At 41.5% G+C, this 144179-nt stretch overlaps 1 protein-coding gene across 5 annotated transcripts; it reads right to left on the minus strand.

The window, feature by feature from the left end:
* Positions 1–24784: 24784 nt before the first annotated feature.
* On the minus strand, positions 24785–113634 carry ZNF462 (zinc finger protein 462). 5 transcript variants are annotated; one of them, XM_075279825.1, is made up of 14 exons: positions 113247–113633; positions 112351–112473; positions 66097–66347; positions 60598–65927; positions 51802–51966; positions 50999–51282; positions 48669–48787; positions 46477–46656; positions 42941–43208; positions 41432–41568; positions 37267–37490; positions 34766–34874; positions 30461–30572; positions 24785–27746 (listed from the first exon to the last, which is right to left on the minus strand). In XM_075279825.1, exons 3-14 carry the CDS (start codon positions 66314–66316, stop codon positions 27581–27583), a joined length of 7314 nt encoding a protein of 2437 aa, XP_075135926.1. In that variant the 5' UTR covers positions 66317–66347; positions 112351–112473; positions 113247–113633; the 3' UTR covers positions 24785–27580. The 5 variants fall into 5 exon arrangements, with proteins under 5 accessions (XP_075135926.1, XP_075135933.1, XP_075135920.1 ...); XM_075279832.1 differs by lacking the exon at positions 112351–112473 and having other exon boundaries at positions 24785–27737; XM_075279819.1 differs by lacking the exon at positions 112351–112473.
* Between the last annotated feature and the right edge of the window lie 30545 nt (positions 113635–144179).

Genomic DNA, 144179 nt, shown 5'->3' on the forward strand with positions numbered 1-144179 from the left:
TGGAGGGAGCCTCTAACCAGCAGAGTTGGTGGAAATCAGGGTGGAGGGAGCCTCTAACCAGCAGAGTTGTGGGAAATCAGGGTGGAGGGAGCCTAGTATTAGCAGAATTGTGCAACGCTTATGGTGGATGAGTATGAGGATGCGGAGGAATTGGAGAGGTTGAGTACAGACATGGAGTTTCATGTTGGGGTGCTTTACACAGGTGGGCACAAAAATGAAGGCTCTATCCAGTGGTGGTTCATTTTTATCAAAGTGAGCCGGTCGGCACTCTCAGCTGACAGACGGGTGCGCTTGTCAGTGATGATGCCACCGGCTGCACTGAACACCCTCTCAGATAGGACGCTGGCGGCAGGACAGGACAGCACCTCCAAGGCATATAGGGCAAGTTCAAGCCACAGGTCCAACTTCGACACCCAATACGTGTAGGGCGCAGAGGGGTCGGAGAGGACAGGGCTGTGGTCGGAAAGGTATTCCCGCAACATGCGCCTATACTTCTCACGCCTGGTGACACTAGGACCCTCCGTGGCGGCACTTTGGCGAGGGGGTGCCATCAAGGTGTCCCAGACCTTAGACAGTGTGCCCCTCGTTTGTGTGGACCGGTGAGAACTTGGTCGCCTACTGGAGGAACTGCCCTCCCTGCCGCCAACGTCACATGCTGGAAACATCTCCATCATATTCTGCACCAATTGCCTGTGGCAAGCATTGATGCGATTGGCCCTCCCCTCTACCGGAATAAAAGACGAGATGTTGTTTTTATACTGGGGGTCAAGGATAGCAAAGAGCCAGTACTGGTTGTCCTCCATGATTTTGACAATACGCTTGTCGGTTGTAAAGCACCCCAACATGAACTCAGCCATGTCTGCCACAGTGTTAGTTGGCATGACTCCTCTGGCCCCACCGGAAAGTTCAATCTCCATTTCCTCCTCATCCTCCATGTCTACCCATCCGCGCTGCAACAATGGGACGATTCGAAGTTGCCCGGAAGCCTCCTGTATCACCATCACATCATCGGACAACTCTTCTTCCTCCTCCCCCTCCTCCTCCTCCTCCTCCTCCATTAAACGCGATGAAGCGGACAGATGTGTGGACCTACTCTCCAGCTGTGACGGATCGGATGCTATCCCTGACTCCTCTGTGTGATCTGAGTTATCCCTGATGTCAATCAGGGATTCTCTCAGAACACACAAGAGCGGGATTGTAAGGCTCACCATCGCATCCTCAGAGCTCACCCTCCTTGTGGACTCCTCAAACACCCGTAGGATGTCACAAAGGTCTCTCATCCATGGCCACTCATGGATGTGAAACTGAGGCAGCTGACTTTGTGGCACCCTAGGGTTTTGTAGCTGGTATTCCATCAAAGGTCTCTGCTGCTCAACCACTCTATTCAACATCTGAAACGTTGATTTCCAGCGTGTGGGGACGTCGCACAAAAGCCGGTGTTGTGGCACATGCAGGCGTTGCTGGAGAGATTTTAAGCTAGTAGCGGCTACTGTCGACTTGCGAGAGTGGGCGCACATGCGCCGCACTTTCACCAGTAGCTCTGGAACATTGGGGTAGCTCTTTAGGAAACGTTGCACCACTAGGTTGAAGACGTGGGCCAGGCATGGAACATGTTGGAGTCCGGCAAGCTCCAGAGCTGCTACCAGGTTCCGGCCGTTATCACAAACGACCATGCCTGGGCCCAGGTGCAGCGGCTCAAACCATATTGCCGTCTCATCGAGGAGGGCATCCCTCACCTCGGAGGCAGTGTGCTGTCTGTCCCCCAAGCTGATCAGCTTCAGCACAGCCTGCTGACGTCTACCAACGCCAGTGCTGCAACGTTTCCAACTCGTAGCTGGGGTCAATCTAACAGCGGAGGAGGAGGCGGTGGCGGAGGAGGAGGCGGTGGAGGAGGAGGAGGAGGGGGGTGTTCTTCTCGTGTCCCTGCCAGGAATGTTAGGCGGGGAGACGAGGTCCCTGTCCGCATGCACTTGTCCACGCGTCGGTGGTCAAGTGGACCTTTGTGCAAAGCGCGGAACTAAGGGCCCGCCTGATGTTGAGTGACACGTGCTGGTGCAAGGCGGGGACGGCACACCGGGAGAAGTAGTGACGGCTAGGGACGGCATAGCGAGGTGCCGCAGTTGCCATCAGGTCCAGGAAGGCGGGAGTTTCAACAAGCCGGAACACCAACATCTCCTGGGCCAGCAGTTTAGCGATGTTGGCATTCAAGGCTTGCGCATGTGGGTGGTTAGCAGTGTATTTCTGCCACCGCTCCAATGTCTGAGAGATGGTGGGTTGTTGTAAAGAAGCGCCTGATGGTGCCTTTGATGGTGCAGGAGAAGGAGATAAGACAGGAACAGGGGAGGATGAGGGAGAAGTCAACAAAGTGGCGGAGGCAGATGAAGTGGTGTCCTGGCTCGTCCTCTGGAGTGCATCGCCAGCACAGTCAGCAGTGGCAGTGGCAGAGGCAGAGGCAGAGGCAGTGGCAGGGGCGTGAACGGCAGGCGGCCTTTGTCCTGCCATTGCTGCCTGCCACTGATTCCAGTGCTTGGATTCCAAATGACGGCGCATTGAAGTGGTGGACAGGTTGCTCTTCTCAGAGCCCCTAATCAATTTCGAGAGGCAAATTGTGCAGACAACACTATATCTGTCCTCGGCGCATTCCTTGAAAAAACTCCACACCTTCGAGAAACGTGCCCTCGAGGTGGGAGTTTTTCGGGGCTGGGTACGAACTGGAACATCTTGGGAGATTCCGGGTGTGGCCTGGCTTCGCCTAAGCTGCTGACCTCTGCCTCTGCCTCTAGCTACCCTTTTTGGTGCTGCACCTGCCTCAACATCCACACTACTTTCTCCGCTTGACATCCCCCCTGTCCAGGTCGGGTCAGTGTCCTCATCATCCACCACTTCCTCTTCCAACTCCTGTCTCATCTCCTCCTCCCACACAATGCGCCGGTCAACTGGATGCCCTGACGGCAACTGCGTCACATCATCGTCGATGAGGGTGGGTTGCTGGTCATCCACCACCAAATCGAACGGAAATGGAGGAGACTCTAGTGTTTGAGCATCTGGACACAGATGCTCCTCTGTTAGGTTCGTGGAATCGTGACGTGGAGGGGCAGGTTGAGGGACAATGAAAGGAGCGGAGAACAGCTCTGGGGAGCAGGGACAGTTGGGGTTATTGTTCTGTGAAGCTTGGGAATTTTGGGAGGAAGGAGGACAAGACTGTTGGGTAATAGGAGGAGAGGAGGCAGAGTCTGACTGGCTGCTGGACAATGTGCTGTAAGCGTTCTCTGACAGCCATTGCAAGACCTGTTCCTGGTTCTCGGGCCTACTAAGGTTTGTACCCTGCAGTTTAGTTAATGTGGCAAGCAACCCTGGCACTGTGGAGTGGCGCAATGCTTGCTGCCCCACAGGAGTAGGCACGGGACGCCCTGTGGCTTCACTGCTACCTTGCTCCCCAGAACCATTCCCCCGACCTCGCCCACGGCCTCGTCCACGTCCCTTTCCAGGAGCCTTGCGCATTTTGAATTCCCAGTTACAAATTGGCACTATATAGCAGTAGCAAAAATTGTGGGTGCACGTAACCCCAATATATTCTTTGAATTACCAGTCAGAAACTGGCAGTATATGGCAGTAGCAAGAAATGAGGGTATTTATAACCCCAATATATTCTTTGAATTACCAGTCAGACAATGGCACTATATACCAGTAGCAAAAATTGTGGGTGCACGTAACCCCAATATATTCTTTGAATTACCAGTCAGAAACTGGCACTATATGGCAGTAGCAAGAAATGAGGGTATTTGTAACCCCAATATATTCTTTGAATTCCCAGTCAGACAATGGCACTATATACCAGTAGCAAAAATTGTGGGTGCACGTTACCCCAATATATTCTTTGAATTACCAGTCAGAAACTGGCACTATATGGCAGTAGCAAGAAATGAGGGTATTTGTAACCCCAATATATTCTTTGAATTCCCAGTCAGACAATGGCACTATATACCAGTAGCAAAAATTGTGGGTGCACGTTACCCCAATATATTCTTTGAATTACCAGTCAGAAACTGGCACTATATGGCAGTAGCAAGAAATGAGGGTATTTGTAACCCCAATATATTCTTTGAATTCCCAGTCAGACAATGGCACTATATACCAGTAGCAAAAATTGTGGGTGCACGTTACCCCAATATATTCTTTGAATTACCAGTCAGAAACTGGCACTATATGGCAGTAGCAAGAAATGAGGGTATTTGTAACCCCAATATATTCTTTGAATTACCAGTCAGAAACTGGCACTATATACCAGTAGCAAGAAATGAGGGTATTTGTAACCCCAATATATTCTTTGAATTCCCAGTCAGACAATGGCACTATATACCAGTAGCAAAAATTGTGGGTGTATATAGCCCCAATTCTATTGCTAGGGGACTTGCAGGGTATTTCTGGGGTGAAGGTGGGGGGGCACACCGTTGGAACGGGGATTTGGGGTGTATATATGGGGTATACGGGAATACACTGTCAGTGTATTACATTCAGGATCCGGGGAAAGCTGGGTTGCGGCAATTGAGCCTGTCAGTGCCACGTTACACTGACAAGCTTCTCCCTGGAATTTAGCTCTTATAAGAGCTGTTGGTTGTCTTCTCCTTCCTATCCTAGCCTGTCCCTGCCTACCCAGAATCTAAGCCCTAGCTAGCTGGACAGAAACCTCCGTCCCCGGTGAATTGCAAGCTCAGAATGACGCGAAGCTGGGCGTCGCTGTTCTTTTAAATTAGAGGTCACATGTTTTCGGCAGCCAATGGGTTTTGCCTACTTTTTTCAACGTCACCGGTGTCGTAGTTCCTGTCCCACCTTCCCTGCGCTGTTATTGGAGCAAAAAAGGCGCCAGGGAAGGTGGGAGGGGAATCGAGTAATGGCGCACTTTACCACGCGGTGTTCGATTTGATTCGAACATGCCGAACAGCCTAATATCCGATCGAACATGAGTTCGATAGAACACTGTTCGCTCATCTCTATTAATAACCTGATTATGGCACAATATTTTTAATCTTCTTTTATCAGGTACAAAACGGTCCATTTCTACTTGTTCCAGATGAAATTTTTTGATAAACCGCTCAATATATATATACTCTTTAGGGCTTGTAAATGCATAGGGCTTCCCCATAAAGTCAATCTCCCATTTGAACCTTTTTACCACGGTGCCTGACAAATACCGCACCATTGAACTTGCTTTTGTTTCTTTTAGTAGACTTTGCACAAAAAATTTAACGGAATTTAAACCAATAAAAACTTCCAAATTTGGAAAATCTTGTCCCCCAGCTTTTTGCATTTGTACAGACATTCCCGCTTTGTTTTCTCAATTTGACTGCCCCCCAAAAATACAAACAATAAACGACAATTTTTTTTTTTACCACCTTATCACTAGAGGGAAAAATAATTCCCAAAAATAATACCATCAGCAAAATGACAGATTTGATGACCAGAACCTTTCCTGTGAAGGATAAGTTTCTCAACCTCCACAGCTCCAGCTTTTGAAGAATCTTAGAACATAAATCTTCCCAGCTCTTGGCGCCATCAAGCTCCAGGCTATTTTCTTTTTTACCCAAAGCCACCAGTCCAATATGGACCCAAACCGCCTTATGCTCTTTCTCCAACAGGCGTAACATGATGAAAATTTTTTCTTAATAATAGGATCCCACAGCAGTCTCGAATTCACTCTCCACACACCCCGCCCAAACACAACATCACCCACCTCAAACACCGCACTCAGACATTCATGGTCCGAAAACCCCACTCGCTCTTGTGCAAAACTTGTACAGGTAACAGTTTTTCTAGTAATAAAAAAATAGTCAATCCTGGACTCATATTTCCCACTATCTGAATGGTAAGTATATTCCCTTGAGCCCTGCTCCTTCCCCACATCTTTAAAGGGATTCTACCATTAAACTACCTTTTTTTCTTATGAACACGTCGGAATAGCCTTAAGAAAGGCTATTCGTCTCCTACCTTTAGACGTGGTCTCCGCCGTTCCGTTCTGTAGAAATACCGGTTTTAACCGGTATGCAAATTAGCTCTCTGCAGCAATGAGGGTGGGCCCCAGCACTGAAACACCAATGAGCGCGTCCCCATTGCTGCCCAGAGCTCTTTCCTGCGCCGTCTCCTTCTTCTGCAGCAACTCCGCCTCTTCTGGCTTCTCTTGCTCTTGTAGTTCTATACAGGAGCATAGAGAGGCCACCCCAAAATGGCCGCCGGCCAGCTCCTGTATTGAACTGCAAGAGCGGCTACCCAAAAATGGCCAGCAGCCGACGGCCATTTTTGGGTGGCCTCTCTATGCTCTTGTATAGAACTACAAGAGCAAGAGAAGCCAGAAGAGGCGGAGTTGCTGCAGAAGAAGGAGGCGGCGCAGGAAAGAGCTCTGGGCAGCAATGGGGACACGCTCATCGGTGTTTCAGCACTGGGGCCCGCCCTCATTGCTGCGGAGAGCTCATTTGCATACCGGTTAAAACCAGTATTTGTACGGAATGGCGCGGTGGAGACCACGTCTAAAGGTAGGAGACAAATAGCCTTTCTTAAGGCTATTCCAACGTGGTAATGAGAAAAAAAAGTAGTTTAATGGTAGAATCCCTTTAAGGGAGAATTCATCCAGCATTCTCCTCAGATAATTACCTGTTACATCAATCTTATTTTGTATAGAGCAACCCCTGCTCTTTTTATCTATAACGCAGTTTAAATCGCCACATATGATCAATGGCAACTTCCTCTGTAAAAATTTTTTTTTTACCCTTTCAAATAATTTTAGCCTTTCATTTTTACAGGCAAAGGCGTAAATATTAACCAACCTAAATCGCCACCCTTTATTGTCCAGGGTCATAACCATGCACCTACCTGGTGCCACAATAACAGAATTTTTAACAGAAATGTTTGAATTTCTTAACAATATACCAATAGCATTGTTCTTGTTTGTACTGATAAAGGTTCAAAATGCCTCACCCCTCCATTCCTTTTTATTCGGTGCTCTGGATAAGCCGCATTCCTGCATGCAGACTATGTCCGAATTTTGAGGCGCCAAATAATCCAGGATTACGGCTCTTCTATTGCAAGAAGGAAACACTCTGACATTTTGTGAAACTACTTTCAGAGCGAGCACCATTCAGACTGGAAAACAAAAAGGGGTTAATACATGCAAATTATGTGTCACATCCCATGATCCTTTGGTAACTGTGTAGTCCCAGGATCCCTGGAAAACTGTACCACATCTGCAAAAGTGGTCGCCTCCTCTTCTCCCAGAAAGCTGTCGCTCACTGGGGATACAGGCTCGTGTAATGGCTGTGGGCTCTTATCAAAGTACCCTATTTCATCCAGGGCCAGTATAACACTTTTGTAACTCTCCCCCTCCTCCTGCTTCTTTGACCTCTTAGCGGCTCTGCTTTTACCAGGGCTTCCAGTCTTTTCTTTTGAACTGTTTCCAGCAACTGCGCCACACTCTCCTTCATCCGCACTAAAGTCCTGGATGTCTTGAGAGGGACCCCCCATTTCAGCCACCTCCGGACTGGTGCATTCCTCTATCATCATTTCCATGACAGAGCTACTTGGAACTCCAAAATCAGCCCCACTTCCTGGGGTCTCTTCCACAACACTTGAGGTTTCTCCCACCATGGTTTCCATTATTTCACCCTCTGCCACTTCAGGTTCTGGGACTGATTCCTCCACTCTGGGTGCCACTGCTTCAGCATAACTATGCCAAGCTGCAGGGGCCTCTCTCGCCCTGGAACTTTCCCTCCTTACCTCTGGCTAATTCCTGCACATATGGTCAGTGGACCCGCAAATGTCACATTTTAATGAGTTTGGGCATTCACTAGCCTCATGCCCTGACTCTCCACAACCTCTGTATGTAGGAGGATTTTCACATTCTTGCCAAGTGTGGCCAAATTAACAACAATGGCAGCAGTACTTTGGCATCCCTGGGTAGAACGAGAAACCTTTGTTTACCCCCAGGGAAAAGTTCACAGGAGGATGCTTAACCACTCCAATTCCTTCAGGGTCAGGTCTCAGCTTTACCCAATACTTTATATACCCTGTAAAAACACCTCTGCAATTCCTAGACTACCTGCCCCCCTCACAGAGGAGCAGTATTGTGCCAAGAAAGCTCTTATCAGGTGATGGGTATTATAAGGATTGTACATGTGAATGGTTAATGTCTTCTCCATAGTGGAAAACAACGGTGAAAATGTGAAATCCTGCATGTAGTACAGTCATGGCCATCATGCTGGAAAAGGCATTGTTGATCGCCAAACTGCTCTTGGACGGTTGGGAGAAGTTGATCTTGGAGGACATTCTGGTACCATTCTTTATTCATGGCTGTGTTTTTAGGCAAGACTGTGAGAGAGCCGATTCCCTTGGCTGAGAAACAACCCCACACATGAATGGTTTCAGGATGCTTTACAGTTGGCATGAGACAAGACTGGTGGTAGCGCTCACCTCGTCTTCTCCGAATAAGCTATTTTCCAGATGTCCCAAACAATCGAAAAGGGGGATTCATCAGAGAAAATGACTTTACCCCGGTCCTCAGCAGTCCATTCCCTGTACCTTTTGCAGAATATCAGTCTGTCCCTGATGTCTTTTCTGGAGAGAAGTGGCTTCTTTGCTGCCCTCCTTGAGACCAGGCCTTGCTCCAAGAGTCTCCGCCTCACAGTGCGTGCAGATGCATTCACACCTGCCTACTGCCATTCCTGAGTAAGCTCTGCACCGCTGGTAGCCCAATCCCGCAGCTGAAACACTTTTAAGAGACGGTCCTGGCGCTTGCTGGTCTTTCTTGGGCACCCTGGAGCCTTTTTGCCAACAATGGAACCTCTCTCCTTGAAGTTCTTGATGACGCGATAGATTGTTGACTGAGGTGCAATCTTTCTAGCTGCGATACTCTTCCCTGTTAGGCCATTTTTGTGCAGTGCAATGATGACTGCACGTGTTTGTTTAGAGATAACCATGGTTAACAGAAGAAAAACAATGATGCCAAGCACCAGCCTCCTTTTAAAGTGTCCAGTGGTGTCATTCTTACTTAATCATGACAGATTGATCTCCAGCCCTGTCCTCATCAACACCCATACCTGTGTTAATGGAGCAATCACTGAAACAATGTTAGCTGGTCCTTTTAAGGCAGGGCTGCAATGATGTTGAAATGTGTTTTGGGGGATAAAGTTCATTTTCTAGGCAAATATTGACTTTGCAAGTAATTGTTGTTAAGCTGATCATTCTTTATAACATTCTGGAGTATATGCAATTTGCCATTAGAAAAACTGAAGCAGTAGACTTTGTAAAAATTAATATTTGTATCATTCTCAAAACTTTTGGCCATGACTGTATATATGGTTAGCATGCTTCTTCAGATTTTCATAAACATCCAAACACTTCCCACCAGTATAAAAAGAAACAACAAAAGTCCTTATATGACTGAATTGCTGTATACAAAATACCTCCTTTAAATCCACGCCCAGCATTTCCACCAGCACTTTATCCATAAGATGGACCCGGACTTCATCTCCATAACAAGTTTTCTGGGACTTGAACCGAATAGTATGCCGGCCTGTGTCTTCTCCTCTTGACTCCATGGTAAGTAGTAAATGCCCAAGGCACAAAAAACAGGTCCAGAAATCTGAACCGGTAAGAGACGAACCCCCGATCACCAGGCCTCCCATAACGATCAAGTATTTTCACAACTGATCATGCCAAAAGGCCGAGAAGTGATCAACACTATTACATCTCGTCAGGCCAGCGCATAGAGGACTGACCTGGCAGAGGTGAGAGGCTTCTAGACAGGGTTGGAGGGATATCATCACTCCATAGGGAGAGACCACCATTTAGGTGTGTGGAGTCTTGTTAAGCCATTAGCGCTCCACTGTGCAAGGGAACATGGGAAGAATATGCAAATCTGACTTCCATGATATAATTAGGAAGTCAGTGCCTCAGTCATGCACACCAATGGAGTGACGATATCCCCCCCAACCCTGTCTAGAAGCCTCTCACCTCTGCCAGGTCAGTCCTCTCTGCGCCAAGCTGACGAGATGCAATAACATTGAAACAGCTGTCCTTGGCTGAGAGACTACCTGGTAAAATCCCAACATCATTGCAAACAAAGGCCTCTGAGAAGGTCGGGCATGATGTTAAAGGGAGCGCCACCTATTGGGCTGCATGACTGAGGCTCTGTCTTCCTAATTACATCATGGAAGATAGACTTGCACATCCTCAGTGAGCGCCCTCTATTGGTGTGCATGACTGAGGCACTGACTTCCTAATTACATCATGGAAGTCAGATTTGCATATTCTTCCCATGTTCCCTTGCACAGTGGAGCGATAATGGCTTAATAAGACTCCACACACCTAAATGGTGGTCTCTCCCTATGGAGTGACAATATCCCCCCAACCCCTTCATTGAGTATATAATTTTAGACCAAAATGCTGTGTGCTTTCATTGCTCACTTCTTGTCAATTCAGTCGGTAACTCTGTTCGGGGGTCCCCAAGACGTGAACCAGGCCTTAGTTGTCTGAAAAGTTAGTGACAATTTAAACAATATATGCATGGCCAAAATAATCTTTATCATTACCATTATCTCAGCCTCCCCTTCCCAACCTTGTTACGTAGAATTACAACTTAGAATGATTGTCATCTTCAATCTGTGATACTTGCAAGCTTATATATAAATAGGTATCATCTGACAATCCATTTTCTATTGAAAATGGACATCACGTATTGAATATTAATAAATTACAAGAGAACCTTTTAACAGATACCTGCATTGAGAGGTGGGACAGTTGAATTATCTTTGTATGCCTGCTTTTCTCCTGTATTTTGGAGATTTTGTCTCTTGTTATTTATTTTCTTACCTTGCAAGTCATTCCATGAAGAGCTTCACATTTACTACATGCTGTCAGCATTTATATTTACTGAATGGATATGACAACTATCCTGCACTGAACCTTTTCATCAACATCTTTCCTGCAAATGGGACCAAATTGCATATAATTTCTAAAGTGAAGGCTTTCTAGAGCTTTCTATCAGTGCCAATGTATCTGTGCCAATTTACTCTCCATTTTTGCATATGTATCACAATATCTTGTTTGCCTTTTTCTCTGCTGCCAGACATTGTACAGATGGTTTGAGTGCGCTGTATGCACAGTCTCCGCCAAGTCCTATTCATTCATCTCTATTCTTCCTCTTAAGTTATGGTTACTCTAATTATGTTTCATTCCCCCTCTCATTATCTGCTCATTTTTACTTACTAATCCATGTGATTTACTATTCAGAGCAAATTCCAAACTAAATTCTTATATGACCTTGTATTCACTATATGTGCAGGATCTAAAATGTTACAATATTGTCCAGGTTATAAAAATGTCTTTAAATTCCTGCAAAGTGTATCTAATGGAAAATAAAAGAACACTCATCTGTCCATTCCTCTGGCGATCCAGTACAGCTTCTACCCTCAATCCAGGTCTTTACCAGCATGCGGCACATGGCTGCTGCCACCACTCGGTAACCACAATGCCAGTAAGGGGGCGTTCACACTTGCACCCGGCATCCACCCTGTGCCATTCCATCGGGTTTCCGTCCTCAGCCCCGAGAAACTGGAGAGTGGATGGCTTACCAGCCAGGGGTGAACCTACCCCTTTTGCCACCCGAGGCGAACTACAGAAAGCCCCCCCCCCCCCTGGGAGGAGGGGGCGGAGCGAAGGGGCGTGGTGGCGCAAAGGGGGCGTGACAAAGCAAAAGGGGGCATGGCGGAGCAAAGGGGGCGGGGCTTAGCGCTGTTCGCAGGCACGGAGATGACCTGCTCTCTGCCTGAGCGTGAGGGGAGGCTGCTGGAGCAGTGCTGCTCCAGTGGCCTCCCCAAACCACCGCTCGGTGCTAAGCTGTCCTGGACTGGCTTAGGTAATCAAAAATGCCGCCCTCCCTGGGGTCCTGACATAGCGCCGCCAGAAGCGCTCGCTTCAGGTCGCCTCATGGGAGGTGAGGGCGCTGTTACCAGCGGTCAGCTTTAAAACCCATTCATTTGAATGGGTTTTTAAAGGTGACCACTGGTGTCCGCCTGTGGCATCTCCGCGGGGAAACTGTTTTTTTTCGACCGGACACAAGGTCAGACATGCAGAATTTTGCATCCAGCCCCCCCAAAAAAAAGGTTTCCCTGCGGAGAGTCTGCAGACGGAAACCCGGCAGAATGGCTGAGGGCGGACACCAGGTGCAAGTGTGAACGCCCCCTAATAGGGCATGTGACCTCTGTGACAATTGCATGTCATATGCATGTAAACAGAGTCCAGGAGGATGACCTGGGGAGAGACCACACTGATTTGCCAGGAAAACTGACATGAACCATTACTAGGATAACCAGCTATATTGAGGAGGTACTGTATAAACAAGGGAAAATACAATTCTCAAACTAAAATGATCAAAAGTGCACTAGTAACATAATATATATTAAAACCATAAATCCATCCAGTAATCTAATTGGGAGACAACATAGTCAACATCCATAATATAGAAATGTAATATAAGATGCAATATAAGTATACATGTTATATATAGCACTGGTTCAATAGCTACTATGTGTAGAGAACTTTTTCTTTGGGGGGGGGGGGGGGGGGTTAGCAGAACTTGGAAATAGGTTTAATGTAACATTTCAAACACTAGAGGTCAGATGGGCTTGATAAGATAAACTGCGTAACTAGGAAATAGAGGCCTAAAGTCAGCAATTTTTCATCCTGGAATTTGGTATCTAACCTCAAAGTTAGGAAATACCAATCTAATAATGGAAAGACAGATTCAGTCTAGTGAATCAAACATCACTAAAACGTTTTACAAAATTGGAAACCCAGATTTAATATGTCTGGAAAAAGATTACTTGTTGTGATGTGTTTGTTGAGGAGCTGTGTGAAGTAGTACTTGTTGACTTAGGATTTCCGAAGTCTTTAAATGGATGAGCCTACTCCCCCAGCAAGAGTGTATGGGTCTTACCGCATTCTACCTGCAGAGCCCAGCCTTCAGGTTTGTCCATTAGAGCCTACTGAGCTGAGGCAGGCTTCAGTAAAGAAAACTACATTTTTTTTTCTTTTTTGTATATAAGGATCACAATGTCCATTTTTTTTTCCTATCAGTATGTCTTTGTAGAATGGGAGGAAATCCACACAAACACGGGGAGAACATGCAAACTCCTTGCAGATGTTGTTCCTGGCAGGATTCAAACCCAGGACTCAAGCGCTGCAAGGCTGTAGTGCTAACCACTGAGCCACCGTATTGCACCTAAACTAAATTTACTTAGGCAGATAAATACCTACAAATGAAAATGATAAGGACATTTATATACAAGCTGTATTTAGGAATACAATTCCAGGAAAGCTTTGAATTTCCTTGAGTTTGACCGCTGAGACCTCGTCAATTCTGAGAACAGAATTTTTCCCTGATGAACATTCAGCCTGACCACAGCCAGGGTGAATGTAGACATGACTGATGGTGAACAGAGCTCCCACTCACTTCAATGGAAGCACTAAAGATACCTGCATTACGGTACTCCGCTATCTCAGGTGCACCCATTGAAATGAAGTCCACCACTAGTCACACATAAATTCAGCCTGTCTGTGGTCAGGCTGAATGTTCAGCATGGAAAAAGGACCCCCACTGACCAGCTATTTATTGTCTTCATGGCATAACCCTTTTAACTCTTTATCCAGATTCTGTATCATGACCTGATGAGGGCTGTGCACAAATGGCAACTCTGAAATGCTGACGCCCTGAATACACATTTTCAGTAAACAATGTTCCAAATTTCTAGTCAACTTTGTGTAAGTCTTATTTGTAGCTACAGGAAATATTTGTTTCAATCTCTATAAAAGGTGGGTCTACCGATTCTTAAATTCAATGGTTCACTTATTTTTTCTCTCTGCACTGTGGATGCAACTGTTTGCTTTATTAGTTTAGTTATTTGTTATGACTTGCCTTAGGCCTGGTTCACATCTGTGCTTGGTACTCCGTTCGGTGAGTTAGCTTGACATCCCGAATGGAATACCAACTTCTTGAACTACTTTTCTCTCTGTATAACTCACCACTTTTTAATGCGTTCGGTATTCTGTTTTTTTTTGGGGGGGGTCCCCAAGCGGACTCCCCGAACAGAATACTGAGCGCAGATGTGAACCAGGCCTAAGGTATAATCAGACCATGTTTGGTTCATTTACTTTTTTTTTGCAACTGTATTTTAACATATAACTATCCATTACAATGTATTGATAATACCTTAATGATCACTGCCCCATAGGGTCCATTCACATGGAGGAAAATGGTGAGGAATTTGGTGTGGAATTGTGCACGCTGAAAAAAAAGCCTCCCATTGATTTCAATGGGTTCTGCTAGCTATTTTTTCCACTAGTGGAATTTTCCACTAGCGGAAAATTCCGCTAGTGGAAAAAAAAAAGCTAGCGGAACCCATTGAAATCAATGGGAGGCTTTTTTTTCAGCGTGCAAAATTCCACACCAAATTCCTCACCATTTTTCTCCATGTGAATGGACCCTTAAGCAAACTTTACATAAATAAGATATACAAACGAATATAAGAAACTTTCTAACATATCTTATCAGAGAGAAATGCAAATCTCTACACAGGTTTTTTTTTTTCCTCCTTGTATCCCCCATTCTCCTAAACTGCTCAGTCATGTTCAGAATGGTGCCATTCCTTATGTATATGCACAGGAACTTATCCTAAAAATTTGTCCAAAACTTTGGTGATTAAAACCAGGTTTTAGAGCGCTAAAGGGTAGGTTCACATGGTTTTTTTTTTTGGTTAGGATTCTGAGGCCGTATCCGCATCAAAATCCTGACCAAAAAGACAGCTCACCTTGAAATCAATGGGAGCTGCTCAGGTATTTTTTCCGGCTCCTGGAAAAAAGAAGCAAAATGCTCATTCTTCAGGCTGTTTCGCCTCGCGATTCGGCCTGAAGACACACCCTCCTCCGGACTAGGCCCATTCATTGGGCCTAATCTGGAGCGGAGTGCACGGCTTGATGCCGGTGCAGTGCTCCGGCTTTCAGTCACGGCTACCCGGCTTTTGGTCCGGAACCTAAGGCGGCCTCCATGAACTTACCATAATAGCAATCACCACTGGGCACCTACTTTGGAAACTAAAGCTCTATTCACACAAAGGATAAAAATTGTGGTCAGATTGTTAAATAAAACTCAAGGAAAACCAATGTGGTTATTCACATCTCCATTTTTTTTAAATTGTTTTTATAGATCAATTTGACATTTCCTATCTTTGGCTGGTTTCACTAAGACACAACCCCCGTGTAAGCCCATAGGTTCGTTGTTAGGGAATGTCAAAACAGAAAAAACATTCAGTCCCTCGAGGTGCAGTGAAGACTACAGCACAGTGCAGAAGAAGGCATTTTCTGTAATTCTTGCTGCATTTCTAGACACCATACCGGGAGGGGTTGATTGCCTTGGTCCATGATAGGTTAGCCATCTGGGATAGTGGCAGCAACCTCAACTATGACAGGTACATTTGCCATCAAGTAAAAGTCCACAAAATGTGGACCTTCAAATAAGATCGTAGAGCAATTCTTCCTCAGTATTTTTTCTTTTTTTTTCATTTAATTGTTCATTTCTTGCTTGTTTGCCTTCCAAGGAAAGGAAATTCCAATGGAAATTTGATAACTTAACTCCAGACACAAAGCTGCTTCATTGCACCTAGAATAAATGCAGGAGCTGTCTCACTATTTCACTACATTCCTGTTGAGTGTCCACAGTGCCTATTGTCCTGTGACTCCTTCACAAATGTAGATATGTGGTGTCGCATTGCAACGCAGGGGATATTATGGCCACAACTTCTAGTAACATAAAAATGGAACACTACTAGATTATTTGGCAACTAGAAATCTTGGTCATAAGTCATAATTCAACTACATACACTTATATTATTGAAAGAGTCACAGGGCGACACTGCGATCTTTGGACACGTGACAGGAGTCATACTCAAAGTTTCCGTGTAGCCATAATAAAGACATGGGTGACACATTGCTGTACCATCAGATAATAAACAAGAAATCATAGCGGTGCAGCATCAATTAATAGCAATGTTGTCTGGTCAATGATTTCACCATTTTAGTTTGTCATGTTTTTTTGACTCTGAATTCCAATGTCCAATCCAAAATCAATTTTTGTTTATGACTAGTAGAATACCCATGGCTTCGCTCGCGGAAAATATGTTAAATTGTTGGTTATGCTAAAGTAAAATTTTCAGTGTCACACTGTAATTGACATATTGAGAGCGCTACAGTAAATCTTTTTTTCCACTTTAAATTTTTTATTATTTTGGCATTTTACTAATTTGCCATAACATTGATGTGAACAACAACTTTTTTTCATTTCAACATTTTTATTGATTTTGCATATTCAATACATGTTATGTAGTATAAACTATTATAACAATTTTTTCAACTATTTTTATCAAAAATTAAAATGTATGCATCTTACACCAACATATAAAACATTTACAGGGGCGTAACTACTGGGGCAGCCGTGGTAGCAGCTGCCACAGGGTCCAGGACATTAGGGGGCCCGGCGACAGCTGCTATCGCTGCGTTGTTTGTATTTTTTAATAGGCCGTTACTGGCTGGAGACTCCAGAGGGTAACAGGCCCTATTTACTTACTGATCCTGGCAGAGGCGTCATTGACGCCACGGGGCTCACAAACAATATTATTATACTCAAGGGTCTGAAAAGACCCCGAGTATAATGATCGGAGGCCCAGAAGAAGGAAACCTGTCAGACCGGGTCCGGTCGTGAGCGCCGGTGAGAATTTTATGCTCTCTGCAGCTAAAACGTTTTTTTTTTTAAACTGGACACAAAGGCCTGCATATCCGACTTTGTGTCCAGTTAAAAAAAAAACGGTTTCACCGTGGAGAGCATAAAACGCTCACTGACGCTCACGGCCGGACACTTTTCAAACCCACCTTTGTCTATGGCCTGGTTCACATCTGTGTTCAGTAATTCGTTCGGGGAGTCCTTGGGGACCTCCTGACTGGAATACTGAATGAATTTAAAGCAATTAGCAGATAAACCGCATGGACCCCATAGACTGTAACTGTGTGTTTATTGCGCGGTGTCCCAGTGTCTTGACAGTATTCATCCATAGATTAGTACTGTAGGAAGGGGGGGAGTTTCCCCCTCACAGTATAGTGCTATACATGGTACTATCAGGAGGGGTGTTCCCAGCTAGACTGCCAGAAACGCCCTTCTGACAGTGAAGAGCTATTGGTAAATGCACTGATATCTTGTCCCCCAGAGTACACAATGGGAAAGCCGACAGTGCTCTGAATTCAGCACACTGTCGATTTTCTAGTGGTATATAAAACCGCATGTGTGAGGACATGAAAGGTCCTTTTTAAATTGTTACATGGACAACGGTGATTACATATATATTATCTATCATCTCAGGTATGATCCATTGTTACTTTGTTTGTTTATGTATACTTACATATGTTTATTTCTATTTTCATTTATTCTGTATAATTGCTAGTTTCTGAATGACACCATAGGTAACATGTACAGTACATAGTGAAGTCACTTGATCTAAATGTACATGTTAGTGCACTTAATTTTCTGAGCGGGATCTCTAAGGCTTCATTCCCACGGAGTAACGTGCCGCGCTTTCAGACACGTATAAATGTGTCAGAGTGTGGGCGCTTAAAACAGATCCCATTCACTTCAATGTGTGTAGGCTCACGAGCGCTACACATTGAAATTAATTGGTGAAAAAGCCTCCATTTTTCACCACTACGGCATTCACTGTATGGCAAAAATATATTTCTAATTTTGTAGACTAGATGTATTTGGACACAGGGATGACTGATGTGTATGTGTTTCATTTTTTTTTTTTATTTTGATATATTTTCTAGCGAAAGGGAAGAGATGTTGAATTCTTTTATTTTTTATGGTACTTATTAGACCCTGTTGGAGTCTTGCATTGCAAATTGACGTCATTTGTATTACAAGCTGCATAGCGCTGCCTGTAATACAAGTAAATGCCAGCGAAGCCTAAACCTAAAGTCAGCAGTATACAGTGTGAGGAGAAAATGGGCAAGAACTGTACCTTGTGGTGCTCCTGTACTACAGATCACAGACACACAGCCCCGGGCTCTCACATATTGAGGTCGGTTTGTGAGGTAGTCTAGGATCCAGTTGGACAGGTGATGGTCCACTCCAACAAGGTCCATCTTGTCCCTCAGTAGCCATGGCTGAATGGTGTTAAAAGCACTGGAGAAATCAAAAGAACATTATTCTCACAGTGTTCCTTGGCTTCTCCAGGTGAGAAAGACCTCTGTGAAGAAGGTGGATGATGGTATCATCGACCCCATAGCCTGTCCAGTAGGCAAACTGGAGAGGGTCCATAGCAGAGCTCACTAGAGGTCGGAGATGTGTCAGAACCAGTCTCTCCAGAACCTTCATCATGTGGAATGTCAATGCTACAGGTCTGTAGCCATTAAGGTCTGTTGGATGAGCTGTCTTTGGAACTGGTACCACTCAAGATGTTTTCCACAGTTGTGGTACTACTCCCAGCTTCAGACTCATATTGTACATATATGTAATATCACCACACATCTGGTCTCCACACACTTTAAGAATTCTTACGCTTATCCCATCGGGTCCTCCGGCTTTGTCTGCTTTAATCCTTCTGATTTCTCTACACACTTCAGACACTATGAAGAGCAGATTGTAGCCAGATGGTAGTTGAGTTCTAGATAAACTGGTTTGGTTTCAGCTAGCAGCAGGTGAGGGTGTGGCCACAGTGTGGGGGAGGGTTGAATGACATGTTGGGGTGGAAGTTGTTGGTGTGTGATCAAATCTGTTGAATAGATTTAGTTCATTAAGCCGTTATGTGTCTCCTTCGACCTGGGAGCAGGCTGTCCGTGTCTTGATATTGCCTTAAGACCATTCCATACTTTACTGACACAACCCTGAGCCTTCTTCTTCTTCATTCTTCTCATGTAGTTGGCTTTCTCTTCCCTAATCTGTCGCCTCAGCTCCTTTTGCAAATCCCCCAGGCATTCCTTATCTCTAGCCCTGAAGGCTCTCTTTTTATCTTTTATGTCAGAGTTAACTCATGACTTGTTAGTAGAGAAACACCTCACCAATTTTCTGGGTACCGTGTTGTCTACACCGAAATTTATGTAGTACGTAATGCAGTGTGTAGGCCCCTCAATGTCATTCAGATGTAAACCCAGAACTTCCCATGCAGTGGTGCCAAAATAATCTCTAAGAGCCCTCTCACACTTCTCTGACCTTATCCTCACTGTGCGAGTAACAGCTGGTTCTCTATGTACAAGTGGCTTGTACACAGATCGTAGGCACACCAGGTTCTGATCCGATCTACCCAGGGCCGGTAGGGCTGTTAAGTTATATGCCTCCTTTACATTGGCAAATAGGAAATCCAGTGTTTTGTTGTCTCTTGTATGGCAGGTTACATACTGCGTGAAATTAGGCAGTGTGGTTAATAGAGTGTAAAATATCAAGTATTTGGTGAAACTTGTGATCATGTGTAGAGATGCCTTAAGAGATAGGTCTCATAAGGTAACATGATAGGAAGAGGCAGCTTGTTATAAAAGTAATGTAGTGATTTATTAATGTCTCACAGGAACACAGGGAAAACTTCCAGAATAACAGAAATATCAATCAATGTCTCATTAGCTTACATCATCCGAAAAGCTCATAGATGGGTTCCTTCATCTGGATATCTTGTAGAGTTACAGCTTGATTCATGCATGATAATCTAGTTGATGGGGGCTGGGTTGGTCACAACATCTTGTTCAGGATGACCGAGTGAGACAGGAGGCAAACCTGCCATATTCCTCCATGATTGACCACCACGACCACCCACAATGAACTAGACATGTGTATCTGTCACTCATTTATGTTCAAGGAAAGTGTTTGTTCTCGTACCGTGTTAGCCAGTGGGTAGGAAATATAAAAAATAAAAACTTGATAGTCTTCAGTATTTGATACCTTTTTAATGGCTAACTAATAAACTCCGGTATATTCTGGTATCCTCCATTTAGTATAAGTAAAGTGTTTGTTCTCGTACCGTGTTAGCCAGTGGGTAGGAAATATAAAAAAACAAAAAAACTTAATAGTCTTCAGTAGTTGATACCTTTTTAATGGCTAACTTATTAGTTAGCCATTAAAAAGGTATCAACTACTGAAGACTATCAAGTTTATTTGTTTTTGTATATATCATTTATGTTCATGAGAGTAGGTGTTGCCTTCCATCTTCTTGCTATGTAAGGACATCTCTAAAATGATGTACACTAACCGCACCCATTTACCAAAATATAGAAGAGTGAAGTCAGCAGAGTATTAACCCTATGTATGCCATGAATATTGTAATATAATAATATTTAACATACAGAAACATGGTTGAGATCTCCAGACACAAGAAGGAGGGCATGGGGTGTAGCTAACTCACTGTTGCTTATAGTACCTCACAGGAAGCTTCAGTTTTTGCAGGGGAGGGGGCAGCTATCACGATAACGTGATAAGTCCCTTGGTAGGTAGTAAGGTCTCCTGCTCACAGCTAATAGTGCAATAGCCTTACAGTACGATTATTCCTTAATCACAATATGCCCAGAGTTACATCATCTTTCATTAACAAATATCACAAGCCCTCCTCCGTTCCTCTTACCGATCTCTTTTGTCCTATCCGCCCGAAGAAGTTTAAATCCATCCAAGGAGACAATAGTGTCCGGAGTGAATTCAGTATGTATGCATCTTTCTCTCTTTTTTTGTGGTCTGATTTGGCAAGTTTGGACATACTTGAAAGGAACCCCAGCTTCATATAGTACATAATGCCCACCTTCTTCAAGTTACTCTTTCAGGTTTTGATCCTTTCATTTCATTCAATTTTATTAGTTCATTATTAGCATGGCTATTAGCCTTAAACCTTTAGTTGGTAATTAAAACTGTAGAGACCTACATACTTGTACCTGAGCTACATTGCTTAACCATAAATTATACTTAAAAACAAAACAAGATTGATACTTCACTAAGACAATATTCCAAGGCTTTCCGGTTTCCTGCGGTCCTCAACTTTCTGGTCCCTCATGAGCATCCAATCACTGGCTGAGATGGGGATTAGAGATGAGCGAACAGTGTTCTATCGAACACATGTTCGATCGGATATCAGGGTGTTCGCCATGTTCGAATCGAATCGAACACCACGTGGTAAAGTGCGCCAAAATTCGATTCCCCTCCCACCTTCCCTGGCGCCTTTTTTGCACCAATAACAGCGCAGGGGAGGTGGGACAGGAACTACGACACCGGGGGCATTGAAAAAAATTGGAAAAAGTCATTGGCTGCCGAAATCAGGTGACCTCCATTTTAGACGAATAGTGGATTTCAAATCCGGGTCATATGAGAATGTGAACTTTGTGACTATGAGACAGGGATAGCTGTACAGGCAGGGATAGCTAGGGATAACCTTTATTTAGGGGGGAATGTTATTAAAAATAACTTTTTGGGGCTCTATCGGGTGTGTAATTGTGATTTTTGTGAGATAAACTTTTTCCCATAGGGATGCATTGGCCAGCGCTGATTGGCCGAATTCCGTACTCTGGCCAATCAGCGCTGGCCAATGCATTCTATTAGCTTGATGAAGCAGAGTGTGCACAAGGGTTCAAGCGCACCCTCGGCTCTGATGTAGCAGAGCCGAGGCTGCACAAGGGTTCAAGCGCACCCTCGGCTCTGATGTAGGAGAGCCGAGGGTGCACTTGAACCCTTGTGCACCCTCAGCTCTGCTACATCAGAGCCGAGGGTGCGCTTGAACCCTTGTGCACACTCTGCTTCATCAAGCTAATAGAATGCATTGGCCAGCGCTGATTGGCCAATGTATTCTATTAGCCTGATGAAGTAGAGCTGAATGTGTGTGCTAAGCACACACATTCAGCTCTACTTCATCGGGCTAATAGAATGCATTGGCCAGCGCTGATTGGCCAGAGTACGGAACTCGACCAATCAGCGCTGGCTCTGCTGGAGGAGGCGGAGTCTAAGATCGCTCCACACCAGTCTCCATTCAGGTCCGACCTTAGACTCCGCCTCCTTCGGCAGAGCCAGCGCTGATTGGCCGAAGGCTGGCCAATGCATTCCTATGCGAATGCAGAGACTTAGCAGTGCTGAGTCAGTTTTGCTCAACTACACATCTGATGCACACTCGGCACTGCTACATCAGATGTAGCAATCTGATGTAGCAGAGCCGAGGGTGCACTAGAACCCCTGTGCAAACTCAGTTCACGCTAATAGAATGCATTGGCCAGCGCTGATTGGCCAATGCATTCTATTAGCCCGATGAAGTAGAGCTGAATGTGTGTGCTAAGCACACACATTCAGCACTGCTTCATCAAGCCAATACAATGCATTAGCCAGTGCTGATTGGCCAGAGTACGGAATTCGGCCAATCAGCGCTGGCTCTGCTGGAGGAGGCGGAGTCTAAGATCGCTCCACACCAGTCTCCATTCAGGTCCGACCTTAGACTCCGCCTCCTCCAGCAGAGCCAGCGCTGATTGGCCGAATTCCGTACTCTGGCCAATCAGCACTGGCTAATGCATTGTATTGGCTTGATGAAGCGGTGCTGAATGTGTGTGCTTAGCACACACATTCAGCTCTACTTCATCGGGCTAATAGAATGCATTGGCCAATCAGCGCTGGCCAATGCATTCTATTAGCGTGAACTGAGTTTGCACAGGGGTTCTAGTGCACCCTCGGCTCTGCTACATCAGATTGCTACATCTGATGTAGCAGTGCCGAGTGTGCATCAGATGTGTAGTTGAGCAAAACTGACTCAGCACTGCTAAGTCTGCATTCGCATAGGAATGCATTGGCCAGCCTTCGGCCAATCAGCGCTGGCTCTGCCGGAGGAGGCGGAGTCTAAGGTCGGACCTGAATGGAGACTGGTGTGGAGCTATCTTAGACTCCGCCTCCTCCAGCAGAGCCAGCGCTGATTGGCCGAATTCCGTACTCTGGCCAATCAGCACTGGCTAATGCATTGTATTGGCTTGATGAAGCAGTGCTGAATGTGTGTGCTTAGCACACACATTCAGCTCTACTTCATCGGGCTAATAGAATGCATTGGCCAGCGCTGATTGGCCGAATTCCGTACTCTGGCCAATCAGCACTGGCTAATGCATTGTATTGGCTTGATGAAGCAGTGCTGAATGTGTGTGCTTAGCACACACATTCAGCTCTACTTCATCGGGCTAATAGAATGCATTGGCCAATCAGCGCTGGCCAATGCATTCTATTAGCGTGAACTGAGTTTGCACAGGGGTTCTAGTGCACCCTCGGCTCTGCTACATCAGATTGCTACATCTGATGTAGCAGTGCCGAGTGTGCATCAGATGTGTAGTTGAGCAAAACTGACTCAGCACTGCTAAGTCTGCATTCGCATAGGAATGCATTGGCCAGCCTTCGGCCAATCAGCGCTGGCTCTGCCGGAGGAGGCGGAGTCTAAGGTCGGACCTGAATGGAGACTGGTGTGGAGCGATCTTAGACTCCGCCTCCTCCAGCAGAGCCAGCGCTGATTGGCCGAATTCCGTACTCTGGCCAATCAGCACTGGCTAATGCATTGTATTGGCTTGATGAAGCAGTGCTGAATGTGTGTGCTTAGCACACACATTCAGCTCTACTTCATCGGGCTAATAGAATGCATTGGCCAATCAGCGCTGGCCAATGCATTCTATTAGCGTGAACTGAGTTTGCACAGGGGTTCTAGTGCACCCTCGGCTCTGCTACATCAGATTGCTACATCTGATGTAGCAGTGCCGAGTGTGCATCAGATGTGTAGTTGAGCAAAACTGACTCAGCACTGCTAAGTCTGCATTCGCATAGGAATGCATTGGCCAGCCTTCGGCCAATCAGCGCTGGCTCTGCCGGAGGAGGCGGAGTCTAAGGTCGGACCTGAATGGAGACTGGTGTGGAGCTATCTTAGACTCCGCCTCCTCCAGCAGAGCCAGCGCTGATTGGTCGAGTTCCGTACTCTGGCCAATCAGCACTGGCCAATGCATTTCTATGGGGAAAAGTTAGCTTGCGAAAATCGCAAACTGACAGGGATTTCCATGAAATAAAGTGACTTTTATGCCCCCAGACATGCTTCCCCTGCTGTCCCAGTGTCATTCCAGGGTGTTGGTATCATTTCCTGGGGTGTCATAGTGGACTTGGTGACCCTCCAGACACGAATTTGGGTTTCCCCCTTAACGAGTTTATGTTCCCCATAGACTATAATGGGGTTCGAAACCCATTCGAACACTCGAACAGTGAGCGGCTGTTCGAATCGAATTTCGAACCTCGAACATTTTAGTGTTCGCTCATCTCTAATGGGGATCACTGCTGAATGGTCATTTCCTGTGTGTGTTTAGAGAAACTATAAAGTAGATACCAGCAGGGAAGTGTCAGAACAGCACAGGCAGGAGATCTGTTATAATAATACAACAATGACAACTAAGTAATGCAGTCTGTCTTTTTCTGCTTTATATTTTTAGCGTTTTTTCTGTAAGCTCTATATCTGATTTTCACTTTTCCCTTAGCTGAGCTGCTATGAGGAGGAAAAAAGAGATATATATTACTAAACGTCTTGTATTCTCTCGCTTCTGATTTGTTTAAAGCATACCTCTAGTCACAAGTGCACAATCCAAAATACTTTTTTAGCAAATATCATCATTTAATAATGTGTCCATTTGATAACTTCAAGTGATTCATGCATAGTATAAGAAAGGAACTGACAATGTGTTGAAAAGGATAATGGTCCCATAGTTTAATTAGAAGGTTAGCAAAGCAAACTGCAATGAGTTACAATATTTACAAGTTACTTAAAAAATAAAGTAGTGATTAACACACATCAAAACTCATTTTTGGTAACTACTCCATTCGTACAACAGTTACAAGGAGCTTGAAAAAAGGCCAATTCCCATGTTGAAAGTTTCAGTGTTGAAACAAAATGTCTACTAGAATAAGAACTTGTTTGGAAATTACTGATTGAAATGAGACATGACTTTTTGTACTGTAAAATTTCTGGAAGTATAGGGGAGTGTATGAGAATCAGGACATAGTGAATGTGTACAGCAATTCTCCCATACAACTAGTACAAAATTAAGATACTATTTAAATGTCCATTTGCGAGATGACCTTTGTTGTCAAATATTTCCTGCTTTGATAAGACTCTGACTATCTAAATCTAAATGTTCTCTCCCAGTCATGGATCTTCCTTAAAGGGTACTTATCTTTGGAAATCGCTGCTATGACTAGAATAACTGCTTGCGAGTGCCAGGATGGGACTTATGGAAACAAGTGGGTGACGCTGTTCTTCACTGTTCCATGACTCCCACAAAGGTAACTGAAAGCCATGGAAACAGTGTAGTACATTTAGCTATGCTGTTTCCATAACTGTGGAGATGTAGCTCAGCTGTTCTATGCTGTTACAGTACCTCTCATGCAGAATTATGGAACCTAGTGGCAAGGATTTGCAAGCAGTTTTTCCTGTCTTGGCAACGATTTCCCAAGATAGGAATAATTCTTTGAAGCTAAGTCCCCATGTAGCGAGCTGCAGCCAAAAATAGGACCACAGCGGAAACGCATTACTCTTTTATTCTTCAGTGATTTTCACAGAAAGCCCGCAGAGTTTTCTTCTGCAGACTTTCTGCCCCAATTATACCTATATGGAAAATGCCAGCATTTCCCTATGTATAATTCACATGCTGCGACTTAGAAAAATGTGAGCGGTTTTGAAATCGCAGCATTTCCACTGCAGATTTTTTCTGCAATGTGTGGATAGGATTAGCCAGAATCCCATCCACATTGCAGGTACATGTTCGCAACGTGGGGACCTGGCCTAAGCCACAGTTAGATGCATATTTCTGAACGAAAGTGCAAAGAAAACCTCAAAGTCTTTGATCTTCAAAACTGTGCTAGAAAAACTTTAGAATTAGATTAGTTGCTTTGAGAAAACACCACTTGGTTTTTGTACATGTCATCAGATACAGCAACAAATGTGTTCATTTTCTTACCAAGTATTATGTAATTGTGCCTCTCAAGCATAAATTATTTGTTATGCAATTCAGGCAAAAATGGTGCATTATATATTTTATATATAATGATTTTATGCCAATTATCTAAAACATTAAATTAGTTTTACAATGTTTTCAGCAGGGTAAACCTTAAATGATTACCATTTACAAGAGAAGGAATGAGGTAGGGGATATCTTACAGTAACTCGAGAATGAGTTCCATGCTAACAGTTGGATGAAGGTTACTTATATTGAAAGTATAACAATACTAATATAAAAAAAAACTTCAAAAAATTTCTAAGAAAAAAGTGCAACCTATATTACAAGGGAAATGAATCTACATATTTCACAACATAGATCAATCAGGAGTTGTACAGAATGATGGGTTGTGTCAGTTAAATTCTGAAATTTCAATTAACATGTATGTACTGTTTATATGTAAGCTGAGAATACTTGTCGTACGGTAGCAATTTCATTTTTGGTATCTTATCAGTAAGAACACGAAATGTATTCTCCAACATTTCTAGCTTTATGACTAGATGGAGAACATTACCAGTCTGAACAGAAAGGTCTGAAATGGACTAGACCACTTGAGAGAAATGTGTAATAGCTTAAGTAAGTATCGGGTAAACCTAAAGAAATGGCTGAGAATTCATAGAAAATGGCATATTACAGCACAGAAATTCAAGAATTCTAATTGGTCAACTCAGAATTGTGCTGTTGTAGTTTATTGAAATACTAAACAGAAAAGACTCAGCAAGCCTGCTGAACAGTCAGCATGAAAACAGACGCAAATATCTTACTGTTTCCTAAAAAAAAAAGTGATCATTCACAAACAGATCCCTAATATTTTAACTTTTTTTTTTTTTACTTTTTTCAATTTATAATTTTATATATAAAAAAAAACAAAAAATAGTCACAGTATTTTAAGACAAAGCTTGTGAAAAGATTATCAAGAAAGACATCTTGATTATTTGCACGCATTCAGTTATTTTTGTTCTCCATTCCCATAAGCCTCCTCGACATTCATCCGCCTGGAAAAGCAGCGTGGGTAAATGCTGAGAATTCCCTTAAAACAATTTTTTTCTTGAGGTACTAGGAATTTTGGTGACCACTGCAGTAAACTAGGAAAACTGTAACACTTGTCTTTATTGTCTCTAGAACTGTTAAATAGTACGGGCAGCTGGTATTAAAAATATGTCCCAGAAACGGTGATTTTTTTTCTGTTTGCAAACACCGTAATAGTCATTTGTACGAGAATGTTCTACGCCACAACAGTTCTTCCATTAGTACTGTGTCACTACAGTTGATAAAAAAGTATGAACAAACAAGATGCGTAGTCAGTTCTTAGAGAAACTTAGTTCCTTGTTTTAAATAACTGAACGTTACATATATACATACACCTGCAAGAGTACCAGTGCTTGGAAAAAACAAGACATATGTTTGAAGTCCTAAAAGCAGCTTTTGTGTACTTTAGTTGTATTAGTCTTCGGGAAAGTCCTAGTCGCATCTCCAGAAGTAGTTATTCTTTTTTGGTCACCGTAAAGTTTTTAAAACATGAGGCTCTAGTTTGTTGTGAAGTATCTATTGTTCTTTCATCCACATGTTTCATTTTGCTATAGGAGTCCTCAAGATCTTCTTTTGGCATTCTGATTTCCATGCGCTCTTTCTGGTTTCCACTAAGAGTCCTGTAAATAAAAAAGCTGATCAGAATGCCATAGATGCCTAAAATAACAGATGACGTGCATGTTGTATAAGTTATACAAGAAATTAAGCTCTTTATGTCACCCATTCAAAAAAATAGACTACCCTGAACATTAGCACATACATGTCCAAGGTGATAGATGTACATAAAGTGACCTACACTATAAAACAACCGCTCAGATGTATTAGCAGGACTAGGGCAGGATTAGTGTTCAGACTCTAAATTTAAACAATAAGTCAACTCAAAAACAAAAAGCAAAACTTGCCAATGGTAAGATGTAGAAACAAAAATTGTATTAGAAAGTTGCATAGCTTTTCATTGTACAATGACAAAACTTGTTTAAAGGGTTTGTGCCATTATGGACACATATTGCCAATTCACAGGACATGGAATAACTGTCTGTTTGTGAAAGGGCGCAACCCTTTAAAGGAAATTGATTACATTTTTGTACATTTTTTGTAAATGTAGTATGATCTAATTACATGTTCTGTTTTGAAGAGTTTCTTTAGTCTTGTAGACCTTGTAACTTACTGTACATGAACTAAAGTGGATCCAATGAGGCAAGTAATATTTTATAGCAAAGGGTATGTTAAAGAAAACATGTCAGAAAGTTTTTCCTCTTCACCCAAAAAAAATCAAAAGAAAAAAAAAACTAAAGAAAAATAAAACACTTTCATCCTTCCATGAACATTTACCTTGTTTTTTCTGAGGCAGAGGACACTCAGGAGAAGAACTAAGCTGGGCATGCCTTTTATATACTGTAACCTTTTTTTATATTTGAGACTGCTGTGGACACAAAGAAAATTAACTTTTAGCAATTATGCAAATTAGGCATTTGGAGCATAGGGGTGTTACCTCAGGTCCCCACCACTGCTCTAGCTGGTGAAACCACACCCCTGTTCATGTTTGTGCCATCCCTGTGAAGTTGGTAGCTTATCCTCTCACTGCTCCACCGTTACAGAAGACGTCCCCTCATGAGATCTCGCGTATGCACAGTGCATAACTATAGTCCTTCCAGTGAAGCCTCTTCTTTTCCGGGTGCAGGGCAGGCTGAGCAGATGGTGCTTGCGCAGTATGCTCACACAAGCTGAGAGAGTAAGCGGGGTGTGGGTTCCTCAGCTAGAGCAGTGCTCCAAGTGCCTAATTTGCACTATTTTCCTCAGTATCCACTGCACTCTTAAAGATAAAAGATGTATGACTTTTATCATTAAATTTTATTATTATGTTATGTATGTATTATCTATATCACTATAGGGCAGTTTAAAGGGGTTGAGGAGGTAATGGATTCCCTTTGAAGTTGACCGTCATTTACATCCTAACTAGAGGTCTCGTGAGATGTGGCTGAGTATCACTACAAATACACCTAATCTATCCCCCCCCCAGTATCACATGCTCATTGTCAATGAACTGCCACCGCTAAGGATTATTTTCCAAGATATCCCACTTATGCAGGAAGCCTTCAGGTGCCCTCTTATCGCTACATAATCCCAAATTATGTATATAACTACCACTATGTTCCCTAAACTATTATCTCAACAGGTAGGGTTAAGTGCATCAAACAATATGAATTTGTTCAAGAACATAAGACAAAACTTATTTATTCATAGATTCTGAACCCTTGCGGGTAGGGCCCTCTGCCCCACTGTACCAGTCGGTCACTGTTAGTTTTATATCTGCATGTATATTTTGCGTACTGTATGTAACCCCCAAATGTAAAGCACCATGGAATTAATGGTGCTATATAAATAATAATAATAAATAAAGGGAATTTAATTTCACAAAAAGGTTCAGAATGCTTACACATACAAAAGAGGTAAAAGATGACATACAGTAATATGATGCAACGAGGTTACATAAAATAAAAATAAATAAACCGGAAACCTAACAATGACATAGATGGGCTCAGAATCTGACACTGGGGCAGGTGGGGAGAAACAAAGACAAAATTTCACGGTCAGTGAGCCTCCAAGAAATGGCCACCATCCCTGGTTTTCCATAGATTAAATGATAATAATCTTATCTTGAGTGTCCATCCCCCTTCTCTTTATTTCATGGGGAGGGGAAATGTCTGTGTCTGGTTTCTTGCATTTATCCTAATCCCCAAAAGGTGATCTGATTGTTTAAGCCACCAGCCTCTGCTATAACCCTTATCTGTGTTGTGCTGACTTCAAAGGAATGCTATTCACAGACTAGAGGTGATAAGACCAACACACACATGGATCTTCCAAAGTCAGGCCCAGACTAATATTAATACTTTCCTCTTGAATATGTTATAATCACCACATAAACATACTAATGATCAATATGATTCCACTGACAAGTATACACAGTAGCTTAGTAAGCTTTCATTACACTGACCATGGCCTTAAAACATTTCTGGAAGCCACCAGCTTGTCAAAAGTGGAATAAAACTAGACGTCAACTGTGCATGTGTAGGCTTCAGGCCTGCTCGTAATAAAGTGCCAGGCTTATCCACTCAGCTAGACTGGGCAGATTTAGGGCATGGGCAGCTTAACTCTTCTCCTGAGTGTCTCCAACTTTGTGGCTTTAGCAAAGTCATAATCATGGGGCTGCTAAATGCATAATATATAATACAGCTGATGAGACAATAAACAGCTATAACACATCACAAATGTGACATGCGGTGATTCATTGTCCATGAAGTATGTGTTTAATGTGTCCTTATGTCTGACTTACATGCCATGTCTTAAAACATGCCGTTCCCATTCAGTGTTGAGCGTAAATGTTCTCCCACAGAATTCACATGGAAACCGTTTCTCCTGAACAGTAGCCTTGATATCAGACAATTCTGCAGGAGTGATAGAATGAAGAAACATTGATTGTCATGTTTTCCATATCTGTATTACCAATGACCATTTATATGCTTTATTTGGAATGGTCACTTTCACTTTCTAGGCTAGTTACAAGGGGATTCCGGCTATAGCTAGGATATGCTGTCTGCTGGATTGAAGTAGGGTTGCTCTGTGGCTCCTTCTGAGTTTTTCCACACACAGTGCCACAGCTGACCAGGTCTCGTGTGGATACTGCAGTCCCATTCAAGGTGCAGAAAAATGCTGAAGAGGCCTTAGGCCCTTAGTTACCACAATTGTTAGGGGTCACTACAATAGACCCCTTATGATCTGTTTGGATATTTATTAGCAATATGTAGCCACTTGCTGTAGCTGACATCCTTTTAAATGTGCAGGCATTAACCTTAAAAGAATACCATATTACAGAATACCATCAAGCAAATGTATCAGTTAGAAATATACTGTGATAAAAATATTTAAAAAATACTTTAGAAACTTAAATGGGGCACACTGGTCATTTCTTTCAGTCATTACATTGTCTGAATGACTATAGGTTTCTTTGACTGAGACTCTGTCTTCCTAATTACATCATGGAAGACAGACTTGCACATTCTCAGTCAGCGCCCTCTATTGGTGTGCATACTTGAGGCACTGACATCCTAATTAGATCATGGAAGTCAGATTTGCATATTCTTCCCATATCCCCTCAACAGTAATAGTTGTTTCCTCCCAGTGTTTTTCTTTATCCTATTTTTAACATGTGAGCTCTCTCTTCTGGAACGGGTTGCTGTACAAACAGGTTTCTTTTCTGCTGTCCGTAGATACTGTTGAGAATTAGAATATGACCCCCTGGTTTTTTGCCCTTCCTCTTTAGTCATAATGAGTCTCTGCTTCTCCTCTCGCTGTCACATAATTTACTACCTGCAACGACCCCTCTCTCACAGTCAGATCACCATACCACCATTACCTTCCCCAGTGTTATCAGCAGGTTTATAAAGACCTTTGGTGACATCATCCTCACAGTCTAAGGTCCTGGAAGGTATATTTTAGAATTATCTTTGCAGTGTTTTGCAGAGAAAGGAAATTGACATGGGTACAGGTATTAGACATGGGTGACAGTATCAGCAATAGCAGATTTTAAATCTATTTCAATGACTACCATCCATAGCTGCAAAAATAAATCGCTTGAGTATCATTTTAAAATAAGTTAAAATAAAAACATGTTCTCAAATATATCCTTGGTATCTCCTTAGAATAGCTAGAGCAGATTCATTTTGATAGTAGCATATTACCGTACTAGTACTCTATTTACTGTAGTTTTTTATGGCAGGGGCCGTTCTCCTTTTGTCTCACTATTTTTATTTTGTTACCTCCCTAACTATAAAGTTCCGCTGAATATGTTGAGCTACAGAGATCAACTTGGACTTCTGCAGAGTAATGACTTGCTGCGGTGTTATACTTTATCACACAACACAACAAAAGTCAGTCTTTGAAAAAATTGTGTTAATGCTCTTTGCCACGTTGTTGTTAACATGTTAAGTGTAATTTTAACTCTTCCTCAGATCGCACGCATTGAAATGAATGGACGTAGCCGGCACGCGGGGGGTTAAGCGGCCGGCTGGCGTCAAAGCGAAAGTACCAGGTGCTTCCATTCATTTCAATGCGTGCGTGCTGTTCGGATCGGCTGATCCGAACAGTACTCGCTCATCTCTAGTCGCGTATTTAAATATGGCAGCCGACGGGTCTCCATTGTATTATAAAGCAGAGACTCCGTAGCAATGCCCTCTTAAACCCACGGAGAAACATTAAAATTAAAAAAGAACTAAAAAATAAATTCAACCCCCTTTCCCTATAACACATAAAAGTAGATAAGTAGAGTAAAGCACAGACAAACAAAACAACACATTTTTTTCACATCCCATAAAAACAATAGACATCCCCCAAAATGGTATGAATAAAAAGTAAATCTGATTCTTCAAAGAAAGGCGCCTTATGCACAACATAAAAGCATTAGGGTTGTCAGAATATTGCAAGTCCAAGGAAATATTTTTTTACAAAGTGTGGGATTTTAAAAAAAATTATATAAATTTAGTATGGCTGTAATCATACCGACCCACAGAATACAGGTGACACTTCATTTTTGCTCCCCAGTGAACACCGTAAAAACAAAGCCCATAAGGAAGTCGCACAAATGCAGCTTATATCTTATTCCACAACATACTGAATTTATTTTCAGCTTCCCAGTACACTGTATGGAATATTACATGGGACCATTACGATGTACAGTTCGTCCTGCAAAAGTTAGCTCTCATACGGCTCTGAGAGCAGAAAAATAAAAAAGTAATGGTTTTCGGAAGGTGGAGTAAAAAGCGGAAATGTAAAAGTGGTTGCGGTGGGAAAGGATTAAAGGGGTTGTCAATGAATTTCAGAACTCATAGAAGAGGCCAGGGAAGGTGAAACATAAATAAAAAATCATACTCACCTGTCCCTAATGCTCCGGTTTCTGCATGCTGTGCCTTTACCACTGGAAGTCCTGTGCTACTGCTGAGGCCTATCAGTGGCCTCAGAAAAGGAACTGGTGACATATGTTAGTGATGTCACTGGTTCCTTTCCTGCTGACAGGTGAGTATGATTTTTGAGTTTTTTTTTTTTTTTTTTATGTCTCACCTTCCCTGGCCTCTTCCCTGAGTTCTGAAATTCATGGACAACCCCTTTACACTTTGCTAGATCTATATATAAATAAATATTTTTACTTCAGTCTTTCCAACTCAATTGTAATCCTATATAGAGAGGGAGGTCAACCAACCTGTGTATTTAAGCAGTGACTGACTGGGGTGCTCAGTAGAATTCATTCTGGGGGTCCACTTGCTAAATGCAAATATTACCTGCCTCTTATTTTTTCAGCATTAGCATGCTACCTACCCCTTGCCTTAGAATAGGACACCCTTAGCTCTGTGATGGGGGTCTGACAGTGACAATAAGGAGATAGGGCCCAGGAGGGAAGATAGTGCCCGACTTCCCTCTGCACCTAGCTGTCACCTAGGTCATCCAATACATCTACATATAATAAACGCAGTAGTTGGTTAAACTTATGAAATCCATAACATTATTATTTGGGGACATAAGTTGTGTGAGATGGTGTATGCAGCTGTTAGGATTGGGTCCCGCAGGGTTCTCTCTCAGCACACAGCACCACCTGTGGGTCAATCTAACTCTGGCCCTCGGGTAGTGAGGTGTCTGGTGTGTCCAGCTTGCGACCTACTGAGCATGCTCAGACTTTTTGGAGCCACTCACAAGCTAAGTGCCAAATTTTCCCTATTGAGCATGAGCGGTGAGGTCACGGCTACCGCCCCTACTGGGAGGGGACTTCCCTTTAAATAGTGTGAGTCGACGCCCGCCCGGGTTCCCACTTTGACTGAAGTTTGCTAATGACAGTAGTTCAGGGCTAGGCTCCAGTATCCAGGTAGGTGTTCAGACTAGGCCTATGTGTGGGGTTTCTATAGCCTCTCTCTGCTCTGTAGTTAGTACCTATAAATCCTGAACTGTCAGCCCTACTCTAGGCTAGGAGCGTTGGGCTCTGTTCCAGCCTGAGGCGTTGACAGCAGGTGTGGTCTCTGAGTTAGCCTCTTTATACTGTCAAACTTCCTGTGTACTCCTAGCTGTTGCAGGAGCATGTTTTGTTGCTGAACTCTGCACCTGTCCAGTGAGGTTAACTGGCAGGGTGTTGCTGCAGCTTGTTCACATTGTGTACCGCGCCACATGACTGCCAGTGCAGTTTAACTGGTAGCACGCTGTTAAGACTTACAGCCGCCCATCAGAACCGTAACAGCAGCCTACCTGTACTTAGTGCAGTGATTGTACTTTGCCATGTACCACTTAGGCGCGGTTGGAGGGGCTTTGGTCTACTGGCCCCCCTAGATCAGGGGCCCAAGAGGGGGTTCACCTGTGCCCCTGTGGGTTAGTCTGAGCCTGGGAACCATGATTACTAGACAAGATTTACTCAAAAAATACTGCACCCTATAATATAAATATACTGTACATATTAATGAACACTGCATGGAAGATCTGACAGGATTGCTTTAAATGATGAGGAAAAGTCTTGTTAGGTTAGGCATTTTCCCATATCTAGTGGAAGCAGTTTTTCGAGGTTTGCTCCCTGCCAAATGATGAGTATATTTAAACAGCAACCAACCTCCAGTCTTAGTTTCTTCTTCATCACTACTTGAAGACTCAGGTTTATCTTTCATCTGCTCCAGTTGATCCAAATTAACTAATCCAACTAGTTCAAAGTTACGGCACACCTGTAATAGAGCAACCAATATGTAAATACCAATTCATGTAAGACAGTTTGGATTGTGCACAATGAAAGGTTCTGATCATTCCTAACATGCATTGTGAGTCAACTCCATGACTTTTGTAAAATCGTCAGCAAATGAAAATATTTTGTCCACATTCAGGGGCTGAAAATGATCAGAACAGGTTTACAGTCTCTAGATATAAACACCTTTGGATGCTTTTTTAGCACATTATTTTCCTCATTTACATCTAAAAACCTTATTCCAATAGGTCTTCATAGAAAAAAAATGAGCTTCATTAGTTTTAATTGTATCCTGCTTTTTTGAGCATACAGGCTGCTCAGTCCCTTTTTCAATCATATCTGTCAGAGAATCTGTCTAGTGGCTCAGTCTGTAGCTCTTATCTTTATCACCAAATGATCGTGGTAGAAACCATGACATATACAAAGTCTATCTGATTACAATATGAGAACAGAGGTATAGAAAGCAAATGCCTGGAACCAAGTGTTAACATCCACCACTCCGGAGGGATTATGTGCTTCACATTAAATAAACCATTGTGGTCAATTAACTAAGACAATAGTTACAAACTGGAATTGGCCTCACAGCCCATGTTATACTGTATCATGGTTTTGATAAGGTCAAAGCCGTGTTTATGACTAACTGACTAATAATCCAGAGTAACTGTTGTCGTCCTAATTAATTAGGCTGAGTGCCAGGCGGTAAAGAAGTCACACCACTCTATGTGTTGGTATTAGTTCTTTTCTCAGCGAAGGAATGTGTGCTGATGCAGTTTTTATTAAAAACACGAGGGTTAAATAGTAGCAGAGAAAGAAAGTGATATAACAACAACATAAATTTTCATATTCATTCCTGATTGGTATGATACATCTCAATCAAACAGAAAAAGTTTAAGCAGTGCCATATATAGCCAGCTGTTCCAGCTCCTGCGTGGTGACCTTGGGGCGCTGTCTGTGCAGCAGCAAGCCAAGCATTTGGTTTTCTTGCACCCATCCTGGATGCAGGCGCCATCTTATCATATAACAATATACCAGTTTCAAGCATACACAACTATATCTAGCATTCAGCTTTTAAGAATAACAATGTTTTTCATACATTACATGATTATAACCTTCACAGTTTCATTAAAATGGGCAGATTACTACAACTCAGCTAGGTTTTGCCAACACTGTGGCATAATATGGTACCTGAGATCAATAATGGATACACTGAGTAAATTACTCAAGGGTGATGGACTGAAGTCTCCTTGAGGCTAAAGCCCCATGTAGCGAGCCAGAAGACAAAAGGCGCAGCACCTTTCACAGAAAGTCTGCAGAGTTCTCCTCTGCAGACTTTCTGCTTTTATTATACCTACACAGAAAACATCATCCTTTCCATAAGCATAACTGATATACTTGTGCTTTACAAAAACGCTTGCGTATTTTTAAATTGTAGCATTGCCGCTGCAAATTTTTTTCTGCATTGTCTGGATGTTCTGTTTTTTTTTGCCATAGAGGTGTATGCTACATTGGGGCCGTGCCTAATGGAACATTCTTGCTACATAGAGGCTGTGCCTAGTGGAACTGTTTCTTTGTATTAAGGAAAATATTGTAATTTTTTTGACAGGAAGTAAACTATTACCATAAGAGACCAGGAAAAAATTAAAACAATGACACATTTAGCATCCTATTCTTTAAAACTGTATGTATCATCAATGACTACTAATGCCAGTAGGAAAATAGCACCCCATTTAATATATCTAGGGATGCTGCTTTACATTTATTTTAACTAATGGCTTATGAGAAATATACGCAAATGACTAACACACTTATTACAAGTTTATCGCTGACCTCTTACGGTATTTACATTGTGATGTGTCACTCCCTCATCACTAAAAACTTGTCTATGGACTTTATAGCTTCGCTATCCAAAAAACAATCACAGATGGAGGTACACATGACCTGCTTCTGTCCCTATATGCGCTTATAGAAAACTGTGAGTTTGCTAGTGGTTGGTTTCACAGAAATGTTTCACAGGATAAAGCTGTACTTCATTTAAAACATATACATACTATTCTGTGCTCACCTATTAAATGGTGTCCCCCAGATAGAGCACCATTTTTCTATGGACAGATTTTCTTTAGAGGACTGATTTCCTCCCCATCAAAGAGGTTTTCTTTTAGCTTCACTTTGTTAGGTACATAGCCATGTAAATATCTTTCATCTGACAAATTAACATACCTTTTCCATCTGAACTCTATCATGAATTTATATTTTCATACAACAGAATTATTACTTCCTGCACTAGTCCTTAGAAAAGGCAAACATCATAATTTATTCAATAAGTTGCTATAAAACAGAAAGCTGCTTTATAGTCGTGCAGAGAATGTAACTCATACCTTATGCTCCTCTCTTAGATGGCTATCTAATTCTTCATTTAGTTTGGATTCATAGTAGCACAGCTGACATTTGTAGGGCTTCAATTCATTATGTTTCTCTATATGCTGTTGCAGATTTTCATCACTGGAGCAGGTAAAAGTGCATTTATCACATCGAAACACAACTCCCTGCAGTTGCTTTGATAGCTTGGAGCGGCAAACTTCTATAGGGACAACTCTCTCCTCTGAAATGAAGACATAAAGAAGATATTGAAGGCACACACAAAACTAACAATTACAAAACGTTTACACATCAATATTCATGCCAGCACTATTGTATGTGGGTCTTTATTTTAGACAATACACCCTTTTCTAACAATGACCATTAAAGCTGCTAAATATTTTCGGCTACAATATGTATCAATTAAGTGATTGTTTGGCCAACCACAAAGGAACAAAGTGTCTAAAACAACAAACAACCTGAGCTAAAGTACAACTGCTGAGAATTCTCTACCCAAACAATGTGCCTTTATGTTGTTTAGCCTGTTGTGACTTTTTTTTTTTTATTAATTCAAAAGCAGTAATGCCAATACTGGACTGTTCTACTGTAAGGGCTGGGAAATCAGTTACATATTTTTCTATTTATTATGTACCGTATTTTTTGGACTATAAGACGCACTTTTTTTCCCCAAAATTTGGGGGGAAAAGAAGGGTGCATCTTATAGTCTGAATGTAGCGCCTGGCACCCGCCGTAATAGAGAGGCGAATGCCGGCAAGGGATAGACGCCGGCACAGGTGTCGGGGCCTGAGACATCGCTGCGTTCCTCTGCCCTGCATGAAGCCAGCAGCGGCAGGGGCGATGCTATTCCGCTCCTCCGTCCCCCCGCCGCTGGCTTCATGCAGGGCAGAGGAGCGCAGCGATGTCTCAGGCCCCGGCATCTATCCCGTGCCGGCATCCGCCTCTCTAGTACAGCGGATGCCGGGTCAGTATCGGTGGCCCCTTCTCCCCCGGGGCCGGTCCCCACCGGCCCCGTACCTGTAAAGTTGCAGGCCGACTCCTGCGCGGCGATATCGCAGGAGCCGACCTGTTCGGGTGACAGCCGGGAGCCTAATGAGGCTCCCAGGCCTGTCACTGCTGTATTAGTATTGCGGCTGGTCTCTATGACCAGCCGTAATACTAATAGACAGAATGTCCCATAGACGGCAATACAGTTGTATTGCCGTCTATGGGACCTGCGATCAAGTTCAAGCCCTCGGGGGGGAATAAAATAGTAAAAAAAAAAAAAAAAAAAAAAAAAAAAAGCTTTAAAAATATATAATAAAAATATAAAATAAATAAAAGTTCTAAATCACCTCCTGTCCCTAGAATATATATATAAAAGTAGAAAATCATATATCATAAACCACCGGGATTTTTTTCAATACAAGGTGATCTAAGCAATAGATAGTCCCCAAAATGGTATAACTAAAAAGTACTTCTGGCCCCGCAAAAAAAAACACTCTATGCGTCCCCGTACAGCTGCAGGGTCACCTGTCAATGTGGCCTTGCAGCTGTTGCAAAACTACAACTCCCATATATTAAATATTTTACCATTTTTTGCTTCAAATTTTTTTTTCCCTATTTTCCTCCTCTAAAACCTATGACTTTATGACTTTAACCAATAATAGATTTTGTAGGGACCTTTAATGGGAAGAGACGCATACCTCAATGACCACAAACTGATAATCCTCTTTTTATCAATCGGCAAATCCACCTGCAAGTGCACAGGAAGCAGATTTGCCTACAGAAAGCTGCATGGGCTCCAGTTCTCTTGAAAACCTAACTAACCTTAGTTGACATTTTCAGCGTCTGAATGCATTAAACCTGTCTTTAGGCAAATCTGGAAAAACAGGTCTGACCCAGTGCACTTGCCAGGTCATCTGCATATCTATAAAAGATGATCATCCCTACATTGTGTCATTAGCTTGTGGCCATAAAGGTAAGTTTTGCTCCTATTATAAAGGCACCATACACAGCACTATTGTTGGTATAGAATGTATTTTTTGGCTTACAGACACGGCAAACAGAATAAACCCTTAAAGGTATTGTCTCATGATGACAACGCCTATTCATGTGTACTTTTAGTTCACAGCACATGGATCCAATATTGTGATCAACAATAGAAATAAAGTTACAAGTAAGAAAGAAGCTTTAATAAATGCTTAAATGAAAGTAGCTGGCTATTCCTGGTAACTGTACTACAATTACGGAAACCTCTCTTCTAAAGGCTAAGGCCCCACATGGTGTCCCACAGCAAAAAAGTGCTGCAGGAAAAAAAGTGGCGACAATGAATCGCGGTTCTTCCTGCTGTGCTTTAGACAGAAAGTCCGCAGAGGTTTCCTCTGTAGAATCTCTGTTTCAGCTATACCTACACATGCTGTGATTTCCAAAACCATGGCATGTCTGCAACACAATTTTTACTACAAAGTGGGCATGGGGTTCACTAGAATCCCTTCCACTTTGCTCTGACTGTAAAATGCTGCGTTTTATTTCCGCTGCATTTCCAATGTGGGCAAATCGCACCGTTTACGCCACGTGGGGCCCCGACCTAAAGAGGTTTCCCAAGACTAAAATACTGATGATCTACTCTTCAGATAAGCCGTGAATATCAGATAAATGGAGTCTGACACCCAGCACCCACCAATCAGCGGCCTCCTCACTATCTGCCAAGCAGCGCTCTTCACATTTATCACTTGAATGGAACTGAGCTGTAAACAGGCCATGGACTTGTAAATGTGAAGTCATCTGACATGTGAAGCAGAAGTCTCAATCTCCTTATGGGGTCCCAGGTGTCTGGCCCCAACCAATCTTATATTGATGACCAAGGAATGGGTCATCAAAATTTTAGTTCTGGAAAATCCATTTAAATGCCTTTGGTATAGTCAAATAACATGATAAGGTGTCATGGATTTACAAGCTGGGATGGAATACCTGTTTTATCTGGCAGGTACTCCTTTCAGATTTATGGAAAACAAAAAGCCACAGCTCTAATAGGATTGCAGAGAATTAACATTGCAAAGGCAGTGGTTTTGCCATAAGTATAGCATGAGACAACATTTGACTAAAAGCATACTTATATACTTCACAACACTCAACAATCATCTACTTTACATTTTCTAGCTTTTCCATTCCTCTTCGGCGCACACTTATGTATCTGTTTCTATAAACATCATCACATTCCTGACTAAGCTATGTTTTTCACTGACTATATTGATTTGTATGTTCATGTTATACATGAACGCTCTGCCTACTGATCTAAACAACTAAGATTTTAAAACATCTAGTATAGGATACAAATGTCTGTCTGTCAGATGTGTGATATTAGAGCTCAGTCTTGGCCAAGTTAGATTGTCATGCCAGCTCAAGATTACAAATAATTATTCTTATTAAAGATTAAAATTGGGTTAACATCTACATTTATTATTACTATGTCATATCTAGTAGTCTGGGTTGCTAGAGAAATACTGTCTACCAACCAGTGTTTACAATGAGTCAAGACAGAATCGCCACAAAAATAAAGGCAGAGAAGGTGCAGAGGCTTGAAAAGACACAGGTCTTGATCAGTCATAGTTATAACCTCATGGAAAGGGAGAAAATATTTTAGAGTAAATTATCAGTCCGGGCAGGCTCCAGGAGGGTCACCATTTTCATGGCAGAAATCCAGATCTAGAAATTGCTAAAAATGTTTAGGTTGCTTTAGAGGTAGTGCTTATCTCTCACTTAGCTTTTTTTTTTAATGAATGTGCTGTCAATATCAAATATTTGCAATGAGTTTGAGATAGTTTTATTATAAAAACAGTTTTATATATATTTTTTTCACTGTTAAAGCCAGTAGTATAAGTATTGTTTTGCCCACTCAACTTGATGTGGTGGTACATTTGTGAGGTCTCTTGTTATAGTGGGATTTGTCATGGTAGGTTCTCCCACTGCTTGGAGACAACAGTTACATTCATTTTTAAGAATATCCCCTGTCATATTAAATTACCAGTCAGTAGTCTACTCACATTAGAATACATTAGGAATTAACATATGAGAAGGTGATCAATTGAGAAAGGATTGGTTTTCTAATATACTAAGTAAAACAATTAGTAAATTTACATTATCCAGCACAAAGATATGACATACATGCTGGAATAAATCATTTACCTCTGTGAAGGACAATATGATCTATCATATTGTGTTTATATTTGGTATGATATAGACAGAGAGGACATCGAAGGTCTTTGGGTCCTTCTTCAGGAAGGGTGGAATGGCCAGCCTCGACATGCATAGTGAAAGCAGATCTGTGAAAGTAAAATCCAAATATTTAAGTAAAGTAGTCAGGTAAGGAGTAAGTGTCTTTCTATTTTTTTTTTTATGTATGAATAGTTCAGGTGAGTATAAAAACGTCACAATATATCTTATGAGATGAAAATATGGAGCAGAGTAAGTGATGAGCAGAAAGACACAGAAAAACAGATGGCCTGCTATGGATAACAGCAAGATTGATATCTCACTAGAGTTGTATTCACATCTCTACTTTTCAGCGCTGACAAAATTTTCTGGATGGCTGCAATAAAAGTGCTAGAAATCTGCAAAACACTGATGATCTTAGTCAGCATGTGTCTGTACTTCTATCTCACTGACTGGGCATCTCCTCCTCTCCCCATAGTCTTCTAGGTCACCTGATCTATGTGTGACTGGAGTAGATTAGCAGGCAGGAAGAGAAGCTAACAAGAGACAATAGAAGCATTTTCATGTAATAAAACATAAGTTTCATTTTCACCTGAACTATTCAGTCAAAAAAACCCAATTAGGACAACTGTATACACTCTGAAAGTTTTACAAATAATATCAGATAAAACATTTCCAAAAATAAGAAATAGAGAAATTTGTCCACATACCTGAAGTGCTTAAACATTTTTTATTTGCATTCACTTAAAAATAGATGTTTTTGGCGGGGAAAGGGAGATGTTTACATATGCATCCTAATGTGACCATGAAGATCAATCTGATAGGCGACTAGAGATCATGTGACCGCCAATGTATTCCTTACTGTTTTTCAAAAATGTTTAACCGAGCAGCAGTGGGTCTGCGATTATATATCTGCTTATGTGTGTGTGTCCGTGTCTGTTCAATTCCTTGGGCTGCCCAAAGACACAGTAACCCACAAGTTGTATAATAAAAGAGGGGGTGGTTAAAATTCAAAATGCACCAAGTTGTAATAATAAATTTGTCGCAACAATCCCTTTTTTCAGATTGGTGTATCAAACACAAATCTTAATAAGGGCTAGTTCACACGGGGAGTGGAATGGCGGATTTTGGTCCTGATAGTGACGCGGGAAGCCACGTCAGAATAGGGCCAAAATGCGCCTGCCACGACTTTCGCGGCTTCCCGCTCCAGAGTAGGCCCAAATGAATGGTCCTAGTTCGGAGGGTGCTGCCACGAGGCGGACGCCAGGGCTGAATCAGCTGTGGAATCAGCCTGAAGAAAGGGCAGCTCGCTTCTTTTTTCCGTGAGCGGCAACATGCCGCTCACGGGAAAAAGTAAACTAGCAGTCTACATAGACCTCTATTGTGAGGGGGCAGATTATGACGTGGATTCAGCGCCAAAATCCGCCCCCTCTTGCCCCGTGTGAACGAGCCATAGATGTAAAGATTAGTTTTTTTTCTTACTTGAAGCATGTGTAAAAAGAGCACTCTTTGCACTTAAACAGCTTCTTTCCCCCATGTTTGTCTCGATAGTGACGACGAATGCTCTGAATGTAACCAGAAGAAAAGTCACAAAATTCACAGTTGAGGACAGCTTCTTCTTTTGGCTCAGGGGCTGCATTGGCCACAGGAAGAGGAGCAGGGCTAGTGTTGCTGTTATTTCTAGCTTGAGCAGCTGACTGGTAATGATTGAGTTGCTGCTGAACATCTGGTGGCTCAGAATATGATGATTCTGGGAATGACAAAAGGAAGAAGGTCAAAGATTAACTTAATGCATTAAAAGTTACCAGACAACAAAAGTCAAGGCAGTGTAAGGCGCCGCAGTGTAAGGTACTATTCACATCTCATTTTGATCATTAGTTTACCTGATGCTAAAAATGGATGGAAATTGACAATCATCTGTTTACATAGAGTAAGTGTCAAATAAAGATTCAGTTTCTGTAGCACAGAAAAGTAGTATATACCACACTTGTGTGTCCCACAAAAAAAATCAGAAAGAAACTGAATATATTTTTATTTAACATTCATCATTCATCATTTTCTATCCCTTTTTGCTCTAGACGCGTTATGCATTGAGAGTTTTCTAACACTGCAGGCGCAATTTCTTTAGTGTCAATACTTAGCAAAGGTATTATTAATCTACAGGACTACTTCTAAAGAAAGGTCCTAATTTATTGATTATCCTCTTGAAATCGCTTAACCAACATTGTTTCCAATTCTTGACAATCGGGTTCTTACATAACAGCAAACATGTATTATCACACTATTTCCTTGTCAGAACTTCCTTTATAGCAGTAATATGCAATCCTGTGTTGTAATTGTTTATATCTTGCCTGCTGTTTGTTCAGGCTGCTTATGGAGATAATGAAATAGCTTTCACTGGGACAGTAGAAAACTTCTGTCTTTCACTGTTATCAGAGAAATATCTAGAGTAAAAAAGTACACCTCTGACTTTCAAGAGTCAAGTTTTCTTTGTGCCTTTAGAATTGTGTAATTACGGTATATCTTTTTGATCCTTCCAAGAAAGTCGCATAAAAAATACTGCACACTACATGCAAATTGAAAAAAAAAAAAAAAAAAAAATTCCAGCATGCCACCAACTATCTAAATCATAACTTTTACTTCAATGTATAAAAAAGATGGATATTACATCACCTTAAAGAAGGTAGGAACATGATGAAAAGCTGACGCGTTTCGGGACAAAAGTTGATGTAAGTCCCTTACTACATGCAAATGTCTTGATGCGCCTTAAAGAGAACCTGTCTTTATTACTTTAGTAAATACCTGCATTTGCCATATACACTGCTCAAAAAAATAAGCAACACAATGTAACTTCAAGCAACACTGATTGACAATCAATTTCACTTGCTGTTGTACAAATGGAATAGACAACAGATGGAAATTATTGGCAATTATCGTGACACACTCAGTACAGGAGGGTTCTTCAGGTGGGGACCACAGACCACATCTCAGTACCGATGCTTTCTGGCTGATGTTTTGGTCACTTTTGAATGTTGGTTGTGCTTTCACACTCGTGATACCATGAGACGGACTCTACATCCCACACAAGTGGCTCAGGTAGTGCAGCTCAACCAGGATGGCACATCAATGCGAGCTGTGGCAAGAAGGTTTGCTGTGTCTGTCAGTATAGTGTCCAGAGACTGGAGGCGCTACCAGGAGACAGGCCAGTACACTAGGAGACGTAGAGGTAGATGTAGGAGGGCAACAATCCAGCAGCAGGACCGCTACCTCCGTCTTTGTGCAAGGAGAAACCTGAGGAGCAGTGCCAGAGCCCTGCAAAATGACCTCCAGCAGGCCACAAATGTGCATGTCTCTGCACAAACGGTTAGAAACCAACTCCATGAGGATGTATGAGGGCCCGATGTCCACAGATGGGGATTGTGCTCACAGCCCAACACTGTGCAGGACGCTTGGCATTTGCCATAGAACACCAGGATTGGCAACTTTGCCACTGGCTCCCTGTGCTCTTCGCAGATGAAAGCAGGTTCACACTGAGCACATGTGAGTCTGGAGACGCCGTGGAGAGCGATCTGCTGCCTGCAACATGCTTCAGCATCACTGGTTTGGCAGTGGGTCAGTGTGGTGGCATTTCTTTGGAGGGTCGCACAGCCCTCCATGTGTTCGCCAGAGGTAGCCTGACTGCCATTAAATACCGAGATGAGATCCTCTGACCCCTTCTGAGATCATATGCTGTTATGGTTGGCCCTGGCTTCCTCCTAATATAGGACAATGCCAGACCTCATGTGGATGGAGTGTGTCAGCAGGTCCTGCAAGATGAAGGCATTGAAGCTATGGACTGGCCTTCACGTTCCCTAGACCTGAATCCTATTGAGCACATCTGGGACATCATGTCTCGCTCCATCCACCAACATCACGTTGCACCACAGACTGTCCAGGAGTTGGCAGATGCTTTAGTCCAGGTCTGGGAGGAGATCCCTCAGGAGACCATCTGCAACCTTATCAGGAGCATGCCAGGCCTTGCACGTGCAGCACGTGGAGGCCAAGCACACTACTGGGCTTCATTTTCACATGTTTTAGGACATTACATCAAAGTTAGATCATCCTGTATTGTGTTTTTCCATTTTAGTTTTGGGGGTGACTCCAAATCCAGGCCTCCATTGGTTAATACATTTGATTTCCATTAATGATTTTTGTTGTCATCACATTCAACTTTGTACAGAACAAAGTATTCAATGAGAATATTTCATTCATTCATTCGGATCTAGGATGTGTTATTTGAGTGTTCCCTTATTTTTTGAGCAGTGTAGTAACAATTCTAAAGACTCTATTCTCTTGATCTTGCATTGTGCTGTGAATCTACTAATTGATATAGAAGTTATGCATAATTGACAACTTGGTAGTACTCCAATCACATACTCATGTTGACAATATCTGTAACACATTGCAGAATACGATGGTGCTATATATGTAAGCAAAATAAATAAATACAATCCAAATTGTCCAAGGGGTGTATCACTGCGCAGTCTGATTCTGCCAGTACTGACTAGGCACTGTCAGAGTGTGTAGGACAACCCCCAACTGGTAACACCCAGTTGTCATTTATTCATAAATTTTTCTGTAGTAAGAAAAGTAGTCTGGCACAAACCTAGTTAGAAGAAAAGATGTCCCATAACAGCTATTTTATTGGGATCAGGTTCTCTCTAAGAGGAGGATTTATATAGCATTTTATATATATTTTTTTCAGTACAAGAGAAGGCTACAAGAGAACCTTTAAGCAAGCTGCTTAAAGTCCAGTATAAGGAGATGTAATGTAAAGTGTACATAGAATTAATCTACGTATTTATGTTGAACTGATGTCCTGTTACAGTCCATATTGTAGTTGAGCTTTATTCAGAATACTGCTGGCCTCCAATTTGAAATCTCCCATCATTTTTTGTCCCCACAAAGGTACATCTCATTTCTAATTTTATTTATTTAGAGAAGCTGATACAGACATATTGGTTTATAATTGTCCTTACCAAGTAGTCTGGGTTCCTTTCCAATCCGTGAGCTTTGCTTAGCACGTGGACCATTAGGAGGCGGACCGCGTAGTTTTGGCAATGTAAGTGTTTTTCCATGAACCTTTAATGAATGATCCTTTAACTGGCTGATTGTCATTGTTGTTACTGAGCAAAATGAGCATTTATAGCCATGTTCACCTAAAATGAATAAGCAAGAATAAGAGATTCTTATTTCTTAAATGTAAAAAGCAAGAGGCAGGACAGGAGAGAGATTTGTGCTGATGGCATTGCCCAGACTGGATATTCTGACATCTCTATCAGACTGACTTCTCAATATGTCTTTGAAGCACAATAATGGTGATACAAAATGACCATAGACTTAAGTGGGCATGCATACTTTTTGTCACATGCATGGCTGGAATACATTGGGATACTGCAGTCTCAATATTAGAAAAGCATAGGAAAATGCAATTTTCAGTATAGCAGTATACAAAAAGTTTTAAAAAGCTTTTCTTCTCTTAAATGCCAACTTATGGCAGACTTATGTAACTGTATGCTGAGTCTGGTCACATTTGAGTTTAAGAAGTATTAGTTCTGTATGGGTTTTAGCCACTGGACGTAAGAAAAATCGTCGGGAGTGAACTTACTATGGTGACTGAGCTGGCACTGTAGCCTAAAATATTCTCATTATAGGTACACCACTTTGCATCTAGTGTAAAGCTATTTTCTAACTATCTCACAAGGGAGAGAGGCTTACAGGAAAAGAGGATGCCCTAAATAGCTTTTCCTGGACTTTTGAAGATTCATAGTGATCTGACAGCCAGGACCCCGTGAATCAGCATGCGTCTGCTTCACAGGCCATGTCTTGTCACACGGCCAGATTATGGCTCAGTCTTATTCAGGTGAATGGGCTAGGCTACCATACAAAACACATCCACTACACAAAATTATGCTTGTTAAGTATCTCTTTGAACAGCTGCCTATATCCTATACATCCTGGACAACCTAGTTAATATGTAAAAATGTATGCCACTATTGCACCAAAATTCTGGCTTAGACTTCTAGAGCACCATTTTTGGACCTTTGATTTGATTGAACGTATTCGCACCAGCCCAAGCAATGTGACTAGGGAAATAAAGGCTGTACTGGTTATCGGCATCACATCCTAAGTACAGGGCGAAATTCTGCATCTTTTACACTACTGCTATCAGTAAATGTGGGCCATTCATTAACAGCAATCAGGAATAGTATGTGAGGAATATAAGCACAAACTATGCTAAAAAGTATTTATGTTACAAGATGTGTTTTTCATTATAAATTGATGATAAGATGTAGTCACAGAATACCAGATATTCCCTTATATATCCCCCTCAGTATTTTTTGACACCTTTAATATCTAAGTGTCTTCGAAAACGTATTATTACCACATGTGAGCTATATCCAGATACGGGGAGTTAGATGAGTATTTTCATACATGCATATTCATACCCAAGAAATCTTAATTTCATGTGTATAACAGGTTTTTAAAGCGGGATATGGACAAACGTATAGGGGCACGTATATGTTGCATTTACAGGAGTTTTATGACACCCTATGTCAAATCCATAGACAATATTATAGACTTGGTTCCCAACAAACTAAGAGAGCCTCCACTCTTTCAGGAAGGCTTTGCATAAGATTACGAAGCATGTCTCTGGGAATTGTTGCCCATTCATCCAGAACAGTATTTGTGAGTTCAGACACTGATGGTGGATGGGAGGGCCTGGTACTTTGAAGCATACAATTGTCCAAAATGTTTTTGTATAGTGAAGCATTAAGATTTACATTCACTGGAACTAGGGGACCTAGACCATTCACAAATGTCCATCAGATTGTCATATAGAGAAGCTTGATTCCTCACGTCAGACACAACACATTTCCACTGCTCCGGAGTCTAGTGGTGGTGTGCTTCACACTACTCCTATTACATTACCACACTGGAATTCAATGTCTTTAGAATGACCCTTTCTTTTACTAATGTATATAAAGGCAGACAGCAGGGCTAGGGGCTGAATTTTATATACCTGTAGCTATGTGACTGAATGAAATGACTGTGTCCTAATACTTTTCTCTGTCTACTGCATGTATTATAATGCATGACCTCATACATAAAAATAGACATCTTTACTTACATATTAAATAGAATCAAAACCAGCAGTGTAGTTGCTTACCTCCATGTGCTTTCAAAATGTGTGTTTTCAAGCGGCCTTTGTAGGAAGATTTAAAAGGACAATGTTTGCATCTAAATGGTTTGCTATGTCCGTGGTGATCTTGGATATGGCGATCAAGGCTATAAAAAACAAGAGAAAAACTTAAAAACTGATGGCTACGAGACATATACAAACCAATGATTTGTGGTCATTATCGTGTCAAAGGCTACACAAACATCAGAAACGTCAACTATAAACTATGGTTTTATCATTTATCATTGATCATTTTGTGGTTTTACATGGGGAAAGTACAGGTATCATTACTTGGAAAAATACATATAATAACTGTCATACAAACTTAGAAATTTACAATACTTTTTACTTGGACAAGTGTACTAACTGTTTCAACGATCTTTGAGCTGCACTATTTAATAAATGTGAAAAAATTCTCTACAAAGTTTTTTTTTTCTTTTAGACTTGTATTAAGAGATATTAGTTGTAATAAATCTACCCCATTTGGATATTAGGAGCACTGAAAGAATGGAATGGTTATCTGAAATATTCATGAGGGGAGCATAGAGTTGTAGTGTCAGGTAGTACTCAGTTTGTTATTTTAAGCCATCAGTAGCCGGTAGGCTATTTTTTCTTAAAACTGGACAACCCCTTTAAGTGATAATAATTATGGATGTTTATTGAAACATAAATTTTTATGTGGCTATATTTTCTCTGTTTCCTTCAAATGTAAATTTTCAAATTAGATTTAGGGACATTCTATTTACATCCCTTCTTTTAGCTATACAAATGTGTCAAATTTAGTCATACATGCTCATGCTTACTTCATATCCTGGCTCTGTGCTGAGCGTGATGTGAAACACTTCAGTGGTGTCAAAGGCCATATCTGAGGCCCTTATAATGTGTTGTATAAATATTTGTGGGCATTGTTGTGGATGAATATAATTCTTTCATAGCAGACTGCAAATCTGCTGGTGTCTTGGAGCACTTGGGGCAGCAAAAGCTTGATATTCTGTGTTTTTTTTATAAAGTTGAAGCAGTGTCAGATAAGCTTGGCAGATAAAACAAAAATGGATCAATCGGTTAATTATCATGCGGAGATATTCTAGGATGTGAAATTCTAGGACTGCATAGATGTTGTCTATCAGTGAAGGCATTAAGGATTGTCACTTTTCATCTTATGGGATAGTGGTACCCTTCGTCTAGGCTCTGATGAGATGGGAGTAGATCTCAGACATAAGGCCTCAAGTGGACTGGGAACATACAATCCCAATCAAGTGGTAGGAGGAGATGTAGATTTGGGTACCAGAAAATTGAGTAGAAAGGGTGTGTCAGAATAGAAGTGATGCCGAGAGATCGGAAAGTAAATATTGTCCTAATATTGACACCAGTAGACTTCCAGTATAAAAAAGACTCTGGGATGGAATACAGTTGGTCTAGGAGCTGTTTTTTCCACAGGGGTGTTTCAGTCAGAATATCTGGGTGAGATTGTGCAAGCTGCCTACATCTTTCTCTACAGGAAGCAGCTGGAGATGTGGGTTCGAGGGGTGATGCAACAATGTCCACAGGCCTATAGGTCTAATCTAATCCGCCAGATGTTTCCCAGGAAAAGGAGGGTCAACTGGACTTAACCAGGAGCTAAGAAATTTAAATTGTCTCAGCAGACAGTGGACAAATACATCCCGTAAGGCCATGCCTTGGACATTGTAATTTAGCTTTGAGAGCTTCAATTTCCTCAGATGAAGGTGAGTGAGCAGGAAAAAAGATATGAAGTAAGGACAAGATGTGGTGAAGAATGTAAAGGCATTAGGTAAGCGTCACCATCTTGATTAAATTGATCTGCCCAGCCGTACAAAGGGAGAGTGTGCTCCTTTTCTTGAATTTATCATGGAATATTAATGGGCAGAACCTATGAGTTATCCTGAATAACTATGGATTCCTAGATATTTAAAATGATTCACTATCTTCAGACCCACAATGGTACCTTCCCCATCATCTAGCCAACTCCAGTTCAGGAAATGCATGCAGGATTTTATCCAGTTAACTGCTTTTGCCTAATTTTTGCTAATCTTAGACAACCCCTTTAACAGAAAGGCCTTGATGGTTCCAAAGTATTTGAGGCTTGATGGCTAGATATTATTATAACTAAGAACCATGCTTCATTAGCTCTAATCATTGAATAACCTGGCCATCTTTTCTGCAAACCACTTTAGGCAACCCATACTAAGCCCTATCTTATGATCTATAAGCTCAATACTCGGATATGCATTACACGGTTAGAGAAATAAATATGCACATAAAGTTTCACAGACAAACAATGCTTTTCTCACAGATCTTACTTGTGCCTGAAGGCAGAGACAAAAGAGCAAAACTGGCAGTTGTATTTGCCTTCTTTAGCAAACAGAGCCAGTGCCAAGTGACTTCTCTCATGGGATCGCAGGCCTTGCATGGACATTAAAACTCGATCACACTGTTTACAAGGGTAGCCACCAGGCCTGGAGCGTTTCGGAATAGGTATAGGTAAGGGTTTTGATTCTGCCTCAGCACCACATTCTCCTGTCACCGTGTTGGAGTCTACAGGCTTCTCTTGAGGATCTTTACCATCATCTTGAGTTGTATCATCCTTTTATGAGAAAACAGCATAAATTAAACTTTGCACTTAGTCAAACATTTACTTATTTATTGCAGAAAATCTATTTTTATTTTAAGGCATCAGCACTAAACATATGTTGTGAAATGCCAAGCCATTTCCCTGGTAAGGTACAGTACCATTTCATCGGTTTCAAAGCCATTTAGAATTGAAATTTTAAATTTCAACAAACCTGTGATGTGTTTGGTTAGTAAGTATATACTATAGCCATATATTTACATTTAATTATAATGCATATAATAATTGCAAATGCTGAAAGAATAATGTAAACAACAATCTCAAAACATTAACCAAAAGGGCATAACTTGGCTTACATGAGTGGATAGTGTGTTCAGACAAATATGCTTCTTCTAACTCATCTAGTGATTTAGGGTGACTAGGTGTTCAAAATGTCATCAACCAAACTTTACTGCTGCACTGAAACATGTCAGGGCTACAAGGCAGGTAGCTTCAAAATAGTTGTGCCTTTAAGTCAGAATTTAGTGTTTGTACCTTTAGTTCAGGAGGAAGTGGGGGAGCATTTCCATACTGGACATGTTTGCGAAGATGATTACAGATGGCTCGGAGTGTAGGATGGACTTCCACGCAGAAATTACATTTGTAGCCCACTACCTTTTCCTTTAATCTCTTATGCACTGCCTCTTGACCACTTCCTGTCTGTAACCATATCCAGAAAAATACAAAATTATCACAACTATATGGACACTAAAATTGTCATTGTTCAGAAGGAAAAAACAGTGTCTCTCCACACATCTACTGATTCTTAGTGCAAGGGGCTTACAACCACCATAAGGTATGCCATGAAAGCCCTGAATTATCTACACATTATAGTGTAAAATCTCAAAGCATGAGCATGAGACTCATATCTACCTCATGTTTTACAGTATTGTAGTGAAACAATCTAAGTGTTAGACCACTAAAGTGTCAAATTATCTTCTGCAGCATCTTTAGGGTGTTGATCAAAGGAAGAAAAAATAATGTAGTAAGCATTGTAGTATTACACTCATTGTTAGCTTTTCACATCTGCATTGGGGCCTACATGACATATTCCAGAAAATATAGCATTGCATGCAACACAAAATGATAGACACCATGACCTAATCCAAAGGACCTTATTACATATCAAGTACCATTGGTGTCCATCATGTGATGGATCCATCATAGTTTGAATTCCACTTTTGATGCTCCAATGATGAGACTGAAGAATAGAATTCATAAACCCAGATGTAAACTCAGACTACATGTATTGATTTATCTGATTATATTCATCATTTCAGCCTTCAGTCAAGAATTTGAATAGTGTGCCTTATGCAGGAGTTAGTATTAAAACATTCCTGTTCAAGACAAACACTGACAGTATAGACTAACGAAGTGTACATGTGCGACCAACAGAAAATGCAGATGTTTTCTGCATTAAGTTATGAAATATTTCTGTTACTTAAATCTGATTATTATATGGTGTCCAGATGACATTTTTTTTTTACTCTGCTATAAGTCTATAAGTCCAATAATAATCCCACCTTTATGAAGGTCCTAGAGAGACTGGTCCTGACAAACCTACGCCCTCTAGTGTGCTCTGCTCTGGACCCCCTCCAGTTTGCCTATTGGCCGGGCATTGGGGTGGATGATGCCATCATCCACCTTCGTCACAGAGCTCTCTCTCACTTGGAGAAACCCGGGAACACTGTGAGAATAATGTTCTTGGATTTCAACACCATTTAGCCATGGCTACTGAAAGACAAGCTGAACCTTGTTGGAGTGGACCACCACCTATCCAACTGGATACTAGATTACCTGACAAACCGCCCTCAATATGTGAGAGCTCGGGACACTGTGATCTGTAATATGGGGGCACCACAAGGTACAGTTCTTGCCCCATTTCTCTTCACACTGTACACTGCTGACTTTAGACACAACTTATCCAGCTGTTACTTACAGAAGTACTCCGATGACTCTGCAATAGTAGGCCTCATCACTGATGATGACGACAGGGAATACAGAGACTTAAACCGGGATTTTGTTAAATGGTGCCAGCACAACCACCTCAGGATTAATGCTGGGAAGACCAAGGAGATGGTGGTGGACTTTAGTAAATGGAGAAGTGCTCCGATCCCAGTGGAGATCCAAGGGACATGTATTGAGATAGTCAAGACCTATAAATACCTGGGTGTGCTCCTCAATAATAAATTAGACTGGGCTGATCACCTGGGTGCGCTGTACAGAAAGGGTCACAGCAGGCTTTACCTGCTCAGGAGGGTGAGAGCCTTTGGAGTCCAGGGGCACTTCTTAGGGCCGTTTTCAACTCTGTGGTTGCTTAAGCCATTTTTATTCGGTGTAGCATACTGGGGGAGCAGTATATCAACCAGGGACAGAAATAGAGTTCCTAGGCTGATCAGAAGGGCCAGCTCTATCCTGGGGAGCCCCCTGGACCCAGTACAGGTGGTGGGTGACAGAAGGATACTGTCTGTGGTGAGCTCCATGCGGGAGAATAAATTCCACCCGACCTTGACGGCACTTGGCAGCACTGTAAGTGACCGACTGCTTCACCTCAAGTGTGAGAAGGAGTGCTATCGGCGGTCCTTCATCCCAACTGCGATCAGGCTACATAAACTACATCAGACCAAGCGAAGAGCACTCCGCACAGAGAACTAAATGATCCTGAAAGAAAGAAGTCTTCTTTATTTCTTTTCTTCCTTAGCTGCTATGGATTCCTAGTATGTTTTTCTTTTCTCAGCTTATGTGTGTCTACTTCTGTAATATATTACTGTTTATTATCCTGTATCTGTATTGCTATGCTGCTGTAACACACTGAAATTTCCCCACGGTGGGACTATTAAAGGATTATCTTATTTCTTAATTTGTAAATTTGACAGGTGTTTATGTATCCATGAACTACTTGAGATATATACAGTCCTATGAAAAAGTTTGGGCACCCCTATTAATCCTAATCATTTTTAGTTCTAAATATTTTGGTGTTTGCAGCAGCCATTTCAGTTTGATATATCTAATAACAGATGGACACAGTAATATTTCAGGATTGAAATGAGGTTTATTGTACTAACAGAAAATGTGCAATATGCATTAAACCAAAATTTGACCGGTGCAAAAGTATGGGCACCCTTATCATTTTATTGATTTGAATACTCCTAACTACTTTTTACTGACTTACTGAAGCACAAAATTGTTTTTGTAACCTCACTGAGCTTTGAACTTCATAGCCAGATCTATCCAATCATGAGAAAAGGTATTTAAGGTGGCCAATTGCAAGTTGTTCTCCTATTTGAATCTCCTCTGAAGAGTGGCATCATGGGCTACTCAAAACAACTCTCAAATGATCTGAAAACAAAGATTGTTCAACATAGTTGTTCAGGGGAAGGATACAAAAAGTTGTCTCAGAGATTGAACCTGTCAGTTTCCACTGTGAGGAACATAGTAAGGAAATGGAAGACCACAGGAACAGTTCTTGTTAAGCCAAGAAGTGGCAGGCCAAGAAAAATATCAGAAAGGCAGAGAAGAAGAATGGTGAGAACAGTCAAGGACAATCCACAGACCACCTCCAAAGAGCTGCAGCATCATCTTGCTGCAGATGGTGTCACTGTGCATCAGTCAGCAATACAGCGCACTTTGCACAAGGATAAGCTGTATGGGAGAGTGATGAGAAAGAAGCCGTTTCTGCACGTACGCCACAAATAGAGTTGCCTGAGGTATGCAAAAGCACATTTGGAGAAGCCAACTTCATTTTGGAAACAAAGATTGAGTTGTTTGGTTATAAAAAAAAGGCGTTATGCATGGCGTCCAAAAAGAAACAGCATTCCAAGAAAAACACTTGCTACCCACTGTAAAATTTGGTGGAGGTTCCATCATGCTTTGGGGCTGTGTGGCCAATGCCGGCACCGGGAATCTTGTTAAAGTTGAGGGTCACATGGATTCCACTCAGTATCAGCAGATTCTTGAGAATAATGTTCAAGAATCAGTGGCGAAGTTGAAGTTACGCCGGAGATGGATATGTCAGCAAGACAATAATCCAAAACAACGCTCCAAATCGACTCAGGCATTCATGCAGAGGAACAATTACAATGTTCTGGAATGGCCATCCCAGTCCCCAGACCTGAATATCATTGAACATCTGTCGGATGATTTGAAGCGGGCTGTCCATGCTCGGCCACCATCAAACTTAACTGAACTTGAATTGTTTTGTAGAAAGAAATGGTCCAAAATACCTTCATCCAGGATCCAGGAACTGATTAAAAGCTACAGGAAGCGACTAGAGGCTGTTATCTTTGCAAAAGGAGGATCTACTAAATATTAATGTCACTTTTCTGTTGAGGTGCCCATACTTTTGCACTGGTCAAATTTTGGTTTATTGCATAGTGCACATTTTCTGTTAGTACAATAAACCTCATTTCAATCCTGAAATAGTACTGTGTCCATCAGTTATTAGATATATCAAACTGAAATGGCTGCTGCAAACACCAAAATATTTAGAACTAAAAATGATTAAGATTAATAGGGGTGCCCAAACTTTTTCATAGGACTGTATATATGTATATATATATATACATATATATATATATATATATATATATATATATATATATATATATATATGTTCAACTTAAAAAGATATATGAAGGTAGTGGCACCGTTCTGTGTTAAAATGCAACACCTCAATGTGTATATGGCAACAAAACATGAATTGCAGGTAAGGTGATGTGGTATCTAGGTGGTGCTCACTGTTCAAGGAAATATCAAAGAAGTCTTGAAAAAATATTATAAAGAGAAACAGGGCACTCACCAACCAAAAATAAAATATTCAAGCTTTAATTCATCATCGTAAAAAAGGGCACTTTGACAGCATACACAATCGGAGATGGATAAATGGAATGCAGAGAGACTGAAGCAACGACCGTTTCGTGCTAGACGCAGGAAGCCTGATGAAGTGCGTCTAGCACGAAACGGTCATTGCTTCAGTCTCTCTGCATTCCATTTATCCATCTCCGACTGTGTAAGCTGTCAAAGTGCCCTTTTTTTACGATGATGAATTAAAGCTTGAATATTTTATTTTTGGTTGGTGAATGCCCTGTTTCTCTTTATAATATTTTTTCAAGACTTCTCTTATATATATACTGTATATATATATATATATATATATATATATATATATATATGTGAAAATTTTATATAAAACAATTTCAATTAAGAAAGAAAGGATGCAGAATCAGAATTTCCACACTTTTCTTTAGACGTGCAGTTCTCATACAGTTTATATGAGAAGATGTCAGGCTAAAGGAGAAGATGTCCTACATGGCTGCTTGTAATGTTCTAGAAAGCACACAGTGTCACACAAATAAATCTTATTATGAAGTAAAAATGTAAAATCTAACTTTTTTTTTTTTAAATGTAGATTGTGAGCCCCATATAGGGATCAAAATGTACATTTTTTTTTCTCATTTAAGTATGTCTTTGTAGAATGGGAGGAAATCCATGCAAACACGGGGAGAACATACAAACTCCTTGCAGATTTTGCTACTGGCGGGATTCAAACCCAGGACACAAGTGCTGCAAGGCTGCAGCGCTAAACATTGAGCCACTGTGTTGCCCCAAAATCTAACTTATTTTTATACATAGTTTTCCAGGTCAAAATTTTGATAAGGAAGGACATCTTAAATTGAATTTTCCCTTAAATGTTCATCCATTTAATTTTAGTCATCCAGATTACATGATTTGGATTTCCCTATTACCTATTCACAGCACATTCACTTTTCAAGCTAGGTTCATCTGCGTTAGAGTCTCCATAGGAAACTCTGCTACAGATTCCACCTAAAAAATCCGCAGAGAGAAATGTCCTGCAGAAAACCAGATGGAAAAACTTCAGACTCCATTAGAGTTTATGACGTACATGGGTAACCACTTTTTAAGTGGACAAACTCATCGTCTATTGAGTCCCCATGCAGAGCCAAACGATGGGAAGCCGAAAGCTACTGTGAACCTAGCATTAGAGTGAATTATTCTTTTGGTTAATTTCAACATTTTGACTGTTTTTATAGTTGACATTTTTTCTTGTCACACATCTCTGAATCTGTAGTATGCTACTTCTCTTAACTTTTGTACATTAGACCCATTTATTCAAGAATATCATTATGAGTACATAAGTCCATCACCATATGTGTATGACGCCTTTCCTTAATGTTTCCTTGTAAAGATAAAACACTCTTATAAGGGCTACAAACAAGACAGAGCAATTCAATCACACAATGGAATGTATGAAGGTCTATGAAGGTTTAGTGGCACAAAGTATATGTGTAACCATAAAATTATGATATTTTTAGTGCAAAAATGTGTTTAGCAAATTGCTTACTGATAAAAACATATGCTGATCGGGGCAGTGTAATAACCAATGCCCTATGCTGCTATATAAATTTATGTGGGGCAAGTAAGTAGTGGCTAGAAGTCTTACATGGCTTTGCATTTACCTGCACTGTGCAAGATATGTAAATGTTAATTTTCTAATACAATGGCACTAAGAATTACAAGCCACAGGTGAAATATATATCATCGCTGATCTGACAGCACCTTGGCAAGTACCCACAATCTAATATAGACAAATGTGCAAACAGCCAATTCCTCAAAACAAAATAAGAACAAAGAAAGAACCAGTATGGCAAGAGTCATGTGTGTTTAAGATCTGGCATAAAATAGATAGTAAATAATATTCTGTGTTAAATGAATCATCCTTATTAACATGTAGAAAGGATTTGCTTTCTCTAAATGTTCTTTTTTCTGCAAATGCTGCAGTCCTTAGGGACTTTGTTATCATCTATGCTGCTGGTCTATCTTGACACACAGGAGAGGACTACTCAGTCAACCACTGGTTGGGGAGGTCACTACAACAACCAGTTGTTGGCTGAGTGGTCATTAGAAAAAAAAAACGTTACTAGCTGCACAATCCCTTTAAGTTAACTATTGGCTAAATATCTATTAGGCCACCAGTAGAGATGAGCGAACACTAAAATGTTCGAGGTTCGAAATTCGATTCGAACAGCCGCTCACTGTTCGAGTGTTCGAATGGGTTTCGAACCCCATTATAGTCTATGGGGAACATAAACTCGTTAAGGGGGAAACCCAAATTCGTGTCTGGAGGGTCACCAAGTCCACTATGACACCCCAGGAAATGATACCAACACCCTGGAATGACACTGGGACAGCAGGGGAAGCATGTCTGGGGGCATAAAAGTCACTTTATTTCATGGAAATCCCTGTCAGTTTGCGATTTTCGCAAGCTAACTTTTCCCCATAGAAATGCATTGGCCAGTGCTGATTGGCCAGAGTACGGAATTCGGCCAATCAGCGCTGGCCAATGCATTCTATTAGCCCGATGAAGTAGAGCTGAATGTGTGTGCTAAGCACACACATTCAGCACTGCTTCATCAAGCCAATACAATGCATTAGCCAGTGCTGATTGGCCAGAGTACGGAATTCGGCCAATCAGCGCTGGCTCTGCTGGAGGAGGCGGAGTCTAAGATCGCTCCACACCAGTCTCCATTCAGGTCCGACCTTAGACTCCGCCTCCTCCGGCAGAGCCAGCGCTGATTGGCCGAAGGCTGGCCAATGCATTCCTATGCGAATGCAGACTTAGCAGTGCTGAGTCAGTTTTGCTCAACTACACATCTGATGCACACTCGGCACTGCTACATCAGATGTAGCAATCTGATGTAGCAGAGCCGAGGGTGCACTAGAACCCCTGTGCAAACTCAGTTCACGCTAATAGAATGCATTGGCCAGCGCTGATTGGCCAATGCATTCTATTAGCCCGATGAAGTAGAGCTGAATGTGTGTGCTAAGCACACACATTCAGCACTGCTTCATCAAGCCAATACAATGCATTAGCCAGTGCTGATTGGCCAGAGTACGGAATTCGGCCAATCAGCGCTGGCCAATGCATTCTATTAGCTTGATGAAGCAGAGTGTGCACAAGGGTTCAAGCGCACCCTCGGCTCTGATGTAGCAGAGCTGAGGGTGCACAAGGGTTCAAGTGCACCCTCGGCTCTCCTACATCAGAGCCGAGGGTGCGCTTGAACCCTTGTGCAGCCTCGGCTCTGCTACATCAGAGCCGAGGGTGCGCTTGAACCCTTGTGCACACTCTGCTTCATCAAGCTAATAGAATGCATTGGCCAGCACTGATTGGCCAGAGTACGGAATTCGGCCAATCAGCGCTGGCCAATGCATCCCTATGGGAAAAAGTTTATCTCACAAAAATCACAATTACACACCCGATAGAGCCCCAAAAAGTTATTTTTAATAACATTCCCCCCTAAATAAAGGTTATCCCTAGCTATCCCTGCCTGTACAGCTATCCCTGTCTCATAGTCACAAAGTTCACATTCTCATATGACCCGGATTTGAAATCCACTATTCGTCTAAAATGGAGGTCACCTGATTTCGGCAGCCAATGACTTTTTCCAATTTTTTTCAATGCCCCCAGTGTCGTAGTTCCTGTCCCACCTCCCCTGCGCTGTTATTGGTGCAAAAAAGGCGCCAGGGAAGGTGGGAGGGGAATCGAATTTTGGCGCACTTTACCACGTGGTGTTCGATTCGATTCGAACATGGCGAACACCCTGATATCCGATCGAACATGTGTTCGATAGAACACTGTTCGCTCATCTCTAGCCACCAGTAATCGTCCTCAACCTTCCCATAAACATGCACACTCCGAATGTGCATGCCCAATTCATTAGAAAGACAAAAGCTACTCAATACTTTGGAAAGCAGCTTATCTTGCAACACAACAATCCCCAATCCCGTTGCATCTGACATTTGCCATTAGGAGATTGTCAGGAGGCCATAACAAGCACACTGCTTTAATGGTATAAGGAAAATGTTTGTTCTCGTACCGTGTTAGCCAGTGGCTAGGAAATATTAAAAAAAAAAAAAAAACTTGATAGTCTTCAGTAGTTGATACCTTTTTAATGGCTAACTAATAATGATGACAGATTACAACGTTTCGGAACTCTCGCTTCTTTGAAAATTTACTTGAGAAAGCAGCCGAGAGTTCCGAAACGTTGTAATCTGTAATCATTATTAGTTAGCCATTAAAAAGGTATCAACTACTGAAGACTATCAAGTTTTTTTGCTTTAATGGTAACAGAGAACTCTAGGTGCATAAAAAATGTAAGTCCACCAGAAAAATATAGTGCATTATGATAACCTGGCTTTTTTTATATCATTGTCAAGACAACTGCTATAAAAAATATATAAAATAAAGGCAAATGATGGGGCCTTAAGTCTTACCTTTTCTGGTTTGCTGTCTGCAGAAACATTATTGGAATGTTTTTGCTTGTTTAACAGTTGCTTCCTTCTTTCTTGACGTTTTGCACGTTTCTGAAATTCTTCAATGTGAGATGTCAAATGGCAAGTCAGTTCAGCAATACTGTTTAGTTTGCTATTACAGTGTTTACACTGATATGAGGTGGTGTAGGAACGAGTGCCAGTCGTACCCAATATTGAGAAATCTCGCTTTATGTCCTTGCTGTGATGATCTGTGTAGTGCATGCACAGGAGATCCGCTGTGCTAAACGACAGCTTGAAACATTTAATACATCTAAATGGAAGCAGTTCTGTTTCTTGACTCTCTGAGTCATCGAAGAATGGAGCCTCTGTTTCAGACTTATCTTCAGGAGCGCTTTGGACTTCTTGTTTCTCTGAGTACACAGGTGTAAAAAAATTTTCAAGTTTACTAGCGTGTGACTTTTTAGGGAAGACTCCAGGGTGTCTTTTTATGTAATGTGACACAATTCCTTTCTTGCTGTAGGACTGAAATGAACAAATAGAACATTTTTTCTTTTCAATTGCCTTTTTCAGGTCTTCGTTCAGCTCAGTTGAGCCCTCTTTCTGTGGTGAAGGAAGGACTACCTTGTTAGATTTCTCATTAACTGTTCTAGATGCTGCTAAGCAGTGAGTATAGTATGCGTCTATGTCATGCCGCTTCTGGTAGTGAGCAGCTAAGCCCTTGCGAATTGGATTAGTATAGGAACAGAGGGCACACTTAAACAAGTTGTTTTTGCCCTCTGGTTGTGCTCGAACATTATTATGTTTGATACGGTAGTGCCTAGCTATCCCTTTTCTTGTGGAGCAAAAATATTTGCATAATTGACACTTAAACACTGTGTGTGATGCCATATTTTTACGAGGCCTAAAACCTAGAATATCGCTAACTTCCCCAGGTTCTAGAGTAACAATTGTCTGATGTGGCTGCTCATTGGTAGGAGTGTCTGGTTCAGTACTAGAAATTTCATTTGGTGAAGTCTGTGATATCATGTCCGGTTCTGGCTGATTATGGTATTTTTCATAGTGAATCTTTAATTTTTCAAGAGTGCCATGGGTGTAGGGGCATATTTTACATCTATAGGCGCCATACCCTTGTTTAAATATTCTATTATTTTCTTCTGTGTCATTTTGCGCAGATTCTCTAGGAGGTTCCACATCATGCACAAAATCTTCAGCAGTGACCTTTATCAGTGGGTGTCGTTTTTGGTAGTGGGTAAGAACACCATGAATGCGAGTGTTGATATATGGACAATGTCTACATTTGTAAACTGCTCCAGGATTAATGTCTACATCCTGGGCAAAATCTGCAGCTTTAACTTTCATGCCAGGATGCTTTTTCCCATAATGAGTTAGTAGGCCATGTAAATTGTTGTACTCCGATAAACATACTGTGCACTGATAAGGTGATGAAGTAAGAGCAGATGACAATTGTGATGGCTTCTCATGTAATATACTTGAATCATCTAAACTATCCAAGTTAGTTTCGACAGGTATCAAATCTTTCAGAATAACATGGGACTCAGAAGATGTTGCTTCTTCTGGATTTAGGCTTTGTGCAGCATCCTTCTCCTTGATGATGTCAAGGAGTACAGATTCATCACCTTTCAAAACCCAAGGGTGCACAGCTTGATAGTGATTAGTGATATCCCAAATAGAGGGGGCTTCAAATGTGCAATCTCGACACTTGTAAGATTTTAATTCAGGAGTTGGCTGCACAGGCATAGGGTCTGGGCCGGCACATAGTTTTGTTGCCATATACGTATAATCCACATAGTGCTCTGGATGTCTTCTTTGATAATGCTCAAGAAGACCACTGGGCTCTGGATGTGAATAAATACACCATTCACAGTGATAACCAGCTTCTATTAAGCCATCCAGAAAAGCCCACTTCAGTATTAAAGTCACTGTGGCCTTAAAACTAGGATGGTCTTTCTTCATATGCTTTCTTAGCGCATAGACATAAGGGGTTGAAAATGAACACTGTCTACATTTTAGGGTTCGAAGTTTAGCCTTCTCAGGTTCATTATTGGCAGGAGCTGTTTGAGTATTTGAGGTGGATTTCTTTTCTTGCTCACAAAGACTCCTTATAGCAGCGGTGTGTTGTCTAATAACATCAGCATTTACTTTATAATCTCTGTGTTTCTTCTGATAATGAATTAGAACTCCTTTGACAGTTTGATTACCATAGTCACAATGCTGACAAAAGAACATTTCGTTTTCTTTTGGTTGCACACTACCTTTTTTGGTGCTGTATACAGTTGTGGGTTGTCTACCAAGTATGTATTGTTGAGGATCTGCATTTCTCATGGTTTCAGAATTTGGAGGCGCCTGCCTGATGTACTTTGCAGTGACTTTAATTTCAGGATGCCGTTTCTGATAATGAACCAATACGCCAACAACAGAACGATTACTGTATGAACAGTGCTTGCAATAATAAAGTTCAATATTCTCCTCTGGTGCTAGTGCCATATTAGAATTTGGAGTTATAGAAGTTCCTCCGTCAAAAGCTAGTTGAGAAATAGCTGTTCCACTGTCAACTGTTACAACACGCATTGTTTTTTGGATTCTGAAATAGGAAGCCTTCTCATCTGGATGCTTTTTTTGATAGTGAACCAAAACAGAATGCATGTTTGGACTAGCAAATCCACATACATCACAATCGTAAACCACAACATTATTAACTGCAGCATTCTTTTGTGTGTCATTCTCTGTAGGAAAGGACTTTGTGGTACTTGCTTGTGGTGTTTTATTAAAGGCTGCTGAGCTACTGATTCCATGTCCTGAAGGTGTGGAGGTCACCATGTTTTTAGGTGCAGAATTCAGAATCTCTCTTAATGTTTGTGATTCGGCATTGAGCTCCTCTTGCCTTTCAACAACATAACTTGAAAATATCATGGCATTATTGATTTTTACTGTAGGGTGCATTCTTTGGTAATGTGGCATTAAACTTCGGACATTAGGACTTGTGTACGAGCAAAATCGACATCTGTAGATGAGATCTGATTGGTCAAAGTTAAGAACATTCATTGCTTCTGGATGATGCTCTGAGTAATGATGTTGCAAATCTTCAAAATTATTATAGTCTATGTAGCATTCAAGACAACGGTACACTGCACTGTGATCATTGGGGTCCAAGATATATCTAAAGCTGAATTTAATATAGGGATGCATGCGCTGATAATGAGTGCTAACACTACGGGCAGACTTATTGCTAAAGTCACAGTGTTTGCAATAGTACAATCTTCCTGACTCCTCATTATATTCAGAATTTTCATTGTTCTGGTCACTTTCACTATACTGATTAGACTGGTTGCAACCAACAGATGAATTCTGATCTTGATCTTTAAAGCCCACAGACTGGAAGTAGTAATCTTCATCATCATCGGATAGTGTCAATTCAATTTCCGCACCATTGGCTGCAGAATAACTATGTTGGATGTTTCGAAAACTCATGTTTTTTTGACATATGCTAATATCCCGATTCCATATTTCTTGCATTGAATATTGATCGGCAGCCTCTAATTGTTCTGATTGATCTTCCTCTTTATCCAATTCCACCTCTATTTCTACTTCATTCTCCTCCTCTTCTTCATCGTCCTCTACATTGATAACTGTATCTTCTTGCTGTTTAGTTTGACTAATCTTACTTTGTAGATTGCTTGCAATTTCGTCAATTCTTGTCCTTTTCTTTGCAGGGGATAAATCCAAAGGAAAATCATTTGACATTTTCCTGGAAGTTTTTGCAACAAAGTTGTTTTTTGAAGACAACCCCAAAATAGAAGTCTGACTCTTTCGTACAGTTGCAGAATTACTAGAATCTAGTTCACCATCTTGTATTTGCTGTACCACATTGCTATTGTTTGGCATATTGTCACAGAAGGAATGTTTATGCTGCTGGTGAACACGCAGACCTTTTAAAGTTGTTGTGGAGTAATTGCACATTGTACACTTGTACGGGTTCTGCTGAGAAGCTTCAGGCATGTTTCCAGATTTTCTACCATTTATATTACCTGTATCATATGCTTCATTTAATTGTGAAGACATGTTTTCACTCAGTGCACTCACAGGATCCCAGTCAGGAGATGCTCCACTGTGACACTGCTTGTGTGCCCCCAGCTTTAATGGGCTTTTACATGAAAAGGGACATTCGTCACATTTGTAAACTGCAGTCTTTCCAGATAAGTGAATATTTTCAATATGACGGGAGATACTGCGCCGATGCATGGTAAGAAAAGGGCAAAAGGGGCACTGAAATCTGTTCATAAATCTTCTAAAAGGAATTCCCTTTGTCTCCAGCAATTTGTTGTTTTCAGATCCCAACAATGGTTCTCCAGACATGTCATGATGGTCCAATGAGCTGAAACCATTTTCACCATCTATTTCAATATAGTCCTCATCAGAACTGGAATCATTTAACAAACTATTCTCATCCACATCAACCATGGGGTTGGACTTTTCTGGAATCACATAAGGGGATCTTTCTGATAGATTTAAAATGCCAACATTTGAAGGAAATTTAGGTTTTATTGGAACATAGGACATTGACTGATACTTTGACGTATTGCTTCCTGGAAGATTACTTACAGGGCTCCTGTAACCAGACATATTTGCACTAGATAGATCATGGGATGTCATGTTTAGTGGCATGTAGCTAGTTCCAGGGCTAGATATTTGTGAACCTTTAGTTTGTAGATCTGACATGTTTAGTCCATCTTGTCTTAAACTTGACAATATTTTGACCATCCCACGATGCTTTTTCATCATATGGTCACACCAACGTTCCCGTCGTGGAGTTTGGTAGCTACACCATTCACAGCAAAAGTTTCCCCTGGACTTTGTCAGAGGTTTCACCATGGATTCAAGTATACTCCGCTCTACTACTTCAGCTGGCAGTTCTTTACATGTTTCTTGAATTGACATGGAAGTAGGAGTGCTCTGAGCCACTGAAGGTGATAAACTTTCTTTTAGGTTATTCTTATGGTACATTTTTTGATGCTTAATTATCCTTGCTCTTCTAGGTGACTTGTAAGTGCAAAACTGACATGAGAAAACTTTTCCAAACCCATCATGCAGCATAATGTTATAATTTCCAGAAGGCCCCGCATTTCCACCAGCATGTCCATGGACCTTTCTGGTATGTTCCACCAGAAGATATTTAGATCGAAAATAGCGAACACAAAATTTACATTGGAAAAATTTATTAGTTGGTTTGGAACTGCTCGCAGACGATAAGCCATAAAAACCAGGACTGGGACTGTAATATGATCCAGTAGGTGCCTGAGGAGTAGTCTGGCCTGAAAAGATAGAGTAATACTGGTTTTTAATTAAATGCTTGTCACATATCACATAACTAAATATGTTTGAATAATGATCTCTTGTTTTAAAAAATGGATGGTTGGAATTAAATAACGAACATTACTGAAAAGCATGTATGATAAAAAGATGAAACTATCTAGTACCCACCATGAGTTTCTTCTGTAGGCACGTATTCATCTTTCAATGAAGGAAACACAGCTTCTGGCTGGTTACTGGAATTTGTACCCACAATTCTAGTCTGACTAGAATTTTCCTCTATTACATCTGTGGGTTGCAAAAATGCTGTATGGACATCTTGTATGTGAGTCTTTAGCTCTTCATAGGATTGGGCTCTGAAGTCACAACCATCACACTGTAGAACTTCCATGGTCTATGGTCTAATTTTACATTAGAAAATTCTGAAAAACAAAAAGAAAGTCATAGCTGAATTAAACAGTAGGTCTAGCTAAAATGTACAACAGAACAGGATGTATGGAAAATGTGTGACTTTAGGTTAAATGATTATTTCTTCAATATCCAAAGCAAATTATATGCAAAGGAAATCTTGCCATTTTGGTAAATCTATAATCTCGTTGCTTGTCTCAAGTCAAAAAATAAACCCATTTAACCGTTGAACTCTGGTCAATATGTACTTAAGGTTAATGTTTACAAAAGAAAAGATATACACTATACCAAAGACAACAATGCAATACAGGGTATACATGTTTAGCACTGGTGTTATGCGCTGCAGCCAGATAAGAAGGTATGAAACCACAGTTTTATAAAAGTAGAAATGAGGTGAGCAAAGTGAGTGGGCAGATCACATAAGCAGAGTATTTCTTTCCATCATATAATGTATATTCTTTCGCAAAAAAATTATTAGAATTCTTCATTTTCATTTCATTTGAATGTTAAAAACAGAAACGTGCCATCCTGGAAGTTTAAGAAAGTAAACCTATAAAAACTGTTTCTCAAATAAACTTTTTTTTGCAACAACAAATATGATGATGTGAATGCCAAAGTATGCTCTAGTATTACCAATAACTATATATTTGATCATTATCTATGTTCCAAGTAAAATATAACAACTTGAAAACTACAGCAAATATAGTAAACCATGTGCATAAAATAACAATTGCATGTGTCATAGTGGAGTCTCTCTGATTTGTGGTTATAACTTAACTGACAATGAAGTTCACAGGGGAAAAGTATGCAAATTAGCATTCCTCAAGAGGGAAGAAGACTCCTTCTAGTGCTACCTATAGGTAAGTTAATGTCAGACCTATTAAACAGTCTTGAAACAAGACCATAGACACCACCTGTAGACAATTGTTTCAGAGTTTTTGTTCCACGTCATTACAGATGTAATTTGCATAAAGTACAGATAATAATATAACTTTAAGGCTGTACATCAAAGATAAATAAAATGCTGAGAGGATAATAATCCGATCTGGCAACTGAAGGCCTCTGGCAAGATACACAAAATGTATTGTACACATTCATTTAAAATACAACCTGCCTTCTCTCATCAATACAGGCCTTTGTGCGGGATAGTTTTACAACAAGAGATAATCTGGCACTGTCTAGCTCTTATTTCAGATCATAAGCTTGGATTTTGCGGGAGCGGTGGCTATCCATGGTAGATCAAATTGCAGCAGCAAATGATGCCCCTACATTTCTTCAATACAATCCATTACATCTCAAAACATTTTCCATGGTGTAGATGAGTCCTGCATTTTAAGCACTCCAGAGAAGCAGATCGGTCAGTTTTCTTCTCTTTTCCCATCCCCCAAGCTTAGACCTTTCTTCTAAGCTAAAGGAGGAACAGCTCTGCTAAAATATTTCTGGCAAATGTTCCAGAGACAGGAGACACTGCTTCACAGAAGCTGTAAGGCTTATTCTGCAGTTAAGTCCTCAGAGCTTTAGGAGCAGCCATTTTAACTCTACAAATGCAGTCATGAGAAGCTCAAGCAGTACACTGCTTCCAACAACCAAGCAACTAGAAAAACCTACCATTTAAATTTTACATACATATAGATAGAAAGACCTAAATCTTACACTAAGACACAATCAAATGACCAATGTATGATCTTAAAATGTCAAGTAAATGAAAGCTATTCATTCAATAAAATGCTAGGACATGTGTTTCTTTAAAAATAGGATGTATTTTATACAATGTAACCAAAAAAGGAGCACAAAATGTATTATACATAACTACAAAGGTAGCTCACACCCTTATGCTCACATGGGAGTTGCTTTCTCACAGCAGAAGAACATCACATGACTTATAGATTACAAAGTCTAAAGGACCTCAGATAATCCCAACCCTTCAAGACATTACTCTCGACAAGGTTCTGTGAAACATTGTTCAGCCCTGGAGCAAGACCAAATTGTTTAAGTAAAACAGTAATAAAAACCAAAGAGTCCCGCTGGGTTGACATTGAATCTTGGGATAACCAATAACCTTATCATTTTCCCCAAGTATGAATGATAGACCACCAATGAAAACTATTAATTGTGAAAACCCAATTATGATTGTTGTTTTTCTACAATAAATGCTGTTACCATTAGTATTTCTCCTCTCTTATTCTCTGTTATAGGAGCAAAACAATGAATTAATGGCAGTGCAGAATCCATCATATGGCAGACACCTTATAGACGCCACAAACTATAATGGCGTCCATTTATGTCATGGTGTTTGTCATTTTACCAGACAATACTACAGCTTACAACATGGCCATTTCAACAGTAACCTTATGTGTTTATCACCTGAAGAACTTTAAAATGTCTGGCAGACAAGTCACTATATATATTTATGAAACCTCTATAAAAGTAAGCACTAGAGATGGGTGAACTGACTTGTAATGAGCCGAGTTCATCTCAAATATGTCAAATTCTTAAACAAAACCGAACAACTTGAGATTGGTTTCGGACCAACCAAAGTAGCTGCTGCCAGTAAATTATTAAACTTTGGGGTCTCTTTAGTCAAGCTCTCTCCAGCACAATATCAAGAGCATGGAGGAAATACCAAACCACAAACCATTACAGGTGGCGAGCCAGACAGGGCTATAAGAGGGCATCAAGCTAGCAGTGGGACCAGTGTCTGCTTCTTCGTACAGGAAGGACCAGAACAAGCCCTGCAGTGGGCTACCAGTATCCATGTTCGTGATCAGACTCAGAACCAGACTGCCAGTACACCAGTGAAAACCAAAATTGGCAGGTCCACCATAAGTGACCCGTTCTCTTTACAGATGAATTGAAGTGTCCAGATGTGAAATGAGGTTGGAGGCAGCCTCATAAGGTCAAAGTGTTCCTGGATGGTGAAGACATTGATCTCATTGACAGGCCCTCATTTCTCAGAACCAAATCATGAATTAGAGCATCCAATGCCATCAATGTATCTCTGGTAAGAAGAAGTGTCTGTGTTTTTGCACAGTGTTGAAATACTGAGGTGTACAATGCACAGCATTCCTAGCAGAAGCTTATTTGCTAAAGGCTAGGGGGAAGGTTCCATCTGAGATATTTCCTGTCGGATTTTTCGGAAACCAGGACAGGGTAGCTTGCAGTGTATAGCAACACATTCAAGCTGCAGAAGATAAACTAGAAGAAATTTAAAGGCAAACCAATCTGAAAATGGATGTTTACTATATAAATGTGCAATGGTAAAAAAGTTGACAAAGAATACAATGAAAACTATAAAATCTATAAACCTCTAGCACAGCTTTTGCTGATTTTATAAAGTAGGGTAATGTGTGTGTAAGACAGTTTGAGCAACTGTGCTGTAATCCTATCATACTGCTGTATGCGTTCCTGATATCATTAAACCACCTACAGTACAGAAGAAGCAAAGTTTTCCAACAAGGTTACATGTACAAGGTCATCTGTTTTAATCTCTCTTGGTTCTTGCCAAGTCAATAAAGGGAAAACATATACCAAAATTCTCAATTTCTATGTAAATGCACAGTTATAGTAAACACAAAAGCTTTATAGCTGAACGTGACAGATCATCTTCTATTTTCTCTTGTTCTTTTAAGAGCTAATGTGCACTATACCTGTCTTTCTTCTAGGAGTGAAAAAAAAACAGAAAGAAGACAGATAAAAAGGAATCAGTAAAAACCTGAAGGCATACTATTCTGATGAAGTAAGAAGATGAAAAATAACAAAGGGGTGCATTCATTTCAATGGAAGAACATATGAGAACATTAAGAATTGCTGATTAATCATGGTGTTTCATGTTAGTTTACTTAGAAATCAAACAAGTTTAAAGTAAGTCAACTCCAAGATCACCTTCAAGAACATTTACCTTCCCTACATGCTATCTCCTTCGCTCCATCTAATGCTTAAAGTAATATTCCACTTGCCGTTTTCCATCACTCTCAATAGACTACTACTGACACTTTTGTGTTCATGTGCCAATTTTGGTGCTCTGCACCTCCTTTTGTCAGGCTTCAAGGCAGCAAAAAGGGATACAAGCCTGTGAGTAGTCAAAGTTCCAGTGGTCAAGCATTTATAGTATATAGCTATACCGTAAATAATTCCCCTTTGAGTAACCTTTTTGTTAATCTAGTACATTGACATTAAACGACCCTAGTAAAACTGCCAACTGTGGACAACAAAGCAATGATTTAGCCACAAAATTTTAATAGCACAACCTAATTAGGTAATAAATTCCACAGAGTATCAACAAAACTAGTACACTTGCCTCATTCTGAATGCCCTTCTATACCTACCAACCTTTCAAGATAAGTTCTACAAGTATTTGTGTTGGTTTGTTTTCAGTAGTCAAGTTTCCTCCCATACTCCAAGTGAATGCTTGCATTAGTTGGCCAGCCACTGAAATTGACTCCAGAATGTGTGAGCACTTGGAAAATAAATTAAAATGTGAAGTGCATTGGGACACGGATCAATTCTCTGTACAACAGTATAAACACTGTTGACGTTACATATAAAAAGTAATAACACCGTGTGCTGTAATAATTCATCCAGAGCACCTGATCTTCTGTTCTATCAACTTCAAATCATGTGAATGGTATATACCACATAAGCTAATGCTCCAGGCAGTTTATGAGATCAGTTTGTACTAAGGTTAAAAAAAGCCTACACTAGAATAATAATACTCCTGTAAACTAGAGTAAAATGACATTTCCCTAATAGTCAAACCTTGAATGTTTATCTAATGAACATTAGTAGGTCATCTTCACAAAAAAAAAAAAATCCTGAGAAAACACCAATGGCAACTTGGACAAGCAGATGGATTTTGAAATACATTTATTCATCTTAAAAGTCAAGGGATAAAATGTGGCCAAGAGCTGCAAGGAAGCCAATGGAATTTTCCACTCTTGAACATGATCTGTTGCTTCAAACCATATCTGCTAGAGAGCTGGCTTCTAAGTGCAGAAGTATCAGTGACAGAACTGGTCTCACAAAAGTGAAAAAGAAATCCAGTTTTTACTTCTAGGGTTTCACTGGTATTTCTGGTAAGGACCATATTAAAATATATTGCATTACAAAACTTCCCTGCCAAAAATAACAATGTACCCTTTAGATATACTCAGTGTTTATCTCTGGGCACTGGACTCATATTGTCATATTAAAACAGTAAAATATTCTGAACATTAATGCTACATGTTACTCTACTGGTAAGTTGGTCACATACAGCCAGATGTCTCGAGGTTATTGGGCCTTTGCTCAAAAAAAAAAAAAAAAAAAAATGTTTTCACCCCCAATTCAACCCTTAACATTAATTTTGTGTGTTTTATTTTAATAGATTTGGACAGGTAAAAATCCAGCCTGTCAGATCCATGTTCTTGTGACAGTCAAGAGACTGCATGAATCATAGACATTAGATATGTAATCTGCCAATAGATTAATGTCTATGATCAGCTATGTTCCAAATTCATAAATATCCCACGTTTACAGGATGGAAAGTCTTAAAATGAAGGCTCAAAATGTGTACTGTAAACTGTATACGCATTTGATATACTGTTGTACATGAAATGCATACTGTATAAAGTAGATATATATATATATATAGAGAGAGAGAGAGAGAGAGAGAGAGAGAGAGAGAGAGAGAGCTAGTACAGACCAAAAGTTTGGACACACCTTCTCATTCAAAGAGTTTTCTGTATTTTCATGACTATGAGAATTGTAGATTCACACTTTAGTAGTTAAGATGTGTTTACAAAAAGTCACAGAGTTCTGTGATTGTTTAGTATTAGTTTATTGTGGGAAATTACTATTGAATTTTTGGGGTTCATATACAATTGTGACCTTGAAATAGGCCTTTTCCAGTCACATCTCATGTTGCCCTGTTACTTTGTGAAATGCTGAATTTTTTATTAAAATTTGTTTTTCACTGATTATGACTTACGTTTGCCAAGTCAATCTCAGATTTGTTCCATTAACTTTTTAACTAGCATTTTTACATGTATATTTAATAAAACTCTCAACACATATCTGGATTTCTTTGATGATATTGTGAGTTTTTAACAATATAGACATTAAAAAGTACAGTACCCATGGGATAACATTTTACCCAGAGTGTCTTGAGTTTAGATATCTGGTAAAAGTCTCTCTAAACTTCTACTAATAGATATTTTAAAATAGACTCAGAGAGGAAAAAGGAAATGCTGAAGACTTTTTTGCTTAGTTAAGAGACAACAAAATATACAATATAACATCGCAAGATTCAAAGGGACCATGTTCTTATTCATATATATATATATATATATATAGAGAGAGAGAGAGAGAGAGAGAGAGAGAGAGAGAGAGAGAGAGAGAGAGAGAGAGAGATGTATATCTACAGTCATGGCCAAAAGTTTTGAGAATGACACAAATATAAATTTTTACAAAGTCTACTGCTTCAGTTTTTCTAATGGCAATTTGCATATACTCCAGAATGTTATAAAGAGTGATCAGCTTAAAGAGGACCTTTCACCATATCTGGGCACAGGCAGTGTTATATACTGCCAGAAAGCTGACAGTGCGCTGAATTCAGCGCACTGTCGGCTTTCCCGTTCTGTGCCCGGTGTAAAGCGCTATCGGTCCCGGTACCGTAGCGCTTTACAGTCAGAAGGGCGTTTCTGACCATTAGCCAGGAACGTCCTTCTGCCTCGCAGCGCCTATCGCGCTGTGCTGTGGAGCGGGGAGGAACGCCCCCTCCCTCTCCTGATAATGCTCGTCTACGGACAAGCTGTGTGAGCAGAGGGAGGGGGCGTTCCTCCCCGCTCCACAGCACAGCGCGATAGGCGCCGCGAGGCAGAAGGACGTCTCTGGCTAATGGTCAGAAACGCCCTTCTGAACATAGAAGAGCTACGGTACCGGGCCGTAAGCTCTTCACACCGGGCACAGATCGGGAAAGCCGACAGTGTGCTGAATTCAGCGCACTGTCATCTTTCCAGCAGTATATAGCACTGCATGTGCCCAGATATGGTGAAAGGTCCTCTTTAACAGCAATTACTTTCAAAGTCAATATTTGCCTAGAAAATGAACTTTATCCCCCAAAACACATTTCAACATCATTGCAGCCCTGCCTTAAAAGGACCAGCTAACATCGTTTCAGTGATTGCTCCATTAACACAGGTGTGGGTGTTGATGAGGACAGGGCTGGAGATCAATCTGTCATGATTAAGTAAGAATGACACCACTGGACACTTTAAAAGGAGGCTGGTGCTTGGCATCATTGTTTCTCTTCTGTTAACCATGGTTATCTCTAAAGAAACACGTGCAGTCATCATTGCACTGCACAAAAATGGCCTAACAGGGAAGAGTATCGCAGCTAGAAAGATTGCACCTCAGTCAGCAATCTATGGCATCATCAAGAACTTCAAGGAGAGAGGTTCTATTGTTGGCAAAAAGGCTCCAGGGTGCCCAAGAAAGACCAGCAAGCAGGACCGTCTCTTAAAAGTGTTTCAGCTGCGGGATCGGGCTACCAGCAGTGCAGAGCTTGCTCAGGAATGGCAGCAGGCAGGTGTGAGTGCATTTGCACGCACTGTGAGGCGGAGACTCTTGGCGTAAGGCCTGGTCTCAAGGAGGGCAGCAAAGAAGCCACTTCTCTCCAGAAAAAAACATCAGGGACAGGCTGATATTCTGCAAAAGGTACAGGGAGTGGACTGCTGAGGACTGGGGTAAAGTCATTTTCTCTGATGAATCCCCTTTTCGATTGTTTGGGACATCTGGAAAAAAGCTTATTCGGAGAAGACGAGGTGAGCGCTACCACCAGTCTTGTCTCATGCCAACTGTAAAGCATCCTGAAACCATTCATGTGTGGGGTTGTTTCTCAGCCAAGGGAATCGGCTCTCTCACAGTCTTGCCTAAAAACACAGCCATGAATAAAGAATGGTACCAGAATGTCCTCCAAGATCAACTTCTCCCAACCGTCCAAGAGCAGTTTGGCGATCAACAATGCCTTTTCCAGCATGATGGAGCACCTTGCCATAAAGCAAAGGTGATAACTAAATGGCTCAGGGAACAAAACATAGAGATTTTGGGTCCATGGCCTGGAAACTCCCCAGATTTTAATCCCATTGAGAACTTGTGATCAATCATCAAGAGACGGGTGGACAAACAAAAACCTACAAATTCTGACAAAATGCAAGCATTGATTGTGCAAGAATGGACTGCTATCAGTCAGGATTTGGTCCAGAAGTTGATTGAGAGCATGCCAGGGCGAATTGCAGAGGTCCTGAAGAAGAAGGGTCAACACTGCAAATATTGACTTGCTGCATTAACTCATTCTAACTGTCAATATAAGCTCTTGTTACTCATAATATGATTGCAATTATATTTCTGTATGTGATAAAAACTAGAGATGAGCGAACACTAAAATGTTCGAGGTTCGAAATTCGATTCGAACAGCCGCTCAATGTTCGTGTGTTCGAACGGGTTTCGAACCCCATTATAGTCTATGGGGAACAGATACTCGTTAAGGGGGAAACCCAAATCCGTGTCTGGAGGGTCACCAAGTCCACTATGACACCCCAGGAAATGATGCCAACACCTCTGGAATGACACTGGGACAGCAGGGGAAGCATGTCTGGGGGCATCTAACACACCAAAGACCCTCTATTACCCCAACATCACAGCCTAACAACTACACACTTTACACACTCAATACCACCTCTCTGACAGTAGGAAAACACCTTGAAACATGTGTATTTGGCACTTGCAGTGAGGAGAGCTTGTCACCAGCAGTGAATTTGGCCCTTGTAGTAAGTTGAGGTTGGCACCAACATTTGTTTTGAAAATCAGGGTGGATTGAGCCTCTAACCAGCAGAGTTTGGGCAAATTCATGGTGGAGGGAGCCTCTAAACACCCCAGTTTGGGCAAATTCATGGTGGAGGGAGCCTCTAAAAACCCCAGTTTGGACCAATTCATGGTGGAGGGAGCCTCTAACCAGCCCAGTTTGGGCAAATTCATGGTGGAGGGAGCCTCTAAAAAACCCAGTTTGGACCAATTCATGGTGGAGGGAGCCTCTAACCAGCCCAGTTTGGGCAAATTCATGGTGGAGGGAGCCTCTAACCAGCCCAGTTTGGACCAATTAATGGTGGAGGGAGCCTCTAACCAGCCCAGTTTGGACCAATTAATGGTGGAGGGAGCCTCTAACCAGCCCAGTTTGAACCAATTCATGGTGGAGGGAGCCTCTAAACAGCCCAGTTTGGGCAAATTCATGGTGGAGGGAGCCTCTAAAAAACCCAGTTTGGACCAATTCATGGTGGAGGGAGCCTCTAACCAGCCCAGTTTGGACCAATTAATGGTGGAGGGAGCCTCTAACCAGCCCAGTTTGGACCAATTCATGGTGGAGGGAGCCTCTAAACAGCCAAGTTTTGGGAAATTCATGGTGGAGGGAGCCTCTAACCAGCCCAGTTTGGACCAATTCATGGTGGAGGGAGCCTCTAAACAGCCAAGTTTTGGGAAATTCATGGTGGAGGGAGCCTCTAACCAGCCCAGTTTGGACCAATTCATGGTGGAGGGAGCCTCTAAAAAACCCAGTTTGGACCAATTCATGGTGGAGGGAGCCTCTAAACAGCCCAGTTTGGGCAAATTCATGGTGGAGGGAGCCTCTAACCAGCCCAGTTTGGACCAATTAATGGTGGAGGGAGCCTCTAAACAGCCCAGTTTGGGCAAATTCATGGTGGAGGGAGCCTCTAACCAGCCCAGTTTGGACCAATTCATGGTGGAGGGAGCCTCTAACCAGCCCAGTTTGGGCAAATTCATGGTGGAGGGAGCCTCTAAAAAACCCAGTTTGGACCAATTCATGGTGGAGGGAGCCTCTAACCAGCCCAGTTTGGGCAAATTCATGGTGGAGGGAGCCTCTAACCAGCCCAGTTTGGACCAATTAATGGTGGAGGGAGCCTCTAACCAGCCCAGTTTGGACCAATTCATGGTGGAGGGAGCCTCTAACCAGCCCAGTTTGGACCAATTAATGGTGGAGGGAGCCTCTAAACAGCCAAGTTTTGGGAAATTCATGGTGGAGGGAGCCTCTAACCAGCCCAGTTTGGACCAATTCATGGTGGAGGGAGCCTCTAAACAGCCCAGTTTGGGCAAATTCATGGTGGAGGGAGCCTCTAAAAAACCCAGTTTGGACCAATTCATGGTGGAGGGAGCCTCTAATTAGCCCAGTTTGGACCAATTAATTGTGGAGGGAGCCTCTAACCAGCCCAGTTTGGACCAATTAATGGTGGAGGGAGCCTCTAAACAGCCCAGTTTGGGCAAATTCATGGTGGAGGGAGCCTCTAACCAGCCCAGTTTGGACCAATTAATGGTGGAGGGAGCCTCTAACCAGCCCAGTTTGGACCAATTAATGGTGGAGGGAGCCTCTAACCACCCCAGTTTGGACCAATTCATGGTGGAGGGAGCCTCTAACCAGCCCAGTTTGGACCAATTCATGGTGGAGGGAGCCTCTAAAAAACCCAGTTTGGACCAATTCATGGTGGAGGGAGCCTCTAAACAGCCCAGTTTGGGCAAATTCATGGTGGAGGGAGCCTCTAAAAAACCCAGTTTGGACCAATTCATGGTGGAGGGAGCCTCTAACCAGCCCAGTTTGGACCAATTAATGGTGGAGGGAGCCTCTAAACAGCCAAGTTTGGACCAATTCATGGTGGAGGGAGCCTCTAAAAACCCCAGTTTGGACCAATTCATGGTGGAGGGAGCCTCTAACCAGCCCAGTTTGGACCAATTAATGGTGGAGGGAGCCTCTAACCAGCCCAGTTTGGACCAATTAATGGTGGAGGGAGCCTCTAACCACCCCAGTTTGGACCAATTCATGGTGGAGGGAGCCTCTAAACAGCCAAGTTTGGACCAATTCATGGTGAAGGGAGCCTCTAAAAACCCGTTTGGACCAATTCATGGTGGAGGGAGCCTCTAACCAGCCCAGTTTGGGCAAATTCATGGTGGAGGGAGCCTCTAAACAGCCCAGTTTGGGCAAATTCATGGTGGAGGGAGCCTCTAACCAGCCCAGTTTGGACCAATTAATGGTGGAGGGAGCCTCTAACCAGCCCAGTTTGGACCAATTAATGGTGGAGGGAGCCTCTAACCACCCCAGTTTGGACCAATTCATGGTGGAGGGAGCCTCTAAACAGCCAAGTTTGGACCAATTCATGGTGGAGGGAGCCTCTAAAAACCCCAGTTTGGACCAATTCATGGTGGAGGGAGCCTCTAACCAGCCCAGTTTGGACCAATTAATGGTGGAGGGAGCCTCTAAACAGCCAAGTTTTGGGAAATTCATGGTGGAGGGAGCCTCTAACCAGCCCAGTTTGGACCAATTCATGGTGGAGGGAGCCTCTAAAAAACCCAGTTTGGACCAATTCATGGTGGAGGGAGCCTCTAACCAGCCCAGTTTGGACCAATTCATGGTGGAGGGAGCCTCTAAACAGCCCAGTTTGGGCAAATTCATGGTGGAGGGAGCCTCTAAAAAACCCAGTTTGGACCAATTCATGGTGGAGGGAGCCTCTAATTAGCCCAGTTTGGACCAATTAATTGTGGAGGGAGCCTCTAACCAGCCCAGTTTGGACCAATTAATGGTGGAGGGAGCCTCTAAACAGCCCAGTTTGGGCAAATTCATGGTGGAGGGAGCCTCTAACCAGCCCAGTTTGGACCAATTAATGGTGGAGGGAGCCTCTAACCAGCCCAGTTTGGACCAATTAATGGTGGAGGGAGCCTCTAACCACCCCAGTTTGGACCAATTCATGGTGGAGGGAGCCTCTAACCAGCCCAGTTTGGACCAATTCATGGTGGAGGGAGCCTCTAAAAAACCCAGTTTGGACCAATTCATGGTGGAGGGAGCCTCTAAACAGCCCAGTTTGGGCAAATTCATGGTGGAGGGAGCCTCTAAAAAACCCAGTTTGGACCAATTCATGGTGGAGGGAGCCTCTAACCAGCCCAGTTTGGACCAATTAATGGTGGAGGGAGCCTCTAAACAGCCAAGTTTGGACCAATTCATGGTGGAGGGAGCCTCTAAAAACCCCAGTTTGGACCAATTCATGGTGGAGGGAGCCTCTAACCAGCCCAGTTTGGACCAATTAATGGTGGAGGGAGCCTCTAACCAGCCCAGTTTGGACCAATTAATGGTGGAGGGAGCCTCTAACCACCCCAGTTTGGACCAATTCATGGTGGAGGGAGCCTCTAAACAGCCAAGTTTGGACCAATTCATGGTGAAGGGAGCCTCTAAAAACCCGTTTGGACCAATTCATGGTGGAGGGAGCCTCTAACCAGCCCAGTTTGGGCAAATTCATGGTGGAGGGAGCCTCTAAACAGCCCAGTTTGGGCAAATTCATGGTGGAGGGAGCCTCTAACCAGCCCAGTTTGGACCAATTAATGGTGGAGGGAGCCTCTAACCAGCCCAGTTTGGACCAATTAATGGTGGAGGGAGCCTCTAACCACCCCAGTTTGGACCAATTCATGGTGGAGGGAGCCTCTAAACAGCCAAGTTTGGACCAATTCATGGTGGAGGGAGCCTCTAAAAACCCCAGTTTGGACCAATTCATGGTGGAGGGAGCCTCTAACCAGCCCAGTTTGGACCAATTAATGGTGGAGGGAGCCTCTAAACAGCCAAGTTTTGGGAAATTCATGGTGGAGGGAGCCTCTAACCAGCCCAGTTTGGACCAATTCATGGTGGAGGGAGCCTCTAAAAAACCCAGTTTGGACCAATTCATGGTGGAGGGAGCCTCTAAACAGCCCAGTTTGGGCAAATTCATGGTGGAGGGAGCCTCTAACCAGCCCAGTTTGGACCAATTAATGGTGGAGGGAGCCTCTAAACAGCCCAGTTTGGGCAAATTCATGGTGGAGGGAGCCTCTAACCAGCCCAGTTTGGACCAATTCATGGTGGAGGGAGCCTCTAACCAGCCCAGTTTGGGCAAATTCATGGTGGAGGGAGCCTCTAAAAAACCCAGTTTGGACCAATTCATGGTGGAGGGAGCCTCTAACCAGCCCAGTTTGGGCAAATTCATGGTGGAGGGAGCCTCTAACCAGCCCAGTTTGGACCAATTAATGGTGGAGGGAGCCTCTAACCAGCCCAGTTTGGACCAATTCATGGTGGAGGGAGCCTCTAACCAGCCCAGTTTGGACCAATTAATGGTGGAGGGAGCCTCTAAACAGCCAAGTTTTGGGAAATTCATGGTGGAGGGAGCCTCTAACCAGCCCAGTTTGGACCAATTCATGGTGGAGGGAGCCTCTAAACAGCCCAGTTTGGGCAAATTCATGGTGGAGGGAGCCTCTAAAAAACCCAGTTTGGACCAATTCATGGTGGAGGGAGCCTCTAATTAGCCCAGTTTGGACCAATTAATTGTGGAGGGAGCCTCTAACCAGCCCAGTTTGGACCAATTAATGGTGGAGGGAGCCTCTAAACAGCCCAGTTTGGGCAAATTCATGGTGGAGGGAGCCTCTAACCAGCCCAGTTTGGACCAATTAATGGTGGAGGGAGCCTCTAACCAGCCCAGTTTGGACCAATTAATGGTGGAGGGAGCCTCTAACCACCCCAGTTTGGACCAATTCATGGTGGAGGGAGCCTCTAACCAGCCCAGTTTGGACCAATTCATGGTGGAGGGAGCCTCTAAAAAACCCAGTTTGGACCAATTCATGGTGGAGGGAGCCTCTAAACAGCCCAGTTTGGGCAAATTCATGGTGGAGGGAGCCTCTAAAAAACCCAGTTTGGACCAATTCATGGTGGAGGGAGCCTCTAACCAGCCCAGTTTGGACCAATTAATGGTGGAGGGAGCCTCTAAACAGCCAAGTTTGGACCAATTCATGGTGGAGGGAGCCTCTAAAAACCCCAGTTTGGACCAATTCATGGTGGAGGGAGCCTCTAACCAGCCCAGTTTGGACCAATTAATGGTGGAGGGAGCCTCTAACCACCCCAGTTTGGACCAATTCATGGTGGAGGGAGCCTCTAAAAAACCCAGTTTGGACCAATTCATGGTGGAGGGAGCCTCTAAACAGCCCAGTTTGGGCAAATTCATGGTGGAGGGAGCCTCTAAACAGCCCAGTTTGGGCAAATTCATGGTGGAGGGAGCCTCTAACCAGCCCAGTTTGGACCAATTAATGGTGGAGGGAGCCTCTAACCAGCCCAGTTTGGACCAATTCATGGTGGAGGGAGCCTCTAAACAGCCCAGTTTGGGCAAATTCATGGTGGAAGGAGCCTCTAACCAGCAGAGTTGTGGGAAAGCAGGGTGGAGGGAGCCTCTAACCAGCAGAGTTGGTGGAAATCAGGGTGGAGGGAGCCTCTAACCAGCAGAGTTGGGGGAAATCATGTTGGAGGGAGCCTAGTATTAGCAGAATTGTGCAACGCTTATGGTGGATGAGTATGAGGATGCGGAGGAATTGGAGAGGTTGAGTACAGACATGGAGTTTCATGTTGGGGTGCTTTACACAGGTGGGCACAAAAATGAAGGCTCTATCCAGTGGTGGTTCATTTTTATCAAAGTGAGCCGGTCGGCACTCTCAGCTGACAGACGGGTGCGCTTGTCAGTGATGATGCCACCGGCTGCACTGAACACCCTCTCAGATAGGACGCTGGCGGCAGGACAGGACAGCACCTCCAAGGCATATAGGGCAAGTTCAAGCCACAGGTCCAACTTCGACACCCAATACGTGTAGGGCGCAGAGGGGTCGGAGAGGACAGGGCTGTGGTCGGAAAGGTATTCCCGCAACATGCGCCTATACTTCTCACGCCTGGTGACACTAGGACCCTCCGTGGCGGCACTTTGGCGAGGGGGTGCCATCAAGGTGTCCCAGACCTTAGACAGTGTGCCCCTCGTTTGTGTGGACCGGTGAGAACTTGGTTGCCTACTGGAGGAACTGCCCTCCCTGCCGCCACTGTCACATGCTGGAAACATCTCCATCATATTCTGCACCAATTGCCTGTGGCAAGCATTGATGCGATTGGCCCTCCCCTCTACCGGAATAAAAGACGAGATGTTGTTTTTATACCGGGGGTCAAGGATAGCAAAGATCCAGTACTGGTTGTCCTCCATGATTTTGACAATACGCTTGTCGGTTGTAAAGCACCCCAACATGAACTCAGCCATGTCTGCCACAGTGTTAGTTGGCATGACTCCTCTGGCCCCACCGGAAAGTTCAATCTCCATTTCCTCCTCATCCTCCATGTCTACCCATCCGCGCTGCAACAATGGGACGATTCGAAGTTGCCCGGAAGCCTCCTGTATCACCATCACATCATCGGACAACTCTTCTTCCTCCTCCTCCTCCTCCTCCTCCTCCTCCATTAAACGCAGTGAAGCGGACAGATGTGTGGACCTACTCTCCAGCTGTGACGGATCGGATGCTATCCCTAACTCCTCTGTGTGATCTGAGTTATCCCTGATGTCAATCAGGGATTCTCTCAGAACACACAAGAGCGGGATTGTAAGGCTCACCATCGCATCCTCAGAGCTCACCCTCCTTGTGGACTCCTCAAAGACCCGTAGGATGTCACAAAGGTCTCTCATCCATGGCCACTCATGGATGTGAAACTGAGGCAGCTGACTTTGTGGCACCCTAGGGTTTTGTAGCTGGTATTCCATCAAAGGTCTCTGCTGCTCAACCACTCTATTCAACATCTGAAACGTTGAGTTCCAGCGTGTGGGGACGTCGCACAAAAGCCGGTGTTGTGGCACATGCAGGCGTTGCTGGAGAGATTTTAAGCTAGCAGCGGCTACTGTCGACTTGCGAAAGTGGGCGCACATGCGCCGCACTTTCACCAGTAGCTCTGGAACATTGGGGTAGCTCTTTAGGAAACGTTGCACCACTAGGTTGAAGACGTGGGCCAGGCATGGAACATGTTGGAGTCCGGCAAGCTCCAGAGCTGCTACCAGGTTCCGGCCGTTATCACAAACGACCATGCCTGGGCCCAGGTGCAGCGGCTCAAACCATATTGCCGTCTCATCGAGGAGGGCATCCCTCACCTCGGAGGCAGTGTGCTGTCTGTCCCCCAAGCTGATCAGCTTCAGCACAGCCTGCTGACGTCTACCAACGCCAGTGCTGCAACGTTTCCAACTCGTAGCTGGGGTCAATCTAACAGCGGAGGAGGAGGCGGTGGCGGAGGAGGAGGCGGAGGAGGAGGCGGTAGAGGAGGAGGAGGAGGGGGGTGTTCTTCTCGTGTCCCTGCCAGGAATGTTAGGCGGGGAGACGAGGTACACCGGGCCAGTTTGGGAAGCAGTCCCAGCCTCAACTACATTTACCCAGTGTGCCGTCAGTGAAATGTAGCGTCCCTGTCCGCATGCACTTGTCCACGCGTCGGTGGTCAAGTGGACCTTTGTGCAAAGCGCGGAACTAAGGGCCCGCCTGATGTTGAGTGACACGTGCTGGTGCAAGGCGGGGACGGCACACCGGGAGAAGTAGTGACGGCTAGGGACGGCATAGCGAGGTGCCGCAGTTGCCATCAGGTCCAGGAAGGCGGGAGTTTCAACAAGCCGGAACGCCAACATCTCCTGGGCCAGCAGTTTAGCGATGTTGGCGTTCAAGGCTTGCGCGTGTGGGTGGTTAGCAGTGTATTTCTGCCGCCGCTCCAATGTCTGAGAGATGGTGGGTTGTTGTAAAGAAACGCCTGATGGTGCCTTTGATGGTGCAGGAGAAGGAGATAAGACAGGACCAGGGGAGGATGAGGTAGAAGTCAACAAAGTGGCGGAGGCAGATGAAGTGGTGTCCTGGCTCGTCCTCTGGAGTGCATCGCCAGCACAGTCAGCAGTGGCAGTGGCAGAGGCAGAGGCAGAGGCAGTGGCAGTGGCGTGAACGGCAGGCGGCCTTTGTCCTGCCGTTGCTGCCTGCCACTGATTCCAGTGCTTGGATTCCAAATGACGGCGCATTGAAGTGGTGGACAGGTTGCTCTTCTCAGAGCCCCTAATCAATTTCGAGAGGCAAATTGTGCAGACAACACTATATCTGTCCTCGGCGCATTCCTTGAAAAAACTCCACACCTTCGAGAAACGTGCCCTCGAGGTGGGAGTTTTTCGGGGCTGGGTACGAACTGGAACATCTTGGGAGATTCCGGGTGTGGCCTGGCTTCGCCTAAGCTGCTGACCTCTGCCTCTGCCTCTAGCTACCCTTTTTGGTGCTGCACCTGCCTCAACATCCACACTACTTTCCCCGCTTGACATCCCCCCTGTCCAGGTCGGGTCAGTGTCCTCATCATCCACCACTTCCTCTTCCAACTCCTGTCTCATCTCCTCCTCCCGCACAATGCGCCAGTCAACTGGATGCCCTGACGGCAACTGCGTCACATCATCGTCGATGAGGGTGGGTTGCTGGTCATCCACCACCAAATCGAACGGAGATGGAGGAGACTCTAGTGTTTGAGCATCTGGACACAGATGCTCCTCTGTTAGGTTCGTGGAATCGTGACGTGGAGAGGCAGGTTGAGGGACAATGAAAGGAGCGGAGAACAGCTCTGGGGAGCAGGGACAGTTTGGGTTATTGTTCTGTAAAGCTTCGGAATTTTGGGAGGAAGGAAGACAAGACTGTTGGGTAATAGGAGGAGAGGAGGCAGAGTCTGACTGGCTGCTGGACAATGTGCTGTAAGCGTTCTCTGACAGCCATTGCAAGACCTGTTCCTGGTTCTCGGGCCTACTAAGGTTTGTACCCTGCAGTTTAGTTAATGTGGCAAGCAACCCTGGCACTGTGGAGTGGCGCAATGCTTGCTGCCCCACAGGAGTAGGCACGGGACGCCCTGTGGCTTCACTGCTACCTTGCTCCCCAGAACCATTCCCCCGACCTCGCCCACGGCCTCGTCCACGTCCCTTTCCGGGAGCCTTGCGCATTTTGAATTCCTAGTTAGAAATTGGCACTGTATACCAGTAGTAAAAATTGTGGGTGCACGTAACCCCAATATATTCTTTGAATTACCAGTCAGAAACTGGCACTATATGGCAGTAGCAAGAAATGAGGGTATTTATAACCCCAATATATTCTTTGAATTCCCAGTCAGACAATGGCACTGTATACCAGTAGTAAAAATTGTGGGTGCACGTAACCCCAATATATTCTTTGAATTCCCAGTCAGACACTGGCACTATATGGCAGTAGCAAGAAATGAGGGTATTTGTATTCCCAATATACTCTTTGAATTCCCAGTCAGACAATGGCACTGTATACCAGTAGTAAAAATTGTGGGTGCACGTAACCCCAATATATTCTTTGAATTACCAGTCAGAAACTGGCACTATATGGCAGTAGCAAGAAATGAGGGTATTTATAACCCCAATATATTCTTTGAATTCCCAGTCAGACAATGGCACTGTATACCAGTAGTAAAAATTGTGGGTGCACGTAACCCCAATATATTCTTTGAATTACCAGTCAGAAACTGGCACTATATGGCAGTAGCAAGAAATGAGGGTATTTGTATTCCCAATATACTCTTTGAATTCCCAGTCAGACAATGGCACTGTATACCAGTAGTAAAAATTGTGGGTGCACGTAACCCCAATATATTCTTTGAATTACCAGTCAGAAACTGGCACTATATGGCAGTAGCAAGAAATGAGGGTATTTATAACCCCAATATATTCTTTGAATTCCCAGTCAGACAATGGCACTGTATACCAGTAGTAAAAATTGTGGGTGCACGTAACCCCAATATATTCTTTGAATTCCCAGTCAGAAACTGGCACTATATGGCAGTAGCAAGAAATGAGGGTATTTGTATTCCCAATATACTCTTTGAATTCCCAGTCAGACAATGGCACTGTATACCAGTAGTAAAAATTGTGGGTGCACGTAACCCCAATATATTCTTTGAATTACCAGTCAGAAACTGGCACTATATGGCAGTAGCAAGAAATGAGGGTATTTATAACCCCAATATATTCTTTGAATTCCCAGTCAGACAATGGCACTGTATACCAGTAGTAAAAATTGTGGGTGCACGTAACCCCAATATATTCTTTGAATTCCCAGTCAGAAACTGGCACTATATGGCAGTAGCAAGAAATGAGGGTATTTGTATTCCCAATATATTCTTTGAATTCCCAGTCAGACAATGGCACTGTATACCAGTAGTAAAAATTGTGGGTGCACGTAACCCCAATATATTCTTTGAATTACCAGTCAGAAACTGGCACTATATGGCAGTAGCAAGAAATGAGGGTATTTATAACCCCAATATATTCTTTGAATTCCCAGTCAGACAATGGCACTGTATACCAGTAGTAAAAATTGTGGGTGCACGTAACCCCAATATATTCTTTGAATTCCCAGTCAGACACTGGCACTATATGGCAGTAGCAAGAAATGAGGGTATTTGTATTCCCAATATACTCTTTGAATTCCCAGTCAGACAATGGCACTGTATACCAGTAGTAAAAATTGTGGGTGCACGTAACCCCAATATATTCTTTGAATTACCAGTCAGAAACTGGCACTATATGGCAGTAGCAAGAAATGAGGGTATTTATAACCCCAATATATTCTTTGAATTCCCAGTCAGACAATGGCACTGTATACCAGTAGTAAAAATTGTGGGTGCACGTAACCCCAATATATTCTTTGAATTACCAGTCAGAAACTGGCACTATATGGCAGTAGCAAGAAATGAGGGTATTTGTATTCCCAATATACTCTTTGAATTCCCAGTCAGACAATGGCACTGTATACCAGTAGTAAAAATTGTGGGTGCACGTAACCCCAATATATTCTTTGAATTACCAGTCAGAAACTGGCACTATATGGCAGTAGCAAGAAATGAGGGTATTTATAACCCCAATATATTCTTTGAATTCCCAGTCAGACAATGGCACTGTATACCAGTAGTAAAAATTGTGGGTGCACGTAACCCCAATATATTCTTTGAATTCCCAGTCAGAAACTGGCACTATATGGCAGTAGCAAGAAATGAGGGTATTTGTATTCCCAATATACTCTTTGAATTCCCAGTCAGACAATGGCACTGTATACCAGTAGTAAAAATTGTGGGTGCACGTAACCCCAATATATTCTTTGAATTACCAGTCAGAAACTGGCACTATATGGCAGTAGCAAGAAATGAGGGTATTTATAACCCCAATATATTCTTTGAATTCCCAGTCAGACAATGGCACTGTATACCAGTAGTAAAAATTGTGGGTGCACGTAACCCCAATATATTCTTTGAATTCCCAGTCAGAAACTGGCACTATATGGCAGTAGCAAGAAATGAGGGTATTTGTATTCCCAATATATTCTTTGAATTCCCAGTCAGACAATGGCACTGTATACCAGTAGTAAAAATTGTGGGTGCACGTAACCCCAATATATTCTTTGAATTACCAGTCAGAAACTGGCACTATATGGCAGTAGCAAGAAATGAGGGTATTTATAACCCCAATATATTCTTTGAATTCCCAGTCAGACAATGGCACTGTATACCAGTAGTAAAAATTGTGGGTGCACGTAACCCCAATATATTCTTTGAATTCCCAGTCAGAAACTGGCACTATATGGCAGTAGCAAGAAATGAGGGTATTTGTATTCCCAATATACTCTTTGAATTCCCAGTCAGACAATGGCACTGTATACCAGTAGTAAAAATTGTGGGTGCACGTAACCCCAATATATTCTTTGAATTACCAGTCAGAAACTGGCACTATATGGCAGTAGCAAGAAATGAGGGTATTTGTATTCCCAATATATTCTTTGAATTCCCAGTCAGACAATGGCACTGTATACCAGTAGTAAAAATTGTGGGTGTATATAGCCCCAATTCTATTGCTAGGGGACTTGCAGGGTATTTCTGGGGTGAAGGTGGGGGGGCACACCGTTGGAACGGGTATCGGGGTATATATCGGGTATACGGGAATACACTGACAGTGTATTCCATTCAGGATCCTGGGAAAGCTGGGTTGCGGCGATTGAGCCCGTCAGTGCCACGTTACACTGACAAGCTTCTCCCTGGAATTTAGCTCTTACAAGAGCTGTTGGTTGTCTTCTCCTTCCTATCCTAGCCTGTCCCTGCCTACCCAGAATCTAAGCCCTAGCTAGCTGGACGGAAACCTCCGTCCTCGGTGAATTGCAAGCTCAGAATGACGCGAACCTGGGCGGCGCTGTTCTTTTAAATTAGAGGTCACATGTTTTCGGCAGCCAATGGGTTTTGCCTACTTTTTTCAACGTCACCGGTGTCGTAGTTCCTGTCCCACCTACCCTGCGCTGTTATTGGAGCAAAAAAGGCGCCAGGGAAGGTGGGAGGGGAATCGAGTAATGGCGCACTTGACCACGCGGTGTTCGATTCGATTCGAACATGCCGAACAGCCTAATATCCGATCGAACATGAGTTCGATAGAACACTGTTCGCTCATCTCTAATAAAAACATCTGACAAACACACAGAAAAACCAGAGGGCAGCAGATCATGTGAAAATATAATATTTGTGTCATTCTCAAAACTTTTCGCCATGACTATATATATATATATATATATATATATATATATATATATATATATATATATATATAGTACAGACCAAAAGTTTGGACACATCTTCTCATTCAGAGAGTTTTCTGTATTTTCATGACTATGAAAATTGTAGAATCACACTGAAGACATCAAAACTATGAATTAGCACATGTGGAATTATATTCTTAACAAAAAAGTGTGAAACAACTGAAAATATGTCTTATATTCTAGGTTCTTCAAAGTAGCCACTTTTTGCTTTGATTCCTGCTTTGCACATTTTTGGCATTGTCTTGATGAGCTTCAAGAGGTAGTCACCTGAAATGGTCTTCCAACAGTCTTGAAGAAGTTCCCAGAGATGGTGTGGAGGCCAGGTCATCTGGCGTAGCACCCCATCACTCTCCTTCTTGGTCAAATAGCCCTTACACAGCCTGGAGGTGTGTTTGGGGTCATTGTCCTGTTGAAAAATAAATGATGGTCCAAATAAACGCAAACCAGATGGAATAGCTTGCCGCTGCAAGATGCTGTGGTAGCCATGCTGGTTCAGTATGCCTTCAATTTTGAAATAAATCCCCAACAGTGTCACCAGTTGCTGTATGTCTTAAGTGGTCTTCATACATAGTTCAATATTTATTAGCATAAGATTTCTTCAATGGATAATGTTCACAAAAGTCATTACATGCTTCACCATCAGGAAAAAAAATCAACAATAGGTTCTGTACCTTCTAAATGATTTTGATTCTGGAACACAAATCTTTTTCAACTGTCAACACTAGAGGCATGGAACTGGTTTCCTAAAATACTAGCGAGGCTTTATATGTTAACCATGCAAAATGGTAAAAGTCAATAGGAACCTGTAAGGTTTGCATCAAACTATGTTCTGCTAACTCTGCCAAAGAAATTTTGTTGCACTTCCCAGATTTTTGGCATACAGCATTGGAAAAAATCTTCAGGTTGAACGTTTTTGTGTATGATTTTCAACTATATTAAGATTAAGTTGAATTTTATGTAGCATTCTAAAATGATGGTAATGTGAGGAGATGGAAAATGCAATTACACTGGTTCTATGCTCCATACATGATGGAAGTGATGCAAGAAACATCTAAACAATTAGAATTAGAAGTATTAATAGGAGAAGATGACAGTGTGTTGGTCATGCAGCTATCACAGGATGAGCAATGAAATTATTAGTTTTTAAATATCTCTTTGATACTTGGTTAATAAAAGGGAGTTCAGGTGTGGCTGTAAAACTTAGCTGTAAGTATGCGGTCTTTGTATATTCCTGAGTGCTCTACTCTATTTGATCAATGATGTTCCAGATGTGCTCAATGAGGAGAAGTCCAAAGATGCTGCAGACTATGGTAACACATTTAGGTCATGCAGACTGCTCACAAAAGCATGAGTAAGATGCGACTGGCCTAGCACTGTCCTGTAGAAAAACAACTCGTGGGACACTTTGGAGAAATGGACATAACTCTGGTTCCATGACGAATCAATGTAATGCTAAGCTGGTAGTGTACCTGAAATGAAGACTAGAGGGGCCCATTTATCATACATTATGGTACCCCATACAATAGTTCTGGGCGTTATCATGGCGTTGCTCATGAAGCCCAATCTCCTTCTATCATTGTGCCCAAGACAAAACAGCAGTCATTGCTGAATAGGAAAGGCCTTAATTCCAGTCACCATTGTAGTTTTGCTGTTCACCATGATAGCCTTTGAGAGCGGTGAAGTGAGGTCAATGGAACCCCAGTATTTGGATGTCCGGGTCATACCTCAATGTCATGCAAACGTCATCTGATGGCTTGTGGCGACACTGTTTGCCACTCTAGTCTTGGAATGTGGTGTTAATGCCCCATTCTTCCACTCAGATAATCTATCTCTGAAGAGGTTCACTTCTGTGCACCTCTAGCTATGATTCCACTTTGTTGTTGGTTCTCTCAACCATTGGGACACATTGAACAGTCCTGACATTTCAACTTAAGCACATTGCGATGTGTCAATAAAACATGTTCTTTCAGATCAAGTATTCTTTTTCTCTCAGTTTGCAATAAGTAGCCATATCTGGCACACTGATGGACAGCAGGCATTGCAAGGTCGTACCACATCACTTGATCTGGGTTTTGAGGTTTCATCTGGATTTTATGTTCTTCTCGTAGATTAGAGCTTGATGCTTCAAAATTTGATAATTTGCAGACCTTGTGACCTCTGTTACTTCCTTGATTCACATACTCTTAAAGCTTGTCCTTCTTTGTATTGTAATTTCAATGTTGACAAATGATTTTTTTTTTTTAAATAAGTTAGACGTGAATTAAGACAATCCAAGCCTTAATTCTAACCAACCCCAGTTGACAGCGAAAAAGAAGCAAGTAATGAAATTCTTAAGTAGCTCACAGATCCTAAAAATATAAAGAAGAGCACAGTATAGGCAGGAGAATAGCATCAATACTGTCTCTGAAAGGTGTCAAGACGCACTCACCTATATCATCGTGCAGAAACGTGCAATTGTCAAAGCTTATAGTAGTGTTCCTGGACTGCTGCTGTGAATCCTAACCAGTGAGCTAACACTGGAATTGGGGTTAACATGGAAGAGAAGATGAATACAAAAGGATCTTCTAAAGGGTTATGAGCATACTAAAGCAAGTAGTGTAGCCACTTCCTCTAAAATAAAATTACACCGCACTGAAAGCTATTGTAATATCTCTCCTCTTTTATGTTCCTCTCAATGCATATCATTCATCAGATTTTATAATACTATATATGGGTTAGAGAAATATGCAAACAGATTTTCTGGTCATTTCTTGAAGATTATGGTAAAAAATCATGGCAGTATGAAGTCTGGACAGACAGCAAAATGTAGCAAATATTAAATATAAAGGTCAATCAATAAAATAAACATCTATAAGATGATCCTGGGATCGTGATGGAATTGGGAGTCATTTAGCCAAGCTCCTAGAAGGTCCTGCTATTGCCATCTAAGTCTTTGGGCTTCATTAGTTTTTTGACTGGCTCAATAAAGAGGTTTTTCAGGTCTCTAATATGGATGATCCATCGTTAAGATAGGTCATCAAAATTAGATTGAGAGTGATCTCACACCCAGCAGCCCCACCAATCAGTAATGTTTACACTGCTGTAATCTCTTCAAGGCTAGCATAGTGCTGTACTTTTGTATAGTGGCTGTTTCTTATACTGCAGCTCAGACCATGTGACAGATGAATTTGACGCTGCAAGTGCTTCAAATAGCTGATAGGTGGGGGTGCCGAAATACTGACCCTGACCAATCTGATACTGACAGGTCATCAATATAATGAAAAATCCATTTTAAATCACACATGGTAACATTGTGTCCATCGCTGGATTACATGTATAGAATAATAAGACGCAAAAGTTAATGATCATGATGTAACTCATTTTGTTTTTTGTTACCAAATTTACTTATTTTATGGACTAGTTATAGGTACACTTAAGTAACAGTACCAACATATTTCTAAAATTGCTGGCAACCAAATGTTGAGGTACATTGAAAGTATAGCAGACATTCTGAACTTCTGTTTGGTTTAAGAAGGGTTAAATATAATCCACCGTGCACACAGATCACTTTCCACTGACACTATAGTCAATTTCAACATGAAGATATCTAGTAAGAAACAAATAAGTTTCTCTAAAACATATTCACCAAAGTTATTCTTTGTTTGAATCTCAATAAAAATTTCCATAATATAAATATATATATATATATATCTTTTATAGCAAAAAACATGTCTACATCTGGTAGAATAGGTTTCTACCTGTTGTGGATCAGATAACAGTTGCAAATGAATACTAACCCCATTTCCCTTCAGTACAATCCACAGCTCATTTTATTTTCCAAGGAGCAGATGATTCCGCTTTGTAAGCACTTCACAGGAAAGCAGATCTTCCAGTTATTTTCCCCTCTACCCATCCCCCAAGGTTAGACCCTTTCTTCTCATCTAAAGGATGCACTGCTCTGCTGAATATTCCTGGCACATGTTCCAGGGAGGAGACACTGCTTCACAGAAGCTATACTTACAGCTTCAGAAGCAGCCATTTTAATGTAATGCTTGCAGACACAAAAAGCTTAAAGCCTGATCACAACATGGCTCAGTCCATTCCAGTCTCATCTAGACCCAACACCATGCTCATGAACAAATCTCTTACACATCTTAACTCATTTATGGAAGATGCACATTAGTGGAGTGCACATAAATTGTGACAGACAAAAAGGCATCTCTAGGCGTGAAACCACCTGCCTCAACTCACCTACATAAAAATAAAAATATAACGCAGGTTAACTTTGTTAAAAAATAGGTTGCAATCTCTCATCTTTCACGTGGGTTATCTTGCTGTGCAGAGAGGACATCATCTGTTTGCTGGAGTCTACATGACCTTTATTAAATCACCAGCCAGTCTGTCTGCAAATGCAAACCTTGCCAACAGGCACACCCTTCAACACAAAGACTTCAACTAAAAGGTTCTCTGAAAGCTTCATTGTCCAGGAGAATACAATAGTATGTCTTCAGACACCACCAGATATAACAACCGTACAAAATAAAATATAGGTTATGGAAACCTGGGCTGTGTAGTATTGAGCATTCGGTTCATTTGCAGAATAATACAACCCGTCCATTGTGCCTATTTTTCTACGTTATCATAGTTATGACCATGTATAAAAGGTACTTTGCAATTAACATGAAGCCACATACTGGTGCCATTGTGAGGAAGATTTTCTCATGAGACTACCAAGCTGGTGTCCTTAATAAAAGTATGTAGACTACATTGAGAACATCTACAGTCCAGTTCATTAGTATTCACCAAAAGGAGTGAACATGTGAAAAAATATTTCTTCTTTTTTTCCTGCTCTGTTCTGTGTTCCTGAATGGACAAGCACCTTATTTTGCAGACATATGGAGATATTACCACACAGACTGCTCAGCTATGTTCTAGATCAGAGGCATATCTCCAATTACACACATCTTTATTTGCCTAGGCAGCTCATGAACCTATCTGAAGCTTGGTTGGAAGGACTCTGCACCCAGTCCTGTAAATCTTGTACCGTTACACTAAATATGTCCAGCACTGCTGAACTCCTTGAAGTTTGTTCTAGACACCATCTACTACAGGAATGAATGACAGCTCACTATCATCCAACTTAATCTTTGATAGAGTATAGTCAGGCTTCAGACCTCGTCACTCTACAGAAACTGCTCTAACCAAAGTCACTAATGACCTTCTAACTACCAAAGCCAAGCGCCATTACTCTGTCCTCCTCCTTGACCTCTCCTCTGCCTTTGACACAGTTGACCACTCCCTCTTGTTAGAAATGCTCTCATCCCTTGGCATCTCAGATCTGGCCCTGGATCTCCTCATACATCATCAACTGCACATTCAGAGTCTTCCACTCGCGCACTGTCTCCTCACCACACCCTCTTTCTGTAGGTGTCCTCCATGGCTCCTTCCTAGGACCCCTGCTGTTTTCCAAAATGTCTAGCGGCTGTAACCTCCTTTCTCTCCTCCCACTTTCTCAAACTGAACATTTAGAAAACAGAGTTCATCATCTTCGCCTTCGTACAGCCTCTATACCTGACCCATCTATCAAAGTTAATGGAACCACGCTTACCCCTGTCCCATGGGTCCGCTGCCTTGGGATAACATGGACTCTGAACTATCCTTCAAATCGCACATACAAACTCCCAACACCTCCTGCCACCTCCCACTCAAGAACATCTATCATATCCGCTCCTTCCTCACGACCGGAAACCACAAAGATGCTAGTCCATGCCCTCGTTATCTCCCGCTTAGATTACTGTAACACCCTTCTCTATGGCCTCCCTGCAAATACTCTTGTCCCCCTCCAGTCCACCTTAAAATGTGCTGCTCGCTTAATACACATCTCCCACCGTTCCTCATCGGCCGCTCCCCTTTGTCAAGCCCTTCACTGGTTACCTGTTGCCCAGCGAATACTAACGCTGACATACAAAGCCATCTACAATCTGTCCCCTCCATATATCTCTGACCTAATCTCCCGCTACCTGCCTACACATAACTTCAGATCCTCCAAAGACCTCCTACTCCGCTCTGCTCTCATCCGCTCCTCACACAACCATCTCCAAGATTTCTCCCGTGCATCCCCATACTTTGGAACTCCTTACCAAGATACATAAGACTGACCCCCACAATCACAAGCATCAAGAAAGCCCTGAAAACTCATCTGTTCAGGAAGGCCTACAACTTCCAGTAACACTACTACCACCACATCACCAGTCTCCCCCCTCACTTCCTGTCTTTATCCCTCTTTCCTCATAGACTGTAAGCCCTTGCGGACAGGGCTCTCTATCCCACTGTGCCACCTGGCCATTGTTAGGGTCAGTTCACATGTGTACCATCCGCGCGGGTTTTGACACAGAGAGAGACGCGGCGAGACGCGTCTCTCTCTGATCAAAACCCGCCTGCCCCGACCATCGAGGTCGCGGCTTTGCCCTCCTATGTCGGCTCAAATGAATGAGCCGACATAGGAAGGTGCTGCCGCTAGGCGGAAGCCACGGCCCACCGCGCTGCGGTTTCCGCCTGAAGATAGGACATGTCGCTTCTTTTCTCCGCTAGCAGCAGCCTGCCGCTAGCGGAAAAAAGAAGCCCGGCGGTCTGCATGGACCACCATTGTAAAGGGGCGGATTTTGAAGCGAAATCCGCTGTCAAAATCCGCCCCTTTGCTCCTTAGTATGATATTTGTTTTGTATATTTTGTGTACCGTATGTAAACTCTTAAATGTAATTAATGGTGCTATATAAATAAACAATAATAATAAATAAACAATAATCATGTTCTTCATATCCAATGTTCATATTGTTCTACAACAATAAACATTTTAATCTGTATGGCACAAGATACTACCAAAATGGCTAAGATTCTCTCTAGAAACTAGTACTGAGAGAGACCATATATGGCTTCCCCTTGTTAATATTTCCTGCATGCTTCCTCCTACAGTTTGACTATGATGAGGTTTTTAAATGACAGCAGAGGAAAAGGAAGAACGAGTTTTGGAGAGCATTTAAAATTACACTTCCTTAGGATATGTATCCACAAGAACAAAAAGGCAAGAATCTAACCAAACTGGACCAATCTATGAATGAGAAGCAAGTGCTTGAAAGAAATAGTGGGGAAGATGTGTTTCTGTCAAAATTCCCTCTCGTGAGCACTCCTATGAAGTATGGGTAGGTCTGTTATGAGCAGGATTTACTGTGATCAGAATGGACTTCCATATTTCTCTTTAACATTCCAATTATACTCAATGACTGAAGTGTCCATCTACATCGAATTGACAATCAATTGAGATCTTTTATGAATCATGTACAGATGTTCCAAAAATAGTCTAGCAGGCAGTTTCAGCTATTTCTGTAACTCTCGTACAAGTGAATGGAGAGACAAAAGCCGTGGTGAGACCAGCATGTATAAGGTATTTATGGCATATTCAATGGATACAGCCACAAATATTGGGAAAACCCATATAAAGTGTTAAGTGATGGATGAAACTAGATCTGAAAAACATTATTTCACACAGAAGTTGCATGAACAAAAGTTTGGCAATCAACACTTCTTTAGTTTTTCACCTAGAGCTTTGAGTGCAATTGTCATTTTTTGTTCACTTCCACAAAGATTTTCACATTTTTGCTTTTTCATTAAATACGTTCCCATTTCATTCAAGTAATAGTATCTTCTTCTTAAAGATACTTCAGAAATTACACTTTGAGAATATATGATTCAGCCATTGCAAACCACTAATCAGTGAAGGGATAAGATCGGGAATGTGGAGACGGTAGGCCAAATCACTAGCTCCAACACAGCTATTGTTCCACAGTCCAACTCCAACTTAAACTCCAATTCCTTCATAGATGGCTCACAGTTGGTTGGTCAGACAAGAGCAGACAAAGCTCCTCTAATTCAGGAAAAAATAGTGATTGTGATGATAATGTAACTGAGGAATAGTCTATAAATAAAGGGGCTTCAGTGCCCCCCTACACACACACCTTCCCGTGACAGTACAGCCATGACCCTCAGATGACACCAATGAAACTCTGAGGAAGAAGAAATAAAAGCTTCTTATGAGAAACTTCAACAACTGGTCAATAAAAGGATGACAACGCTAGAAGAAATGATCATCTAAATTAGTGTTTCTCAACCCTTTCAAGTCAAGAACCTCTTCGTGAAAAAGGTCCAACTGAGAACCCCCAACGTACACTGTGGTGACCAACATATGACAGATACTCCTCCCGACCTCAATTGGGATGAAAAACTTGCACATGCAGAGCGCCAATCCTTTTTTTTTTTTTTTTTTTTTTTTTGGGGGGGGGGGCTGTTGCAGACACACAATAAATGTCCTGAGGGCCTCGTATCTTCTAACTAGCTTTTCACTTATCAGAAGCTATTTGTCAATCTTGCCTTTGTAAACGATACCTGCCCCCTTAACCTTAGCCCAACATCTTCTGATGCCTACTGCTGCATCTAGTTAATTATAAAATACATGTTTGTAATTGTATAATATTTCATGAGTAATCAATCATTTTTTTTGTACTGGAGTCAGTAACTTTTTTTCTGATTCCAACTCTACCCAAAAGTAGCCCCAACTCCACTTCCACAGCTCTGAACAATATTGAATAGAGTAAGATGTATCAATGGGTTGGATATATTAGGCAGCAAGTGAAAAGTAATTTCTTGGGCAGGGGCCAAATGGTAATGGGTAGACGACTGGATCAGATCATCTCCCAAATTTTACATTTGTGGAGTGTTTTCTGTGTGCGCGAGCTAATAGGAAGATAACTGGTAAATAGAGATGAGCGAGTAGTATTCGGTCGAGTAGGTATTCGATCGAATACTACGGTATTCGAAATACTCATACTCGATCGAATACTATTCTCTAGTCGAATGGAAAAATTCGATGCAGAACCAGCGTTGATTGGCCGAATGCTATACAGTCGGCCAATCAACGCTGGTTCTTCTCCTACCTTTAGAAGTCTTCTCCGCGCAGCGTCCCCACGGTGTCTTCTGGCATTGAATTCACTCTGCCAGGCATCGGGCCTGGGCAGAGCCGACTGCGCATGCCCGCGCTACAAGAAAATGGCCGCTTTGACTGTAACCGGCCATTTTCTTGTAGTGTGGACATGCGTAGTCGGCTCTGACCAGGCCCGATGCCTGGCAGAGTGAATTCAGAGCCGGGGGACGCTGCATGGAGAAGACTTCTCAGAGAATCCAGCACGACCCTCACTCGTGGACTTGCTAAGTTCTATTTGATCGAATGTTGCCTACCCCTGAAACAAGCATTTTTCCCCCATAGAGTATAATAGGATTCGATATTCGATTTGAGTAGTCGAATATTGCGGGGCTACTCGAAACGAATATCGAACATTTTACTGTTCGCTCATCTCTACTGGTAAAGTAATGGGTGCTCAAAGATCAATGATGCTTTTGGGAAGCAAACACTAGCCTATCTACTCAAATCCCAGAAAAGAGCTACTGTAGAACAAATTACTGAACATAAAAGTAATGCGATCTCTGAAAGAAAGGTATCTGTACACACAAAATATAGGATTCTGTTGTATATAGGGCTACATACATACATACTGGTCAGAGTGTCCCTGCTGACCCTTGTGCACCACCATAATGCCTACAAGATGCACATGATCAGTAGAACTGGACCATAGAGCAATAAAAGGTGTCCTGGTCTGATAAATCACCTCTTCTTTTACATCATGAGTATGACCAAGTACATGTAGGTTGACCACCTTAGGAATAGGTGGTAAAAGGTTGCACAATGTGGAGAATGCAAGTTGTCAGAGGCAGTATAATTATCTAGGCATTGCTGTGATGGGGAAACATTGGGTTCTGGCATTCATGTGGATGTTACTTTGACACATGCCACTTACTTAAAAAGTGCTGAAAACCAAGTACATCCAATCATGACAAGAGTATTTCCCAATGGCATTTAGCAGTCCAATTCATAGAGGCTCCACCTCAAAGACAAAGAGGATATGCCACTAATGTCTTGGCGCCAAATACCACAAGACACCATCAGAGGTCTTGTGATGTCCATGTCTAAATGGATCAAACCTGTTTTGCTGGGGATCTACAAAATATTAAGCAAGTGGCTTTAATGTTTTGGTTGGTAAGTTTTGAGCATAGGTGCAACATCACCTCTCACGTATATCTAAAAGCAAATAGTAATTACTGTAATATTTAGAAGATTGTACTTTGAAGATTTTGGAGGTGCTTAAAACATGAACAAACAATACCATTTCACAAGACAAATTCATATGTTTGATTGGAAACACCAGACAAATAACAGGCCATTACTGTCTAGGTTACGTACACATTCATTTTCCAATCTGAGTGGAAGAACCTGCTAGATATTTTATCTGGCCTATGAAGACCAACATGATATGTACATAGCAATCAAAATAGGGCATGTATATTAAGAGCTAATGATGATAAGAAGCACTTAACATGTTTCCAATGACTAGATCTCCAGTAATTTAAAATTTGTTCAACAGCGCACTATACACCAAGAGTATTGTAAACCAAATCCACTTGGTGTACCAAAGGTTTCTATGTGAATACTATTATTGCACCATTTAATAATTCAGGCAGCCATGTATACATGAATATCTGGCTATTCTAGTAGACAATGTCCATGTCTATAAAATTCCGGCTACAACTTAATACACCACTTTAACAGCTAATAACCAGTAGTTATAGTTGGTAGGTACAAAAGCCAATAATTGCTAAATTGCACTAATTACTAGATGGAACCGTTGAAGTAGGGTACTCCTGGTAAATCCAATTTAGCTATGCCATACCAAAACCACTTACTTTGTACGATTAACACAACTGCTCCTCTCGTCCTTCAGACTCTAAATATTAAAAGCTAAAAACGGCAAATAAAAGAAAGCTTTCTTATCAGTTCACCTGAAAGCTGATGCCCTGGTTTATATTATAGTGCCATCCAACAACTGTTTGCACTTGAAACATGTTTTGTTTCCTGGTCTAGTACAATGAGGACGGTGTGCTGTCGAGGGTAATAAATATTAAGGCTCTACTGGATCAGATACATTATAAATTTGAAGATGCGTGCTTGCACTTAAGGTGCCCAGAATGATTGCTAAAGAGAAAGAATAAGACATTGGAAGAGAGAGATATTTTTACTTTACTGACAATCTTGTCTTTCTCTTTCTTAAGCTCTTTCCCCCATTATTGAGTGGTTTTGCTATAGTCATCATTTGAGACAAGCTATTATAATTAAGATCCTTCAAGCTCTTACTGCAGAGCACAAGACTGAGCCGTGTGGAAGAGGTTTCTATCTGCTGTAGATCAAATTACAGCGCACATGAAGCCCCACCCTGTGTCTCCTCAGCACAGTCTAATACATCTCAAAACGTTTTTTTTTTCCATGGTGTAGATGACTCCTGCATTCTAACCACCTCACAGAAAGCAGATCATCCAGTTTTCTTCCCCATCCCCCAAGCGTAGACCTTTCTTCTCAGCTTAAGGAAACACTGTTCTGCTGAACACTTCTGGCACATGTTCCAGAGGCAGAAGATCCTGCTTCACAGAGCTTTATTAGAAGCAGCCATTTTACATGCAGATCTTCAGCACAACATGGCTTCAGACCATTCCAGTCTTATCTGGACACAGCACACTGCTCAGGCAGAAATGCCTAGCACAAGTGAGCTCATTGTGGAGTGAAGAAGAAGTACTGCAGCATGTTCCCTGGAAGAGAAACAGTTTAACCATATCTAGAAAAACTGTGTCTTAAACCCAAGATAGCTTGGCTGAAGTATGTTCCTCTGCATTCTCCTTCAGAGATGTGGTTACAAGATCTCATCAAACCTTGCCAGATCTAAATTAAGAAATCAAATAAGAGTAATAAGGGCTAACCTGAAAAGAAAACAGGTCATGTCCATATTCTTCAGCTCACGTGGGAATTATCTTTTTGCAGAGTCCTCTGGCTGCTGGATTCCAAAGTCTAAGTGACCTTTGTTAATCACTAAGCAGCCTGTCTGCATTAGCAAACACTGCCAACAGACACACCCTTCAGCAGAAAGCCTTCAAGTGGCCTTTCAGAAAGAAGCTTCTCAGAAAAACTTATTGTACAAACCTAGTAGAAAAACCAATTACCTTCAGATTAACAAAGCCCATGTGGAAAATGGAGCCTAAGGAACCAGTCAATCTCAATATTTGGAATATGTGTATATGGCAATAAAAGTACACTGGGAACCACAAAATTTCAACCCTCATGATCTAGTTAAGAACAATGTGACCTTTGGTTCTTGACCCTTTTCTACACTACATGACCACTTCTAGTAATGTTCTACAGCACATGTGGTCTACAAAAGTATGCTTCTGTTGCCACACAACAAACATCTCCAGAAGCAGCTTCACGTAGATCCCTCTTCTTGAGACCAAGCTTACATAACATCACCAACATTGAGCAAATAATTCTATACAATGTTGGCATATGGCATTCACCTGTTGTTTAGCATGGTTCTTTAAAAACGTTCTAGTATTCTAGACCTGGGTTCCATAATGTTTCTAAGCCACACATCACATGTATCTCCACCACTTTATACATCAGTAATACAAGCAATATAATCAAGTTCTAACACTTAGGATTATAGCGTATCTTTAAGTCTAAGTCTCCTATGGTAGGGTCTGGTTTTTCCACACTCCCTGACAACAAACATGGTGGAGGAGTCCACCTTCTATCACATAACTTCTCCTTTAACCTAGTCCCAACTTTTGCATTCCTTACTCTTTTTTTCTATAGAAGTACTCCTCCCACATCCACTCACCTTCTGCATGTCCTACTCTGTGTCCGGTTTAAAAAAACCTGTTTTGCCGCGGAGAGCATAAAACGCTCACAGCTGGATACCTTTCAAACCCATTCAAATGAATGGGTTTGAAAGATGTCGGCAGGATTCCTTCTCCTGCCCAGTTTTGTGCAGGAAACGGAAACCTGCAGAACAGAGTGCTGGACGCAGATGTGAACGAGCCCTTAAACTTTTCTCTGCTCCACATATCACAACTTGCTTATATTATCACCACTTTTCTATTCTAGCCCACCAGTTCCCAAACTAGCACATGTACACAGGAGCCTGAAATGCCTTTAAGAAGCTTCCAAGGTTGTAGAACATGATTAGAATAAAATCCAAAGAAAATTTTGAGCCTGTTTTCACTTCTGCAAAAGAGAGACTGCACTACTTTCATACCTTAGAGCTAGAGAGCTTCAATTCAGTCATTCCAAACCCACCATAAAATTATTCTGTGATCTTCTTCCATAACCTGGTTCTTTACCATTACAAATCAAAACCCTCTACCCTACTCTTCAAATTATAGCCCTTTACCTGCGGCCTTCATTTGATACAATCATACATCATTCCCAGCCTTGCTACTGTGTTTAATCCAAGCCGTATTCCACTTTTTCAACATATCTGTAACCAGTGGTATATTTTCCTCTTACTTTAAACATGAAACCATCACACACCATCCTTAAGAAGCTATCCCTTGTCCCATACCCTATTGAAAACTATTGTCCCATCTCAGTTGTCCCAGTTGCCTGAAAACTCCTTGACCAACATGTCCACCTTCACACCTTTCATCCAACCTACTATTTACCCAGCTCCTAACTGGTTTCCAACCCTACGACTATACCTAACCTACCCTGACCAAACTTGCCAATGACCTATTGTCACAGACAATGATACTACTCAGTTTTTTTCATTTTACACACAGACTTGACCCTCTACTAGACCATCAGACCTCACAAACCGTATGGCACCACCTCTTCATCTTGCCATATCTCTGTCCATGTCCCTTAGATCGCTGTCCTTGAACTTAGACTCGTCTCCATCGATAGCTTCAGTTTGGGACAACTCAAAGAGTTTGATGGCTTTCAGTATCACATCTATGCTGATGACACTCAAATATACATCTCTGGCACAGGCATTAACTCTCAGTCATATCCTCCTTCTCCTTTGAAAAATACAATATGAAAAAGACAGAATTCATCATCTTTCCTCCACCTACTTCTTAACCCGCTATCTGATCTCTCAAGCATAGTTAATGGCTCCAGAATCTCCCCAGGTCCACAAACCTGATTTTTCAGGGCCATCTTTAATCTGACCCTGTCTTTCAAACCTCACATCCAAGCACCTAACACTTTCTACTGTTTCCAACTCAAAATTATATCTTGAAATGATATTTTTCCTCAACTGTGAGGCAACAAACAGGCTAGTGCATACCCTTATTGCACCCTGTCTAGACACCTGTCATATCCTCCACTTGAGCCTCCCATGCAACGCTGTCCATTTCACTTCATTTCTCACCTGCCTCCTCACTACACCAGTTCTTTTACTGTCTATGCATTGCCCAGGAATTAAGAGTTTACAATTTTAACATTATTGACATATGTCTCTACCATTCCTCTTCATTTCCGATACCTCACCACACATGATCCCCAATTCCCAAGGTTTTCTTCTTTGCTCTACACACAAGCTTCTCAAAAATTTGTCCCATGCCTCCCCCATACACTGGAGCTCATATAACGTCTGAACAATTTCTATTCCCAAATACTATATCCTTTCCTCTTCCTTTCTAGGTTGTAAGCCCTCACGGGAAAGATGCTGTCTCCCTAAGTACCAGCTGGTCCCTAAGTTATCTTTTGTTTACTGTACTTGCTATTATTTATTGTGCTTGTTCTTGTTTTGAATATGTTACCCCCTCTTCATAAGTACAGCACCATGAAATTAACAGTGTCTAAAAATAATTGATGGTAATAAGATCAAATAAATGAGATAAGATTATAATCATACAATGGCACCAATTAAAAGAAAAGCATAGTGCATGTACCTCCCCAGAGACATGTACATCTTAAGGAACGTGTTTCACAGGTTCTAGATTATTTCCAAGTTGTACCTCTTCAAATATTAAACCTATGGGACAGATTTTACTATCCCCTGTGTGTCTGAAAACTGGAGTACATGAGAATAATTGTGGCATATTTTGGGCGTACAGCCTTTTTTGCACCAAAAACGAGCCAAATCCCTCTTTCTGCACCCTGTTAGCCGCTTTTTGTGGGCTGAGCAGGACAGTGACCAAGATGAACTGGGGTAGGATCGCCTCAGCCAATTAATTTACACCAGCAAACTGCCATGAGTTAGACCTGAAATCTATGTCAGTTCCTGAATGGCGTAGATTCAGTTCTGGAGCTTGGGAGTAAATCTGAATTATTAAAAGGCTGGAGCTTATTAATAATTTAGGCTCAGCTAGCACCAGTGAGGGAATGGGCTAGGACTGGCATACAGAATACCAGTCTTAAAAACTATAGTACACATTGGGCAGAGTTAACCCAACTTTCTTCAGTGGGATAAATTGCTGCAGTGTTATATCTTACCTATTATCAAATAAAACAACAAAATCCAATGAAAATGGAAACAATTCTGCTACATGTATAATCTGCTCCCCACATAGTGGTACATATACCAATAACCTTAACCACAAGTAGTGATCAAGTGATATCAGGCAATTTTCCTGCTCAACTATTTATATAACTATTCCTGAAAGTTTTAACAGTCCAACCAAACATACATTTTTAGGGTGGTCCATGAAATGACTAAGATTTTCAATAAGGAATTGCTAAGATCCCTTTGTGGGGTGTTATGTCTTTGTAACTTTCATGGTAAAACTGTTATTGTCTACTTTATTATCTACTGTAAGTAAGACACCAGAACAAGGACAACCGTTTTATGACACAACAATTTTTTTTTCCAATGATGCAACTAATGCTTCTGTCCTCTAAAAGTTACAACATCACACATTTCAACATTAAGTATAGTAATCTTGTTTTCTTTGAACTACATAGCAGGAAATATTTTTTTTCGTTTGGATATGATTAATAAAATAGAGGTCACTGTTACGTTTACATAAAGGTGGACTCACAAGGACCTCCTCTAAAACCAAGAGCAGCCTCCTCTCAAATATTAATTGAAATGTTCTATACACAGTAACTTCCCAGCCATGGTCTTAAAATGTTCAATGAATGCAGATTATCTGTACTGGCTAAAGGGTGTCTGAAATCGACCTTCTGTTCTTTCCTTTAACTTACAATGAAGCTCTGATTGTTAAGATTGGCTACTATGAGAAATCATAAGTTCACTAAAGAAAGCAGTGCATTACAAGCCTACAGCAATGCAACCAAACCATATATGAAAAGAAAATTGTGAAAAAATTAGCTCAAATATACTAGTTCAATGAACAACAAATCTAATTGTCACTTTATTTCCGGCAGCAAATTTATTTGCATATCCCTGACATGTGACTTTCTTTTACCGAACATACCTTTCAGCAATAAAGTTTGACTGTAAATGGCATGTGAAAATGTGAGCCACTGCTATTCACCTAACTTTAAAGGTCACAATATAGATATTCACTATTGCTACAGTTTGATGTAGGATCAGAATATAAATTCATAAACAACCCCACCACTCTCAAATGTCTTCAGTATAGCATGGTGTGGTAAATGGGGTAAATAATTTTTATACTGCAGTAGTCTCTGCTATTTTGGGACCAGTTTTCTATTTGGTTAACTACTTATTTAAAGAGGACCTTTCATGGTTTGGGGCACAGGCAGTTCTATATACTGCTGGAAAGCCAACAGTGCGCTGAATTCAGCGCACTGTCGGCTTTCCCGATCTGTGCCCTGGGTAAAGCGCTATCTGTCCCGGTACCGTAGCTCTTTACAGTCAGAAGGACGTTCCTGACAGTCAGTCAGGTACGTCCTTCTTCCCAGCAGCGCCTATAGCACTGTACTGTGGAGCTTGGAGGAACACCCCCTCCCTCTGCTCACAGTGCTCGTCCCTAGACGAGTATTATCAGGAGGGGAGGGGGCGTTCCTCCCCGCTCACACAGTACAGCGCTATAGGCGCTGCTTTGAAGAAGGACGTACCTGACAGACTGTTAGGAACGCCCTTCTGACTGTAAAGAGCTACAGTATCGGGACCAAAAGCTCTTTACCTGGGGCACAGATCGGGAAAGCCTACAGTGCGCTGAATTCAGCGCACTGTTGACTTTCCAGCAGTATATAGAACCGCCTGTGCCCCAAACCATGAAAGGTCCTCTTTAAGGTATTGCTTTCTATCTTGCAAACGTGTAAACTTCCATTCACTCATATTTCTACAATTAAAGTGGTTTTCCCATATGGGAAAGTTATCCAACCTCTTAGGACTCGTTCACACGGGGCAAGAGGGAGCGGATTTTGGCACTTAGAAGCGAGCTGCTCTTTCTTCAGGTGGATTCTGTGGCTGATTCAGCCCCGGTGTCCACCTCGAGGCAGCACCCTCCGGACTAGGCCCATTCATTTGAACCTACTCTGGAGCGGGAAGCCACGACTGACGGAAGCTGCAACAGTCGTGGCAGGCGCATTTTGGCCCTATTGTGAGGTCACAATCAGGACCAAAATCTGCCAATCCGCACCCCCGTGTGAACTAGCCCTCAGGGTCCATTCACATGGGAGGAAAATGGTGAGGAATTTGGTGTGGAATTTCTGCTAGCAGAAAAAGGAACCTATTGAAGTCAATGGGAGGCTTTTTTCAGCGCTGAAATTCCACACCAAATTTCTCACCATTTTCCTCCGTGTGAATGGACCCTCAGGCCCCCACAGATCAAAAGAACAGGGAATTGCCACTGCAAATACCACTCCGATCATTTGATTGACAGCAGCAGGGATAGCTGAGTCCTGTTCTTCAGCTATCTCTGGCACTCCCATTCAATTTAATGGAGCGATTTGCATTCTACTTGACCACCACTCCAATTGAACAGGCACAAAAATTCCATGTTCTCCATTTTGGTGGAGGCCTAAAGACTGAAAATAACTTGCCCAGCTGGAAAATGCCGTTTAGGCTAAAGGCCCACATTGTGAAAACGCAACATTTTTTGTGGAATATTGCAGTTTTTTGAGCCAAAACCAAGAAAGGCTAAAAAAGGAATGAGAAATATATAGGAGGTACTTATTCTTCTACATTTTGCTCAATCCACTTCAGGCTTTGGCTCAAAAAACCGCAACAAAATTTTCAACAAAAAAAGCTTTGTTTTCACAACGTGAGGCCTCAGCTTAAATCATTTTCTTGCTAGTGGTGGATTTCATCTGAATATTTGAAAACTAAGTATAGAAAATAAAGACTTGAAAATTTAGGAAGTTTAATTGACGTTCTGCCCCTATTATTCCTATACAGAAAACTCCAGCGTTTCCACAGCTATAATAGACATGCTGTGTTTTTCAAAAATGCTTTGCGTTAGCCATAATCCCATCCACTCTGCAGGTACTGTTAAATGCTGCGCTTCTGCAATGCGGGTCTTCAGCCTAAAGGGAACTTGGCATCAGGTTTGGGGCCTCTAAACCAACAGGATATTTTTATGCTGCTGGAGTTTGGAGCCCAAGATCTACTAACCTTAGCCTTATTCATCTTATGAACCTCCTGGGCTCTCCTCTCTCAGCTCCAGGTGCTTCTGCATGTACAGGTAAGCAAGGAGTATCTCTGCTCAGTGGTCCCTTTCGCAAGCGGTGAGATGTAACTCATCCAATAGATGAGTCCAGGACTCATCTCCAACAGATTAATATGTAAATTTATGGGCAAGAAAAATCAGCCATCCTTAGAATTTTATGTATTTACGTATGTTATATGTTCATTGGACTGGAGAGAGCAAAATGAACCCATAAAGTTTCAAAAAAATGTAATCTTAAGCTTTCACACCAAAACCCTGGCCTATAGAGCTTTAGGAATTCCCTGAATTACATGACTAAAAAATGAAATACAGTATCATTACTTTTAGTTACCAACCATATAAACTCTGAAATCCCAAACTGACCCAAGGGGCAACAAAGGAAATGAGAGAGAGCAAAATATTCTTATTACTTGGTCCATAGCATCAATAAACCTCTGAGGAATATATGGGTGTAAATAAACGTTAGTTTTTATAGTAAAGAACTATATAAGGATAGACTCACACCGTCAACTTTGCTTGCTGTTTAGTCCTAGACGCCATAGGGCTAAACCAGCATGAGTATTGTGCTGCAGATTCTGCAGGTGAATCAGCCACAAGATCCGCAGGAAGATCAAGCAGGATCAGTGTCGTACAAAAAGTATCATCCAATGCTGCCATCCTTTGAGAACAATGGGAGGCAAATACCAGATGGAATTTAGAGCTGATTTTAATGTGGAATCTGCCTCAAATTCTGATGCAAATTCCATTGTATGAATACCTTCTTGTAAGGATTTCACTGGTGACACAATATAATGTAATACCTCTCAGGAGGAACTCAACAAATATTTTACTGCCTGACTACGTGAAAAGGCAATATGTTACAGATGGTGACGATAAAATTCAGTCCAAAACAACCTCAAAAATTTATCAAGCCCTGCATACCAGAATTCTGGTGTAACAACGTAGATTTTTTAAAAAATACTTTGACCTTACTTGCGCAAAAATGTTCCAAGATTTTGCAATATATCCAATGCAACTTGCCAAAAGTTGTAAAAATGAAGCAACTTCTTGGACAGAATGTTTAGACATATCAATACACCAAATTTGTAAAGCATTGTGCAAAATTTGCTAAAACTGGTGGAAGTTACACAGTACAGTCATATTAATGTGACCATCGCCTACTTCTGATGTCAACGTTAAATAACCAATCACAGAAAGTACGTGTCATTAGCCATCTGGGTCCACTCATTATTGCGGAAGCCACGATGGATCAACACAAGTATGCATCTATCCTTGCGGACCATGTTCACCCCTACATGCAAATTGTTTTACCTCAGGATGATGACATCTACCAGAAGGACAATGCAATGTGTCATAAAGCTCGCAGTGTACGTGCGTGGTTCGAAGAGCACCAGGATGAGTTTACCATACTCCCTTGGCCAGCAAATACCCCGGACTTGAACCCAATCAAGAATCTGTGGGACCACCTCGATTGGGTTGTTTGCACCATGGATGCTCAGCCGCATAACCTAGCACAGCTGGCCACGGCACTAGAGTCGGCATGGCCCAATATCCCACTGAACATCATCACAACATCCCCCCTCTCCCTGCACATCTGCCAAAGGTAGTTATTCTAGCTTTTGACAGGTGGTCACATTAATGTGACTGAACTGTGTATATCTATATGGAATCCAGAAAAACTGACTTGATAAATTACCCTCTTGATAAATTCACCCTATAGTTTTTATTAGTTAGCAGTCATTCTAGAATATATGTTTCATAAAACCAGATGTACTGACTTTTACTGACTATATTGGTTTTCCAGGATTATAACATTTATGACCTAGCCTAATGATAGGTCAACAATATCAGTTCATCTAGGGTCTGACAACTGGCACCCTCATGATCAGCAGTTTTAAAAGGATACAGTATCAAAGTGAACAGAACAGCCTCTTCTCTGCTTACCAAGCATAGCGATGTACATTGCGTGGCGGCTTTTGCTTGTTTTTGCAGCTCAGCCTTATTAACTTGAATGAGTAGGTATGCTACAAAAATACTGTCTTAGCTTCACAAAAGAACATTTTTACATCCTGTTACAGAATTATGAAGTATTAGAAACGGCCAGATGAGGATGACTACGTGGTCCAGAGGAAAAACAGCAAATCTATAACTTACGTGGACGGTCCACTGATATCAATGGGACAGCATAATGTTTCATTGATCGATCAAGTTAATATGGACAGAACCTAATTAGTACAAAAAGACAACCCTTTTAAGAGGTACAAAATTATCCAGGAAACATAGTTCAACATTATTGAGGGACCAAAGCTGAGAAAGGTATTTTGCTACATTTACTTATAATTTTCTCTCCATTTACATCTACTTGTGCTTTACCTCTACATTAATTTATTGTCAGTGGTGTTAGTGCCAACAAAATAGGCAAAACTGAATGCACTTTAAGGGTGCAAAGGTGGGGTGGCAATAATAACAATAAGACTGCAGTCTTGTAAGTCTAACATAAAGGTCCACTGAGGTGAACATGTCTGTAATTAAGGATGTGGGTTTGGTGGGTAATGGCTAGTTAAAACTAGTTTCCTGGACCTACTGGAGTGATAGCTCTTTATTGATATGCTGTAACAGGAGAATAAAAAAATGACTTAAGACTAACAGAACACTTGTAAAAGCATCCTGATGTTGAACATATCTTTGATTTAATAAGCAGAACACCGTGGGGCAAATGACAGGACACAAGTAGGGTAGCCAATTCACTAACGGTAGATTGTTGCAGAGAAAATGTACAAAAGAGCAAGTACAAGCTGAATATATTTTCTCATTTATATGAAGTAGTGCCTATATTACAAGCACGAGGACATCTGAAACAGGCCATAGCTTCACCACATCCCATGGTATGCTCCATAGGCAGCAAATGGGACAGGGTGCAACTTTCTCATGTACATGTGTTTTCTGAAAGTAATAAATCTGTTTAAGATCCTAATTATTACAATTACTTGTCAACACTGTAAAAGAATAAAACATTCAACAATGCACAACAAAAATCATCTTTATTGTTCACAAAGTCAATTAGTCATGTATTCAACTGAAAGTTACTGCTCTGTGTCTTAGAGGCCTACAGAAGCCTTAAAGAGGAACTTTCATGTCCTCTGAGATAGGACGTGTTATAAAACATACCAAAGCTGACAATATACTGAATTCATCACAATTTTTGCTAGGTGGTGAGGAACGCTCCCCTGAAGGTACACGTCTATAGCCCAGAGACGTCGCTCATTTGTAAAGTCAGCCCCTCTTACAGTGCAGTAATATCAGTAGCCAAAACTAACAGCACCAACATCTCTAGAACCGGGCCAAAATCGAACAGTGTGTGGCTTGCTGCTGGATAGTATTTAGACATAGTTACAAAAGAAATGCAACATTTAAGTTGGACACATCAGGAAAAAGTTCCATCTCTAATCCACAAGGGTTTAGAAAAAGTGGCACTGTTTTAGCAAATGTAAAAGTGTGATGTATTTAGTGGCAGATTTATCAAAGGGTTTGTGACATTGTATCAGCCTTAGTAAGGTCTCAGTCTAGAGTCCAGGACAGGAAAGGGATGTTAATGATAACATGTTTAGGCAATCCTCTGCGAGCTAACATGAGTTACACTAATATTCTCTAACAAATCTATAGTTGTATGAGCAGGAGAAAATTAGTTTTCATCCTCTGCATATAGACAATAAATGCAACCATTAACATATAGAAAGAAGAGATCTTAAAAAACATCTTAAGAAGGATGGCTGAGCCTTATATATAACATTGTACAATCCCTTGCTTGAACAGATAGCTCCCATTACTCAGTGGTCGGTTAACTTCTAAATGGCTGTTACAGATCACTTTATCTATCTACAGGTCCATTTCTTGAGAAGTGTGATGCTAAAAACAAGAAGAAACATGCTTGTATGCAGGGCACAATAGATTTATTCTCTACTCATGAGACAAAGTTATTTCACAGCTGGTAGAAGTTCAAGAGATCACTATATGGATCACGACACACCTAAATGAGAATATTTGGTAGCCGATTGTTATGTGGAATTTACACATCAACATTTCTACTAAATTCCTTATGCATTATTTCACTTCCAGTTCATAGATAAAATACTGCAGGTAGAGGATACGTTCCATCTTGATCCTGCCCTATACCACAGATTTCAATAAAAAGCAAATATCTTCCATTAATAACCCATTAGATTGCTAATACAAAAGACCACATTTGCAGATAGTATTTAGATGTGTCCTTGCTTGGCTTAAAGGGGTTGTCCTACCAAGTCCCACTCCACATTCAACCTGAGTGCAGCCAGACTGAATAAGGGTGGGATTGGCTGTGGTCGGTGCTCCCATTCACTACAATGGAAGTGCCAGAGATAGCTGAATGTGTGGTACTTCAGCTATCTCTGGCCCTTCCATTGAATTCACTCTGCTCAGGTTGAATGTGAAGCGGGACAAAGGTCCTGCAGACTTTACTTTGTGGGACAATCTCTTTAATGTATGATGTTTGGAACTAGACAACCATCTTTGAAAACCTGGTTTTGTGACATTCTGTCATAATGTGTCATAAGAGTGGCCATCCAGTAGTTGTGATGTGAGTTATAGCGTTCCAGCATGTTGCTATATCGTATTGAGTTGTTTTTTTTGAGAAATTGTCAGTTGTTACCCAAAGTTAAGCAGGTGAGGATAGACACATCTGTACTTTATATCTGTACTGCAGTCTGAAATAGCATAAACAGCTTCCATTTTATGAGCTGAGCCAAAACCTAAGCCAACCTAATAAGAGTATGTTGCCATAATACCTTGGTGGATATCACTAAAAGGTTGACTTGTGGGCAGCTGGAACATGCAGAGGTAACTGAGGTGTGAACCCATCGCTTTTAAACAAATTAAAGGGGTTGTCTAGTTTAGAAGACTATTTTGCATATTCCCTAGCAGAAAAGTCAAAATTAAGAGAGGGGGTCCTATGTTCAGGAACCTCTCATTGAGAATGTTACAAAGAGTGTGTCTTGCTCCTGAGACTCTTCCCTGTCCTGAAGTACATAGGCAACCCATTGATAGAAATGAGTGTAATGCTCTACTTCCCCTATGGAGGTGCTGTATGGAATTTGAACACCTACTGACAGTTTTCTTCACAGATAATAGGTGATCAGTTGTGGATCCCTGATGGAAATACTTTGGATCTGTTTATTGTCAATGGTTCCTTCTTATAAACAGGGATTGTCCACAGTGAAAGACTCCCTTAAGAGCAACTGCAAAGGTCTCATGGATGACCATAGATTTCCATGGGAACTTTGGACTGTTCAATTAGCTAAACTCTACTGCCTACTGAATTCTGGAGGGGTTGTCCAAGGTGGCTAGCCTCAACCACCCTAGTTCTGCATCCAACTTGTGGAACTATTGGATCTACTTTCAGAATAGACAAGCCTGTGATTCAATAAAAATGTTTCGATCAAAAGAGAACCTCACATATTAAGTCAAAAATGACCATAAAATATGGGGCTTATGCGTGAGGTAATAAGCTGGTAATATGTGTGGCATCACGTTTTCCCCTTCTGGTTCCTGGATCATCAACCTATTATCTTCCCTCAGTAGCCCATGTATTCAATTCAATTCAAAAATAAGTCTCTAAAAAACACAGAAAATGTAAGAAATCGACTAAATCCAACTCTGGAGAACAAACCTATTTCATAATAAACCATTTTAATGACCCACTATCATGTTTTTCCTCACAAGGCTCCATATTAGCTTTGTCTACTTTGAAGCCTCCTGTCCTCCATTTTCTGGTTGAACTTCAGTATGTCTTAGGTTGCCTCACTCAGACCAGGGCTTCCTTTAGCAAGTAGTAAAGCCACTTCCTTTGAAAAAACATCAAGTGACCTTCTTAAAACCCACAAGGAGAGCACAAATGCTGAGGGAAACTAGCTAGTTGAAGGTTCTTCTGAAAATACACCATCCCATTAGCTATACACAGCATTTCTAGGGTACCTTTGTTGAGCTCAGCTTTGCAGACAGTTCTGAGAAGATGGTTACCAGAAGGAGGAAGCTCATAATGAGCATGGTGGAGCAGCTTTGTGCTATGAAGTCTGGACAGGAACCAAAATAGACAGCCTGATAATGGAGGACAGGGAAGGCTTAGCAGGATCTCCAGCTTCTCAGGGCTTTTCTAGGCTAGCTGAGGAGAGGACTTTCCACACAGTCTATGTAATGAGAGAGCTGCAGGTTTAGAGGTTTCCTTTCTCCTTCAAGCAGGTTCTCCAGGAACACAAGCCTTCAGCTGAACAACAACCCCTTCCCTCCCTCATAGGCAAGAAGATATTTCAACCCAACCTTCCATGTCAACACGGCTTATGAGGGAGGGGTGCTAGAAGACCTCTTAATATGCATGGGGAGGGGTTGGGGGACAAGCCAAAGCATGACACTGATAAAAGAGGTCACCCTGTCATGTTGGCCATGCAGCCACCGAGGCATCTGTAATGTCCAATACCCCCCGCTGTGTCTGTCACTATCTGACTCCACAGACACACACACACAAGTGCAAGCAGACATCACCTTCTTCTCACTCCCTTGCCTTTCTCCTCAAGTTCGTTTTAATCTCCACCACATGGGGGTGTTTGGGTAAAGGAGGGGGTCAATTAATGAATTCATTAATTAGCCGCCCTTCTTCTCCTCCTCCTTCTTCCATAGCCACCACCAGCAGCAGCAGCACCACCACCACTACCACCACCACCTCCTTTCTTCTCCAGACAGCACACCACCCCTCCACAGTACTGTGAAAGCCACCCCAAACCGCAGCTCCACTAGTCTCCTGGTAGGCATTACAGACATTAGGAGGGCACAAACAATAGCAATTAAGTAGAAGATGACTGGCATGGCACACTTACAGAGCGCTCTGGACGTGGCTGCTCCAGCCTCTTGTTGTCCTGCTGCCTCAGATAATAGCCTGCTGGCTGGCTGGCTGGCTAGGTGGAGAGAGATGGGAGCTCTCCTCCTGGAGTTCTTTCTTGCTGCTACTCTGAGCAATGGAGGATTGCCATCTTCCTTGCTTTATTTCTCCTCCTCTCTCCTTCACTGGCTGCTGCTGCTGCTCTGCAGCTGCAGATGACCTGAAAGATCCGTCTCTCTCAGTGAGTGTGTATGTGCGTATGTGTCTCTGCCTCTCTCTGAATAATGAGCAACCAGAAGGGAGAGGGAGAGTGAGAGAAGACAATCTCTACCACACAAAACGCTAGAGCACCAGGGGGTGCACAAAGTCTTTCTAACAGCAGCAAGGACCGTGTAGACATGTCTCCTATCTCTGGAACGCCTGCTAGAAATATTCAGCAGAGCTGAGATGAAAGGACTAAGCTTGGGGGATGGGGGAAGGAGAAAAAAACTTTTCTTTCTGCTTTTCTGCCAAGTGCTTAGAATGCAGGAGTCATCTGCACCATGGAGAAGGAACACTTTCACGTCTAATGGACTGTGCTGAAGAAACCTTCAGTCATTGCTGTAATGTGACCTCCAGCCGATAGCCACCTCAGTCCAGAGATGAGAGCTATCTGGAGCACTGCAGCCGCTTTACACAGTGGCCATTGCCCATACTGATGAGTGGAAAGGGTAGCTAAGGTGAAAGTATGAAGGAGATAGCTGAAGAATATACTTTCACTGAATGCTGAGAAAATTCTCACCTTTGTTGTCAAGTAAAAAATATCTTCCCGTCAACCATCTTACATGATTCAATGTGATGATGGTTTACTGGTAGGTGACTGACCTAACACCACCCCAAAACCTTCCAATCCTGGTTTCACTCTATTACAACCTCATTTTTCTAGACAATCCAAGTCCTATCAGAATATGGTGGTAACCAGTGACATTTGGTTTTGTCCTATAATGGTAGCTGTTCGTGGTAAACGCAAACACATTTTAACTGTCTGGCTCCATGTTAGTCATGAAGACATTGTAAAATAAGCTTTACAATGGAAGAATTTCCTCTTATATGGACTCTTGTGAATGTATATAGTCTTTTTTCCAGTACGTTTGCTCCAGGCAAACATGACACTGAGGTTATGATGATAATCTTATGATAGGTAATGTAACTTTCATCCAAACCCATTTACTGCTCTACCCAAGTCATAATTACTGGGTTCTAGCCTTCTGATCATGGCCACCAAAGTTTCCTCCATATCAATTTTTCATGAACATCAAAGGAAGTTCTCCAGTATGAGGATCCCATCTTGAGAAGCTGACTGAAGCTTGGAGATTTCACTTAAAAATGAATTTCCATTGTGAAGCTTGCACCAGCACTAATCCATCTAACAGTCTTGGTTCCCATCAGGTCTTCCATTTAATGGAGAAATTGCTATATGTGTGGTCACTTTCTACTGAAATATAAGGAAGTAGCATAGGCGAGAGCAGTTGCGTGTTTCCCATTGGAGAGCAATCATGCAGTAATAGTAACTATTGTACTAAAAATAGTAATGACGCATCAGGAAAGTTAAAATTCTTAGTAGTGTCCAAGTTGCCACTCTCAGCATTTAGAGAGTGAAACAAAATGGAACAGCACTTGTTCAAGACAAAATAGGTGGAATACCCAATGGGAGAGATCACAACTATTTAGATAATATGCATCATTTTAGCTCTTTAAGTGGTAACCATGGAATGGGATAAATGGTCTTATATGGTTCTATAGTAAAAGCTACATTTGATAACACTTCTCTTGCTAAAACAATGAAATCTTCGGTATGATGTAAAGCATATGACCATTGGTTGCCTTCAGTAGGCAACCCCCTTCAGGTTTAAGAATAGAACTGAGACCTACATTTTTGAGGGGATATGGTTGGGTCATTAGAAATAATTGTTCAGAGTGTCACATTTCTAAATTTTTGACTGCCATGCCATGCCATGAAAGTGCTTTGGAAACCTTTTTAGAAGATCAAGACATGTTTATATATTTTGTGTGGTTGAAAGAAGTCTGTCACCAAGAAACTTCATATCAAGCCAGTCACAGTACATTGTAGGTGACATTATGTTGAACATCCACATATCTTTAGATAGTCCAATAGATGCACCATTTCCATTGTGCCAGAGCCTCCAAGTGCTCGAGTCAGAAAAACCCACATGTATTTAAGGAACTCAAACAGTAGCCTCATAACTGTAGAATAAGAAGATTGTCAATGAAGTATGATTCAAACTCGGAGGTGGAGCCCTTGGAGGCTTTAGCATGCCACATGATTGTATTTGATCCTCATTTGCATATATCTGAAAACGAGATCAATTGTGCCTCTCTTGGACTATTTAAAGGTGTAATGGTGCTTATCATAGTGCCCAGTACAATGTATTGTGGCTGGTTTGATATGGAGCTTTCTGTTGACAGACTCTCATTAAAGGCTATGGTCATTTTTAACATGAAAGAAGTTACTGTTACATATACACTCAGTGGCCAAAAGTCATGGGAAGGTACTGGATGTGCTGTTAATAGTGGGTCTCCCTTCCGCGAGCCCTGATAACTGCAGCAAGACGATGAGGCATGAACTCCACGAGGTGTTGAAAGAGTTCTGGAGGAATATTGATCCACACAGTCTGTACTGCAGCCCACAATTGGTCCTGTGTAGTTGGCGTTAGGTCCATGGAGTAGACACTGGTTTCCACAGCATCCCATAAATGCTCTATGGCAGTGATGGCGAACCTATGGCACGCGTGCCAGAGAGGGCACGCAGAGCCCTCCATGCTGGCACGCGTGCGGTCGCCCGGATCGCTCACCAACAGGGAATCCGGTACAGGATTCCCCGTTGATGAGCGATCACTGCCTTCAGTTGTATGTGCAAATGCACATACAGCTGAAAGCTGTCAGGGTAGGCCGCGGATCGCGCGACCGCGGCCTACACTGGCTGCAGAGTTTGACCTCTGCCCCGACGCGGGCGCGATGACGTCATCAGCGCCGCCAGTGACAAGAAGGTGGATGCCGGCGGCTCTTCAGGGGTGAGTATGAGAGTGGCTCACTGTGTATATGATGTTGGGGGGAGCGCTTATAATACTTGGTGGGGTGTATGATACTGGGGGGGAGTGTATAATACTGGGGGGGCTTATAATACTGGGTGGGGTGTATAATACTGGGGGGAGTGTATAATACTGGGGGGAGTGTATAATACTGAGGGGGCTTATAATACTGGGGGGAGTGTATAATACTGGGGGGGCTTATAATACTGGGTGGGGTGTATAATACTGGGGGGAGTGTATAATACTGGGGGGAGTGTATAATACTGAGGGGGCTTATAATACTGGGGGGAGTGTATAATACTGGGGGGGCTTATAATACTGGGGTGGCTTATAATACTGGGGGGTGTACTAAAGAGCATATAATACTGGGGTGGGGGCTTATTTATAAGCACACAATACTGTGTGTGGATGCCACTGTGGAGCATATAATCCTGTGGGGGGGGGGACACCTACTGCGGAGCATATAACACTGGGGGGCTACTGTGGTACTGTGGAGAATATAATATTGTGTGGTGGGCCCACTGCAGAGCATATAATACTGTCTGGGGTCCCCTCACTATTTATATCACACAGTATCTGTTTTATAGCAGACGTGATATTAGTACAGGATGTAAGAATATTACACGGTAACTATAAAACAGATCCTGTGCGATGTAAATAGTGAAAATTAATTGTTCAAAGTACCAAATGCCGAGACCTTTACATTTCAGTACAACGTTGTTTGTATTATTGAAAGCTCTGTAAAGCCCCACATGACTAATTTTTGGTCAGTAACTGTCCGCAATTGTGGATCCGCATAGTATTAAGTCTATATTGTCGTGTTGGCACTCCGCGAAAATTTTGTGGGTTTTGGGTTGCAGTTTGGGCACTCGGTCTCTAAAAGGTTCGCCATCACTGCTCTATGGGGTTGAGGTCGGGTGAGCTGACAGGCCAATCGAGAGTCGTGAAGTCACTGGTGTGTTCATTAAGCCAGTTCCATGCCAACGAGCAATGACATGTTGCATTGTCCTGTTGGTACACAGCATCCCCATCAGGGAACTTCACCACCAGAAAGGGGTGCAGATGGTCTGCCATAAGTTGCATGTAACGAGCAGTGGTCATTGACCTAGACAATGAGGCCCAATTGCAACCATGTGAACGCGACCCAGATCATGACAGAGCCACCTCCCGCCTAGATACGTCCCTGTTGGCATGCAGGATCCATGGCTTCATGGGGCATACTCCACACTCTCACACGCCCATCGGCTCTGTACAACTGGAACCATGATTCATCAGACCATGCCATATGCTGCCACTGTTCCATGGTGTAATGACGATGGTCGTGGGCCCATGGCAGTCTTCAAGCTCTGTGTTGTGGCGTCAGCAAAGGGACTCAGTTCAGGCCTTGACTGTTAAAGCCTATGCAGTGCAGTTCTCGGCATACAATCCTGCTGGAAATGGAGTCCTAGCACCCCACATTCAAATCGGCAGCGATTTGACCCACAGTAGATCGTAGGGAGCCCTGTACGACTCTGCGGAGGTGACGTGACGTCCGTTCATTGAACATTCATGGTTGACCGGTGTGCCAGTTTATGCGGCTGCCAATGTTGTCTCTGCACCCGAGACACTGTTGACCTTGGAAACCTAAATTCCCTGGTAATCTCCAAAATGCTATGCCCCATGCATCTTGCACCGATTATCATCCCACGTTCAAAGTCACTTAACTCGCGATGTGCTGTCATGTTCACGAGACACCTGTCTGATTCAGACCGCTCAGATATCCTGGCGACACTAACGCCATAGGCCGCATCGCGTCACACTGTTTGAGCTTCATATCTGACACAACCGGAACTTGGACATGCCTTCCCGTGACTTTTGACCACTGAGTGTAGTTAAATAGTAGATGAGGAAGGATGAAGACAACAGTCCATCAATTCCAACCTATAACCCTACAGTGTTGATCCAGAGGAAGGCAAAAAAAAACAAACCCATGAGGCATATGTCAATTGCTCCTTTTCAGGGGAAAAAAATCCTTCCCGACTCCAGTCTGACAGTCAGTATAAAAACCTGGATCAATGTGTCTAGATTCCATAACCTCTAATATTGTTGTCATCGAGAAAAGCATCTGGGCCCTCTTTGAACTTGCTCAATCAATCCACCATCACCACTTCCTGGGGCAGAGAGTTCCATAGCCTCGCTGTTCTTACTGTAAAGAATCTCCTTCTATGTTGCTGGTAAAACTTTCTCTCTTCCAGACGTAGAGGATGTCCCCTTGTCACTGTCACTGGCCTAGGAGTAAAAAGATCATTAGAAAGTTCTTTGTGTTGTCCCTTCATGTATTTGTACATTGGTATTAGATCTCCACATAGACGTCTTTTCTCTAAACTTATTAACCCCGAGTTTGAGGGTCAGAGGGCTTGTTTGGTGCAATGATCCAGCCATCTTTTACTATATAAGGTAATGTAACTGAAGCTGTATGAGCCCTTTATCAGTTGATATCTGTGAATATACAGATACTAAGTGCAGGGAGTGCAGTGTAACTTCTAGATGGAGGGGGCGGGATCTGAGGAATAGAGGAGGAAAGATGGAATAGGATAAGAAATGTTACTGTAGTGTGCAGAGGTGTAGCACAATGTAATCAGGTCATGTGATAAGCTTGCTTAAAAAGATGTAATTTTAGGGTAGTTATAAAGCTGCTGTTGTTGAGTTTTAATTTCATTGACCAGGGTAAACCGTTCCAGAACATTGTTGCAGCTCAAGAAAAGTCTTGGAGACAGGAGTGGGATGCAAGTCTAAGGTCACTGGCAGAACGGTTAGGGTGGTAAACAGTGACAAGGAAGGAGATGTAGGGAGATGCAGTCCTGTGGATGGATTTGTGGTTGAGTGTGATAATTTTATATTGTATTCTATGGGGGATAGGCAAACCAGTGCAGCGACTGGCACAAGGTGGATGCATCTGTGTACCAGTTTGACAAAAAGATGACACTGGCAGCTGTATTCAGTTTAGTAATAAGAAGCCCAATTAGCAGAGAGCTGCAATAGTGAAGACGAGAGAGAATCAGAATGACAGTGAGGGTCTGTGATGTTTCCACAGTGAGAAAAGGGTGAATTCTAGAGATGTTTTTGAGGTACAGGTGGGAAGAGGAAGCAAATGTCTGAATACATGGGATCAAGTTAATTAATTGATGTACAGTCTATCTGATGTGACCTCCATGATAACTTGTAAGCTGTCCCTAGAAACCACAATCTGATATGCTGTACTACTCTGTACTAGTTCTTACCCTCTTTTCTATCTCTAACACTGACAACTGAGCCAGGAACGGTGCTTTATCAGATATACTGTATGTGAGATTTAAAGGGGCTCTATCAGCAAAATATGCCCCACATATGCGTGAATAGCTTTTAAAAAGGCTATTCAGGCACCGCTAAAGTTATATTAAACTACCCCCCCCCCCCCATTTTAAAATAAAACTCTAAAAAAGAGTATATTAATCTGATCTATTGTGCACGGTGGGCGGTCATTCAGGGTACGATGTCATCTTCAGCCACGCCTTCTCTTTCAGCAATGTCTTCGGGTCCCGTCTTCTTCCGGCGCTTGCGAACTGCCATTGATTAAACAATGGCATGGGTGCATGCATAGTAGCAGTAGTAGTAGTAGCAGCATGCTACTGCACATGCACCCGTGCCATTTTTTATCAATGGCAGTTCGCGAGCGCCAGAGGAAGATGGGACCCGAAGACATCGCTGGAAGAGGAGGCGTGTCTGAAGATGACGTCGAACCCTGAATGCCCGCCCACCGTGCATGATAGATAAGTTTAACATATTCTTTTTTAGAGTTTTATTTTAAAACGGGGGAGGGGTTAGTTTAATATAACTTTAGCAGTGCCTGAATATCCTTTTTAAAGACTATTCATGCATATGTGGGGCTCTATCGGCATGATTTTGCTGATAGAGCCCCTTTAAGCTAAGTGAAGAAGTTACTCAGGCTCTACATCATTAAAATGGCAGGAGATTTTTAGTAATGTAGGAGATGTATAAGATATGAGATAATATATCCCAAAAGAAAATTAATTCTTTCTTGTCACATGTGACAATGAACATTTAAACATTTTCTAAATCTACATTGACAAGTTTCTCATTCTGTTTCAAGAAATCATCTCAGCATCATTCGAAGAATCTTCTAGAACCAGTTCTTTAGGTAGATTCTGCCATAGCTTTATAGTGCTTGCAGTAGAGAAGCATTTTTTTCAAGATGATTGACCTGTTTTTTCTCCCCTCCTATAAGGAGAACCCCTTGTCTTTTGAGGTAAAAAAGCATTTACCATATTATTTACAGTGTTGGCCAAAAGTATTGGCACCCCTGCAATTCTGTCAGATAATACTCATTTTCTTCTAGAAAATGATTGCAATCACAAATTCTTTGGTATTGTTATCTTCATTTAATTTGTCTTCAATGGAAAACCACAAAAAGAATTGTCAAAAAGCCAAATTGGATATAATTCCACACCAAACATAAAAAAGGGGGTGGGCACAAGTATTGACACTCTTTGAAAAATCATGTGATGCTTCTCGAATTTGTGTAATTAACAGCAACTGTTACTTACCTGAGGCACCTAATAGGTGGTGGCAATAACTAAATCACACTTGCAGCCAGTTGAAATGGATTAAAGTTGACTCAACCTCTGTCCTGTGTCCTTATGTGTACCACATTGAGCATGGAGAAAAGAAAGAAGACCAAAGAACTGTCTGAGGAATTGAGAAGCAAAATTGTGAGGAAGCATGAGCATGAGTCCATCTCCAGAGATCTGAATGTTCCTGTGTTTACCGTGCGCAGTGTCATCAAGAAGTTTAAAGCCCATGGCACTGTGGCTAACCTCCCTAGATGTGGACGGAAAAGAAAAATTGACGGGAGATTTGAATGCAAGATTGTGGAGATGGTGGATAAAGAACCTTGACTAACATCCAAACAAGTTCAAGCTGCCCTGCAGTCTGAGGGTACAACAGTGTCAACCCATACTATCTGTCAGCGTCTGAATGAAAAGGGACCGTATGGTAGGATACCCAGGAAGACCCCACTTCTTACCCAGAGACGTAAAAAAGCCAGGCTGGAGTTTGCCAAAACTTACTTGAGAAAGCCAAAAACGTTTTGGAAGAATGTTCTCTGGTCAGATTAGATAAAAATAGAGATTTTTGGGAATCGGCATCAACATAGAGTTTACAGGAAAAAAAAAAGAGGCCTTCAAAGAAAAGAACACGGTCCCTACAGTCAAATATGGCGTAGGTTCCCTGATGTTTTGGGGTTGCTTTGCTCCCTCAGGCACTGGACTGCTTGACCGTGTGCATGGCATTATGAAGTCTGAAAACTACCAGCAAATTTTGCAGCATAATGTAGGGCCCAGTGTGAGAAAGCTGGGTCTCCCTCAGAGGTCATGGGTCTTCCAGCAGGACAATGACCCAAAACACACTTCAAAAAGCACTAGAAAATGGTTTGAGAGAAAGCACTGGAGACTTCTAAAGTGGCCAGCAATGAGTCCGGACCTGAATCCCATAGAACACCTGTGGAGAGATCTCAAAATGGCAGTTTGGAGAAGGCACCCTTCACATCTCAGGGACCTGGAGCAGTTTGCCAAAGAAGAATGGTCTAAAATTCCAGCAGAGCATTGTAAGAAACTCATTGATGGTTACCAGAAGCGGTTGTTCACAGTTATTTTGTCTACAGGTTGTCCTACCAAGTATTAGGCTGAGGGTACCAATATTTTTGTCCGGCCCATTTTTGGAGTTTTGTGTAAAATGATCAATGATTTGACTTTTTTTTCATTGCAAGCAAAATAAATGAAGATATTAATAATACCAAAGAGTTTGTGCTTGCAATCATTTTCTGGGAGAACACGAGTATTATCTGACAGAATTGCAGGGGTGCTGATACTTTTGGCCAACACTGTATATAGGATTTTTCTACTGTATATTTGTATAGATTATTTAACCCCCTTAAATGTATCTTCTCAAGACATTTGTTTATTTATCTAACCTAATACATGATGTTCTATACATACTTTTTTAGTTTTCTTTACATTTAAAAAAAAAATTCTCTGGATATCAGATACTTATGTTAAATGGTAGTAGTGGTACATGATGACCGCAGATATCTTCATTTGCATGGGTGTCCAAATACCGTATTTTTCGGACCATAAGACGCACTAAGGTTTTAGAGGAGGAAAATAGGGAAAAAAAAATTTTAAGCAAAAAAAATTGGTAAAATATTTAATAACCTATATATATATTACCAATGTAAATAGAATCGGGGGTTTTCGGACACAGGGATACCAAATGTGTATGTGTTTCAACAGTAATGTTTTTGTTTTATATGTATTCTAGGGATATGGGGGTGATTTGAACATACACTCACCGGCCACTTTATTAGGTACACCTGTCCAACTGCTCGTTAACACTTAATTTCTAATCAGCCAATCACATGGCGGCAACTCAGTGCATTTAGGCATGTAGACATGGTCAAGACAATCTCCTGCAGTTCAAACCGAGCATCAGTATGGGGAAGAAAGGTGATTTGAGTGCCTTTGAACGTGGCATGGTTGTTGGTGCCAGAAGGGCTGGTCTGAGTATTTCAGAAACTGCTGATCTACTGGGATTTTCACGCACAACCATCTCTAGGGTTTACAGAGAATGGTCCGAAAAAGAAAAAACATCCAGTGAGCGGCAGTTCTGTGGGCGGAAATGCGTTGTTGATGCCAGAGGTCAGAGGAGAATGGCCAGACTGGCTCGAGCTGATAGAAAGGCAACAGTGACTCAAATAGCCACCCGTTACAACCAAGGTAGCCAGAAGAGCATCTCTGAACGCACAGTATGTCGAATTTTGAAGCAGATGGGCTACAGCAGCAGAAGACCACACCGGGTGCCACTCCTTTCAGCTAAGAACAGGAAACTGAGGCTACAATTTGCACAAGCTCATCGAAATTGGACAATTGAAGATTGGAAAAACGTTGCCTGGTCTGATGAGTCTCGATTTCTGCTGCGACATTCGGATGGTAGGGTCAGAATTTGGCGTCAACAACATGAAAGCATGGATCCATCCTGCCTTGTATCAACAGTTCAGGCTGGTGGTGGTGGTGTCATGGTGTGGGGAATATTTTCTTGGCACTCTTTGGGCCCCTTGGTACCAATTGAGCATCGTTGCAACGCCAAAGCCTACCTGAGTATTGTTGCTGACCATGTCCATCCCTTTATGACCACAATGTACCCAACATCTGATGGCTACTTTCAGCAGGATAATGCGCCATGTCATAAAGCTGGAATCATCTCAGACTGGTTTCTTGAACATGACAATGAGTTCACTGTACTCCAATGGCCTCCACAGTCACCAGATCTCAATCCAATAGAGCATCTTTGGGATGTGGTGGAACGGGAGATTCGCATCATGGATGTGCAGCCGACAAATCTGCGGCAACTGTGTGATGCCATCATGTCAATATGGACCAAAATCTCTGAGGAATGCTTCCAGCACCTTGTTGAATCTATGCCACGAAGAATTGAGGCAGTTCTGAAGTCAAAAGGGGGTCCAACCCGTTACTAGCATGGTGTACCTAATAAAGTGGCCGGTGAGTGTATATATGTGTATATATATATATATATATATATATATATATATATATGTGTGTGTGTATATGTATATATGAAGTGAAGGAGGGGCGGGCCAGACGGGAGAAGGAGGCGTGGTTTTCTCGGCAAGCTTGAAACCATGCTTCCTTCACCTGTCTGTCCCGCCCTTACTTCCCTGCCTCTCAGATCTCGCTCCTGGTATGACGCGACACAGACAGGGAAGGAGGGGCAGAGCAGGCAGGCACCGTGCTGCTCTCCTTTTGATTCACACAGACGGGACACAGACGCTGCACACGCTGCATTCGGACTATAAGACGCACACACATTTTCCTCCCATATTGGGAGGAAAAAAAGTGCGTCTTATAGTCCGAAAAATACGGTACTTATTTGTAGACAGTGTATATAAACCAAAAATATAAGTGGTTCACTCTTAGGACCTCTAGTGTTCAACATATTCAGAAATGACCATTAGATTAATAGTATTATTGTTCTTAAAGATGTGTTATACATCTAAGTACCAACTATTGGAAGTAGAACAGGAACAGTCACTAATGGAGAAGGATATGGATGTACATGTAAGTCAAAGATAAAATAACAGCACACACTGTCTACCAATAAGTATTTGGACACTCATGCAAATAAAGATATCTGTGGTCATGATGTACGTTACGCCTTCCACCGTTAAATAGGAAACAGCATTGGCATTTGTGCTTTGGAATTAGTCGCATGCAAGATGCCACGAAGTGCAGAGTTGTCCGATTTTGAGAAAGGGGTAATTGTCGGGTACCACAGAAATGGTTGATCCTTAAGGGACATAGCAAGTGAACTGAATTACCCCAAATCGACAGTGGCCTATGTGATTACAAAGTGGAAGGTGAACGGTGATTGTTGGAATTCCCCGAGTTGGCAGACCCCCGAAACTAGGAGATAGAGGCTGACGAGTGCTGGTCAGAGAAACCGCACCCAACCGATGGCTCACATACACCTGGAGCTTCAACAGGCATCTGGGAGTATTGTGTCAATTAATACCATCCCTAAGGAAGCATCTGCTGGGTTCTACCAACTTTTGAATATGAATAAATGTTGATTTTCTATACTACCACAGGTATCCAAATACTTATTGGTAGACAGTGTATTCTATGCCACTTTTGTGGTGTAAAAAAAATCTTTTTAAGGTTTGCGCGCGGTTGAAACTCCTTGGAAAAAAATGTAGGGTTTTACAGTCGCAGAAAAGTGGATGGAATTCTAATGAATTGTTGCGGTTTTGGAAATCGCAGTATGTCAATTATACCTACGGAAACAGTGTGTTTTACCAATATAATTGAAGCAGAATGTTGCATTGCCAACAAGGTTTTTTCTGCAGCGCTTTTTTGCTACAGGGCACTATGTGGTAGCTTAACTAAGTTTTTTACTCCACCTCGCCAATTTCCTAAACCCAATGGTAGCGTTTTTTGTTGCAGTTTGAAGCAAAGTCAGGGATGGATTTAACAGATGGGAAACACATAAGTTTATATTTTCCATTCCTCTTCTAGACTGTCCTGACATTGGCTCATAAAACCTGCAACAAAAAATGCTGTATTTCCGCAACGTGGAGCCTAGACCCAAAAGGGGTTTGTGGTAATGGGTGTGACGCCATCAGGTTTATGAGCATTTATGCCAGTTACTGACGTAAATGATGACTGAAGTCTAAACTATGAACTGGCGTAGATTTCATCTCAGTCACACAGCCCAACTGGAGGATACGCTTGATTTGTGATGAGGCATGCACCTTGTCATAAAGAAGAGACACCCACTGTCAATACAGAGATTATCAAGACCAGCATACTAAATTCTGGTCTTCATAAATCCCTACTCCATCAGTATAAAGTTATTTGGGGGGCAAACAATTTTGAAATTGACAAAAAAAATGCTAATTAATTTATACTCTCCTGTATTAATAAATGTGTCCTTAGATGTAAGGGGCAGATCCATTTTTCAATATAAGTACCATATTTTCTCAACAACAGTCAATTAGAGAGTTTCTAAATATTTTCAACAGGACTTTAGAATGAACTAAACTGAGCACTTTTGAGACCCTTGGTGTAAGCCATCTGGATTCATAGCCTTGTTTACATTTACTTTATTAGACTTTGCTTGGACCAAATCTACATTGAGACAGTTTAAGGTATTTACACCTGTGGTAATGCACATACCTCTTCTTTTAATCTATGTAACTATATAATAGCAATGTTCCTGTATACATTATTTTAGGTAAACACAAAGCCTTTCTTAATCCTACCGTTACTCTGTATTGTGTATTTTCAGAAATACTACCTGTATCGCAAGCAACACAGGAAAGGCAGCGGGATATTAGGGAGGTAAACAAGGGACTCAAGAGCAGGTGTAGGAAGGATGGGTTTGGGTTCCTGGAGAAATGAACCGACTTTGCTGTGGGCTACAGGTTCTATGGTAGGGATGGGCCACATCTCAATGGGGAGGATGCAGCTGTGCTGGTGGAGAAGATGGCTAGACGGCTGAAGGAGTGTTTAAACTAGGGACTGGGGGATGGTATCAGATGTAGAGGGCAAGATAGTGTAGAAATAGTGGGGTTAGAACATTCAGTAGGTAGTGGAAGAGTGAGGATAAATATAAATCCATGAAATGTATGTATACTAACGCTAAAAGTCTAACTAGCGCTAACAAGATGGACTAGAAGTGATAAAGTTGGAAGAAATGACATATGACATGGTGGGGTTAATTGAGATTTGGCTGGACTCTAGCTATTAGATGGACTGTAAATATACAGGGAGCCTTTTCCACCATGTGAATTCTCCGCGCAGCTAGCCGCGATGGGATGCCAATGCACTGCGTCGGCATCCCGTCACGGCATCCTGCTCCTGATTAGGCACGAATGAATGGGCCTAATCAGGAGGGAGTCTAAAGCTGCGGACACCGCGACTGATTCAGCCGCAGAGTCCGCGACAAGATAGAGCATGTCGCTTCTTTTTCCCGCTAGCTGACAAAAAAATCACTAACGGGAAAAAAATGCGAGGGCCTCCCTTTGAAATGAATGGTAGGCCTTTTTGTAGACGGATTTTGAGGCGGATTCCGCGTCAAAATCCTCCTGCAAATAACTCCGTGTGAACAGACCGTTATGGGTGAAAATTAAGGGAGGAACAAAGAATAATAAATTATTGATAGGGATATGTTATAAATCCCCAAATATAATGGAAGAAGCTGAAAATATACTAATAAAACAAATAGATGAGGCCGTAAAGCATAATAAAGTCATTATTATGGGGGATTTCAACTACCCTGATATCAACTGGGAGGCAGAAACCTGCAGATCCAACAAAGGGAACAGGTTCTTGTCAGTAATAAAAGACAATTACCTATCACAACTAGTGCAGGACCAAACAAGAGGTGAGGCACTTATAGACCTAATTTTAACAAATGAACATGACACACTGTCAAAAGTGGAGGTTGGGGGACATCTGTGTAATAGTGACCATAACATAATAAGTTTTCTTGTACACATTAAGAAGATGTTCAGTAGAGGGGGTACAAAAACACTAAACTTCAGGAAGGCCAATTTTAACCAGCTTAGAGAGAAGCTTAGCAGCATAAACTGGGACAAAGTCCTTAAAGTGACGGGAACACAAACAAAACATTTTCAAAAGCATTCTAAATAGGACCACTGAAAAAAAGTAACTAAACTAAAGCAGTAAGGAGTGCAATGAGGGTTAAAAAAAAAAAAAAAGCATTTTAAGTACTAAAACAAGAAAGTAGTGACACAGCATTAAAAAATATATAGAGAAAAATAAATTTTGCAAAAGACAAATAAAAGAGGTGTAGATCGAGGCTGAGAGAAAAATTGCCAAGGAAATGAAAAATAATCCAAAATTATTCTTCAATTACTTAATAATTAGAGAACAAAAAGTGACAATGTGGGCTCTCTCAAAAATAATCTGGGTGTAATGGTGGAGGAGGATGAGGAAAAAGCACAAGTATTAAATGCCTTCTCTTCTCTACAGTGTTTACTCAAGAAAATCCAATGGCCGGCAACTTGATTAGGGGTAATGTTAATTATCAATTAAATGTCATCTGTTTATCGCAGGAGGAACAAACTTGGGGTTATTCAGTTTAGAGAAAAGATGTCTACTAGGAGATCTAATAAAAATGTACAAATTATTGAGGACAACACAAAGAACTTTCTAATGATCTTTTTTACTCCTAGGCCGGTGACAGTGACAAGAGGACACCCTCTACGTCTGGAGGAGAGAAAGTTTCACCAGCAACATAGAAGGGGATTCTTCACAATAAGAACAGTGAGGTTATGGAAGTCTCTGACCCAGGAAGTGGTGATGGTGGACTCATGGAACAAGTTCAGAGAGGTCCTGGATGCCTTTTTCAAACAGAACAATATTACAGGTTATAGGTTCTAGATTTTAAGGACACGTTGATCCAGGGTTTATACTGATTGCCAGATTGGAGTCGGGAAGGGATTTTTTCCCTTTAAATGGAGCAATTAGCATAAGCCTCATGGTTTTTTTTTTTGCCTTCCTCTAGAATCAACACTCTAGGGGACTGTGTGTAACTATGTCATTCTTCAGGCATCCTACATGTACCTACTTTGGACATATATATGTTTGAAGATTTCTGAGTGGATTCATTTTACTATTTATGGCAATGTGTCTTTCAATTTTCTGACTCTATAACTATAACTCTATAATTTAGTCATCAACCTGGGATCATGTTTTTACCTTTTTTTTTTTTCTTTGTGTTTTTTTTTGTGTTCATACTTTGTAATATTTTCCTGTTTGTATCTGAAGTGCAGTGGAACTATGATTTTCAAGACTTGGTGCATGGCAGAGGCAGTATTTAGGAGAACCATCAGCTCAGCCCTCTACTGTAAAATTATTCTTATGATTCCTCTTCATCCCTTTACAGTAATTTATCCATCAATTTCAGCACGTGTGAACCCTAGGAACATGGAGACAGAAAACCATTTGTTTTAGAGGGTTTTGGCAACAAATTCTTCCTAGTTTCTCTCACGTTACCACTGAAAAAAAAAAAACCCTGTTAATTTTATGAGTTTAAAAAAACTATCTAACATATAACCATTGACACACAGAACATGTTGATTTTTACAGAATAACAACTACAGAACAACCAAGCAGCCAAAAAATCAAAATGCATTTTGATTTGGATATAGCTTAGCATAAAAGGTGCCAGCGACTATTGTTTTGCCATTAATGTAGATTTGGTGGTAGATTTATTTTTCTCTTTCTTAAGATGGTGGGTCATGAGTATCAGTTTGAACAGCGCAGTGAAATTGTCTTTAACAACTAGCTTCTTATTACTAATATATAACAGCCAATAACAATAATATAGTAAACAGTAATTATAGTATACAGTAATTATAGCAACCTTTGCTTCTGGGTCCCTCGGATATCATTTTTGGCTTACATAAACGTTAACTTCAAGTACCCGGTGCTAAATCATAGACGACCTGATTCTGGGGTCAGGGTTTCGTGCGTAGCAGAGCAGCTACCTCGCTGCGATCTATTGAAAGTCATCCCTTGAGCCAAGTTTTTGTCTTATAATGTCACAGGAGCCTTGTTAATATAAGAATATCACTTTAAATGTCAAGACTGTTTTAAGCATCTGATAATAAGAAGGGTTACATAAATAAAAATTCAAATATTAAAGGAGTTTTCAAGAATTTTAATACTGATAAACAACTCGTACATTGGTGAGGGTCTTACTCTCTAGACTTCTACAATTAGCTGTTAGAAAAGGCCCTGGTGCTCCAGTATTTTAGTGTCAAAATTACTCAGTATACTTAGCATACTGCACAGTTAGTAGTGACTGTAATTACTATTGTAGCTTGACCTACTAGAGCACCACAGTCCCTTTAAACTGCTAATTCGAGAGTTGAATCATTATTGATCTCATATTGTTGGTCTAATAGTTTATCATTAACATGTCAGGAAATCCGTTTAATAGCATACTCATTCCAACATTCAAATCTAGAAATTCCTTATTCTCTGGCACACAGGTTTTTGATGGCCAAAAAGACAGCTTTGGCTCATTTTCTAACATTTTTTACAAGGGCTTGCTGTGAAATTTAGCATTTTATGAAATAAAGAAACCACGTAAATGTCTTTCACTTGATGAAGTAACAAGTATAACATAAAGCTGGGGCAACACGGTGGCTCAGTGGTTGGCAATGGAGTCCTGGGTTTGAATCCCGCCAGGAACGTTTGCAAGGAGTTTGCATGTTCTCCTCGTGTTTTTGTGGATTTCCTCCCATTCTACAAAGACATACTGATAGGAAAAAAAATGTACATTGTGATCCCTATATGGGGCTCATCTATCTACATTTAAAAAAAAAGGATAACGTAAAGCTCTACTGTACTTAATGATTTATTATTTATGGATAGTGTATATGTTTGTGAAAGTCATCTTGCGTGAGAATGCCGTAACTTAAATCAAATATTACCAGTCATGATCTTTGGCACGGTATGAGCTTCCATTGATGGCTTACAAACCTTTAATTTGTCATGAAATACTTTTCAAATCCAGCTCCTGACATAAAGAATTCAAGTCAGTCAATTTTTTGACAGATATCTGTTTAATATCCCAGAGAAGCATTGACTTTTGCATTTGTTTATTACTTCCTTGTTCAAATTTGCACTTTCTTCACTGATTTGATGTTATTTTAATGTATTCAAGCTGCTGTGACTTTAAGAGGACTGACCGATTTAGGCTGAAGATGGGTAGATAGTCACACATCCCTTTGACTTTTAGTGAGGAGGAGAAGACAGTTTCTCTCTCCTGGGAAGAGGAAGTGGATTGACTGTAGGTTAGGTCTATCCATGTCTGAACCAGGAATACAGGGGAGTCACAGGAGAGTACAAAGAACTCAGGGATCCCAGATTTAAGAAACAATAACAGGTTAAGTGCCTGATCTAGGTTTAAGTACCCTACCTCAGCTCTGGATTGGATAGTGAAGCAGATTGGCTCTGCATGTTAAGGGCTAGTTCACACGTGAACTGCCCGCGCGGGTTTTGACACAGAGAGAGACGCGGCGAGCCGCGTCTCTCTCTTGTCAAAACCCGCCCGCCGCGACCATCGCTGTCGCGGCTTAACCCTCTGCTGTCGGCTCAAATGAATGAGCCGACATAGGAGGGAGCTGCGGGGGGCGGAAGCCGCGCGACTGAGACAGCGCGGCTTCCGCCTGAAGAAAGGACATGTCCTTTCTTTTCTCCGCTAGCAGCAGCTCGCCGCTAGCGGAGAACAGAAGCCCGGCGGTCTCCATAGACCACCATTATAAGGGGAGGTTTTGGACGCGAAATCCGCTGTCAAAAACCTCCCCTTATACTCACGTGTGAACTAGCCCTAAACCTCTGGCTGGCTGAGCAGACACAGACAGAGTTTGACTGGTAGGCACAACAACCTTAAAGCGAAAACTGTGGTGGTGCTGCACTGAGGAAAGTGATGGATTCAAGGTGGAGAATTCTAAGCACATATATTGAAATTCCTAACATTCAGGTCAAGACAGAGATGAACTTTACCTATAGTCACTTTTTTGGGACAAATGCGTGTGACATAGACTTTGAGGAAAATTTTGACAGTCCTCATAGCTATAAACTATGAATTATGAACTTCAGGCCAGGCCTTGCAACCCTTTTAAACCTACATACTGCAGCTTGGGCAACTGCAGGTATTTGTGTTTTTGTGAATACAAAAAAAGCAGACTTTAACCCTTTCCTGACTATTACAGCAGAAGCAAGGTATATAAAGATGGAAACAGAATGATCACCATAGTCACCTGATTTCCAATTAATCACACAGCAGAGACCCACAGCTAATGCCCACAATCAGAGTTTACTCTGACAATGTGAGACCATTGGAAGATTGACGTTCAGGTAAAAATAAACCATGCAACATGACAATGACCCAATTGTTCAAGTACATTCTTGGCTGAAAAAAAGATGATCAGGTCAAAATCTTTATCAAAAGTCAGTTGAGAGTCTGTCTTTTTAAATGGCCTCAGCATAAAATAAACTCATCAGACATTAAAAATTTAACAAAATTCTTCATGGAATAGCCTCCTGGAGGGTCTTTGTGTCTTGAGGAATGGTGTTGTTGGCCAGATGTTCTTACATTTTCAGGAAATGAAAAAAAATCTATGATTTTTTGCTTAAAGAGGACCTTCGATGTCCTCATGCACCTACAGTTTTATATACCACTAGAAAGGCGACAGTTTGATATGGGCTATGAACGAGTACTGTTGGGTGGGAAGTGTGGGACACATAATGGGAAAGTTGAAAGTGCACTGAATTCATGAGCTGGAGATATCGGTGCTGTTAGTTTTGGCAAGGACGTTCCTGCCAGTCTAGCTGAGCTGTTAGGAATGCCCCCTCTGACAGTACTCGTCCATTGACTTGTACTGGGGGGGTGTTCCTCACAGCTCAGCGTCAACGCTGGGCAGTAAGGAGTGCCCCTTCTGACTGTACAGGGCTATGGGGGCATTCCTCACAGCCTAGCTAGATTGTCAGGAACACCCAAGAACATGATATCTCCAGCCCTGGGCACATAGGGGGAAAGCCGACAGTGCGCTGAATTCAGCGCACTGTGGGCTTTTTAGTGATATATAAAACCGCAGGTGCCTGAGGACATAAAAGGTCCTCTTTAACATATTATTACATTACCCTTACCTTTATTTACTGTTTGAGTGAATATCAGGTATTGCTATGTCCATATGAAAGGGTTAAATGGCATACAACCTATTGTTCTGATTTAGGATTCCTTTAAAGCAAGAGTAAGAGTAATAATGTAGAATTTGTGCGTGAACTAAACAGAGGGTGCTAGGACCTAGGATAGATATGAGATGGTAGGTCAGCTGAGCGTGTTTTGAAGCAGTCAGGATGGTGTGCTAAGGTGCCAGTCACTGCAGCCTTAGAGAGAGTCCTGGGCCCTTTTGAATACCAACTCACTGCAAGACTGCAGTGAGTGGGTGTTGCCAGTGTGCGGTATTAGAACTACTGGATAATGCCAGACAGGTCATCACATGGCTAAAAAGCAAATCAGCCCAAAGGAAGGCAAGTTCAGTACAGAGAGGGAGGCACATTCAGTGCAGATAATAGAAGGTAGCTGTACAGAGTGAGAATTAAGTATGTAAATTTCTAAAACTTAAACCCCTTTGAAACCGAAATCCTGAGTGTACCTGAGATTAAGAACTGTTCTGCAAAAATTTCTATTTAAAACCATTCTGGTGTGTCCTTGGTACTAGTTCTAGCTGCCCTTATGATGTTGTTCTCAAGCATCATGGGATTGATAGCAAAGTGCAGAGGAAACTAAAGCACAGAAGCTGAGGACATCAGGATGGAGCATGATCTGAAAGAGGAGAGGCTACACTGAGTGCAATAAACATTAAAGCCCAGTTATACTCCAGTGGGGGTGCAGTGATGAAACAAATGTGTTCTCGTGAAGTGCTGCTTTCATTTAGAGCTGCTATAATATGTCGTATTTTGATCTTATTTACATTAACCCTATAGTGGTAAGCAAATGTTTTATGTATGGAAATATTTTATTGAACTTGTTTTGCCTTCCAATTTAGATTTTCATTTAACCAAATGAACATACATTTTAACTGTTAGCTGTGGAAAAAGAATGTACCCATGTATATTTTGTGCTCAGAACTTATTTGCATAGTTTGATCATGCTACATCAAATAAATTGTGGATTATCTCCCATTACACATGTATTAACTGTTTCTTGCATCAAATCATAAATTTAGATTGTAGATAGTGATGAGTTGGAATCCAAAAATAAGCAGTTGTGAAACAAAAGGATCTTCCTTTTAAAAACTTAAATATATAAAGTAAGAACTCTGTATTGCTGTTCTTAGTGATCTTTTATTAGATCACCTGACACTTACGTAAATAAAGTCAGTAATGTTTAGGGCTTTAAATGCCCTTAGGTTAATATTAGAATCATCTTGGTGATTTCCTGTAAAACCCAGCTTTGTTTACCAACATTCACTCTTTTATACAGAAATCCCATGGCATCATTAAAGGGTTTTCAATCATGACTACAGCATCTATAAGGGGCTCTAGAAATAAATATCCCAATGGACATCACTGCCCTGCTTTCGAGGGGTACCAGTGTGTTTTGAAGGCAACTCAGGGTCTGATTTAAGATCCTTGACCCTCCAGTTCTGATTCTACCTGTAGTAGGATCGATGAGCTAGGCTGTCATTGCAGAGTATAACACTGGAGCAGTAAACAGATGATTACTAGTTCAGGTCCTCTAGCGAGACAAGAAAATGTAAAAAGAAAAAAATAAAGTGAAACGGTCCCTTTATCATATAAAGTACAAGAAAATAAAATCAATACATCAGTTATCTCTGTATAATAAAGCCAGTGGCGTAATTTTCACTCATGAGCTCAAAATGATTATTATAATCCTTCAGAAATTCCTTCAGGGATGTAGTTTCTAAAATGATTATTAGAATTTTTTTTTAATTTCACCTTTGAGCCTTTGCAATTGCCCCCAATGCTGCATAAATTACCAAATTGGGGCTGAAATGTGCATGGTACTCTTTCATTTCTTAGTCATGTCACATTTGCAATCAGAGCATATTAACTAGAGCTCTGACTTTTCGCAGTGCCATAAGCTGGGTTGTCAGATTGGGCAGTGAAATGGCATATACCTGAAAAAATTTCAATTTTTATGTTGTACCATACACTGCACATTATCTTTTGGAAAAATTATCACTATATTACATGATACATTTCTTAAGGGATGTAGGTTATTCTTGGTACTTACCACTGCACTGGCTTCTTAGGAGCTCTGCAAATTAGTCAAGGAGCTCGATAATAAATCCAACCAAATCTACCAATCTACCCTACCAAAGGTCAACAGTGCTTCACTCTTCTTCTGCCACTTCTGCTATGTGCCCATAAACCATGTATAGGGTGTCTGCATATTCAGTACAAATTTTGTAACAAGTTTTGGGTTGCTTTTTTTCCTCTAATCCTACCCTCCCACACACCAAAATCAATAATTAAAAAAAAAATTCATTTTAATTTTGGTGCTCCATTCTGCACCTTGCCATGTGCACAAATAACAGCTTACACCCACATGTATTTCCATAATTGAATACTTGAGAGACCTTGCACAACACATTTTTCAATGCATGTTTTCCTTTAATGCCTTCAGAATGTGTAAATGTTTGGACTAAATGAATATATTATTGCAAGGAACTGAAATTTCTAAATTTCACCTTTATTTTCTGTGAAATGCTTATTGGGCTAACAGACTTAAACTGCAAAAAATACACCTTAAGCTAAAATCAGTCAGGACTGTTTTGTGGGTGGGCCCAAAGCAGTGGTTTCATAAGTGGGCCCCCATCATCACCACTAAGACATACCTCCCATCTTTCATAATGTGCTGCAACAAATCTTTTTGCGTTAAGCAGTGCCCCTAAAACCATTTATGTTTTCTTTGACCCTATTTCTATCATGTCCCATTGTGCCCTAACACATTGTGTCCTTCAATTTAAAAAATATAACAATGATGCCTCCCCCTAAGTGGCCCTCATAAGTGGTCCCAACATAGAATAATGTCACATAGTGCCCCGTACATAGTATAATGTCTCCTTAATGATCTTATATAATATAATTCCCCTCAGTGGCCCTTTACACAGTCAGGTTTCTTATGGTGGCCCTATATAATAAAATGTCCCCTTAGTGTCTCATAACACATTAAGATATCTCCTCAGTGGCCCATCACCTATTAAGGCAAAAACAGCATGGATTGCACATGGAGAATATCTGAGTGCTACATGTGCCTGCACAGAACCATCCACTTCATCTAACGAGCCCGAGGTACAGGCAGGTATAGGACCCATCCTGAGCTTCACACAAGCCCATGACTAAACATGGGCGTGTGTATGGAGCCACAGAGGCGAATATGTCACTGTGCTGGCCATAAAAAGTGTAGCAAATTAAATGCAAGACTGTTCTGCTGTCCTGAGGGGGCATCCACTGTCATAGACCCCTGTTGCAAGTGCCAGGTTTGCTCTATGTTCAAAATAGCCCTGTGAGTAAGCAACATAAGTAAAATAGTAGATGAAGTTGGATGAATAAAGACACGGATCCATCAAGTCCAACCTAAAACCCCATATGGTTGATCCAGAGGCAGGAAAAACCCCATGAGGTTGATACCAACTGCTTCTCAGCTCCAAATCCAGCTATTGGTATAAAATCTTGGATAAATTTGTCTTCACCAAAAGCTAAAATTCGTGATAGTTTTACTTTCAATAAAGGTGTTTAGACTGTCCTTGAACTTGTACAATGAATCCACCATCATAACATCTTGTGGCAGAGAGTTCCTTAGCCTCACTGCTCTTACAGTATAAAATTGCTATCTATGAAGCTAGTGAAATGTTCTTTCCCATAGGCATAGAGGATGGCCCTTTGTCACTGTCTGAGGCATAGGAGTAAAAAGATCATTAGAAAGGTCTTTGCACTGTCCTTTCATGTAGTTGTACATTGTGATTAGATTTCACTATAGCCATCTAACTGAATAACCCCAAATTTTTTGATTTGTTGTGAACTCTTGCTCACCCTTCTCGGCATTCTGTCTAAATCAGCTGTGTCCTTCTTGTACACAGGTCTAAAAATTGCGCACAATACTCTGTGAGGCCATACTTTATTCTTGCCATGAGCATCCATGTCTCTTTTGATGCATTCTATAATTTTATTTGCTTTAGTTACAGTGGCCTGGCACTGGTTACTAGAGGTAAGCTTATTATCCACCAAAATCCCCAAGTCTTTTTCAGGGGCAGTCTTACAATTATGTACATAATCATACCAACCAAAATGCACATTTTACATCTGTCTACATTAAATTTAATTTACCTAGTCTCCGCCCTCAAAAATTTCCTAAAGTCTCCTGTAATATTTTACTATCTTCTTCAGTAGGGTTGAGCGATCGTGTTCGGAAAAAATCGGCGATCAAGAAAAATTCGCGATCGGAATCCCGAATGCGATCTTTTTAGGTGGGATCGAGATCGGTAATCATTTCCCACAATGCTTTGCTAGCTAGTCTCCCATTCATTCTTAGTGATTAAAAAAATTCACTACACAGCGTGGATTCTAACAATTAAAGTGTTCAATTGTTAGATTCCATGCTGTATAGTGAATAGGATTGCTTTTAAAATCCGATCTCCGTTTAGTAAAAAAAATCCCATTGACTTGCATTGGGATCGGAATTGGGATCGAGATCGGATTCGAATGAAAAATGATCAGAAATCAGATTTCAAAATCGATCCTGAAAAGTCAAGATCGGCTCAACCCTATTCTTCAGCTTACTCTACAGAGTTTACCATCATCTGCAAATATGGAAACCTGGCTCTCTACCAATTTATTAAAACACAAACATATTTTAAGAATTGTAAAAAGAAGAGGACTCAATACCGACCCCTGGGGCACCCCACTGGAAACGATGACCAAGTCTGAGTACTTCCAAGCAAACTCTGTTCCATATCACCTAACACAAATGCATATATTTGTCCCCAGTCCTAATCTGCTTATTTTGTATACAAACCTTTTATGTGGTACAATATCCCATGCCTTTAAAAAGTCCAGATATACCACATCTACCGCATTACCCATGTCCAGTATAGAACCCATAGATTCTAAGCTTTTGCAAGCAGAGCCCTCAATCCCTGTGTGAAGTGACTATTTCTTTGTAATGTATTTTTTGTCTGTATTTGAACCCTACAAATTGTACAGTGCTATGGAATATGTTAGCACTATATAAATAAAATTTATTATCATTATTATTAGAACTGACTTCTTAATAAAACTGATCAGATTACAGGATTACAGATCTGAAAGGACCAATTCCTTATATTTTTATGATTAGAAAACCTTTTATATATTTTGCCCACCGCCGAGGTTAGACTTACCTGCCTACAGTTTCTGGATTCACTTTTTGACTCCTTCTTTTATATTTACTATGTGCCAGTGTTATGGGGGGAAATGCTATTTATATAAAGTCCTTAAATATTAAATTTAGGCCTCTGTCTATCACTGTATTTAACTCCAAGACTTGAGGATAAATGTCATCAGGACGCAGTGACCTGTTCATTTTATCCTGCAATTCCTTCAGAACATGACATTCAATGAATAATTTACTATACCTCAAATCACGTTACCTGTCATTGCATTTTTCTGTGTAAATACAGTAGAGAAGAAGACATTTAATAGATTAGCCTTTTCCTCATCCTCCTCTACCATTACTCCCAGATTATTTTTGAGGGGCTTCACAGTTTATTTTTAAGTTTTTTGTTTTTATTGTAGTAAGAGAAATAAATAGTAAAAATAGTTGAGGTATATTTCAAGGTTATTTTTACTCCCCCTGGCGATGAACCACTGTCTCATTTTTTGTTGCCTTTATTTGTTTTTTACACATTATATTTTTTGCTTCATAATTCTTTAACACATCATCACCTCCTGTTTTAATAGTTTTCGACACTTTCTTTTTATCATTTATGGCGCCCCTTATAAAGTTTTGTTTAACCAAATCAGTTTTCTTTCATTCCTAACACATTTGTTCCCATACAGTATACATCTTTCACAGGACATATTTAATGTGCTTTTAAAAATGTCCAATTTACCTTGTATACTTTTATTTTTGAGGACATTGTCCCAGATTATTAGCTGATGAAAATTGGCCTTCCCGTAGTTTAGTATGTTTATATCTCCTCCACTAAATGTCTCGAAATTATATTATATTATGATCACTATTACCCAGCTAACCCCCAACCTTCACTTTTGATATTGTGTTGGGTTAAAATAGAAGGAGTGCAAATTCTAGTGATCATGGATTTTGAATACCAAAAAAATTATGTTCTGGTGTACACATACTTTTGCCTCATTTGACAAAAATAAAGTTGCTTGCTGTTCAACAGTCATGGAAAGAGTTTAGGACCAGCATTAGTTATGGAGATCCTATTCTATTCTCTACTGGCGTGAAATACACCAAAATTATTAAGAGGCACATGCTGATGTAGATTTCAGCAATTTGTAACAGTTATCTGGAGCAAATATCATTAAATTTATTGGGTCACAAAGTCCTTCCACTTGATCCTTCCCATATTTTTTAAAATAAATAGTCATAATTTGTATTAATTTTGCATGTTTAGATGAATATCTCAATGGACCTATAATAATTTTTATGTTTCTGAGCATTACCAGTTATGCACCATTGTACATTATGTACATAACTCCTCTTCGGTACAGCATTATAATGAATGGATGACCACTACCAAGAGTAACTACCATTAGTAGATTTCAAGCATTTAGCTTCAGTACCATGCAATAAATGTATATTAAAAATTTGATGAAATTAATATTTCATATTCTAACAATAGATTCCCTTTAAAGTATGTATGTCATTCATGTAACCAGACTCTGCAAGTAGAACTGCTTTGCAAGCATTTGTTTCTCACAGACAGAATATAAAAGCATATCTGAACATTTGAAGGTGGCTACAAAGAAGTTGGAGGCTTTTGTTTGTAACATCTTGTTTGGATCAGGTTACAGACACTAGCAGTAAAAGCAAAAAATATTCTAGAGTTTGATGTATTTTTTTAAGCGTTGTTTAAAGAGAAATTCTTTATATTCAGATTTAGTAGTTTATGACTTATGGGGTTTGGGTTATTGAAATGTTAACCTAATGTTATGTATACAGGCCCTCTCTGTTAACCCTTTAAGGATGCAGGGTAATTTATATGTTAATGCTCCTCGACTTTTCACATTTTCCTTCCCCGCCTTAAAAAAATCATAAGTTTTTTATTTTTCCGTCAACATAGCTAAGTGAGAGTTTATTTTTTGCATGAAGAGTTGTACTTTAATTTTGCACCATTTTTGGGATTATATATATATATATATATATATATATATATATATATATATATATATATATTATTTTGATTAGCTTTTACTAACATATTTTAGGGTTCATATTAAGAAAAAAAACAATTCAATCATAATTTTTTACATTTTGTTTTTACATTGTTTACTCTATATTAAAAACTACATGGTAACTTTGTCCAGCAATACCATATTTATATTGGTTGTATTATGTTTTACTGTTTTTACAAATAAAACCATACTTTTTGAAAATGAACAATTTTCCTGGGGTCACCACATTCTGATGCCTATAGCTTTAGGGGCTCTTTATTTGTGGGGAAAGATGTACTTTTTTTTTATTACTACCAATGTTTGGTATGTATGACTTTCTGATCAATTTTTAATCACTTTTTTATTGCTATTTTTTGGGGGAAATGAGGTGATCAAAATATGTTATTTTACACATTGTGGTTTATTTTATTTTACGATGTTCACTGGATAAATAATGCTATTTTTCGAAAGTGGGGACTTATACACACATGGAGATACCTGAAATGGTTGTTAATTTTTTTACGTTACGAGTTTTTAAATCTAAAGGTTTTTTTACTTCTTATAGTTTATTTATTTTCTATTTTTTATCGTTAACTTTTTAAAAAATTTCTTTAACTTTTTCCTGCAAACAGACATTTCCTAAGGCCCAAAAGAGGACACTAAAATGTTTTTATATAAAATAATAAATATTTTTTTAATTAGGCCAGGGGAGGTGAGAAAAAAAATACTCACCTGTCACTTGATGCTCCAGTGTCCTCCAGTGCGATCCGGTCCTTCAGCTCACCTTTTTTTTACCAGTTAAATTCCTTGCTGGCTGTGATATCCCAGGTCCCCTCCACTGAGGCATGCCCCAACACAGTCTATAGACCTCAGATACACAACAATCTACCACTTAGCAAGATCAGTGCCAGTAGATACCCAGCTTATACTCTGATTTGCAGTGGGCTATCAAACATCCATATTACTATGCCACTGTATGCTTTTGTCCACCTTTTTCTAAATTATGGGTATATTTGACAGATGAAAACAAGTGGAATGCTATTTTGGGTACTGTATGTTTGGAGATAGAACACAACTAGAGATGAGCGAGTACTAATCGAAACTCCCATTTCGAATAGCACGTACCTATAGGAATGAATGGACGCAGCCGGCACGCAGGGGGTTAAGCGGCCAGTCGCTAGCAAAGTCTGCATGCCGGCCCCTTCCATTCATTCCTATGGGTGCGTGCTATTCGAAACGGCCGTTTCAAATAGTACTTGCTCATCTCTAAACACAATATCTCCATATATTACCCACTTAATGTTGCCTTTGTGGCATTTGTGTATTTGAGAGCATGACTGCTGTATAGGTTTGTACGTGGACCTGAAGGTCTATAGATTTTTTAGAGCACACACGAATCAAATTTTAAACTATTTATTTACTGAACAATTTATTTACTTGAATAAAAAAATGTGTATTGGCCTTTTGATGTTTGCGGAGACTAGCCTTAGAAAATAAATGTGACCCTGTCTTCTCCAGGCGACAGGTCCTAAGCTCTGGTAATTGCCATAAATCATGATGTAGCTTACCCAGTACAACTATAAAAATTCCTGATAATTGTAAATTTTTTAAAAAATTTAAAAATAGGCGGATTTTGATTATCAAAATCAAAAATAAACATCTTAATATCTTTGATGTTTGGTAAGGTCAATACTACATATGTGTCATTTATATTGAGAGCTGAATGCTTTAACTGACTAAGGCACAGTTCTACAGTTACTGATGTAACTGGCGAGAGTAGAAACAACACCTGCAGCCTTAGTGCTTTACCCTAACAAAATTGAAAAGCCCAGCTGAAATTACAGAAGGCATAATGAAGAACATTGCAGCCTTGAAAAGTTTAGAGAGGAATTGGATAACAAGCAGCAACATAAACTAACATATGTTAGAAAGGGAAATAAATTAGTTAATAAAATCCTGATAGAAAAATTATTTTGCACCAGAGGTTTGCATGATCATTATAAGAGTTTGAGAATCAATATTTATATATAATGAGTAAATATGCTTTTGAATATAGTTTATTTTTTAAAAAATTTGGTGTGACCACCCTTTATCTTCAAAACAACATCAAAGCTTCTAGGTAAACTTGCACACAGTTTTTGAAGGAACTTGGCATGTAGGTTGTTCCAAACATGTTGGAGAAATTCACGGAGGATTAATTCCACCTTGTCATAATATCTGAATCACTGTGAAGTAAGAGATTAGTAGATTTGGGTAGTAAATTAATTAATAGTAATAAATAAAACATAACTTTTAATCCATATAACAATCAAGAAAATGTTTGTTTTTGTATCGTGTTAGCCAGTGGGTATGAAATATAAAAAACAAAAAACTTGAGTCTTCAGTAGATGATCTCTTTTTTTTTTTTTTTTTTTTTTTTTTTTTTTTTTATGGCTAACTCATAATGATGACAGAATATAATGTTTCGAAGCTCTTTGGCTTCTTCTTCAGATATAACTAAGAACAATTTCTGAAGGATGCATATTTATGTACAACAGGACACATAGGGATAGAATTTCAGGAGGGAGGGGGAAGAAGCTTATTAGTATATACATGTAAACAATTCACAGTTCCCATGTTCTTATCTTTATGACTGTCTTAGTTCAGTGATTTCTATAGAATGGCATGAACCCATGTGAGAATGGAATGATTGTCTCACATGGGTTCATGTCATTCTATAGAAATCATTGAACTAAGGCAGCCATAAAGATAAGAACATGGGAACTGTGAATTGTTTACATGTATATACTAATAAGCTTCTTCCCCCTCCCTCCTGAAATTCTATCCCTATGTGTCCTGTTGTACATAAATATGCATCCTTTAGAAATTGTTCTTAGTTATATCTGAAGAAGAAGCCAAAGAGCTTCGAAACATTATATTCTGTCATCATTATGAGTTAACCATTTAAAAAAAAGGTATCATCTACTGAAGACTCTCAAGTTTTTTTTTTTTTTTTATATAACAATTAAAGAAAAGAGTAAGGTTCACCCTTCAGAATCCATTCTTAAAATTATTGATTTCAAGGGTTAATCCCACAGGATTCTGCCTGTAATCAGCTCAGCCCCCTCAAGCTCCTAGAGATTTACACACAAGGGTTGCTTCTCAGAGCTGTCAAAAGGAATTTAGTTATTGCTATCTTTTATATGTAAATGTCTCAATGCAAGATGCCTAACTCCTGTGTGCATCATAGAAATTATAGATAGTATCTATGAAGCTCACATACCTCATTCAGACTCCATTGAGTCAGTAGATGTTATCCATGAAGTCATTACATGCTCCATAAAGGTAATACTGCTTATGAAACATCTCCCTCATAACCCATAACACAACCTGTCCCCTCACTATATCTATGACCTAACCTCCCGCTGCCTGCCCACACGTAACCTCAGATCCTCCAAAGACCTCCTACTCCATTCTGCTCTTATATGCTCTTCACACAACCATCTCCAAAATGTCTCTCATGCATCCTCCATGCTCTGGAACTTACCAAGACACATAAGACCGACCTCCACAATCACAGACTTCAAGAAGGCCCTGAATACTCACCTATTCAGAAAGTCCTACAACCTTCAGTAACGCTAGTGTCACCACACCACCATCTGAACAGTCTCTACCCATACCTTCTGTCTCTATTCCTCTCCCCTCTGTAAGCCTTTGCCGGTAGGGCCCTCTACCCCACTGTGCCAGTCGGTCATTGTTAGTATTATATTTGCCTGTATATCTTGTGTACTGTATGAAACCCCCAAATGTAAAGCACCATTGAATATAATAATAATAATAATAATAATAATAATAATAATAACAACAACAACAACAACCCACGGAAATAATAGACACTATCTGTGAGGTCCAAGCTCCTACTTATAGTAATCAGTGAGGGCACATCAGGAGATTAGAGACATATTGGAGCAGTTAAAATTAAATTTGATTCAATATATTTGCAATTAAAATGGCATTTCTTTACCACACCCACATTGAGGCCATGCTGGGAGGGAGGGGGCATATGCAACTGATAGCAACTGAGGGTAAGGCAGCTGGTCATGGTAAGAGGATGCTTTTCCTATAGTTGACCCACCACAACTGCAGCAAAACCTCAGTGCATCACTGGACAGATTAAAAATCCACTTCCAATGCATACTGGGGATATTAATGGGGATAGGATTCATGTAAAAACATCCTAAAAATATAAGATATATTTGTCCCCAATTCATGCCCATTAACAGTATATGGAGCATTGTATGCAAA

Source organism: Leptodactylus fuscus, chromosome 1, assembly GCF_031893055.1.
Source record: "Leptodactylus fuscus isolate aLepFus1 chromosome 1, aLepFus1.hap2, whole genome shotgun sequence".
Taxonomy (NCBI): domain Eukaryota; kingdom Metazoa; phylum Chordata; class Amphibia; order Anura; family Leptodactylidae; genus Leptodactylus; species Leptodactylus fuscus.

Bases quoted from the DNA above. Each gene is read 5' to 3' on its own strand.
- ZNF462 (XM_075279819.1), bottom strand. From the start codon at position 66,316: ATGGAAGTTCTACAGTGTGATGGTTGTGACTTCAGAGCCCAATCCTAT. The intron at 51,967-60,597 runs GTAAGACTTAAG...ATATGGTTACAG, and splicing joins CAGACAGCAAACCAGAAAAG to ACAGGAAGTGGTCAAGAGGC. The intron at 43,209-46,476 runs GTAAGGACAATT...TGTCATTCCCAG, and splicing joins AAAGGAACCCAGACTACTTG to AATCATCATATTCTGAGCCA.